At 40.0% G+C, this 139,364-nt stretch overlaps 11 protein-coding genes across 15 annotated transcripts; 4 read left to right on the top strand and 7 right to left on the bottom strand.

The window, feature by feature from the left end:
* Window positions 1-10,046: 10,046 nt before the first annotated feature.
* On the top strand, window positions 10,047-13,345 carry ccdc177 (coiled-coil domain containing 177; the record flags this gene model as incomplete). The annotated part of the gene is made up of 2 exons (XM_083924500.1): window positions 10,047-10,123; window positions 10,817-13,345. Exon 2 carries the CDS (start codon window positions 10,829-10,831, stop codon window positions 13,343-13,345), a length of 2,517 nt encoding a protein of 838 aa, XP_083780626.1. The 5' UTR covers window positions 10,047-10,123; window positions 10,817-10,828.
* A 3,056-nt stretch (window positions 13,346-16,401) lies between these two features.
* plekhd1 (pleckstrin homology domain containing, family D (with coiled-coil domains) member 1) lies at window positions 16,402-28,298 on the bottom strand (the record flags this gene model as incomplete). The annotated part of the gene is made up of 13 exons (XM_083923639.1): window positions 16,402-17,382; window positions 18,456-18,599; window positions 19,432-19,576; window positions 20,736-20,868; window positions 23,587-23,798; window positions 24,270-24,363; window positions 24,458-24,552; window positions 24,889-24,941; window positions 25,016-25,107; window positions 25,350-25,426; window positions 25,788-25,877; window positions 26,015-26,108; window positions 28,144-28,298. 13 exons carry the CDS (start codon window positions 28,296-28,298, stop codon window positions 17,225-17,227), a joined length of 1,542 nt encoding a protein of 513 aa, XP_083779765.1. The 3' UTR covers window positions 16,402-17,224.
* Window positions 28,299-29,175: 877 nt separating this feature from the next.
* On the bottom strand, window positions 29,176-38,300 carry slc39a9 (solute carrier family 39 member 9). The gene is made up of 7 exons (XM_083925007.1): window positions 37,762-38,300; window positions 36,998-37,106; window positions 34,781-34,984; window positions 34,350-34,418; window positions 33,809-33,894; window positions 33,442-33,576; window positions 29,176-33,229 (listed from the first exon to the last, which is right to left on the bottom strand). Exons 1-7 carry the CDS (start codon window positions 37,855-37,857, stop codon window positions 32,996-32,998), a joined length of 933 nt encoding a protein of 310 aa, XP_083781133.1. The 5' UTR covers window positions 37,858-38,300; the 3' UTR covers window positions 29,176-32,995.
* A 1,226-nt stretch (window positions 38,301-39,526) lies between these two features.
* On the bottom strand, window positions 39,527-52,493 carry rbm25a (RNA binding motif protein 25a). 2 transcript variants are annotated; one of them, XM_083924415.1, is made up of 18 exons: window positions 52,337-52,493; window positions 51,720-51,843; window positions 51,051-51,100; window positions 50,595-50,762; window positions 49,408-49,465; window positions 49,087-49,247; window positions 48,794-48,988; window positions 48,601-48,684; window positions 44,665-44,939; window positions 43,697-43,808; window positions 43,468-43,557; window positions 43,248-43,321; window positions 43,003-43,153; window positions 42,220-42,631; window positions 41,835-42,139; window positions 41,549-41,647; window positions 41,349-41,396; window positions 39,527-39,950 (listed from the first exon to the last, which is right to left on the bottom strand). In XM_083924415.1, the coding sequence occupies exons 2-18, from the start codon at window positions 51,823-51,825 to the stop codon at window positions 39,858-39,860; spliced, it is 2,481 nt and encodes an 826-aa protein (XP_083780541.1). In that variant the 5' UTR covers window positions 51,826-51,843; window positions 52,337-52,493; the 3' UTR covers window positions 39,527-39,857. The 2 variants fall into 2 exon arrangements, with proteins under 2 accessions (XP_083780541.1, XP_083780542.1); XM_083924416.1 differs by having other exon boundaries at window positions 48,601-48,681.
* A 3,619-nt stretch (window positions 52,494-56,112) lies between these two features.
* arg2 (arginase 2) lies at window positions 56,113-63,946 on the top strand. Its single transcript, XM_083924032.1, has 8 exons — window positions 56,113-56,451; window positions 56,557-56,629; window positions 61,035-61,209; window positions 61,298-61,457; window positions 61,907-62,001; window positions 62,096-62,200; window positions 62,704-62,840; window positions 62,962-63,946. The coding sequence occupies exons 1-8, from the start codon at window positions 56,338-56,340 to the stop codon at window positions 63,150-63,152; spliced, it is 1,050 nt and encodes a 349-aa protein (XP_083780158.1). The 5' UTR covers window positions 56,113-56,337; the 3' UTR covers window positions 63,153-63,946.
* A 1,437-nt stretch (window positions 63,947-65,383) lies between these two features.
* Window positions 65,384-69,812, bottom strand: vti1b (vesicle transport through interaction with t-SNAREs 1B). Its single transcript, XM_083923839.1, has 6 exons — window positions 69,619-69,812; window positions 69,450-69,508; window positions 68,191-68,388; window positions 67,138-67,311; window positions 66,812-66,873; window positions 65,384-66,279 (listed from the first exon to the last, which is right to left on the bottom strand). The coding sequence occupies exons 1-6, from the start codon at window positions 69,713-69,715 to the stop codon at window positions 66,186-66,188; spliced, it is 684 nt and encodes a 227-aa protein (XP_083779965.1). The 5' UTR covers window positions 69,716-69,812; the 3' UTR covers window positions 65,384-66,185.
* Window positions 69,813-71,748: 1,936 nt separating this feature from the next.
* Window positions 71,749-78,882, top strand: rdh12 (retinol dehydrogenase 12). Its single transcript, XM_083924789.1, has 7 exons — window positions 71,749-71,849; window positions 72,421-72,539; window positions 74,134-74,289; window positions 74,380-74,484; window positions 75,715-75,924; window positions 76,339-76,528; window positions 77,960-78,882. Exons 1-7 carry the CDS (start codon window positions 71,773-71,775, stop codon window positions 78,060-78,062), a joined length of 960 nt encoding a protein of 319 aa, XP_083780915.1. The 5' UTR covers window positions 71,749-71,772; the 3' UTR covers window positions 78,063-78,882.
* Window positions 78,883-79,165: 283 nt separating this feature from the next.
* On the bottom strand, window positions 79,166-107,033 carry zfyve26 (zinc finger, FYVE domain containing 26). 4 transcript variants are annotated; one of them, XM_083924430.1, is made up of 43 exons: window positions 106,940-107,033; window positions 105,773-106,060; window positions 105,149-105,224; window positions 104,804-104,890; window positions 104,479-104,631; window positions 103,899-104,232; window positions 102,305-102,429; window positions 101,971-102,135; window positions 101,786-101,874; window positions 101,539-101,690; window positions 101,247-101,459; window positions 100,039-100,650; window positions 99,661-99,822; window positions 99,141-99,286; window positions 98,642-98,885; window positions 97,927-98,190; window positions 97,611-97,730; window positions 97,230-97,409; window positions 96,678-96,911; window positions 96,200-96,305; window positions 95,058-95,905; window positions 94,650-94,849; window positions 94,197-94,301; window positions 93,684-93,806; window positions 93,263-93,439; window positions 92,412-92,661; window positions 92,041-92,139; window positions 91,711-91,892; window positions 91,463-91,599; window positions 91,134-91,162; window positions 90,784-90,914; window positions 90,406-90,626; window positions 89,241-89,388; window positions 88,504-88,713; window positions 87,361-87,576; window positions 86,817-87,014; window positions 85,861-85,941; window positions 85,633-85,760; window positions 85,248-85,422; window positions 85,100-85,159; window positions 84,580-84,762; window positions 84,410-84,460; window positions 79,166-81,648 (listed from the first exon to the last, which is right to left on the bottom strand). In XM_083924430.1, exons 2-43 carry the CDS (start codon window positions 105,961-105,963, stop codon window positions 81,436-81,438), a joined length of 7,818 nt encoding a protein of 2,605 aa, XP_083780556.1. In that variant the 5' UTR covers window positions 105,964-106,060; window positions 106,940-107,033; the 3' UTR covers window positions 79,166-81,435. The 4 variants fall into 4 exon arrangements, with proteins under 4 accessions (XP_083780556.1, XP_083780558.1, XP_083780557.1 ...); XM_083924432.1 differs by having other exon boundaries at window positions 97,239-97,409; XM_083924431.1 differs by having other exon boundaries at window positions 104,479-104,628.
* Window positions 107,034-109,321: 2,288 nt separating this feature from the next.
* Window positions 109,322-113,531, top strand: LOC310955001 (galectin-related protein B). Its single transcript, XM_083924717.1, has 4 exons — window positions 109,322-109,400; window positions 109,701-109,786; window positions 112,374-112,560; window positions 113,386-113,531. The coding sequence occupies exons 1-4, from the start codon at window positions 109,374-109,376 to the stop codon at window positions 113,527-113,529; spliced, it is 444 nt and encodes a 147-aa protein (XP_083780843.1). The 5' UTR covers window positions 109,322-109,373; the 3' UTR covers window positions 113,530-113,531.
* A 1,672-nt stretch (window positions 113,532-115,203) lies between these two features.
* Window positions 115,204-120,314, bottom strand: plek2 (pleckstrin 2). Its single transcript, XM_083924870.1, has 9 exons — window positions 120,245-120,314; window positions 119,802-119,966; window positions 118,463-118,647; window positions 118,266-118,357; window positions 117,627-117,814; window positions 117,406-117,507; window positions 116,963-117,046; window positions 116,691-116,769; window positions 115,204-115,665 (listed from the first exon to the last, which is right to left on the bottom strand). Exons 1-9 carry the CDS (start codon window positions 120,296-120,298, stop codon window positions 115,538-115,540), a joined length of 1,077 nt encoding a protein of 358 aa, XP_083780996.1. The 5' UTR covers window positions 120,299-120,314; the 3' UTR covers window positions 115,204-115,537.
* Window positions 120,315-126,503: 6,189 nt separating this feature from the next.
* On the bottom strand, window positions 126,504-138,887 carry tc2n (tandem C2 domains, nuclear). Its single transcript, XM_083924881.1, has 12 exons — window positions 138,824-138,887; window positions 137,622-137,696; window positions 137,329-137,532; window positions 135,750-135,908; window positions 134,845-134,927; window positions 131,717-131,786; window positions 131,014-131,114; window positions 130,126-130,242; window positions 129,843-130,034; window positions 127,660-127,774; window positions 127,329-127,528; window positions 126,504-126,635 (listed from the first exon to the last, which is right to left on the bottom strand). Exons 2-12 carry the CDS (start codon window positions 137,686-137,688, stop codon window positions 126,525-126,527), a joined length of 1,419 nt encoding a protein of 472 aa, XP_083781007.1. The 5' UTR covers window positions 137,689-137,696; window positions 138,824-138,887; the 3' UTR covers window positions 126,504-126,524.
* Window positions 138,888-139,364: the final 477 nt, after the last annotated feature.

Raw genomic sequence — 139,364 nt, 5'->3', positions numbered from 1 at the left:
TTCACTAAAGTTAGTAAATAAAATCTCAAAACTTGCCAATCTTGTTATTTTTTCACAACTATTTTGCAGGGAATCATTGATTTAAATGACAGATTTTTTGGAAAACAATAACAAAATGTTATCAAATTGTCACAATGAAATTAATCAAAAGTCAATTTATGGTCATATTCAGTATAACTAAGCTCAATAGTATTTGAGTAAATGTACTTAGTTTCATTCTAACAAATACACAAACACATTTCTGCTTTTCTAAAGGAACTAAAGTACCATTTATTTCAATACTTTCATTTAGTTACAGTTACATTCCAAATTTAGATTTTAACATGATGATCTTATAAAAAATGCATATTTATAGATTAAATGAACCAATTCTATTTAAAATAGTAACATAGTTATCATACATTAATGCATACCTTACTTTAGTAAGGTTTTCGCCTTTTTTACTTGTAATGGAATATTTATATATTGCAGTATTGCTTCTTTTACAAAAGCAGAGAATACTTCACCACTGAACGTATGGCATTAAAAACACATTAAATGGACTCTAGCCCCACACTCTAGTCAGCCCACAGACTCTCAACTTCTGGCTCTTAGGTCCTCTTTCTCTCTGTGCGCTCTCTTTCTCCATCTTTTCACTCAGATAAATTGTGTGGCCCATTGAGAGCGAGTTAAAAAGGAGGAGGAGAGCCCGAAGTGGGTGAGCGAGGGAAGCTGAGTGTTGAGTGCAGGTGTCCAGCTTCAGTTCAGCAACCCCTCAATCCACAGAAACTGGGCTTTTAAGAGCTGAAAGGGGCCGTCCGGTCACCCTTTGCTGGAATGGGTAAGCACCCCCCCCCCCTCCCCCGCAATCCCCTTCCCTCAGTCTTTGTCCCTATAGATATTTTTTAATTGTTGGCTATGACAGTTCAGCGGCTTTTTGAGTGCCTCAGTGAAGAACCTTGTAATTAGAGCTATTGAGCTGCTGGAATTGGCACAATTAGGGTCAGCATTAATGATTTCTATGTGCACCGGGCGGTTTCAGTAAAGGGCTATTTTCTCAGCAAGGATGGAGAGAATTGTGAAGAGGGTCAGGCCAAATGCGAAAGAAGAAAAAGGGAATTGGACATAAAGAGAGAAAGATTGAGGCCTAAACGAACTGGAGACTGTGAATTATCTGGATTCTTTTTTAGCGGACCACCTTAGAGACTCAGTAAAGTGTCTGTGTAGTATCATTATCAGAGCAGTGAGAGGCTGGATGCTCCTCACTCCAGTGCTGTTTCTTCCCCCCTTTCCTCTCTGCTCTGTGCCAGCCAGTCCACTCATGTCCTGGTGTGAGTGGAGAAATGCTGTGGGAGGTGAGGATGAGGAGCAGAGAGGGGGAACAGGAGTGTCTCTTGGAATGTTAACGAGATCAGTTTATATCTGCTCGTCCCTCTCGCTTTAACCCTCCACCCCTAACAAAGAAGACAAAGTTTTGTGAGGTGTAAAGCTGTTGTAGGGAAAGCATGGCTCCACACTTTAATTCTGTTGTCATTTGGCCGAGCATGAAAGAAAACCTCTGACAACAAAACAAAAAAGGAATGAATGGGCATGCTGAAAGGAAATGTATTTCCCAATTACTGCAGCGGCCTTCCAAAGATGCCCCAGCCGCTGTCCCCCGCCGGCTTACACCAACTACATACGGCCGAAAATTAGCAGGTGTCTGTAGACACAGGAACGGACGGAGCAGGACAGGGGCCACCCAGAGATCTGACGGCCGGAGGGAGGGGATTGAGCACAGATGTTCAACCATGATGTCACATGTACCAAAAGTACAAGTTAAAACTCACACAGAGTTCAGACGTGGTACGCTGAATGTTGTGGGTAAAAGTTATAGTGGAGGTGCAAACTAGTTAGTTGTATTTTTGCAGTTATTCACAAACCACATTCTTTTAAGTTTTTCCGGTGCATGTCTCGTTTTTGGTGCATTTTAATCACTGATACCACTTCTATGAAACCTTATGATCACCTCTACTGTACTTTGCACACACTTGGAGTGCTCTACTTACAACTATGAGATATATTTCATTTTGTACAACTTTATACTTCAGCCACATATATCATAGTGAAATTGCATTTTACTCCACTACATTTCATTTACATATGTAGTTAGTATTTACTGCACTTATTGCTTTGTCATACTTAAATGGAGTAAAATAATACGTTAAAAAAATTAAATAAATACTAAGTGCGTTTACTCAAGTGCTGTGTGGAAGTAAACAAGTTACTTGTGCTTCCATTTTATGTTACTTTCTACTTCCACATTTAAGAGAGAAGTATACTACTTTTTTCCTTGAAAGCTGTAGTTTGTAGTTATATTTTGGATTAATTACTAATCATTGGACATTAAAACTAATGATTATATATTCATATATACACAGATAAGAATAGAAAGCCCTACAGTTAAATTAAAATATCAAAATGCTGCTTCATCAATAATAAATAATAATGAAATATAAATAAGTATGACGTTCTGAAACTTTGAATAGTATATTCTTTTACTTTTAATTTAAGTATATTTTGCAAATTTTTCTGTGGTTTTACTTGTAGCAGAATGTTTTTACACTGTGTTGTAAACTTCTACATGAGTGAGGACTCTGAGTACTTCTTCCACCACTGAAAGAAAGTATATCCCTAAAAGTATACATGAACGTAGTGGTAGTTTATACTGTAGCAGTATTGTCGCACCCCCACCTACAGCATTAAAATGCAGCTCATAAGTTAATGCATCAATGACTTATAACATTCTTCTGCCATAATAATAAATACTTTTACTAATTGTACTCATTACTTGTGAAAATACTCCGTTATAAGTCATGCATTTGAAGTGTTAATCGTAGTTTTCCTATGTACTACTTACGTGCTTATATAAATAGAGGAATACTTCTTCTAGAACTGGAGGTGTCAAGTATTGAGGTACTTGTGCTCCATGTTATGAGCCTTTCTACTTGTACTATATAATATTTCAGAATATTGTAGTTTTTACTCTATTTTATTTATCTGACACCTTCAGCTACTTTTTGAGTTTAAGTTTTAAAACATAAAGTATGTCTCGAGTGTAACAACATTTAAATACTGCTTACATGTTAATGCATCAGCATCAATAATCCAGTAATATAATATAAATAATAACACTCAGTACAGGTCTGAATCATTCTATTTTCACTACAGTTCCCTATTAACAGCGTTTTAGTATTGTCAAACACAACGAAACACGATTACAGCACTGAATTAAAGACAGAGGGACGGGGGCTGGGTGGTGTGCTGAACGGAAAAATCACAGGTCAGATAGAAAGCCCACTCCTTTTAAAGTGTCATCTGGATTTCATTTCATGAATTCCACATATTTTTTAACATGTACTGGCCGCAATTTTCATTAGCTCCTGAAAACGAGGAGCCGCGGATAGCCCTTGGCTGGCCGGCAGTTCTGGACAGCAGCAACCTGGCCTCTTATTACCCTCTTCAAACACACACTCACACATAAACACACACACTGAGGCCGGTGTAGGAGCACAGCAACAAATAAATAAGCCCACAAAGCCGAATTATCCGTGACATTAATCAGAGTTGTGAGGGATTTTTACATAGTGAGAGAATGAAAGAGAAACTAGCAACAGGGAGCCAAGGGTGTGAAAAGGGCTATTGAGTCTGGACTGGGGTGTCCCGCACCTGCGCTGTCTATTCACCCCACTGTTTACCCACTGTCATCCACAATTAATACCTCATGGGGACTGGGCTGCCTGCCCTCCACAGGGCCCCCAGACCCATCCAGGGCCCTTATGGATGCCTAATTGAGCATACCGCTCTCCTGATTGAATTAACAGCTCTGTCTCTGGGACCTTTTCCCCTCACACCAAGGAGGGGGACTATTCCACACCCGCATGGGACCCCTGTACCGTCCCACAGAAGACAGAGCAGAGGGAGAGGGAGGGTGGCTGAAGGAAGCAAAGGGTCAGAGGGGTTGGTTGTTGAAACTGTCCAGAAAACGTGTCCCTATCTGTTGGCAAACTGAGGCTGGAAATGTGAACTGGGGGCAACGAAAGGTCTCATTCTTCACAGGACCAGTGAGTTCCAGCAGGGCAGCGAGTGCTCAGGACACAGCGAGTGAAAAGACGAGGTTGTTGAGAACATACGCAGTAGCCAACAGTACTACAGTACTGCATTTGAGTACTCATGTGGTACCTCTGACTTTCTCACAATCACACTCTGTTTTTTTCTCTCACTTTGTCTTATTGTTGTTGTTAGTTCTATTTTGTAACACAGTTTTTAATTATTAGACGTGTGGTTTTCAAGGATAATATCTTATCTGACAGATTCATTATTTCCTTGGACGAATGATCAAATTTGGTAGAAATTAACATCAATTAATTGTTTGTGCACAGTTGGTACATGCAGGTTGTACAGTCCAACATACATTACAAAATATGTTATTATATTAGGAAATTACTAGGTAATTACAAACCTATAAAATAAAGCATCACTGATCATTTTTGTTCAAATATTTTGTTTCGATAATCTATACATTTAAACTTGACCTAAAGATGAACTTATGACTGAAAGAATTGTAATCTAGGCATGATGTAGTTAGCCGTAAACTTAAAAAGAATAGGAGAAAACATTTACATTATTATTTTACACAAATAGGTTGCTTCAAATATTTAAATGATGAAGGAAATCTGAGAAGAAAATAGAGCCTTTAAATGGAAAATTCATTTAAATAGTAGAAAATAGAAAATATGTCATTGCAATTCTAGCTGAAGTCTGCAGGAAACCTACATAGATATCCACATTTTAGAAGTGAATGACCAAAATCTTAAAGGCAAATGTCTTAACATATACATTCAAATGTATTATTCATAGTTTTCTTTCTTTGGATAGCAGAAACAGTTTGGTTTCTGCTATCCAAAGTGACATGTAGTAGTCTTACCAGGGTATATCCTCACATTCAGCTCAGTGAACAGCGTTATACTGTCTCTAGAAATGTTCTGCTCTGAGCGAACACCCCTACAGTGTCCTCTTGGCACGATCCACTATAATAGTAGTAAAATATAATAATGTGGAAAGTCAGTAGCCTCTGGGGAGGTAGAAATGCAGTGAGAAACCGACTGTATCCTCTTTATTTCCAAGTCTGTAAAAGAGTTTCTCATGTCTTTATCCACACTTGTCAAAGTTCAGCACACATGTCGAGCTGAACATCAGATCTGCCTCTTGAAGGGAAATTAAATGGGTGAATTAATCTCAGCTGAGGCTGCTGACTCATGAAGCCAAAAGTGGTTATTGTCTGAGTTCTTGTCTGACTGTAATCTCTTGGCTGGATTCATATGTTGCCTCGGTGTAAAAATAGTCTTCTTTCAGTGGAGTGAACAGCACAAAGATCCTCTCCACTGCCCCGATTCTGCCTTCACTGTGTTATTCTAATTTAAGATGAATTGGTTGCTAGATCTCCCAGTATACTCTCAGTATACTCAGTATACTCTATAAGTAGAAGAACTGATCTAGAGTGAGTTTGTGCTTGGTTTATCTATGACCAGGAGCACAGTGCTCTCCTGCATTAGCAGAGCGACTTATTTATCTAATACCTGGGGCTGGTTTCACAAAGATATTTTAGACTGCTCTCACACTAGAGACCAGTCTACAGTTTTCTTTTTTTAAGCCTAAAAAGTTAGCCACCACTTAATTATGGGCCTTACCCATGTTATTCAGATTCATTTAAATTACTATTTTAAGTCTGATTAGTGGTACAATCTAAGTCTATCTTTGTGAAACCAGCTCTTTTTTCTTTATTACACTTGTCTTTTTCACTGTTTATAGTCATCATGTGTTCTTTTAACAGTATTTAGTCAGTGGTGAAAGACATATGTAATATATTTTACCTAAGTAACAGTAGCAATACATCAATGTAGAAATACTCTGTTACAAGTGCATTGAAACTGTTACTTAAAGTACAAAAATATACTTAAAGTACCAAAAGTCAAATCAGGCAACTAGTGAATTGATAATAGTGTAGTGAAGTAGATGTATAGAGTAGCAGAACATGGAAAGTACAGTTACTTTCCACCACTGTATTTACTTACTGCTGTCATGTAGTAAATAAGCTTATACACATGTAGTTAAGCAAAACATGACAGGAACCCCGATTTAAGCAGCCAAACAAACACAAATGAAAAGTCAGAGGAAACATTGATCGACTGATTTCTTTGAATATATGAATTAATTTGCCAGTTTTCCCAAAGACACTATTAACAAAACACCAACAATACTGAAAAAAAATAAAACAGACTATAAGCACATCTCGTTAATTTACCGCTTTCTAAATGATTTACTGGTTGGTTGATTGATTGATTGATTGATTGATTGATTGATTGCAGTAATTTTCTATTTTCACAATGGGTTTATATTATAGAGAAAATGTAAATCATTTCACTCACAATATACCGTAAGTCACTTGGTTACTTCTGAGTCTAATAAAAGTTTTATCAGCAAGGTGAGTGGGATTTATGCCACATTAAAGAATTGGTAATTTAAGGTCAAATAGTTTTTAGGGTGTAAATATGCCTCTGGAATAGGTTTAAATTGTTTAAACAGTCAAATAAACTGCATATTCTACAAATCCCTTTACACACGTTATACTTTACAATGAGTCTGATTTTATTTCCTCATACTCAGAATGAAGGTTTTGGCACCTGTAGACTGGGTCCCACTACAAAACCAGTAGATGGAGGGAATGCTCCAGTCCCTCCACACCAGCAGGGCATCGCAGTGGTCTCCATGACTGCACAGAGCAGCTCACCTCTCGATGAACCCCCAGTCCGGCTTTGGTGGTGGGTAGCATGCCCTACCAAAAACAAAAACACTAAAATTCAGTCGAGCATACCCCTGCACCAGTGAACTGTGCAGTCCACACCATGCCCCGCTCCCCTTTGGCCCCCCTCCCAGACCCCATGCCCCCGGTTAACAAGCCAGCCAGCACGTTCCCTGTTGTCACTTGTTACCCGCTGTCCTCCTGATACGGCTCACGGGCGGGGCCAATTAAACTCGCACTGTTCCTCACACCGGGTCAGGAGTTTAGTGGGTCATCATCATTGGGATTTTCTCCCAGTTATCTAATCCAACTGCTCCAACTGGACCGAACCAGACTGGTCCTACTCAATAAAGTGTCTTTAACTGAGTATACTACACTACATTCATTCATGTAGTAGTGAACTACAACTATGTTTTACTTTTTAAAACACTTCTAGTACCTGCTAGAACAGTAATTGTTTAATGCCGACTCTGCTTCTAATAATAGATGAGCCAAGAGTAGTCGTAGTGTAGATGGTGGAGATGTGGTATTAGTAGTTGCCATACTTGTAGTGAGTGTTGTCCTAGTAGTTGTAGTAGTAGTGGCACTGCACAGTAGTTGTGGATGTAACAGCAGTTTTTGCAGGGCCGCCCATAAGAGGGGGAAATCTTTCTGGGGGCCCAGCCATAAGGGGCCCATGTAGGCCAGCAATACTCTTGTTCATCCTAAATATAAGCAAAAACATTTTATTTTGAACCAAAATAAATACAATCAAAACAGAAAAAATAACATTGTATTTAAGTGCTTTAGTAAAAAATGAAATGTTTCAAAATGAAATCATTTACTGAAATAACCTATTAGTTAATGTTGGAGTGAAGTTTCATGCACATAATGTAAAGACTAGTCGTTGAGGTATATCCCGAGTTATACGATCCACAATCCCATTGTTATATAAGGGCCAATAGCAAAAACCCTATTTCCTGGTGAACTGTAGCTGCCAAGATTAAATTCAAGATAAAGTAGTGGGTGCCCTTTCCACAGGTGAAGAAGTACTCAAATCTTTTATTTTATCAAAAGAAGAAACAACAGTGTAAAAAGTGTCGATGCGCTACAGCTTGGCTGCTGTTATATGATGGCCGCAGCGGCGGTGTTAGTTTACATGTGTGTTTCGTAGGACAGTAGAGCAGATTTGGGGAGGGTCCCATTCATTGAACCTTTTCATGGGCCCAGACATTTCTGTGGGGGCCCTGAGTGATTGTGATAGTAGTAGTAGTAGGACTTGTAATAGCAAAGAAGGAGCAGTTAAAAAGAGGAGGGTCTTTGAATATCGCGGTCCTATTGTGATTGTTTGTTGTTCACTGGTCAACAAGTCTGCCTGATTATATAATGTTTAAAATAAAATGGCATCAGCTCTACTCGTGAAGGTGAATTCTTAGCAGCTCTGTTGTTGCTGCCCTGTGTGTGACCCTGACCTTTCACCTCCAACAAAATCTCCTGTTAATCTCCTGCACCCGTATGTGGAGGCTGGTGTATAACCCGGAATGACTATATAGTCAATAGATATATACATATACTATATATCACAGCTGTAATAATATGAGATATGTCTCCATAAGGGAGGTTTTAATTGTTGACAAATACTGTACATTGCTGTACAACTCTTATTACAGTTCATTTATTGTTTAAATAGAGGCGCTTAAAGTTTAAAAAGTAGTCACCTAAATCAACACACTGTTTACTTCTGTCTGGGTGCCGCTGCTCTAATGTTTTTGCGTTTTCAATGTCTCCAATATAACCTTCATCATAAGAGTTAATAGGTATAAGTGTAGCTTGTCTAGACTATCATAACAAATGTTAATGTCTTAATGTTAAGGGCTATATAAAAAATACGGCTAATGGTAAACAGGCATGGAGTGACATCATTTATACCCTTCATAACGACATGCATTACATCACATTTAATAAAATCTGTTTTTCAAAGCTAACCAAGTACTCAAATACTGTGCCTCAGTTCAAAGTTAAGGTACTTGTAATTCACTTAAGTATTTCAATTTACTGCTACTGCAATTGTAGCTGTAGGTACCAGTTACTTAAGAGATTAAGATTTGTCCAAAACATGATTATGTTCATCATATCTTTTGTATGTAACAAAATATATATATATATATATATTAAAACTGTGTAAAATATTTCAAATAAACTCCACTTCTCAACCTCAAAAATGCAAATTCCATACATCGGTAATAATAACAATAATAATCCAATAATATCATAGCCTATATATATATATATTAAGCAATATGAGTACTTTTATTTTGATACTTGAGCCATATTTTGCTGATAATACTTCAATGCAGGACTGGTATTTCTACTTTTACCTCAGTAAAGTATCTGGATACTTGTCCAGCCCTGGTGAGCTGTGGAGATGCTGATTGGCTGCTGGCCCTCCTTTGTCTGCAGAGAAACTCAAAGCATGAATGTATTATATTATTATATTATAGTGTCCTCTAGTGACTGGTTGGAGTAATTACACTGCCTTTTATTTCACACATGAACAGTATGGCAGCTGGCAGTGGATGGGACTTTTGATGGACCAGCCTGCACAGACTAAACATCTATTTATAGACAGACTTTCATACAATGTATTTTACATTTTTGTTTTTACTGATTGTATTACCTAGAATACAAATCCAATGAAAAAGTGGTAAATAATTTAGCATAATTATAAAGATAGTTCCCTTGTATGTAGGGTATTCATGTGTGGGAGAAAACCAGGCCAATAGGAGGAACTTTGCTCAAGGCTAAGTCACTCAGCAGCATTAGGCCAATGCTTTGATACACGTTAAAAGCGACTCACTTGAGTGTGTGAGTGTTTGCTTGATTGCAGCGTGTAGGCCGTATTTTTAGCATATTCTCCACACGCAGGCGGAGCTAAGGAGGCTGCGATGGAGGGATGCTGCTGAACAGCAGGTGCAGACCGCTGATGTTGACGGGGTGCACTTTGCTGAGGGAGGATCAGAGAAAGCTGGATAGTAGATTTTTTTGTCGACGGGAAGAGTATATTTCACTCTGTGGCCCGTGTTGTATCCACTTTTAATCTCGGAGAGCACAGATTTCCTCCCCGCCGCTCCGCTCACCGACAGGCTGTGAAAGGCTCCGTCTGTCTGTCGTGTCGCCGGAGGTTGCGACGATGTGAAGCTCCATCGGTGGGTCGACGGCTGCAGCCTTTTCCCTCAAACCTGATATTATGCAGGAAACAAGGGGCACTGGACGGATTAAAGGGGAACAAAGCAGCGGTTTAGAAAACGTTTTACAAACTGGCAGGTCAGTGTGTTTTCGTGTTGCGCCATAAAATACAGCATATTGTCTTCCTAGCACAATAGTTAGCAGCATCTGAATATCTAATAGAACCTGACTTTGGATCTGGATCCTGAGCCATTTTAACTGTGAAAGTGCAGATATTTGTTACCTTTGTGATGCTGACATAGGAAAAGTCAAGGCCTTCACTGTTTGTAAGGTGTGAGTCCATGATGGTGAACAGAGAGCTCAGTAGATTGACTCAGTGCTTGTTTACCAGATTTATCTCATTTCAAATCAAGCTTTTACTATCAGCTGGTTACTAATATTTATGCTGCAAAGGTATTTTCAGGTTGATCGTGTGATGTAGAGTGAAAACTATTGCTATGAGTAATCAAATTCTCTCAGCCTAGTAACTGCCAAAAATAGACTCTCTATTAAAGGACTCTGGTGTTTTTCATGTGTTATGTCAGTTCCCTGAAGGGGAAATGTCTCATCTGGTGTTAAGATCAGAGCATGAATATGTGTTCATGCATGCATGCATCTCTGAATTGACATTATGACCCTCCCCCACAGCCTGCATCTCTCTTAAGCTCTCGACTGAATGCTATAATCCTCTAATTGAAACCTCATCCCACTATTTTATCCACATCTGCTCACATATCATACAACCCCCTACCTCCATCAACTCCTGCCCCCCTCCCTCTTGTCTTCCTGCAGTATTAGCCAACTATGGTCGACCCCTCGGAGGCTGAGGAGCAGAACAAGTGTAAAGGCCCAAAGCTCGACTCACCAGCTGTGGCCACTGAAGACCCTCGACTGCCAGAACTGGCTGATGGCTCGACAACAGAGGAGGAGGGGGATGCCGGTTTTGAGACGCCACCCTCTGGCAGTTCTGAGCCGAGCCCAAGCCATGTTGCATCCCTGGCAGCGCCAAACGACGCCTGTCAGGAGGCCCCACCTGAGCAACCACAGACTCAGACTGACAGTGATCCGTCACCAAAATTGCACCTGGACCTATACAACTTTGACTCACCAGCCGCAGAGGGCAGCCGCTATGTGTTAACCAGCCCTCATTCCCTCGAGGCCTGTGCTCGATGTGGGGTCAAACCTGTGGAGCTACTGTCCCGCCCACTTGCGGACTTCGCCCGGGAGGCTCCTGGCCGTTCCATGCGTGTTGCGACAGGCCTGTTTGAAGTCTACGAGAGAGACAGGCACGCCAAATTACGGCAGTGCAGGGAGGAGAGGGAGAGGATTATCAGAGAAGAAAAAAGAAGGATTCTGCAAGCGACAGTCAATACCAGCAGTATTGTGTCATCCTCCTCAGTGGAGCAGCAGCACAAAGTCTCCTCTGGCTCCACTCAGCCACCTAAATCTGGGCCAGTGACCTCCAGCTCAGCCCCTGATTTTGGAGCATCCTCTAGAGGCACAGCTTCAGGTCCGACCTCTAAAACAGGTACAGCTCTTTTATCTAAAGCTCCTACCTCCAGTACCTCCCCTAAATCCAATCAGTCCTCAAGAACTGGTTCCACAACCTCTACACCAGCCTTAAAGGTTGGTTTCCAAGGATCTGAACAAGTAAAAACTACACGGCCACTCTCTTCAGGCCCTCCACCAATAGTCAGGAAGTCCTCAGGCAGTAAATCTTCAAACACTTTCCCCAGATCGACACCAAAACCTCCCTCCTTCCCCAGAGCCAACTCTACATTAACATCATCAGTGACAAGGCAGGCAGTTCAGAGCTCTGGGAAGCCTTTGAACGGTGTAACAGGAGCGAAGTTCTCTCAGCACAATGGACATCTTGGCTTTCACTCCAAGGTACGAGGAAAAAGCCATTCACTCGAGTCCTTACAGCGGAAGAAGGATCCTGTCTGCTCCTCCACCTCCACCACCACAACTACTACTACATGCACCTCATCAGAGTCAGGTGCTTCCTCTTCTTACAGCTGGGATGGTGCACGAGAGCATTGGGCTAAAGTCTCCAGTCCTCGAGCGCGCACTATGGCCACTTTCAACTCCCTGATGGGCCGCAGCCTCAGCCTTGGCGACCTGAGCCACTCTCTTCAGACGACACAGAAGGTGGAACGCATTGTGAAGGAGGTGAGGCGCCGAGGCCTGAAGGCCGTGTCCGAGCGTGACCGCAAGATTGCAGCTTTGATGCTCGCCAGATACCAGGAGGAAGACATCATGAGTCAGACCCGCTATGTGGCTCACCTTCAGTGGGATAGTGAACGCAGAATGGATGAGCTACGGCGAGAACAGGAGGACAGAGAGAAACAGCGTGCAATGCTTCAGTGCCAGAGGGTGTGGCAGACCCAGGTGTCGATACGTCAGCGAAGACTCAGCCAGCAGGAGCAACAGTCAGCAGCTGCCAAAATGCGCCAGGCTGAAGAGAGCGAGGAGCGATGGAGGGAGCTTGCAGAGCAGCAGGAGCGCAGCCGTCTCCAGAGGTTACAGCAGGCAGCACGAGAGGAGAAGCATAAGAAAGCTCTTCAGGAACAAAACCTGAAGGCCCTGGAGGAGGAGAGGGCAGCCATGCTGGAGCAGGAGAGGCTGCTGCTGAAAGAGAAGCTCACCATGGCCGAGCTGAAGAGGCAAGAGAAGGAGCACCAGGGCAAGGAGGACAGAAGAGGTCTGAACAAAGCAGAGAAGAGACGTCACGCCGCCCTGATACAGGAGATCTCCCGCCGAGAGCAGGAGGAGAGAGAGGAGGCCAGAAGGGCAGCAGAGGAGAAGCTCAGCCGCTCCCTGGTGAATTATGAACAGATAGTTGAGCGTCGTGGACATGAGCTGAAAGAAAAGGCCAAGCGTGAGGAGAAGCAGATCCAGAAAGCACGCAAGGCAGCAGAGAAGCGTGAGAGGCAACAGCAGCAGCTTCTGGAAGCCCGTGTGAAGGAGGCAGAGAAACGAGCCCAGCAGGCAGCTTTAGTGGCCGAGGAGAGGGCCAAAGAGAAAGCTCAACGGGCCATCCAGAGTCGGCAGGAGAAGGAAAAACTCCAGAAGCTCAACAGGCAGCGAGTGGAGGAGGAGGAGAAGCAGAGGCGTCTGGAACTGCTGCAGTCCATCGAGAGGAAACTGGAGAAGAGCGAGCAGATCTTCAAGGAGAAGAGGGCAGTGTTGGAGAGCGCTCGCTCCGTGGCCCAAGCCTCTTTTCATGTACGAGACAAAGTGCGAGAGGAGACCAATGTGCGTACGTTTGATAAAATGGCCCTGGAAGCTCAGCTCAATGCCAGTCTGAATGAGAAATAAACCCATGCCTTTGTCGTGGACTCTTTCTTCTGGTCATGTGCTTGGCTCTCGCCTTCATCATGGCCCTCATCATTCAACAGCTTTAACTTCTTCCCATAAAGACCTAGTGTTATTCTTTCCTAACATATCTTCACCCATCAGTTGGTTTGACCATCAGTTTTTATTATAGATCCTTTTGAAGCAAACCAAATCATTTTGTAACATGGATGGAATGGGACTACACACTTTATCAGCTCTTATAAATGAACAGTAAAGCCTGTATGGGATGTACAGTGGACTTCATATTAAATGAGAGTTTGGAGAGAGCTGCCTTGTGCAGCAACACAACCCCTCCTCTTTCTTTTTGCTCTGTCTGTCTCAGCTACTGGACTGAAAGCTCTGTAGGAATGAATAGAGGCATTGTTTACCAGGAAGCACAACTCTATGACAACTGCGGAGGCTTTTAAGGGGGCACTCCTATGAGGGGAAAACTCAGAGCAAATGGTTCTAGACCCCCAAAGCAAATGACAGATCCTTTTGTACAGGCACTGTGAAACAGCCAGATATAGCATGGAAATGAAGCCCCGGGCTGGACACTTGTCTGCACCTAACCGCTGACAATGCAGCACAGGCGGGCCATGTGCACAAGCCCCGTGCTGATGAAGCATCAGAGGACGCAGATTCCTGCAGCAGGAATGTTCTTTCTTCCCTCCCTTCAAGGACTCCGCTGTCTCTCCTCCTCATGTCAGATCACAGTTAACGGTGAAGCACTCCAAGAGACAGCCACCTTTCCCAACACAGACACCTGGTGACCCACTCAAGGTCAACAGGTACATTTTCTTTTATTGTGTTTCTACAGTAGGTTATGCAATGCCTTCTGTTTTGCTACGTGCTTTTGAATTTCATCGCTTGCAATTTAAAAAAAAAAAAAACACAACAACCCTGGATCACAGTGACCCCGATTTTGACAGAGAAAAAGCAGAACTCATGAGCTCACATGCAAGCCATCAACAGGCTTTAAAGGCCTCTGGCTGTGCTAATCCTACAATCTCTCAGATTAAAAGAAAAGGGAGATACACAGGGGGGTTTGCCCTCATATGAAGGCGTTGCCATAGCAATAGAAATCAGGATGGGGCAGCGAAAGATGTACGAGTGAACAGCAGAGTGCGTGGGAATATAAGGGGGCTGCCTGTGGAGAGCTGGCTCTCTGGCGGCTCATTCTGGTTGTTTCTTTGGAAAACACAGCAGCACGTTGTTATAATGACATCTTGTTGGACAGGGAAATGACTGCAGCACTCCTCCTCACTCATTCAGGTAGAAACCCTTTAAAACCTTCACCTACACAGTCAGGCACTGTTCCTGCTGCACATCTGTGGCCAGGAAGTAAACTATTTCATTTCAGACAGTCTGATACCTGCTAACGTCACTAACTACTGAGATAAAAGCCTGACTGAATTTTAAATGCAGCATTAGACCAGCAGAAAACTGACAGGCTTAAGGCCCTGACTGAGCCCCGCTGTTCCCACCAGATAATCATGGGATGGTGATGTAAGGTTAGAGGGATGAGACGGCAGATTTGTAGGTGCTTATGATGGGGACTGAAAAGATGAGGTCGCCAATCTAGAGAGGTTATATTAAAATGCCGTAACATAGTAAAAGCTGCAGTAGATACCTCTTAGTAAACCACACATTAACAGTGCAGTGAAATTCAAAATAAGAAAGCACACATTAGCGGATCAGCAAGGTAAGAGGAAGAGATAACCTGTTAAGTTTGATTTAAAAATTATTTTTTTAAGCTTTTTTCGACATTATACTATGACTTTTTCACGTTATTACAACATGCTATACTGTGACTTTTTTCAACAATCTAAGACCTTTTCCCTTTTTTCCACATACTATGCTTTGGGGATCTACTACACTATGACTTTTTTTTCAACTTTTCTGACCTGCTATACTACAGGGTGCCTCCACATTATGGAAAAGTAGGGATTTTAATTGGAGTAATTTCCAGGACTGGATAAGTTTGGAAAAAGGGAAAAAGAGTCTGGAAAAATGTTTGTTGTTCACAGACTTTTACCTCACTTTCTAAAAGTAAATGTATTAATATTTACAAATCATAACAAGTTTACTAACACACAGCCGATGATATGAAACTAATCAAGCTGGCTGTAGAATGGTGTTGGGTTACCATGGTTACCGTTCCACTGTGATTGTCATTTATTTAATTTTTTTCCATACGTGTCGTCTACATTTTATTTATGATTTTTTATTTATCTTTGTTTTATTTATTTACAGTATGTTTACTCCATCTAAAGCCAGTGAAGCACAGACTCATGTTTTCTTTTGTAGTTCCTGGTTAATTGTTCATCTCTACTGCTCCTGTCCGCAGGTTCAGTTATTATTGCACTATTTAAGCCTTTAGCTTGAACATGTCTCCGTTTGGAGTTCATTCACCTATATGAACTACAATACGTAGGCTAAAATGTCCTAATTACTTGGCAACCTAATGGCATACATAGTATAGTATGTTGAAAAAGTTAAATATTCTATGACTTCTTTTTGGCTTATTTTTGGACACTTTTCTATGACTTTTCCTAAGTTCTTTACAAGAAATTATGCCCTGAATTTTTTTCCACATACTATATTTTCACATTTTTAATCATGCTTTCATACACAAATGGCCGGTTATAGATGTCAGTAGATGATTGTATCAAAGTAAATGGACTCCAACTGCAGTGTTTACACTCACATTCATTTTTCTATTTCCTGCAGGTCCTTGTGATGAACAAAAGCTGGTGACATTACCTACAATCAAACCTTTCTTGCCCCACTGAACTTTATCCAAGAGCCAATACAAGTCTCTCCTTATCAAGAGTTTTTCATTTTGACCTAATAACAGTGCCATCTACGTTCAGCTGAGAACAGGAGCCCAGATATGAATCTACAGGCTTTTACCTGGAGAAATGAAATGACATGTACAAGGTTCAAACACAGCTTTATTAGCATCAAGGCATGTTGTGCAGTCCATAATATGTTCCCTCTTACATTACCCCGACACATGTTCTTCTTTTCTCTATCATTTCTGGTGTTAAGTTATAATTTGTTCATTGTCATAAAAGTGCTTTTGCGTCAATAAATTACATTGAGTTGCTTCATCAGAGTCCGATTTTTCAGATGTAGCAATAATGAAATGGTCAAGGTCAATAATTCCATATCTGTGAGTTCATTGTCGTTCATAAAACCCCTGTTAAAGTAAAGGACACAATCTGTGCATACAACCGAACCCAGAATAATAAAAAGAAGCATTTTACAAGATGGACTTGCATTGTCTGTGCTTTCTGTTTGTGTATACTGTAAAGTTATTTTAGAGAATGATGCAAACATACAGTGTACACAGGTACAAGGCCACAGTCGCACACTGCAGACTGACTGTTCTTAAAACATTGTGATCTACGAATTTTTACTGTAATACAAAGGTATACCTTACTGAGAAAACAGCTATTCTTAATATACATGTAGTTTTCACTTATAATTATTCTAATATACCCAAACCAATCTGGCATTTCCACTAAACTTTACCTGCATTTCATTTTCTTTTTTAAGATTGAGATAAAGATTGCCAACCATATTTGTTTTAATCGTTATTATCCCATTTTTCAAATGCATTAGAAACACAATGGTTACTGAGAATCAATGTGGGGGCTGAGGACCAGTGCTGTTACATATAAGAGGTTTAGTCCTTTTAAACCTTAAGACTGCAGCCAGAGACACCATCAAACAGATTTCTGTGTATAATCATCTACAATATCTTAATGATGATTTGGGATCAGGATCTCTACGTCACTCACTCTGTGGACGGAGGTAAGGCTAAGGACCTCTTTTACAACGCACGCTCTTGTCTCAGCCCTCAGTTTTGTTCGTGGCATCCTTGCGAGCAATGATCTTGTACACGCTCTCTCTGAAGCTGCTGTCAGAGGTCAAGCGGCGGGCCGTCTCCCGTAACTCCTCCATGCTGCCACCATCAGCGTTCGCTACGGCAAAAGACTTGGAATGTTTTACTGCAACAAAGCAGAAAAAGGTAAGTACATTTTGTTCTCATGATAAGTTGATTAATAAAGGTAGAAAATCAGTATTATGTCTAAAGAAAAGTATTACGTGAAAAACATGTCAAAATAAAGTATGTCCAAAGTGCTAATAGCCTGTATAAAGCAGTCATGGCATCATTTCTCGAAAAGTGTGTCTGAAAAATAAGCCAAAAAAAAAAAGTAATAGATAGTATGTCGAAAAAGTTCAAATATAATCTGTCAAAAAAATGCTTAAATCAGTCATAGGATAGCCCGTCTGAGGCAGTCATGGCATCATTTCTTGGGGGGGAAAAGGCGAAGGAGAAAAGTGTCCAAAAATCCAAAAACAATTCAAATTTCCAGACTTTTCTGGGGATTAAACATCTGAATACTAATTGCTAGATGTAAATAAATGGTTTTAACACATGATAAATTATGACTATGTATGCCATTAGGTTGCCAAGTCATTACAAGACATTTTTACCTACGTATTGTAGCTCGTATAAGTGAATGAACTCCAAACAGAAACTTGTTCAACGCAAAACATTTGATTAAAGCTAAATGCTTAGAGAGTGCAATAATAACTGTGAACCTGCAGACAGGAACAGTAGGGATGTACAATTCACCAGGAAATAATGATAATAAATAAAATTATGAATAAAATGTAGACGACACGTACGGAAAAAATTCATTTAAAATAAAATTCAGCTTGATTAGTTTCATATCATCTACAGGTCGGCTGTGTTGCGTTAGTAAACTTGTTTTGATTTGTAAATATTAATACATTTTTTTTTAGAAAGTGAGATAACAGTCTGGAAAACTGCTGCTGTTGTTTCCAGACTCTTTTCCCTTTTTCCATACTAATCTAGACCTGGAAATGACTCAGATTAAATTCCATACTGCGTAGGAACCCTGTAGTATAGCACGTTGAAAAAAGTCACAGTATAGTATATCTAAAAAAAATAAACAAGGTTTCTCGCCTAATGTTTCATGTCCATTGTGAATGCAGATGAGTCAGAAGATACATGTGTCCGTGGAGTTTATTACTGTGTGGTGCGCAGACTTACACCAGTGGCGTCTGGAGGCCCTCCTCTGGATCCGGCAGCTCTTAATTCTGCGTGCGGCAGCTTTGTGCAGATACACAGCGTTCTTCATTATTGCTGGAAGCTTCGCCTCGATCTCCGCTGCACAGATACAGTCCTCAAAGAATCCTGGTTAAACACACACATCAGAAACACATTGTGTGTATATACTGTATATATATACACATATGTGACCTATATATAGGAACAGCTAAGTAAGTGGACCTTGTGTTTTGAGTATTTGTCTACAAGGTCAAGAATGAATCTCCATGCTCTAAAATTCAAGTACAGCATTATATTGATATAAACATGTTACTAAAGTATTCAAAATAACAGGAAAACTGTTGTGGTATGTGTGTTCGTACCATTGATTGTAATTGTTTGTAGTTTTTATTTGAGCAAAAATTCTATATTTGTGAACATAAGAATAATATTAGATTTAATCGTACAATTACATGGAGTCATGTAAATGAGAATATTGAATTATTACACAGCCCTCCTTTATCGCTGCCATTTTTATCATTTAAGAGCGATACGTTTAGTAATAGATTTGTCAAAGGAAAATTAAACAGTAACTATTTTGATAATCAATAGTCTCAAATAAACTATATGAATAAATCATCTTGAGAAATTGTAACAGGCATTTTGGGACATTTTGTAAATCAAACAATGAATCGAGAAAATAACCGTTATATTCAAAGATAATGAAAATAGTTATTAGTTCTAGTGGATAAATGACATAAAATAAAACACAAGAACTGTAATATTTCACCGGGATTATGTGAGTAAATCTCCTCAGATGCATATTTATTTGTGTATTTCACTGGGAGATAGCGATGCTATTATTGGTATCATGTGTAGGAACGATCACACCAAACTCCTTTCACCTTCTTTGACTTCTACAGCTCCCACTGAACTAAATGTTATGTTTGACACCACATATGAAGTTGAATGCACTCACTCTTCAGCTGAGTCACGTCCCCCTTCATCTTCTCGTCCGTCTCTTTGGTCCGTTCCAGTGAGTTCAGGCCTTTCTCCAGGTCCTGCAGAGCCTCTTCAGCCTGCTTCAGTCTGTTCTCCAGCTCCACGCGGGACTCTATCTCCGCCTGAGACGCAAGAAAACACACAGGAGGTTGGTGAAAACTTACCAAAGCAGCAACTGAGCGAGCTAAATCGATATGCCGCATCTTCATGTGGATATTAAAGGGAGAGATTGGACTTTTACTGATGAACTGAGCTGATGTGATGGAGGAAAGATTTCACTCAGCTTGTTTGAAGGAGACAACACATCATGAAGAATGTCGTTCTTCATGATCTTAACAGACTTTAGGTGTTACAGGATGAACTGGGGGCTTTTCTGCCACGTGTGCCCATGTTTTAGTGTTATTGTTTATTTTGTTTTTGTTATTTATGCCTCAGTTTGTGCCAGGGAAACAAAAACATCTTAATTATAAAAGAAAAAACCTAAATGTGTTAAAGTCATTCAGCCCTTCATTACACTATTGTAGCACAAATTCACTCATACAAACAACCTTTAAAGTAATCTGCTTTCACAGACACTGACACCTTTGTGTTTGTAAACACAATTCACAGAATATATAATTGACCATAAAACTGAATAAATACAATATTAAAATAGTTTAAAACATTTAACTAGAACCCATCTTGTGATGGCGTCACACTCCTTACTCCCTACTTCTGAACTGTTCGTCTGCTAAAAACCTTCTGTCTAGTGTCAGGTCCAATGTTTTCAGGGTTGTGTGAGCTTAAATTGATCAAATAAGTATTTATTTTAAAAATCAAGGCTACAGCCCCGAATACAAGGGCCACTTACACAATCAGTGGGAGACTAACCATCGTTACTGTTATTAAGTCCACCTGTGTTTTTGATTTCTGTGACAATCTTAAAACAGATGTTTCTTGGAAATGAATTCACCTCATGTAGAGCTACATTTTTAAAACTCACTCATATTTGAAGCTTCAATAACGATAAATGTTTTTAAGTTAATAATATTAATAATTGCCCAGGTTAGGCAGAGCCGTGCTGGGGATTGCTAATCCTAATAAATATAATAAAAGGTGTAATTTCCTCCATCAGGTGCATCAAAGCTAACGGGCGAGTCTGGGAGATGTGAAGTCCACACAGAGCTGTCAGGAGGTCAAATCAAAACTAAATGACAGAAATCATCTGTCTGAAACTCTATTTGAAAACAGAAACCTGAAACCCTTGAGCAGTGTGCTGTTGAGCTGAGTCTATCGGGTTACCTTGAGCTCTGCCTCCGTCTGCAGCTTGTCCACAGTGAGCTGAGAGAGCGACTGCTGCAGCGTCCGAGCCTGAGACGAGTAGTACTCCCTCTCCTGCTGCAGGATTTGAGCCCGCTGCTCGTTCTCCCTGAGCCTGAAGGGCAGAAACAGTCAAACAGGGAAGAGACTTAACACACAAAATCAGTGTCTCAGAAAAATATAATCTGTTCTGTCAAGAAACAGTGAGAAGATTGTGTGTCACAATAATGTACACCACACAGTTCTTATTTCCTTATTGAAGATAATGATTGACACGTTGTTGTTGCTGATTATGACTAAACATACCTTTTCTTTTAAATGTTTCCATATTTCATTTTGCAAATCATTTTACTGAATTTAAAGTGAGAGATCTCCCTTTTCCATATACATACGTATACAATATATTTAGAAAGCTGCTTTAGGTGTTTTGCTCGATCTGTTTTTTAGGTTTGGGAAAGGAGGAAAGTAAAGCAGGGGAGTTCTGGTCACAACAGACAGTTAGCTGTGAAGTTTTTATAAACCTCTGGTTAAACTGTCAATCGTATTCTTTTCCTCTCTTACTGGATGTCATGACAACTGTGACATCACGCTGATGTGGTCCAAGTCCAAGTTTGCCTGTTAGTGATCTTTTCTCAAACAGATTTAGTTTGAGAGATTTAACAGTTCAGAACACCGCTCGGCTCCATGTTGGGCTCCCTCCCACTACAACTATCTATCGTTTCAGTTTCCGGTCACATGAAGGCTTTCAGTCACCATCAGAAACACAACGGGTGAGACTTGGGGAGAGATTAGGGGAGCGATAGAAATATCATGTATTCATCCATAGAACACAGCAAGCTCGTGCACAACCTCCAATGAGTGTGTGTGTGTGGAAGCAAGGGGCGCTCTGAAAAACCAGCCTCAATCTCGTCTGAGATCTGTACATTCGCGAGACCAGCTTTCCTTTCCTTCCCTTGGCTCAGCTCGGACAGAGATGAGAGATAAGATAAATATTTCAATGGCTGTTTTAATCATTTTGGCCGTTTTTCATCTCCAAGACTAATCTGAAAAAACTCTCATTCAAGTTAAAAAAAAAAGACAAAAATATGATTAAAGAGCATAAAATATTTTAAAAATGAAAATTCATAAGAGATTAAGATCTTAAACATGATCACATCATGGTGTTGATTATATTGTTATAACCCAATAAAACAGTCCTGCAATAAATTCTACAAACAAAGATTGTGTCAAAGTGGTGTTGTTGTAATTCTCATTTGAGTATCGGCTTTCTATCTTCGCTCCTAAATAATATGTCAATGAGGTGGTAAAATATTTGAAATACCTTTAAGGGAGGAAAATTAAGGAGAACATGTTTTATTTTAAATATATTGTTGCTGGGGCAGCCGGTGGCACAATGGTTAGAGCAGTCACCCCATTCAAAGAGGCTGAAGGTCCTTGAGGCATCTCTCACACACACACACACACACACACACACACACACACACACACACACACACACACACACACACACACACACACACACACACACACACACACACACACACACACACACACACACACACACACACACACACACACACACACACACACACACACACACACACACACACACACACACACACACACACACACACACACACACACACACACACACACACACACACACACACACACACACACACACACACACACACACACAATTTCCTGCTATAATAATAATAAAAGGCTTGAAACCTGAAATGTATATAATGTTGCTGCATCATTGGGTATAAGTGTTTCTAATAAAAATACTTTTTAAATTTTTTTTTTAACTGCCTCAAAAACATGGCGTAGATTTGAGTGAAACAACCAATCCACAGTAATTCATATTTGTTGCAGAAATGTTGTTTTGCAGTGCAGGTGAGGATCAATTCTTGTTGCATTTAGCTGCAGCTGTTACGTGTCGACGAGGATGACCGAGAAGAGGAGGAGAGTGAAGAGGAGGAGAGTGAAGGCCGAGCTCATGGAAACATAAAGTTATAGCTCGTATATTTCAGCGTTCGTAACAGAACATTAGAACATTAGTGCTACACAGTCAATAGCAGCTGCCTGTAATATCCCACTTACTGTGCTGATCAATGTGCTGGTTGTTTACGGATCAATACACATTTCCACTAGTAGTTATATCCCTGTGCCATTAGTATAGAGGTTCCCTGCAGAGGCCGGATGCCAAAACGTTATTGCAGGTTAAAAGCTCTCGTGTCAACCGACATGACCTTGGATTCTCTTCAGTACTGATACAGTGATCAGTGTTTCTAACAAAGCAAACAGCTCAAAGAATTTAAAGTATAATTCCTGCGCAAAATCATCCCAGGGTCTTTTTTTGGCACTTACATACATCAAATAAGCCATCGAGACATTTTTTTCGTGTAACCACTACTAACGGAAAAATCGGGGAGAGTCGCTAACAGTCGGATGTGGCTCACACGTCTGATTAGCTCGGGGCTGCACGGTGAAGGCATTCAAACAGCTTTTTAACCACTAATACTGCTGAAAATTTCACCAAACCTCTGCAGCAGCATGAGAAGACTTCCTACACAGAAAACAAAGCACCAATTGGCTCCTTCCTTTTGGTTTGCATTTAATACACGAAAAAAAACTGTCTCGATGGCTTATTTGATGTAAGTGCCGAAAAAGATCATGGGTTGATTTTGCGCCGGAATTACACTTTATTGCTTTTAACAGAAGGACGGAAGGTAAAAGTTTTGTGAAAATGAAAAATGTATGTGAGTACATACGTAACTGGTCCATAACCAGTGATCCCAGTCTGATGCTGGACTCTGGTGTCACTCACTTGTCGTCGGCCTGATCCTTCTCCTTCAGCAGGATCTTCATTTGCTCCTCGATGTGTCTCAGATCCTGCAGCAGGTCCATGTCTCCAGGATCCTCCTCACCATCCTCCTCTCTCTTCTCGCAGTTCTCCTCCTCTGTCGCCTCGGCCTCCTTCTCCTCCTGCTCCTTCACTCCCAGCAGCTCCAGTGTTCTCTGTTTCTCCTGAGAGAGCTCCTGAAGGACAAAACCACAGATTCAGATCCCACCGAGTCGGATCAGTCCAGAAGAATTTAACCTGCACAAGTGTGATGCACTAACATCTCTTTTTCAGTTAAATGAAATTCTTCACATCACATGGCATCTGATCTGTGCATAAACCTGAGTACTCACAGGTACTGATACCAGCATCTGAGGCAGTACTGGAGGCATTTCATCATCAGCACATTTTTATCTATAAAGTCAGAGTCACGTTTTCCAAGTGGCTCTAAACCCCCTCCACAGAAACATGCATCAATATCCTGATGTATCACGTTAGCAGGATAATTGGACGACCTGCGTCTGTTACGCAACTTATTACATGAGCAGTTGTAACATTACATGATCTAAATGGAGCACCAGAGTCCTCTGCAGCTCATCAATAAGTTCTCATTACACTCCCAGTAATGTAGCAGAGTATCTGCGGGTGAGAGACTTTTTTTTTCATACCTCAATGGATTTCTGCAGCATGACGGTTAAACTGCTCAGCTCTTCTTTTTCACTCTCGACGCCTTTCAAGGACTGAGCGGTGCCGTCCAGGTCTCTGCCGGCAGCACACAACACAAAACAAATCACACTCTTTTACAGGCTCCTGCAGAAGAATTAGAATGAGTTAATAAACAGAAAACATGTTTTACAGTTTGATATGCTCCTGCTCTGCCTTCAGCTCCACCACCACCTCCTCAAACTTCATCTTCTCCTCCTCCAGAACCTGGTTCAGTCGCTCCAGCTCCTGCACACACACAGTTTTAGAGCATGTTTGTAGGAAAATGTTACTGATTATTAAAATGAAGGATCACACTTGGTGCTGTAGCAATATAATTATAATATTCAACTATTTTACTTTTTTGCTAAATTGGCAAAAAAAAATGCTGCTTTTGTCTGTTGTATATCACATAAAGCTGAATATCTTTGGGTTTGGGAATGAAAAAATGAAATGAAAAGACATCACCTGGGATTTGCACTGTTTTCTGACATTTTAGATTTCAATAAAATAATCAGCAGATGAATCAATAATGAAAAGAATCAGTACTTGCAGCCCTGGATGGCTGGAACCAAAAAGGCTCACCTCTCTCTGAGCTCTTTGATGACTGAGCTCCTCAGTCTCTTCCATCAGTTTATCTGCAGAAAGACATTTCACATGAACTTCTTCCTCTTGTTAAACTTGTAAATAACTCATCCATTCAGGTGTTTACCCAGATACTCTTGCTTCTCTTTGGCCAGCTGCAGCCCCTGAGCCTCCAGACTCTCGATCATGGCCTCCCCCAGCTGGGCGTTTTTCCATGTGCTGTTGGAAAAACGCAGAGATTTCTAACACTCGAACTCAAAGTCTTGTGTGTATGAACGGAAAGATTTCTGACACCAGCACCTCTGTGATTGTCTAATTTTTTCACAAACAGAACTCATCAAAATGATTCTATAATCCTGTGGAAATTCAAACAAACAGCCTTTAAGAGCTGTGTCTTGTGTGTGTAACTCCTTCAGAGGACACACATTTAGAAGGAGAAGTTGTGTCAGTTGAATACTCACACTTTCCCCGACTCCTGCAGCATCTCCATCCACTGGACCTGCTCCTCCCCGGACTCAGCAGCCAGGACTATGGTGCCCTGGGGGACGGACGCAAGATATTATACACCAGCATCTTGTCAATAATGGGCTGATGCTGTAAAATAGACGGTGGATTTCGATCTTCGGGCTGCTGAGCTAGTGAAAACTCTGTAACACTGTTGGGTTCCAGTGTGCAGTTAAATCCAGTCCATTATGCGTCCCATTTGTTGCAGGTTAAGGCTGATTTAAGCTTTAACAGTACAATATATAAAACTTCTCTGTTGCACAGACAATTGTGAATTTGTTTGCATGTTGTTTGTCTGACACTTAATGTCCGCATCTATCTTAAAAATATCACTTAAAAGCTGATATATGACACTGTAATGGAGGAATGCGTGTGTGACGGGATCAGGGTCTTACAGTGAAGTCTTCCAGGTTGACCACGATGGCAAAGGGCATTCCCATGTTTTCATTTGCTGACACCACACATCCTTCCAAAGGAATGACTCCCTGAGACAGAAACACATCCCACTGCTGTTTATAATGTTTCTGGATAATAAAAATATGCAAAAACGTCATCCAACAAACACAACAAACATACATGATCCACCATCTCACAGGGGCTCAGAGAAGATGCAGCGGCTCACCTTGGGGTGGATGTTGAAGAACCTGTTGCTCTCAAAGTTTCTCTTCTCGCTCTCTGCGTAGTAGAGCAAGAAGCTGTCTTTGATGATGAAGAATCTTTGTACCGAGGGAGACAATGAAAGCAGCAGTGAGTCAATCCTGTGGGGCTGAAAGGAACCAACGTCTGCAACCTCCATTGCTGCACGTCTATATCCCCTTTTACACATGCACAATTTACCCTTTCAGCGGCAGAGTACAAGGACCGTTTAATCTCTGAGTGAGCCCGTGTGTGAATAGAGCTGCTCATTCTGTGGTGTATCACTGCACAGGTGTGTTCAGAGAGATTCACTGAGATTGTGGTGGTGAAGAAGGTGATTCAGGAACTGCTGTCAGTAAGGACTGACACAGAAACCATCAGACAAATTCAAAGAACGGCGAGTCACTCTGTTTGTTGACTCTCTCTGCTGCACGCTCTGCCTCGCCACCAAGTAAAGGAACTAATTATTCTGTGCTATACATAAATGTATAACATTTATTGAACATGTTTACTTGTTACTTTCATGTCCTTTATTGTGCATTAACAATTAACGGATAAAAAAAGACACAATCAGATATAACTAGATAATCCAGAGATTTCATATTGCACTCCTATAAAGTTTGGGGACTTGCCAGAGACCAATAAATAATAGTCACATATCCTGCCTTTCCGTTCCATCTCAAAAAACTCTTATTTCCCATAATGCAACTCAAGAGCATCTTTTATTCGACCCTCTTGTCTCCCTTCTTTTTCAAACTCTGTGCCTTTCAGTTTATAACTCGACATTGTGCTGCTATTTTCACAGGCTCAGTGTATTGCTTTGAGTCGATATGCTCAGAGCCGCTGGGACAGTCTACCTGACGACCTGGGAGGAGCTGGACGCATTGACATTTTTAACATATACCTTAGCCAGGTATTTGATTCAACTGTTTATAGAAATTATTCAGATCATTTAATTCAATTATTTTTTTGTTTTAAGTGTATTTATAGTGTATTTTACTATTTTTTTTTTTATTTGTTTTTGTGTTTTTTTATCTAATTCTTTGAACTTGTTTTATTTCACTGTATTTTACTTTTATTATAGCTTTCAAATCTTTTATTTCATTTTTAATGTTTTTTATGGTCCACACCTCTACTGTAATATTATTTCTTGTCAGAAGCACTTTGAACTGCACTAACCTGCATAAAAGGTGCTTTAAAAAATAAAGATGGGTTGAGTGAGTTTTACTCTTCCTTTGTCCCTTTAATTTCCCCCCACGGTTAAAATTTCAGCCACAGTATGACAACACAGCACACTTTAAAAAGCTGGCAAAAAAAACAAATACCACAAAATCTCCTCGCTCAAACGCCAAACAAGCATTTACCGAACACGAGCAAATTCTTTTGACCTTTACGACACAAGCAAAAAGTGCGCTGCAAATGGACTCTCTGGATCCACCGGGTATTGTCGTTTTAACTGTTATGTAAACTAAGAGCATTATCATGACATGAGGTACCAATCCAGGCATTTTGTCATCCAAATACACACTTGTATCAGGATACACTGACACTGCGATGTGGTAAGTATTTCCTGTTGTTATATAAAACAATCCTCTGATACACAACATGCCAACACTTCTTAAATGTTCATTGTGGAAGAAAAGATCATGAAAACACTATCATTTTCTGTCATTTGTTATTTTTCAATGAGGAAAAGTCACAACAGAGGTGTTGCACTGCAGTTGTAAAGCAAAGTAAAAAAATGTTGCTCTCAGAACAGCATTTTATGCCTGTGGTGTCAAAAACATAGTGACTTTAACATTAACATTTTTCAGCTGTCTTACAGTTTTCAGTGCTCACTGACACATTTGGAAGGAAAATCAGACCGTTCTCTGAGAATAATCAGCATTTTAATAGAGAATAGAGGAAAACCTTTTCCCCCGAAATTAAAAAAATATGAAAAAGTAGTTTCCCTGCAGGCTTCAGCTCTAGTTTTTAAGTTTATCCAGGCTTTGACAAGTTTTTATGAGCAGCAGAGTCAGCTTTACCCTCCAGACAGAAGGACCTGCAGTATAAAGTGCTCTATCGGAGGTTAAAAGATAAAAACCACCAGGTGAATCACACCTCACCGCTCACCTGCGAGACCATTTGGCCGACGGCCGTCCGAACGGCCTCTTCCACAGCACACCGTGCAGCTGCACCTTGGTGCTGATGTCCAGCGCTTCAGAGTCTGACTGCTCCATGGACGACCAGGGCGAGAACAGAGAGTTTCTGGACGCAGACGAGAACATCCTCTTTGGCTTCCCACGCCCTGGGAGGTGGAGCAACAACAAAAAAACTAGAATAGACTTTTAAAATCAATAACAATTAACCCAATAACACCCAATACACACACACAGAGACGTGCATGAACAGCTGCAGGGACAGCCTCAATACACAGCTGGAAAAGTAGCAAACAATTCCCGATAACTCAGCAGGGTGGAATGATGCTGCTGCCAATACGCTCATCAGCTGGAGGCAGACTGACTGCACAGCACAGCGGAGATGAAAACAGCTATGACGGAGGGAGGGAGGGAGGAAGAGGAGGGATACTGGGAGGCAATGTAGGGGGGAGCTTTAGGAATGAGTTGCTAAATCTGAAGCCGGTCAATACATTTCCAGCCAGTAAAAGCTGTTATTCAGATTACTGTACTCGCCGCAGTCTCCAGCTCTTGGCAGGTATATGAACTCTCTGGTCTCTCCATCTATCATCCATCGCCGCAGCAGTGATTTAGGGGAACATCTGGGGCAGAGGCGTGGCTGCACGACTTCTGGGAAAGTGGTTGGAGAGTCAGAGCGGTTAACACGCAGCTCAGCGTCGTTGAGTATCAGATTAATTTACACAACATGTGTCAGAGTGGATGGACAGCAGATTATAAAGATATTGACAGCTCAGCTTCGACAGAGACGTGCATGAGCCCGGAGGCTTTTTTTTTTCATCCTATCAGGGCAGAAACAATCATTTTTAACTTTTCATTTAAGAGAAAAGTCCCTCAATTTGTTAATTATGTGACCAAAATCCATAAAGTCTTACCTTGATGAATACAAGATGTACTCTTCATTCATAGAAACAACAGAGCATTTTCACCAGTTAAAAAACTTTAATTTAGTCGTCATAAAACATTGCTTTACAACTGATGTTCACAATCAAAAGTATGGAAATAAGGCAGATGCATCCTGGAATGACGGAACAAAAAGACACACCTACCCCCCACTGACACTTTTACAAATATTAACTTGATCCCGACTGAAACCTCCACTCAGCCCACAAATATGCCATCATCTTTCTGACGCATTAAACTCCTGCAGTTTTAAAGGTTTCTATACTTGAATTTGCTCAGTTTATGTTCATGTTTGATCAAAGATGTTAAGTGCAGACAAATCAAAGTTTGATTAAATGTAAAATAAGATGATCCGACTAACACCACTGACATGACTATGGTCAAACGCCTCCAGTATTTTGACAGTTCATGAAGCTTCATATTCATTCTTTAAAAACAGCTTTAACTTACTTTAGTAAAGCAGAGAGACAAGCTCAAGAACTAGACTTAACTTTATGGTGTGTAAAGTAAAAGGTATAACCCTGTCACTATCCTGTTAAAACATCCAAAAGAGCAACTTTGAGTCCAGCTGGTTGAATTATCTTAAAGGATACGTGTTTTGGGTTTCACATATGTGCATTGCAGAAGTTCTTGCTCGCTGTAATATTTCCTCCTGCCCATGAACAGAACTCTTCCAAGTGGGATTCCTCCCTATTTGAGGCTTTAGCAGTCGGAGTTAGACAAACCAAGTGGCTTTCTTCCAGAGTTTGAATCTTCTGAAGCCAAAATAGTAACACAAGAGTATTTTGTACTAAATAGACGAACTTTGGAAGACTGCACTTGATTTGTGCACATGAATGTGGAGTTTGTTCTGTTACAATGGAATCACATTATAAAGGGACTTTTTTTCAGCATGAAAAGGAACAACTACAGTAACCAACTAGACTCGGAGAGCGTAGGGCTCCGTCAAGGCCATGCTCCATCTCACAATGTTGCCAAAGTGAGAAAGTTATCTGTGACCCCCCCCCCCCCCCCCCCCCCGTGAATCAAAACCTCAAGTAGTTTTTCTGTATTCTTGCAGACAGAAAAAACCGAAAACATAGCAGATGTAATAAATCCTTCACTGTATATATGGGAAGATGAGTGGTGTTGGTTCTTTTTCAAATGTTGGTATCCACTGGTGAACTAACTACATTTGGATTTCTACTCATATTATGCAAAAGAAGCAATGTTGCAAAGATGAATGAAGTTTAAAGGGCTTGAAAATGTATTTTATCAACCAGCTTTTGACTATAAATGATGGCGTCACATCACACTACAAGAACAGTTTTTTGCCAGAGTAACGCCACGAGAGATTAGAAGTTTCTCACTGGTTTGAAGTGGGCGGGGCTCAGAAGGGAAAAGGTGATGTCACATATTTCCATTCATTTTGAGTGTTAAGGGATGTTTTTTTCTTTTCCAAACTTATTTAGAATCTGAATATTTAATCTCGTTAGGGAATACTTTAGATTGTAATCTATGTTTTCAGGGACTTTAAAGGCTGACATATTGCAGAATAAATGTTTGATAAATCATAAATGCAACATTATAGAGCTGCAACGATTAACCAAACAATTCATCTGCAAGAATTCTGATTATCGATCAATCCTTTAAGCTATTCTTCCAGAGAATAAGGCAAAGATCTGTGTGTGTATAAATATTTCCTGGATTTCTTCATCTTCTGATAGTTAACTGAATATATATTAAATTTTTGGACCATTGATTAAAGGAAAAGAGCAGTTGGCTGCGTCACTAAACAGATGTGAAACATGTAAATGCTTAATCTCTGCAGGGATTTTGTTAAACATTGTTTAGAACGATGATGGCACATACTGGGGCTGTGTCCTCCCTTCTTTTTTTACATACACTGAAGATTAAAATTAGAGAACAAATTATTAATACCTGATTTGTTCTGAAATATTATTTTTCATTGTTCAGAATTTGATAGAATATCCATTCTTCTTCAGTCTCTTCCACAGTTTGGCAACTGTAGTGGGTTTCTTAGCCATTACTTTGTTGAAAAGGATTTTCCAGATATTCTGAACAATAAAAATTACAATATTTCAGTATAAATCAAGTATTAATACTTTGATCTCTAATTTTGCTCTCCGGTGTACAGCATCCCATAAAATATAAAGCAGTCATGCAGCTGCTTGTCTGCATGTGGCCCACCCTTTCTCTAAAACATCACAGCAAGTTTCTCCTCCTAATGAAACTTGGAATTAATTGCAAAAAAACTTTTAACTTGTGCATAAAACAGAGACTCCTCAGACAGTCTGTAAACTCCTGAGTCAAAACAGCCCATCCATGTCCATTAACAAATTCAAATTGAAGACTAAAAATATGTATTTGTGAGTAAGCACTTCCATCTCACACCCGAGATCATGATGATAGTGGAAGAAGGAAGTTACTCTGTACAGTACACACACATATACATGAGCTCTGCTGTGAGCAGGCACAGTGATACAGAAACACTCACAACATCCACCTGTCCTGATAGAAGAGCGAGCAGCCTACTTACATTTTAATGCATCAACCGGTTACTGTTTTGCAGAGATGGGCGGGATGTCACAAAAGCTTTGAAGATGAAGGCAAAACCCCTGGAGTCATTCCAGACTGAGAAAGAAGTGACTTTGCCCCAATAATCATGTGTATAATTATTGCTCAGGTATGACTAAATCAGTGAAAATTCTCATCACAGGATCCGTAATATGTCTGTTCTCCTGAGCCGATGGTCCCTAAATGTTTTTCATCCATTTAATGCCTTTGCTCCGTAAGGCAAACCATTCGTTCAGAGCTGTTGAAATATCCCTCCACCTCTAAATAAACTTAATTGCACTCTATACAATCACTTAAGACGATTCTATACAGTTTTTTTCCCCTCAAACCTCTATTTATAATAATTACTCTCCAAGTAAAACAGAAATAAACATGTCCAGAAATGAAACAGATAAGATAAAAGTGTCAGTTCATGTTGTGGTACATCAAGGCTGGTTGCGTCTCCTCCTTACGCAGGACTCAAGTTTGAGAAGACTAGTCTGGGGGAGAGACACGCGGTCAGAATCCATCAGACAGACTTCCCATCAGGCCAAGAAACTGCTTGTCACAACCGTTTTTTTTCTCGCATGACAAACTCATGAGCCGAAGCAAAAAAATGTTGAACGAGCATGTGGCTGGTTATTCGGGCTGATCTTTCATCCTGCTTCATAGTTGACTGCCGAAAAAAAAAAGACTGTTGGTAAGAAAATAAGTCAGGAATGTTTACTACAAACTGGATTCTCCTTTTGGCGCCGTCTCTTCGGGTATCGGTTTGCTAATATGGCACTTTCACTTTACATCAGCTTGAATCAATCTGGATTGCTGCGAAGAGATTTACACACTGTACAATAATGAAAAAAGTTTGCCTTGTTGATATCACAGGCATAATCAAATCTCACGGAGCAACTGCCATCTAGTAACACATCATTCTGATGAAATCTGGCTCTTTGACTTTGGACAAGCACGATGATGCCACACTGAAAACTCCACAGTGATGGAAACCAACAGAGCTGAAGGGTCTACCTGTGGTCTCTCTTTAAAAAAAGACTTCTGGTGGAATACATGGACACATACAGGAGCGGTTTTGTTGTCAAAAAAACATTGTTGTGTTCCTTCGGTTGTCACTGCAGCAACTCTGCTTTCCTTAACATCATCAATTGCCTGTTTCAAGCAAGTTTCGAGCCATAAGATGTCCCCGCAACAAGCGGCAGTCTGGTCTACGAGGTCCATCAGCGGAACACAAGCAACAAGACATTTAGATCCACAACGTTTGAAGTCTCTGTCTCCGCATTTCCCCCCCTGTACACCCGTCTTAAATCTGTTCTGGAGCTCTAATGGTGGTGACCGACAGACAGCACCAGAGGAATGAGGCAGCCCAGCACCAGAGCTCCCACCTCCACCTTGCTTAGTCCTTTCCCTCCGTTCCCTGCTGTGGGAGTGTGGCTGTGGCCGCCGCCCCCAACCTCAGGGAGGACGTGGACGGTGGCCACGTAGAGGAAGGTGCCGGCAGAGAAGAGCATGGCGACACCGGTGGCATTGAAGTCTGACAGGGCCTCCTTGCTGCTCTGAGAGGGGAACAAACACAAACACTGTGAAGCAAAATGTCTATTTGTTCCGTCAAGAAAAAACGCCCTGTCTGATTGTTTGACTGTTAAGGAATCGCTACAGCATGTCATTTAGATTTGGCTAATGAAACATCCATTTTACCTAAAACAAACAAAATAAAAAATGTATTTCTCCTTTAAGAAGCTCCAAAAACCCAGATTTTAATATTTACCTGACTGAGGCCTAAGAAGGTGAGCATGGCAAGGACAGGTGCTGCCAGGGCAAAGACCAGGAGATGTTTGCGGATGCGGTTTCTCTCGAGACCAGCATGCATCAGGAACGACACCAGGCCGAAGGCTGCCGGGGCCTGCAGACGACAGAGCAGCAGAGTTCACACAGGTTCACATGTGCAGCGTACTGCTTTTGCAACCAACGATTACTGATTAATGTGGAGAACACATTATCGATTAATCATCTGGTCCGAGACCCCAAATAATTCAGATCACTCGATTGTGTAAAAAGTTGCCAATTGATTTTCAATCGATCAACTAACCACTAAACGGCTGATTTACTGTCCAAGACACATGAGGCATCATTACCTTATGCAGCATGATGGCTACAAAGACGATGAGCTGGACGCTGGTCTGAGAGGTGGAGGCAGCAGCTCCTAGTGCAACTCCATCAGCTGGAGACAAAAGACACAGAAGCTCAGATACCATTCATATTCAACTGTTGCTCCTAAAACGCTCCAAAGGATCACCTCTGTGTTTTAATTTTTCATATAACTGTGGTGCTCAGGTTTAAATAGGATTCACTTATCAATCAACAATAAAGCGTAGGTGCAGCAGAGAGAACAGCATTAATAATTAATAGTAAAGTAGTTCAAGTATCTTTATTGCCATTGTATAAAACAACAACAATGAAGCATCCCTGAGACACGTAGCGCAAAATATAATAAGATATAATAGATTGAAAATAGTTGCTAAGAAAAATAAATATTAAAATCATCCATTTTGCAGAAGTAACTTGTGTGGAAGGAAGACCATTCTCCAGCACCAATTTGTGATTTAGACTAATAAGGATGATTTTGACATAAAGGTTATCTAGTGCCATCATTACAAGAGAATAAAACAGATCTACCTGCAGCGTGGACCACAAGACCCAGGGTGGTGGTGATTTTAGAGGAGGCGCCCCTGCCCGACTCTGGATCTAAGCCAGACAAAAACAACAAGTCAGAGAGATTGTAAACATATGTTTAGGAAATATTAAAGTAGAACCATGTGAGGATGACAGAACAACACCTCCACACTGAGCAAGAGCTGTGTTGCGTCACATGTTGGCAGAGAATTAATAAAAGGCTTTGAAATAGTGGAAAGCGAGAGTTCATGTGGGGGAGAACTGAATTTGCAGTTGAGCCATATGGAGGTGTTTTGGGTCCAATTCAACAAAATTATTTTCCTCAGGATTGGATTAGTACTTGATGAGGCTAATGACAAAGCTGCTGTCACCAAGCAATCTAATTCTACACACATACAAGTGCTTTGGGTGCTTAAATGTTTGCGCTGGTTTACCTTCAGTGCTGTGCACATGAGAACTGCCTATCTGGTCCACCAGCAGCATAAAGACAAAGCCCAGGACCAGAGACACTCCGATGCAGGCGTGAAGCTGCTCGTGACTGTGCTCGTGTTTTCCGCTGGCGCTCAGGGCCACGTCTGCTTCACCCTTTGGCTCAGACACTTCCACGACTCCAACCTGGCCGTGGCTTTGGTGAGTACCTGCAGAAACACAGATTCAAACTGTACTGTTAAAAAACACCTGTTGTGGGAAAACAAGTCAATAAGGTCAATCAAGAAAGATGAAGAAACAATAAGATCGGCTTCTCCGTGTATTTATTTCCAAATAATTTCCTTGCAAGGAAGCTGTCTTCCAGATGCCTGAACAAATGGCTCCCGTCTTCAAGAGTGCCCCCAAGGTCAGGCTCTGTAGACTTTTAAACACAGATAGTGCAAACAGCCCAGCTGGCATGACGTTTACAGAGCACAAGGGCGACTTGTCCTTTGCTTTGAGTTCCACAGAGTTATAAATGTAATTATAAATTTCATAGAGTCATAATTATTAATTTCAGACCCACTTGTATCATAGGATAAAGGGAAGTATGTTTACAAAATATACAGGGCTGTACATTGCATGCAAAGATAAAGAAAACTTCTGCATCATGAGGAGATAAAGAATGTGTTTTAAACCCAAAACATGTTAACTGTAATTCCTGTCACACTCTTTAACACATCTGATTAGTGACTGCTCGGCACAGAGAGCATCACAAACCAATGTAGGATCCTACTGAGACACAGAGGAATGTGTCAATGCAGACGATCACAAAACAAATATCTGTTTTTGACAGTTGGTTACGCAAGAGAAATAGACTCTAGTACTGGTACCGGTTGTACTTTACAGCTCACTGAACTTTGTTCTGTTTGAAAAGGATTCAAACCTATTACAGATGTGATCTATGCGTAGTTTCCGTCTGTTTGTCTTTGTGTCCTGAGGCACCCCTGGATAGACAAGCTCAACTATAAGGTCTTTAACCCCAGGGCCACCAGGACAACCGGCCTCAAATCTTTGAAGTACAGGTTTAAAAGACAGGAACCACAAACTGATGTTGAAACTTTATGGAATAACTGAGCTGTATTCAAGAGTAGCCTGACCCAGTAACCAACCCAGCTGGTCTACAAGGGAACAAACTAAACTCAAGATCTGCAAAGGTCTTGAGAGAAGGTTACGGTTAGGTGTTGACACTAAATGATTAAAGTTAGGACAGTACGTCGGGGAATGAGTTATGCAAGAAAAGCAGTACTGATGCTAAGTGAAATATCCTGGTGGAATAAAGATAATTGAAATTGAATTGACAGCTGAAATTATTTGTATTGTTCAACTGAGAAAATGGTTCATCAAGAAAGCCAAAAGTTATGGTTTCTACAATGTGAGGATTTGCTGCTTTCCCCTTTGAGGCCTCACTATACTTTTTATTTTGGTCAAAACAAGCATTTTGAGGGCATTCCCTTGAACTTTGTGAAATTGTTGCAGAAATTATTTACTGTGTCTGACATATTACAGACTAAAGCCCTATTCAGAAAGAATAAGTTTAATGTGGGGACGTTGGGTAGGGTCCTTTTTATCAGAGGTTTTAGTCATGTCCGAATGCTCCATGTCAGTAATTATTCTGGAGAATGTCAGTAAAAAATTACGTGGTAATTCACCTTCTGTAAAACAGTCCGTAAAAAATACCTCAGGTAAAACTAGTCCTGGCTGAATACGGCCCCCTGTAAAAGATATGTTGATATTCCATCATATCCTGTTAATACGTAGTTTCTACATGTTTTTGAGCATGGAGACACTCGAAGAAGCACTCTTTTCATCACATCATTTATTTTAGATGATCAATTATTTCCCATAGTTTCGTGTTTACTTGATTTTGTGATATCAGGAAGCTACGTAGCACGCACATGGAGATAGGGAGGTGACGCAGTGCGTAAATCCAGTAACCCCTCCCACCACTGGGGGAATACAGGGATTTCTTATCCCCGTGGCTATTTATATTACAGACATCCTTAGGTAAGACAATTTTACCCCACATCCCAACATTTAAACTAATCTTGTCCAAACAAGGTTTAAAACATTAATTACATTTAATCACATAATGTAATGTGAAGATGCCTTCATCCAAGGGAGTTGGGGATACAATTTCTAGGTAATCCTTAAGGAAATACGACTGTTTTTATGAACGCTACCTTCAAGGATTTCTTCATAAAGTGCGTGGACCCCCTCAGGAATGATGACAGCCAGTGCAGTCCCACACAGCAGCCCTGCTCCCAGCACAGTGATCAGCTTCAGCCTTTCCTGAAAACACAATCACAGACAAATCAGCACAAAGTCTGTCCCACTGTTCTTCCACTTCTGTATACACCAGATAATCTGATAACACAGACAAGACATTACAGGACAGATGGCTGTTCAACGTTCGTGCCTGTTAAAAGGAAGGTTTTCGTTGCCACTGTGTGCACAAGATCGCTGGATAAATACTGTATTAAGATGTAATAAAAAATACAATTGTTATAGATATTGAAACTTGCTGCTGCTTATTGAGGGACTGTTGGATCTCTGAAAAATATATAAAAAACAGAGTGAGATTCAGAACTACTCTGTATTTAAAGTGTCTTCAGATAACTTGTGATTAGGCACTGTAAACAAAACCGAATTGAATTAACACTACATAGTTAACTATACGTTCTTCTGATTGAAGGCACTGACAGAGATCAACTTTTACATTTAATTGGTAAATGTTGTCAAAGTTGAACAAACAAAATCACAGACAAATCAGCAAAAGGTGTGTCTCATTGTTTTTGACCACTGTATACACCAGATGATCTGATAACACTACAGGTAACGATGGGTGCTTCTGCAGATTCACTTTTACCTCTGTTAAACTGAAAATGTGGACAAAGCTCAACAAACTAGGACGCACTTTTTCTAAAGCCTTTCATGCCAGACTTACCTCTGAAAAGTTGACAGCTAAAGGTATCGTCCCGGCCACGTAACATCCCACCAACATCGCAAGAGACAGCAGGCTGATGGAGCTAAAATCGTCCATGACTGCACTTTTATCTTCGGCTAATCTTCTGCTAAACCATCAAAACACAACCTCCAACCGTTTACTTTTTAACCCTTTAATCAGTGCTCGTCGATTTAAATCACATGCCACGACCTGCAGCTGTTGGTTAACACTAGTTACTAGTTTAATACACGTCTCTGACTGTTTAGTTTGCTGCACAAACATCCACGTTAGCTTTAACTAAACACTGACGTCGCAGCTCCCGGCCTCGGTAACGGTAGCTAATGCTAAGCTAACTAGCTTCGGTAACGGCCCCAGCTCTTAAAATTTACAAATAACATTTCCTGACACGTTAACGTTCACTTGTAAACACCCGTTAACCCGCATAGTTTCCTCTAGATTCACCTGTCAATACAAATAGTGCAACCTCCCGACGCTGTTAGCAGCTAACAGCGAACACACAGGCTAACCGAACATCCTCTTGTTTGTGCTGCGACAAAGTGTTTCCGGGTCACAACAACCTGTCGACGCAAACCTGCCACGTATCTGCGAGACAACAGGGAGTTTGTTTTATTGATTTCATATAAACATTACTTCTCTTACCTGTTCCAGAGTTATACGCAATAGCGACCATGTATTTCCAAATGTAAACAATAATAACATTTATTTAAAATGTACAAATACAGTAAAACAAAACATAAATAATCCGTTTTTTTATTGAAAATGAATTAATACGCAAAATTTGAGGTAACACTGGGTCACTAATTGATAATTATAAATGATCATTTTGGGGGTGAAGTATTCCTTAAATGCATCAATAATTATAATCCAGTTATATAATTTATATATATGATTCTGAAATGGCCCCCTGTGCATGAGTACTTTTACTATTGGTACAACTTCCGATCATTTGGAAGAGTCCTCATAATATGTAACATTTTGTTAATTGGTCGTTTTTCAATTTGGTTAATTCATTCAACTGCTCTACTTTATTTTATGTGATTTCTTTTAACAGCCATAAGTCCATAAGTGTATCTTCATGGTCTAAACCAGGGATTTCTACAAGTATTTTCGACTTCCCAGGGGGAAAAACTACGGTGGGAATATTTGCTCAATTTCAGCTTTTATTCATTTATGCATTTTTAATTTTTAAAACTTTGAAATTAAAAAAATAAAAATAGTGGTATCAGCTATGTTATGCCAAACTGGAGGTAAGTAAAGTTATTGAACTGAAAACATAGAATATAAACATCGTTTGAGGAAATATTAAACAGAAAACATACTGTTTTAGTACATTTATGAGGTCATAATATAATTAAACTCTTAATATTTAACTCTTTAATATTTATTAACTCCTTTTAAATACAGGAAACAAATGCTTTTGTTCTGGAAATTATCATTTATGAATCTGATATCCGGCAAAAATCTATAATCCAAAATGAGGCGGTCTCAGTTTAGAAGTGGCTAATAAAATACTATTTTTCAACTTCTATTTTGGTAGTGTCCTAGTTTCTATGGAAGTTTGATAATTTGAGAGGGAGTTTTGTGATATTGTATTTACACTATTGTAAAAACTAGGACCATCTATTTTGGAGACTACAAAAATAGAAATATGAGGAGAAAAAAAAACAACTTTATAGTTAAAAGTCAAATTTAAAATCTGCCAAACAAAGAGAAATAAAAGTTAGAAAACACATTATTTTATTTTAAAAAAACATATTTATTAGTTCACACAATGGAGCAGTGCCTCAACATGACAACAGTAAATCAAAGCAGAATCCAACAGACGGGTGAATTGCAACTGTCTTTTTGCCAAAGGAAAAAAGTACAACCAAAGTTTTATCATGCAGTATGTTTGTGCAAACCCTTTTCTGTTCACAGCTCACACTTTCCCTTCCAAACACACACACATACAAGGCAGCCGCTCCTTGCTGATGGAATGGAGGGTGTAAGGGCACGTTTACAGTCTGCTGGACCTGAAAACGGTCGGCAGCAGAACTGTGAGGATCTAAGGACGTCAAGACAGAGACGTAGGTTCTTTATTTCGCCAGTCCGATCTTCTTTGCTTCTGTTTCATATATCAACAGCCTCCACATTTTTACTATGAAGACTTCTGCTTCTTCATCAAGAACCTAAACAAAAACAGGTTGGTTAAACAAAATTTACATCAAGCAGCTCAATAAATATATGCAACGAATCGGACTTGAACATGAACGTTGCATGAATAACTGAGGACCAACTGTTTAACTATGACACAAACCTAAGCTGCTTCACCTTAATCAATCCAAATGTCCACCCTCCAGATTTCAGTCATTAGTTATTATTAGGACACGTTCACTGTCATCATGTCAAGTTTGTGAGGACAGAAGCATGCAAAGCCTCTGATAGATGGGCCTCAACTCTTTTTCATGCATTGCTGTAGAAAAGTTTGAGTGACGACTACATTCATGCACAGGGATCACTGCAGAACTCACCTGTTGTTTTTCAGCACTGCACAGCTTTTATAGGTCAGGCTGCAATAACTAACATCTGTTCGGATGATCTCTAGAGTCTATTCTTCTACATATTTCTATACCATGGTGTGGCTGAATATTATTTTTCACCTACATGATTGAATTAAGTAATTTTTTTACACAATCATAGTAAGTTTGTTTTGTTTTTTTAATTGGCAATTCGAAAAACTATAACATGTCTGTATTGCGGTGAATTGTGGGTAGTTAAATCTGGCGTAAACTGCATCCCGAGGGGTCGCTCTGGAAGTCTGCAGAACTGTGCACATGCAGTGATGTCATGAAGACATTTGGATTCAGCTCCATGCTGCTGTGAGACTACTTTAGAGACAGTGGTACTTTGAGCTAAATGCTACCATCAACATGCTAACATACTCAAAATAATAACACTTACTGATGTAAAGCAGGTATAACTTTAACCATGTTCACCATCTCAGTTTTAGCCTGTTAGCATGCTAACACCTGTTAATTACCCCGAAACCCAAAGTACAGCTGAGGCTTGATGGGAATGTCATTAGTTTTGAAGGTATTTGGTCTTTAAACAAAAGTATTCTACAAAATCAAAGTGTGCACTTAATTATGGTGCTAGAGGGTGAATTCATCACCAGAGTGATCACAATTTGTCCTGAGGGGGACATGAAGGACTGAACCAAATTTCATAAATGCATCCAATAGCTGTTGAGATATTTAAGTCTGGATTACAGTGGTGAATGACCGACTGCCAGACACACCAACATTACATCCCTGGAGGTATGCTGCTGCTAGTTCTGCTAAAAACAGTCAGGAGAACTACTGCAAACATACTGTGAGTAAAAAACCTATATTCTTAAAAGAAAAATGGCATCAAGTCACATTTGAATCACAGTAAGCATTACTCCAAACTGAGCAGTCAACCATGACATTTTTGCTACGGTCATGGTCCTTGACGTCCCCCTAAAGGCAGCTTGAGCCAAAACAAGTGATCACATGGGGTTCAAATCACCAGTAATTCCAATAAAAGATCAATTCAAACACACTTACCATAGCAACATCATCAAGAATACCCTGTGGGGTGCTGTGTGCCATCACCTGGGGATAAAAGGAAAATACTCATGTTTAAATGAGCAGCAGTGCAACACAACTAATATCCACACATATGCGTGGGCGCACACACACAATAATACATATATTAAAGTCAATGAGTATTACTGATGAATATGTTTAATCAAATAATCACGAACCTTTGAACAGACAAAATCAACCAGCGTGGGTTCCTCCTCGCCGATGTACTCAATAATCTTCTTATTGATCCATGGTCTAATGCGGCGATCCATCAGCATCTACAGAAAGAACATCAGAACGACACATGAGCTCATTTTATATTAGTGACATAATATTAGCCACTGTACTATCAAATCAAATAATGTAGCGCAGGAACTCAACCCTACAGCAACAGGACAGAACATTCAATTAGTAATTAGTACACTTTGACCTTTTGAATATTTTAAAATGCCAGAGGCTCTTTACCGAGTCAACCATCGTCCAGTCCAGAGGGTAGGAGAAAAGCTCAGGCCTGGCTGTGGGAATCTTCTCAATAAGGCTCTTTATGTGCTTGCGTTTCTCCTCTGTGTTGACGCTTCCTTTGGCCCCTGAAATGTCTGCTCCATCCAGCTCCAGACTCTTGTCGTCATCGCCGTAGTCCAGCGGGACCAGTTTCCTTTTGCGAGGCTGCTCATCTGCTTCCTCCTCGTCAAACTTGTTGAAGACACTCTCCACAGTTGCCAGCTTCTTTCGCTTGCCAACGTTGGGCTGGCTGGGACTGTTGGTGGCACCTGGAGAAGAGAAGCACCAGTTATTTCGGCACAGAGCAGATAAAGAAACAGATTCCTCTGTGTCCTCAGCTTTCACTCACCCAGTTTGAGACTGAGACCGATCTTGGGCCGGTGTTCCTCCGGTGGTTGAACCTCAGGGGTGTTTTCTCCTGGAATGATGATGCCACAGGGAGATTCGTTGCCGGGTGTGTTTGGAGTTGCGTTCCCACTGGCAGAGGACACTGAGGGAGCAGTGGTGATTGGTCGCATGATAGGTTTGATTAGCGGCTTGGCCTCCTGCGAGTTCTCACAATCATGATAGTCGTCCTCCCCCACTTCGTCTTCGTCATCATCTGAATGCTGCTGGGGGGGTAGAGGCATCGGCTCTGCAGCTGGCCTTGCTGACCCTCTCTTCTCCCGATCCCGATCCTTGTGAGCCCTCTCCTGGTTCACGTCCTCCTCGGGTTCAAGTTTCAGAGGAGGCTGACGTCTGCGCTCTGCCTCCTCCTCCATCTACACAAATATACATACATACAATTTAGTGACTGGTGGCATTTTAATAAGAGATGCACGAACATCACTACAGACTGGACACAAAAAGGGAGACAGAAAACAGGGATACTCTTTTAGTGACTGAGGACGCTGATCTGTAACCTTGTTTTGGAGGGTGTCAGAGCAGTGAGAGGACAGAGTGGATGTTCAGCTGTGGAAACTGAACATTTGACATTATTTAGACTTGTTTTATTATTATGTAGTTACAATTCTTTTGCTTCATTAATGCCGACATGCCATCTCAAATCTGGTTCAGTGTAAAAAAGAAAAGCCGCCGTAATTGCGGATGCAGTATTACAGGATCTTTGTGTAAAAAGAGGCTGTAGACTCACTCTCTGCATCTCAGCATCAGGGTCAGGGTGACCTTCAGCCAGAAGCCTCTGCCTGATCTCCTCCAGCTCCTCCTTCTCCCTCTTCCGGTCTCGCTCGTCCAATTCTGTCTCCTTTTCTCGGTCACGAAGTCGCTTCTGCAGAGCGCTGCCCCTGAGGATGAGAAGGAGAAGTCAGGTGATGACAAGTTTAAAACACAAACAAAAGTGTGTACCTCACTCATCTAAATGCGCATTTAGATAATCACCTGTAGTATTTTGGGTCGTCTCTGTCGTCGTCATAATCTTCAAGGAATTCTTTCAGCCTTTTGGCTTCTTTCATCTGAATTTAAACACAGTAACAATTAAGTGTATCTGCATGAATCCAGCAACTCATCCTCACATATCTGACATAACAAATGTCTAAAACCAATGTACAATTATTATTGTCTAGCTATTTGTTAAGGTGTGGTATGCACTCATGTTTACCATTTCACGACGCCTCTCATCCTCCCTCTCCGTGTCTTTGCTGTAGTCACGAGCCTTCTTCCTCTCCCGGATCTCCCAGTTTTTCAGGCGCTTTAAAAAAAAAAAAATAAAATTCAACCATCACTGACTGAGTCAATCAAAAGTCAATCATTAAATTCATTTTCATTCATTGTGCAATTATTTAAACTTATGTTGAATCGGTGAAAATGACAGAAGAGGATATACGTACTTCTTGATAAGCTGCTTCCTTGTCTCTAAGCCTCCTCTCGAGTCTCCTCCGTTCGTACACGTCCTCCTCATCTTCTTCACGGTCTCGTTTTTTTTCTTCTCTGGTCCTCTCTCTGCAGACGACAATTAAATAAGTTAAATAATAACTCACCAGTAACCAAATATCTTAAAGGGGAAATAAGAAGATGCAAAGAATGCAAGAAAAAAAAGTCAAGCACTTATTTTACTTGTAGACAGCCTTTTCGATTCAGCTTTAGCCGGCATCAACTGTCAAATCAGAGCTGTATTTTACTACAGTGGTTTCATTATTTCATATTTGCATGAGCCAGCGCACTTGTTTTCCTATACACTGAATAACATGTATTTGATAACCCATTTAGAAGCTGCTCTAAAGAATTAAATTCTATCAGAAAAAGGTGATTGAAAGCTCCAGAACATATGCTAAATAGACCTTGAGGGGAGATTGTTTTGTCAACAATCATTGTGATTATCAACACATTTTGCTAAGAATGTCAGGGGAAAGTAAATGGAAGTCTATGGTCATTTTTGAGACTGTACAGATCTGTTGATTTGCATGACATTATGTTTTGTCCACTGCTCATTTATGTCAATGGGGTTGCTTCTCAGTCTCACAAAAGGTAGGATTTATTTTCAGTGCAGCTGTACTGGATGTAGTTGGATACACAGTAGCTACAAGCACCTAAAAAACTGATTTATTAGCCTTGCTCCAGACTTATCGATGTCTGCATCAGCGGTTCAAATAGATGAAAAAAATGGATTGATAATGAAACAATTAACATATTTTCAACATTTTAGTATCAAAACTGTGCAAAATATGCAGGCTCCCCTTGGACCGTTACTTAGAAACATACTTCATAATATTATTCAATTATACCAGTGTTTTTTTACCTGTAATTATAGCCCCACTTTTGACTTGCATTATAAAGACAACTCAGGCCTCCCACTCACCTTGATCTGCTTCGATCTTCACTGACGTCTCGACTCCTTTCCCTCTCCCGCTCCCTCTCTCGCTCTTTCGTCCTCTCCCGCTCACGATCTCTCTCCCGTTCACGGTCGCGATCTCTGTCTCTCTCCCGCTCCTTGTCCCTCTCTCTCTCCCTCTCCTTCTCTTTCTCGCGATCGCGACGCTCCCTCTCACGCTCCCGCTCTTTGTCCCTCTCCCTCCTTTCCCTCTCGATCTCCAGTCGCTCCTTTTCCTTCTTTCCTTTTTCCTCCTCAAGTTTCTGCAGGAGCCCAACAGGAAGAGAGGGGGAAAAATGTGTTACTAGATTCTCAGTACTGAAAATACTAAAATACATGAATACACATTTTATCAGCACAATACTGAAAATGATTTTGACTCCCATGGTCCGACATGCTCACATACTGCTGCAAAGTCCTCTTAGCCCTGGTGTTTCATCCAGGAGGAGCGGTCCGCTGTTTGAGCAGGTTTAATGCAGATACTGCCCAGTTCAGGACAAACTTACTTAAAGTCATACATTATAGGTCAATCAAACATAAAGTAATCTGTGCTTAAATGAGGAGTTACAGCAGGTGAGGAAGTTAAACTCTAGCTGGTGTTTTATCAACACTTTTTTAACATTTATATAATTGTATTTCTGTTACATCAAAGTGTTGATAGATAACTTCCTGTCCTGGCTCCTGTATCCATCCAGCCCTCCCCTCATCACATACACTAATATGGTGTGATTTTTTTTTCTTCACATATGTAACAGGTCAACTCGACCTCTGCAGTTACTACGTGCTCTATGGTGATCTGAGATTATACTCTTATGTAATAAGAGGCCATTCCAATAAAAACTGTGGGCGACTACTGGTGAAATGGATATCCGGCCATTTTCCGAATCAATGTGCATTCAGGCAAATGCTGACAAGAAATAGATTTGACCTAATGCAAAAGATACGGTGGGTTAAAATGCATAATGTTTGACATGAATAAGTTTGATTATATCGCAGCTTCAGCATGGAAATATGCTGTTACACATTAACGCAATGCTTTATGCACTCAGCTTTACACGATTCCTTGGGTTTAATTGGAAGTGGGGCTACTCATGCTACACATTAAGGCCAAGTCAGCTTTGAACCATTAGGTCAACAAGTTCTAACTATACACTTAAGATCACCACCGTATAACGCCCTGGTTTGGTCTTACCTATGGGTGCCAAGTGGATTAAAACAAGCCAACGCTTAACATGGCAAATGGCCCAACTTAAGTGAATTACATAATAAGCTCCCATGTGTTTTCCACATGGTCATCTGAGATGAGAGGGCACAGTGTCAGACTGCAATGCAAAGTGCTCCCCTGCAGCAGTGTGGGAGACCCGGGGACTGAGAGTATATTGTAATGCAGAAGGTTGTTTTATGCTTGCATTGTAATCTTCTGAGGTAAATATTAAATACAACTGTAATACAAGTGAAGATAGATTTTTAACATTTACAGCATAAAATACTTGAAAGTCATGGGGGAACGAGAGTACTACTGTTGCTGATATAATTTTCTTATTTGCTGAGCTGAAAGAGAAACGTACCAGATACTTTTTGAAAAATCAACTCCCTCTGGGCAAACACTGCACCTTTGTGGTTTGAACATCCCCAATAGTAATTATTAAATTTTTATGTAAGCTTATCTAGTATGTTTGTACTCTAAGTATTGACCTTTTTTCTGCTTCCTAACTAGTTGACATAAAAATCATGGCATTTTCTACAGACCGTTTTGGAGCTACTGGTGTGCAACTCACAGGTGATGAACTACGGTTTCAGCGCGTCTCTGCCCCTACACATCCTACAGGCTACGTGTGGGAGGAAAAGCAGGGTCATGTGTAAAGTCAAAATAATCAGGTCACACGTCCAAACGATACCTGTGAAACGGTTTATCTAATTACAGTTCATCCACATAAAACAACATCAAGAACAACCTCAATTAATGTCTGAAACAAGTCAGATACTGTATTCTATTTTGCCACAAGGAAATTAGTGAAACAGTCTTACCTGTAGGTTGTCTTCAGGGGTCTCTTTGGACTCTCCAACCCAAAAAAATAACGTGAAAAACCTCAACCTAACTGTTCTAATAAATGTCTAACAGGAGTTACGTGCTGTTGGAAATGTGGGTCTGACAGCTGTTCAGTGTTACACAAACATAAAAATGAGGAAAGGATGGGAGAGGTCTGAACTGCCTGTTCTATATGCGCTATATGCTCTATATTATGAATTAGATAGACTTGATTCAAATTCAGAGGGGCTTTGACTCATCTGGGCAATTCACAATCTATTCCAAGATGTCAGTAAACTGCCTGGCTCTCACTGTCTTGTCCTGTTTTCTATCTTATTTCCATCCTACAACTTACCTCGTTCTAAAATTCCATATGGAAACACATACTGCTTGAGAACAACTTAATCAGCATTTCAAACACTGTGACTGAGGTGGGCTATGATAAAATGCATTCAAACTTACAGAAGCTGTCAACCTATTACCTCAGGTGTCTGACACTTCTCTGTTGTTAGGTTTGAAGCTCCAAGTTTCTCTCTGTTGATGGCAGCATGTTTGGCATGAATCAATCATCTATTCTTAAGGCTGGTCATCTTGACATACTAAACAATTAACTTATGGTACCTGCAGTCTTTAGAGCTGTTAGTTATCTGTTACTTCTTTCAAACGTCACGTCAAAGTGCTGATAAAAGAGCCTTATTTTATTCAGTAGCTGACAATACTGCTAACTGGTGTTCATTCAAATATGGCTCACCTCTGTAGCAGTATTAGAAATTAGATTTAAGTACAGTTCCACAAGGTTTTTCGTCCCTCCCTGCAGCTGTGTCCTTTCGCAAATACCCTCATATATTTAATGTATTTTCTTTTTCTAACTAAAAGGATGGGGACGGAGTCACTAAGACACAGAAGAGAAGAAAACAAAAAGAGAGAAAAAACCCAAATACGAGCACTTACCTTGTATGTCTTCAGACCACAAGAGTGCTGTGGAGGGGCGCTCCCTGCTTTAGTAATACTACAGGCTGCAGTTCAAACTACTGCAGTGGTTAGGCTCATTCAGTCTATGTGTGTGTGTTCTTCAAACACATCATTTATCATCTGAGGACCTGCAGAGGTTCACTGAGCTTCCCCGTCTTCTAAAACCTGACTGTGCAAGTGCAACGTGCTACATTTTGGACTTCTCTAGCAATCCGTACATTCCAGTTCCAGCACCAGTGACAGTTTTTTCCCTGAGGCCACACGTAAATAGAAAAAGAAGTGAAACCGAGAGCCAGTTGCCCCTCTGCAAACCCTAACAGAAGGGAGCGCCCAACATGAGTAAAGAAGAAATAAAAGATCATACTTACATCCTATCCTCGCAACTTTTTCCAAAGCTGAGATTCTGAGATTCATCTTGCTCTAGTCACCAAATGAACTCTACCACATTGGTGGGGTTTAATCAATAGATTAGCTTTAGATGGAATTTAACATTGTGTCCATGCACTCTGTCTGATGACTTTAGCTTGTGCAGAGCTAAAATCTTTAGTCTCAAATCAGCATTATGAATAATAATAATAACTCTTGTCCAATTTGGAAACACTAACAGATACTATAAAGCCATCTATGAGTGGTGGTTGTAGTATTTGAGCACTTTAAGCCTCTATAGATACAATAAAATATTGGAATCAACATCTGCTACTTTATATTCCTTTAATGTTTGAATTTCACTACCTAATCTATGTGTTAACACTACCTCCTTACTATAGCTGACAGTAACAGAACTGTCTTAGGGAGGAATAGCCTCCATAAATTACATAAATTGCAGCTCCATTTGCTGTTGAGGAATTTCTAATTACAAAAGTGGAGGATTTCTTCTCCAAAACCTAAAATTACAGAGTAATAACAGCAGTTTGATACATTACCTTGTGTGTGTCCCGGAATTTACTGATCTCTCTGGAAATCAAGTCTCTCTTGTCATCCTCCATCTCCATGGCATTGATATCCTCCTTACACAAAGGAGAGAAAGACAAGAAGAAAACAAACACACTAAGTACTCAACAGCTAATATTAAAAACACCCCAAATCACAAAACATCTACATTATGCAAAGCAATACCTCCTCTTTCTTCTCTTTCCGCTTCTTGTTGCGGGGTTGACTGTCGGGGTCCTGCGAGGGAGCATTTAGCTCACTTGCATACTCTCGGATGAGGACGTCTATTGCACCCTTCACAACCTGGTCCCGACGCAGGGTTTCTTCATCGAGGACCTCCTCCTCCTCATCATCCCCGTTCTTTGACCCACCACTGGCTCCCTATACGTTTGAGCCAGAAATATGGGAGATACAACCTTATAAACCCAAAAAATATCAACAGACAAGTTAATCTTTTATGCAGCAGGTGAAGAGCATACCCCATTGGCACTCCTTTTCTTGGCCTTCCACTCATCTAGCTGGGCCTTGGTCTTGGCATCTACCTTCACCAACAGCTTCTTATCACCTAAAAGCAACTCGTGCAGAAGTCTGAGGGCTCGCAGTGTTGATTCAGGCTCCTTATACTCACAGAACCCAAAAGCTTCCAGAAGAGACAGCAGGAGGAAAGTTAGTTCCACAGATGATAAAAAAATTTAAACTTGAAAAAATGTATATGGAGCGGGGTGAATATTTCTTAATGGATTTACAGAGACTCTCATGCATTCACATTAAGAGAAAAGATCTGTTGTGCCCTTTTTTACCTTGAAGTTTCCCAGAGGCTCCTTGGACCCTTTTCCAGCTTAGAACAATACCACATTTCTATATTCAAAGAGAACAAAAAAAAGGAATTCTTCATTTTCCAATTACAAATGTTAATATTTAATCAATGAACAATGAATCCCTGATAAGAAAGTTTGCGCAAAAGCATTTGAGTATCCCGGAGACATTGTTTTGTCAGTGGATATGTGCAATGAGTCATGAGCATTGTGCAAGTTGGTTTGCTATGATACAAGGTGATGCATACCTGTATAACGTGTTATAGGTGTCTGTCACTCAGAGGTTGCATTAACAAAATATTTTCCCTCATCGACTAAACTTTTTTAACAATGACTGTAAAATCTGAAGGCTGTGAGTCATTTTGACAGATTAGAGCACTGAGGGTTATCAACAGTCACTTTGACTGCTTGTCTCTTACTTTATTAGTGTCTTGTCTTTGATCTCATGTGCATGACCTCATCGTCTAGCGCGCTTTAGCCATCACATTGGTCGGCTATATCACTACACACTACTGCAATATATCACAGCAGCTGAGTGTCTGAAGTTTTTTTAAAGTGAAACTTGGCCCATTTTCAAACAGCACTGTGTCACTGGCAGTACATGAAGGTGAACAGTAACCGCCTCCCTCCATGCCGCCAGCACCTGCAGGTTCTCGATCACCCACTGGCAAAAAATAAGCCGGATGACACAAAACCATGTGCAGAGCCGGGTGAAAACAGCCAAAGCTTCACTTCAAAAAGTACATTAATTGTTATGGCACAATGGTCGCAGTGTTTTTAGTTGCCTCCGCTGTGACTGTGGAAAAAAATTTAATTAATCTGCTTTGTATTGCAAGAAAAGTAAGCGCATCGTCTGTGTTCATCTTTTCTCTCCATGCCCTTATAAGTGCATAATCGATATGCTTGCTTTGCATGTTTATTATTACAAAATCAAATCAAAGAATGCAAATGAAATGCTTCTGAAGGTCTGTAATTTAATTAAAACGACGGGTAATAATAAATCATGATGGCATTTTTACAACCCTGCGATTTAGTTTAATGCAACTCTTAACCTAAGCAGTTCACTGCTGCTGCATATTATTTTACCATACCTTACAATATATAAAGCTTGACTTTCATCTGAGAATTGTCTGAAAAAGAACAGGAGGAGTCGGTACACTCAGTCAACTCACCGCGAGAAGCTGTCTGACCAACATGTCAGATGCCTTTTCAGAGATGTTCCCTACAAACACAGTGGTGGTCGGGCCACCGCTGTCGTCTGGGTCCTTGAGTCTGATGGTAGGCTCCTTCTTTGGAAGCATCGGCTTATGTGCTACGGCAACTGTGGTCGGGACAAGAACCTGCAACATCAAATAACATTTTAGGTATTTAGTGTTTTTAATTTTGCACATATCTGGGTAAGAATAACAATAAGAGCAGCAATGGAAAATATGCAAATATTACAAGAACCTCATAATAAGTGCAAAGGTCGATTAAACTGCCTCGGATGAGCAGCAGACTTGTCAAAAATAATCTGTATTAACCGAGCTAAACTGATAATGTGTGAGGATTATGTATTTAATAGCAGATCATAGAGAACAGCTGATGCTTCAATTGCCATGCAGTAAGTACTCCTGTGTCTAACTCACTGTGGGCGTGGGGGTCACGACACCCATATGAACCGGGATCATGGGAGTACCTGAAAATAGAAACAAAATACAATAATCAAACCATTTAATGATTGAGGAATACAACCATACACACCCACATAAATGTATATATTGTTTTTTGTGTGATTACCCAAGGTAACAACCAACTAGGTTTACAAATTCTGGTAACTGTCTTACTATGTGATTATGTGATAAGTATAATTTGGGACATTGCTGTTTATAGTTATATTTCTAGGTATATCTTTATAATATTCCTTTACCCTTTCCAGGTCGAGATTACTAACCTTTATGGGTTTATTTGCCAATTTTGTTTCTCATTTTAAATGCAGTATCCTGAATAATTTTCAGAAGCATTCTATTATTAACTGGTGTTGCTGCATTTGTTACAGAATCTGTCAAATTGCTTCTGCTTTTTAACTCTCACAGGGCTGAGCTGAATGGTTGAAATGCAAGAGAACAGACAGGAACTCCTGGTACCTTAAAAATGTAATTGTGCCCTTGGGTCCTAAGAGTGTTTAAACGTTCAAACTAAAACCATCATCCGTAACAACTGTGTTTGTTTATTAATCAGGATCCTTCTTGTGATTATGAGCCTGGTTTACAAACACACAGCTGTTACTGCTGATGGGAGGTTTTCTATAACGTTACCTGGCGGGACAGTCGGTGCAAACCCTGCATACTGAGGAGGTGGGATCCTGGGAGGTAACTGCGGGATGCCAATCTGCTGGCGGTTGAGCGGAGGAGGGTATGACATCCTGAAATATACAGGAACCTATAAAGAGAGGAGAGGATGTTCCACTGGAGATCAAGGAAACACTGTTGACATTCTTCAATGTACTAAAAATGACTTAAATCCAATAAATAAATAAATGCATAAATTATTGCATTATTTCTACACTTTTGTTCACCTACATTTATTTCTGTATGTCTGTGTCTATATGGTATTGGGGCAGGAGGTCCTACTGATGCATTTATTATTTATTTAAACATTTATTTATCGAGACTTAGGTCATGTTAAGTCCTCCGTGTTCTTCAGGGTTACTCTGGGTAATGTCAAGTTCATCACAGTATCAAATCATCACCATGCTAGAACAACTGACCGGCTAACGTTAAACACTAACCAGATGTGACACCTGCTTAGATGAAAAGTGGCGCTACCGTCTCGTTTAACGTCAATTAGCTAAATTAGCTCGAGCTAGCTAGCACATACTGTGTGGCCTTGCTAGTTCACGTTAGCTGTAGCGGTCATGTGCGAACTTACTCACCTGTAATCAAGTGTACAATAAAAACCAGTGTCTAATACTGCTTTGTGTTATCCGAATAAAATCCCATTAAATACGTTTTAAGAGAACAACGTAACGCTTAATATATAGTTGTATTTGCAACCGGCGCGCAGGAAGAACCAGAACCACTATGGATACAAATAACTGGGACCTTTTCTTGTCGAACTGCATCCTGGGATAGCACGGCACGGGGGAGGTATTGCTTCCCCGTATTCAGTCTCTCAGGCAAAGAGTCTAAAAAAAGAATATGTTGGAAATAACGTGGCAAATGATATGTTTGAGGACTGTTAACGGTGACTGGTGGAATGGGAAAATTCCTTGCCTTAATATATTTATTTTCTATCATGTGCATGCACTATTATTGTATTTGTATTGATTTATTTATGTATTTAATGTAGCCTTGCTGTTTTTAAACGATTCAAATTGTTTATGAGGAATACAAACTATATATTCCTGAGAAATTGTAGTGTAGGCCCAATGAACTGTTCCAAATAAATAAATATTTTGTGACCAATTAAAAATACCTTTGTAGTACCTGAGGTGGACAAGAAGGGTCTTCTAAAGTCCGAGTGAGATATAATATTAGAAAATACTTGCAATGAAGTGTTAGGATTCACTAGGTAAAAACAAATGGTCTCATTATGTAAAAATGGCTGATTATGTATATTCAAATAATTTCCCTTAAAGAAATCTTGCCACTAAACTAAAAAAAAGGTACAAGGGTTCATTTTGGCAGATGCTTTTTTTTAAAGTGGCATACTGTATAGTTTGTCTTTGCATGTTTTAGCCCATTACTATCCACTTAAGATTACTGCTGACCATATTCCAAATCAAGTCACTTTATTTTAGCATTGTACCAAACAGAAAATCACATATTTTTAAAACCTGGATCGACTCAAAGTTTAACACATTTTAAAAGGTCTCTTACAGTGCAATATTACAGATAAGCAAATACCATGGAAATGGGCATCAGTTCTAGAAAGGGATCTTTGTGATAAATTAACTAAAAATGGAAAAACGCTTCAATGTTCCTTTCGATAACCTACGTATTTAGCAGATTTTGTTGCAGGTTAATGCACAATCTGTGAGGCTTAATTCAGGGTAAAAAAAAAAGAGGTCCATAGCCTTCACCCCTTAATCCCAGACTACAGCCTGGATATACTTTGTAAATCAAAAGAAATCAAAGAAATATGTAGGACCTTAGTTGGACTAAATAGGAGTAAAAGAGTGAGATTTGTATACATCCAGGGGGAAAGTTTTGCCTGCCACGCTTCACTCAGGGTGAATAAATCCTTTTACGCATTAAATGATCTGTATTCTCCAATTTACAACGCTTGGTGGCGCCAAATGTCTTTCTTTATATTTCTTTGTAAGGTGTAGCTATCATAGATAATAGTTTAAACAGGAAATACAACTTGTACATCCTGTAGTCCTAAATACAAGTAAACAGGCTGGTTACAGCAAGAGAGAAACTCGTTGGTGTGTGGTGTTCGGCGTCTCTCAGTAACCACCGTCAGCTTACGTTCTAGAACTATACTGATAAGTGATCACTATGACAACAGAAAATCTACTTTAGAGTATGGTACTTTACTCTTTGCATACATGAACAACGTTTACTCTTTTATTATTATTATAATTATCTGTGTTGTATTGAGTAGAAGAAGAAGAAGAAGAAGAAGAAGAAGAAGAAGAAGAAGAAGGAGAAGGAGAAGAAGAAGAAGAAGAAGAAGAAGAAGGAGAAGAAGAAGAAGAAGGAGAAGGAGAAGGAGAAGAAGAAGAAGAAGAAGAAGAAGAAGGAGAAGAAGAAGAAGGAGAAGAAGGAGAAGAAGAAGGAGAAGAAGAAGAAGGAGAAGAAGAAGGAGAAGGAGAAGAAGAAGAAGGAGAAGAAGAAGGAGAAGGAGGAGAAGAAGAAGAAGGAGAAGAAGAAGAAGGAGGAGAAGAAGAAGAAGAAGAAGAAGAAGGAGAAGAAGAAGAAGAAGAATTTTTTATTTGTCCCCTAATGGGGAACTTCAATTTTTCACTCTATTATTATTTTTCATTGTACACACACACAGGAGTAGCATTTTGCATTAACGCTATCCAGGCTGTATATCTAACAGGCTACTTGTACTTTATTTGAGTAATTGCATTTAAATGTAGGCCTACTTTATACTTCTACTCAACTACATTTATTTGGTATATTGTTCATCTACAGATTCAGATTATTAATACAAAATATTATCAACATATGAAATAACATATATCCGTATAGATTAAGCTACACAGCAGGATATGAAGCCCATGATATGATACAAAAGCCCCACTTTTATCAGCTACAACATTCAAGTGATATTAACATTAACCAATCAATAATTATAATATAATGTTCTGAAATGGGCTATTCTGCACAATGAGTACTTTTACTTGTTGTACTTTAAGTACATTTTGATGCTGATACTTTTTAGTTTTACTTCAGTAACATTTTGAATGCAGGGTTTTTACTTGTAGCAGAGTATTTCTACAGTGAGGTATTAGTTCTTTTACTTCAGTAGAAGCTCTGAGTACTTCTTCCCCCACTGTTGGTTTTTACTTTTTACTTTTAGTTGAGCCTGCGAATGTTCTCATTTGTCCAGGTCATCGTTATCCCCAAAGCAATTTCAGTCAAAAGCAACTGGACTTGGTTATTTGTCTTTAGTTGAGTGTTAATTTACTCCACTACATTTATCTATTGCAAAGTTAGTTAAAAAGAGCTCTACCTCCACCAGATAAACATTAACATTCTAGCCTACTTACACATTAATGCATCAGTAATAATAACATAATAATTCATCAGTAATTATTTTTTTAAGATTATTTTTTGGCAGTTTTCAAGCCCTTATTATATAGGAAAGACAGGAAATGGGGTGAGAGAGAGGGGGAGACCGGCCGCTGACTTGAGGACCTTCAGCCTCTTTGGGCGACTGCTCTAACCACCAGCTGCCCCCATTCTGTATACATTTATCCTAATTTTTCTATTTTACTATTTTATATTCTGCTATTTATAATGTCAATAGGCTACTTGTAAGCTGCTAAACTGTGGCTTGTTGTCCTTTAAAAAACAGCACTAAAGATCTATCTATCTATTGTTTACTTTACATTTAGCTGAAAATACTTTTGATTAAGATTTTAATTTTAAAAGTTCCATTTTGGAGTATTTTTTTAACAGTATGCTTACCATAGTATTAAAAAAATACTCCAGTGGGTTATTAAACCATTTAAGGCTTTAAATATATACCATAATATGGTAGGCAAAATGTCTAACCAAGCTACTTCTTGCACAACTGCAGCAGCACCTGTAGACACCTGCTGTGGTGTCCAACATAAAGATGTATGCTCATGTGTTTTCATCTTGACCCGGTCTCATATAGCTTCTGTGCTGGCTGGGACACATGTTGACGAGGCCAACTGAAGGCCAAATGCTATCATGTAAACAAGTTCCGCTTTGGCTGCGCCTCTGGAAATTTCCACCAAGATGAGACTGCAGTATGCGCTTCACAACAAACCTTTCCCAAAGCACCTGACACCCACACCGGGTCACCGGGCCCCGCCCACAGAGCGAACCCACTTATTTCGCCGTTTCCTATTGGCTACTCCGAAGGTGTGTCACTCAACCTGACGTCAGAGGCTGTGTGAAACAAGACGCGCTGGGGAAAATAAAAGTTTACAGCACGTTATAAACGCTTAACACCACTGATTATTAGGAGATACTCTAAAAAGGTTAGTTATTATAAGAAAAAAAAGAGCTGGACGGTGATCTCCGCTGCCCCCCTCGGTCCTCCTATTCACCAGCTCATGAATATTAAGTAGATTAGGCTGCAATAAGACGCGTCTCTTGCATCAACGCGGCCACATTCAGCATCCACCAGCAGCGCAGCACCTCACAGCGCTTTCATCAGACTTTTTGGGGGTCGGCGGGGATCGGACTGGTTTTGAACGGGACTGATTCTGATTTTTGAAGAGTAAAAATGGCTTTGAGAGGACCTCTACTGCGTCTCATCAGACCTCAACTCGGCCAAACGTGCCAACAAAGCAGAGCCCAATCCGTGGCTGTACTGGGAGCTCCGTTTTCAAGAGGACAGGTAAGAACATCTTTTTTGTGTGTGTCAACGTGACTCTCTTTTTTAAAATAAATTCAAATAACAGCGCGGGTTTATAACTCCTTTCTGTTTGTTTTTTCACAACAGAAAAGAAGAGGCGTGGAGCACGGCCCTAAAGCCATCAGAGATGCGGGACTCATCGACAGGCTCTCCGGTTTAGGTAGGTGAGGGGAGTGTGGGGGAATAATGGAACACCCGATGCAGCTGCGTTATGTAACAGTGGATGGGTGTAACCTGCAGGGCAGCATTGAGACAGATTTAATGTCTAGCTCCGGTTTTCAGCCAGCCTGTTACATCATACAGGCTGTAAGTGTAAACACCCGACATGTCGCCATGGGGAGAGGTTATTCATGCGCACATGCTTTAGAGAACAAAGTGATCTCTGCTTCAGTCCTGTTTAAATAATCAGAATAAGAAGTACTTTAATAAGCCCCAAAATCTAAATCTGTCTTTTCAAGATCCTTCCGCCTTCTCTTTATATAGGAATATTAACATGATACAATAGAATATAACATGTATTTAAATAGGATCAAATGCCATAACGTGCATCACATATGTGCCATTTTTGTTTTGTTTTGTATAGGCTATATTTTTGCAAGTAGTGATGCACAATAAAAGAATAGCCTCGCTTAAAGGATCATTTTGTAAAGAAATCCCTGTCGGATTACTGTAAACGATGGAATAAGTCTAATGGCGACTCCATTCATTCCACGCGGGAACATCTATTATAAAGCGATGCCATACCAGGGCAAGAATAGCCGACCATTAAAGCACCTCAGGGTCTTTCTGTGCGAGACAACACACGTTAGAGGACACTGGAAACTCTGCACCGCGCAAAACGGATTTTTTTCGGGTGAGCCACATGTCTGTGTGTGTGTGTTAGTCATCTTGTCCCCTGGGCAGGCACATGCTCGGAAGGGCACAGGAAGAGGATAGGCTGATGTATTTCCACTCTGTCGCCACCGCAGACAGACTCTCCCCCACTGTAACAACTCTTTTTTTTAAATACACATTTCCTTTCAAACGAGACGCCGAAAGTTCCCTGTGGTGGGAGAGGAGGGGTGCTTTATGTGAAGATGAGAAAGGACTCCTCGGGCGGAGAGAATGTGCTCTTTATTTTAGCTCAGACCGATGAGCTCGGTGCATTGTGCTGGAAATCTCACGCGTACACAACAAAGGGGACTTGCGACGAGACAGAGGAGTGACTTCCAGTTACAGTCACGACAGGGAGACTGAGAAGTCTATGATAAGGCCACCATAAAGGATATCCCGTATCCTATATAGATACAGGACACTGGAAGATAAGTCTGCTAGAATACCAAGGACACACTGAAGATTAATATGGTATAAAATAGGCCAGCTATTTGGTAAGTCAGGAGATGGTAATGGACTTGGACTTGAGATAGGTTAGGATTCGTGGTAATTATTAATAATTCATCTCTTTTATGTTTGATTAAAGATCCCAGTCCAGACATGAATAGGGCTGTAAATCAGTTCAAATAGTAAATCATGATTGTCCATAATTAACTATGTTATCTGTTCTAAATGCACCATAAGGGGATGTTGTTTTGGAATTGTTAATACTCTTATCAACATGTAGTCTTATGCAACTGTATGTTTATTATTATTATTATTATTATTATTATTATTGCAACAATCCAAAACTATGACAAATACTGTCCAGAATATTCTCCAGAATACTCTTTAAAAGGTATAGTGTCAGTTTAAATATGCTTAAATGGCATATTGCCCTGAATGTAACATTACTTGACAATACTACCACAATGCTGTGCAAACTATCCAGCGTGGTCTGCCTTAGGCAAGGGGGGAGGAGGGCTCTCTGCATCAGCTGCATGCTTGGCTAACAAGTGTATCTCGAGGTATCTCCAGTGGGGACTGAATTCACATCAATAGTAAATGCAGATAACTTTGGTCTTGTTGAGAGAACCGTCTGCCTTTGAAGCTGAACTTCAAAATTCAAAAGAGCCTCTATTCATTTCTGCTCAAGGAGGTTTGTTTCTGCTTCCCTCCACAACCTAACTGCTGCGTGAGTTTGTGTTAATGTGTAATTATCGCAATAACTTCGACAGCCCTAGTATTGAGACATATAGCCTACAAACAGTCTGCTTGAAACAACAATGTGTGTCTGATATGTTATTTCTTTCCAAAAATAAAGTATCATTTTCAAATTAAAATGCTTCTAAAGGCAGCTACTCCTTTCACCTCATTTAAAATGCCAGATTTTATGAATATGCACATTTCTAAAGTTTTCTTGCTGAGCACAAGATGTCTCTACTTCACTGTGATGCCCATTCTCAGTGTGTTTCTACAAGTTTCCAAGTTTCTACATCACACTTGTACAAGTTAAATATTTGACCAAGATTGACTTGCAAACTGGTTGTGATGTCACATATCCTGCTCCTGGTTCTGTCTCTTTTTACAACAGATATTTTAGGAGCTCTGAGAAACTTTCCATTTTAAGCAGATACATTTGAAAACATGCTTCTCGTGACAAACTGCACAATCATCAACCTGCACAGTGACTCCAACTGCATAAACAAGAAGAAAAACATATTTCTGAATGAGAGGGGGGGGGGGGGGGGGGGGAGGCTTTAAGATCACGACCAATGCAAGTTAACCAAAAAGGAGTGACTTTAAATATCACTTTTTTAAAATAATAATAATAATAAATAAATAAAAAACAATAAACACTGTCATCATACACCAAGTGTAGGCAGGAATATCTTGCAAAAGTAGGCTATACTAATACCATAAGAAAACCTATGAGATGGTCAGTATAATGGGAGGAGCTAAAGCCTGTTGACTAAGGTTACTATAAATAGTAAACCACAGTCTAAGTATAACAAAATTACACAACAGTTGACAGGAACACAAGAACCTGCTGCTGAGTTCAACAGGCTGTTGTATAAATATAAAAGAAAATGACAGCAATGGTCGGTGATAGTGACGGCTTTACACAAACTGTTCACGCAATGGATAATCTGGGAGATAATCTGGAACGGTTAAGGACAGCCGTACCTGTTCCTGTTGCTGTTCCTGTGTTGCAGCCAAATTAAGAAGCCTAGAGCGTTTCAGCATTTGCCAGGGAATTCTCGCGTGTCTGATCCCGGACATCTGCTCATCAGCTGTAAACATCAGATGTTGCGCAACAGGTGCCGCCCTCCCCATCCTCACACAGAATATTCCTACACATGGGACATCATTTTACTTTATGCAACTCACTTTTATTCTTTTATTGTTCTGACAGATGCCACATGGTAATTAATGCATGCAGTTAAGTTAAATGTATACATTTACTTTACTGCAGTATATGGCAGTCAAGTGGAATACATATTATACATAGAGATAATGACAGATAATATTTTTTCAGTTATGTATCATGTATTTAAACTAGCTCCAGAATAGTAAACAGAAAATGTAATTCCAGTGTTCAGAATCCAATTGGTCCTTTTTGATTTCTGGTGTATTTTGAAAGTAATGACACTAACATGGATGCAAAGTACATTGTCATGTTTAAATATCAAAGGTTTGAGAAATGGTCTGCTGAAGTTGAAAGTAATGAGTTCAAGAGGAGTTATTTTCCTGGTAGTCTGATCTTCGGTTTGGCAGCAGCGAAAAAAGATAGAGCTTCTGTGTCAAAGCTGAGCCCAACATAGGAAACCAAACCCTTAACTGAACTTAATACCATGTCATCTTGCAATCTTAACACTCTCAGGGTTAGTGTCAGTGTGTCCAAACTGGGGGGGGGGGGGGGGGGGGAATCACATATACAGGATTTCTTTTAGCAACCTAACTAGTTATTATAGGGATTTAACAATGGCACAAGCAGAAGAAGGAGCTAATCTCATATTTCACAGTAGACAGAAGCAGAACTTGCAGCTTGTCGCCACCATAACAGACTTTTTGAATTGTCCTGCTGCTGCAATAGATGCTCACCGTTGCACCATGACAGTGGCTATTCCTGTCCTGTCTACGAATGGTAATGAACCACATTGGTTCCCCCTTAGATCAGCAGAGTAATTCTACACTTTCATAAAGGATCACATTGCCAGATGAACCCCCCAATATGGCAAATCACATCACTTGTTTATTTCCCTGTCGTGTCCTACACTAAGTGGAAATTTTTCAGTCTTCACTGCTGTGGCTAGCTAGGTCAGCGCGACCTGCAGTGAGAGAAACCTGAGCTGACATGGGAAACGGGACAAGTGGAAAGTGCCTCGTCACAAATGTTCCACTGGCCCTGAATCAATCAGCCTCCTCAGACTGCAAGGTAGACAGATATGTGTTGAGTCACGCTATTAGGCTGCAGACTATGTTGGCTTTTTAACGGAAACTGGCTCGTGCAGTCTTCAGAGCACAAATATTTATTCAATTAGGACAGCAGGTCAGTGTCTCAACAATTCAACAGATTGTCCAAAACCAACAGATTGCAGGTTCCTTCCATGAAACAGCCAGTGTGTCCATCAAAGGAGGTGTAAAACTGTGAACCGATTTACAATCTGTGACTGTGACTCAGCTAAACAGCCTCTTGTTGTGTTCCTCAGACTATGCTGTCCACGACTTTGGCGACCTCCACTTCCACCACCTTGAGAAGGACGAACCCTACATGGATGTCAAGTTCCCTCGCTCGGTGGGTGCAGCTAATAAGATGCTGTCTGGCACAGTGAGCAGAGCTGTCGGTGCCGGGCACACTCTTGTCATGCTAGGAGGTGATCACAGGTAATGACCTAATTATACAGAATATATTGCTTTGGACGGATATAAAAAACAAACAGACATTTATTAGACTGTCCTTCTCATTTCGTAGCCTGGCTATTGGATCAGTGACGGGGCACGCCCAACAGTGTCCTGACCTGTGTCTCATCTGGGTTGATGCTCATGCAGATATAAACACGCCCATGACTTCTCCATCCGGAAACCTCCACGGCCAGCCTGTGGCATTCATGCTCAAAGAGCTGCAAGACAAGGTGAAGAGAAACATTAGGGTTCACTAAAACTAAATGCGGATCACTTTGCAGCAGGAGAATTTGGGATTATTTTATCAAAGGGAATCACTTTCGCTGTGTTAGAACAGTAGTTAATACAATCAACTAACATTTTTACGTCAGAATCATTTGATTTGTTTTCAGTTTCAATGTAAAAATAATAAATAAGTAAAGTGGCTCGGTATTCTAATTTTACGGAAAGGAGCATGAAGTAAGGGAACCCCTCGTCAATTTCTAACACCAAGTAGAAACACTGACAGAAGTTCCTCTTGTGAAAACATGGGCAGATTATGAAATAATGGTAAAGATAATGGATTACTGTTGCTAACAATGCCCCTTTGTATGAATTGTCTGCTATCAATGGTGGATATTTTTCTGTCCCTACATACATATACAGTATTTCTGACATTATCTCCATCCATCCACCACAGATGCCAGATATCCCAGGTTTTTCCTGGACGAAGCCGTTCCTCTCCTCAAGGGACCTGGTGTACATCGGACTGCGGGATGTTGACCCCGGAGAGTAGTAAGTACATACTATCAAATGCTGATATGACCATAATTCTCCATGTAAGCACTGTGAAGATAGTTCTTGATGTTTTTTAATTTTGCTTATCAAGCCACATCCTGAAGAACCTGGGTATCCAGTACTTCACCATGAGGGATATCGACAGACTAGGCATCCAAAGGGTCATGGAAGTCACTCTTGACCATCTTCTGTCAAGGTATCGTGATCGTATGATTATTTTTATAATATACTGTAGCAGTTTGGGTCACACTGGTACTGGGTTTTCTACAATGCTCTTTATTTCATTACTACTGTATTGTTGTACAGCTGCTATTTTATCATACATGAAGAAAAACGGGCCACACAAACCTAACCATCACACCTGAGTTAAGATGTTGTGATGCAACATGCATCCAACATGTCTTAAAGGCAGAAGGTATCAGCACTTGGCTTTATTTGGTTAAACCAAACGATTGCTCATGTCTGAGTTGAACCTTAAATTCACACCTTTTCTGGGGCGCCCCATATACAGAGGCTAAAAGATCTCACCGCTGCAGCATCATATACGACTCTACCCTGCGGCCCTTTGCTGCATGTCATTCCCCCTCTCTCTCTCCCCATTTCCTGTCAAGCTTCAGCTGTACTGAAACATAAAAGGAATAAAAGGCCAAAAAAAAAATCTTAAAAAACCCAAATTTACTTTCTCACCTTCTTGAACAGAAAACAGCGCCCGATCCACTTGAGCTTTGACATCGATGCATTCGACCCGTCTCTGGCTCCAGCCACAGGGACACCGGTGAACGGAGGTTTGACCTACAGGGAGGGAATCTACATCACAGAGGAAATCCACAACACAGGTACAGATGACTACAAACATGCTAGAAACATCCTAGACAGACAGCTTCTGATTTTCTGTCCTTAAAGAGTTTTTACTTTTAAGTTTTTGTATCTAACTTGTGGATACTTGTCGATGTGCAGGTCTGTTGTCAGCCATGGACCTGGTAGAAGTTAACCCAGTGTTGGGAGCCAACCGTGAAGCTGTGGAGGCCACCGCCTCTCTAGCGGTCGATGTCATCGCGTCGTCTCTGGGACAGACGAGAGAAGGCGCTCCCGCATCCATCGATGAGATTCCCTCTGTGAAGGAGGACACAGAGCAGCTTCGCCTCTGAGAGGACGAAGAGAAGCTATGAACTTTTACCAACATCATCCCTGAGCATTCCGCAATACTGAATACAAAACTGTAAAGACTGAATCAGACGGCTAAAGTTCTGTTCTCATCTCTTTACAATTACGTGTTATGAAAAAAAAAAACTAAATTATGCCTCAGTTCATAAAACTATAAGAGGGCTTTACAGATTTGAGGAGAAAAGCTTTCATTAATAATGCTGAAACAAAAGCCTAATTCTGTTAACTATTATTGATGTAACTGTTCATTTAAACAGCAGAACTAACTTATTTTTGCTCCTGCATGTAATAAGTCGGGTGTTAAAAGACACAATTGCCACTTATTTATAATGCATTTGGTTTACAAGGGAATGAACCTGCCTTAGAGGTATGATAAACCAAGTTTGACTTAGTGTGAAGTCCTCCTGGACTCTCACAACTGTTTTTTTTGTGGCTGTGCCAGTTACCTAAAACTAGTAATGATGTGTTTGCACTTTTGGACCAGCTGTGGTTACTGTATTTTCTTTAGAGTTTACTTTTGTATTTTCACAATGAAACTTCCAGTTCATGTACTAGAATTACTGTGTGTATAAATATTTACCAGCTACGTCTGTATTAATTGGCTCGAAAACTGTTAATATCCAGGTTTGATTCAATAGCTGGCAAAAAAGAAAACAACATTTGCAGAATTAAGCTTGAACTGATCTCATGCTTGACTTGACGTGGCCACTAAACGACTATGGCGTCCTTGTAACAAAGAGTTTATATTTTGGTCTTCCATAAATGTGATTACATTTTTTGTTCATGTGTACAGGTGTCTTCTTTGCTCCATAATTTAATTTCATTCAAGCGTACAAGTTAACACCTAGTGAACTGATTAAGGAACCAAAGGAGTTGGACAAATGGCTTTTAGACCTGAGGAAAAATCTGACACATATCCCCTAATTCATCACAATTCATGCCAAAGAACACATGAAGGAACCACACTTCATGATAAAACAATTTGCAGGTTCATAAAAGAAATAATAGCTAATGGACTAATATAAAATCTTATCAGTATTGCTTTCATCAGTCGCATTAATGATTGGTTGCAATTATATTACATAAAATTCTGCATTCAGTTATACAACCAAAGTATTTACCATTCCTACTTAGTAATGGAAAAATACAAGCTTTTTTTAGGGCTCTCACACCTTCTTAAACATAAAATTCAAGGACATTTCAAGGATTTTCAAGAACCAATCCCCTCGATCCAGTTTAGTGATTTATTACTGGTTACATCAGTGCATCCTGTATGAAAAGGTCGGATGGGCATCTCCGTCAGTAAGATTTGTCAGGCATTGGTTTTTATTTATTTATAAAGCCCAATTAAAATAAAAGCAATTTGCCATCCCATATTACCTCTTTATTAAATCGGTCCTGTAGTCATTATATGACTTGTTCCAGTGATTGAATAATGATAGTCCCACATGTCAACACTAAATTTGGGAAAACTGCTTTTAGTTTTTGTGCTGCACACTCTTTGAACATCAAAACACAACTGTACCAATAGCTCAATTTAAAACCACGATTACAAACTCCTCTACTCTTGGATGTAATCGTTTCTAGCCATGTTTTGTTCTTATCTGAATAAATGAATAAATAAATCACTGAAAAAGAGGGCATGCCATCACTGATTCCTCAATATTAAATAAAGGTTGAATGCATGAATAAAAAGGACGCAGTAAAAAACATCAAAAGAAATTAAATTTAGAAAAGAATAGAACAAACTTTATTTATTACGGGCCGATGGTCCAGTTTTTCTATTCTCGCAAAAAAAAAAAAAGAAACTTTCAGTGCCTTGATATCCCCCTTGACATTCACAAACTTTCAATGATTTCAATGACCCGTGGGAACCATGTTTTCTGTTTTGTAAAAGGAGCGTAAAGGCAATATTTCAGATAAGAGCAGCAACTCTCCACCTGATCCACACAAACAGGTCACCAAACATGTTTTTCTATTTGGCGTCACACCAGGAATGCATATCTATGCGGAAGAAAAACATTGTGGCATATGCACCACAGCACTAAAAATACCCTTATCGCCTATTATTTGAGAGTCACTTCCACAGTAACAGATGCTGTTTACCTAGCACTAACCTGCCTGTGACGTCAGCTCCACAGCGGATGTTTTTCTAACTCTGGCCTGTTTGGCTGTCGTCCCTGGAAATATCAGATACAATGCAAACGGAGGTTAAAGATTAGCTTTAATAATGAGGAATACTGAAGCCTAACAGTGATTTGTATGATACAGTGATTAGACAACACTATTAACTGTTAAATACATTGCATGTATTAAGAGTTTGCAGTCATTTTTTTCCTTCACATCTCTGAATAAATTGGCCTCAAGTCTCGGGACTTGATTTGGAAACATGACTTCAATACAACCATTTGGATACGGGCATGAGGACACATCAAAAAATAGGTTCAATTAGTGCCATTTCATCAAATACTGTGGTTCAGTATCAGAACGATAATGGCACAATACAATTGTTATTGTAACTAGTAATATAATAATGTATTTAATCTCCCAGAACTGCTGCGCCAATATTTATCAGTAACGTTTCACAGGTACCAAACCGGAGAATCTACACATGTGGGAGTGAGTCGATCATACTCAGGCTTGAATAAATCTTTACAGAGAATCCTCTCTGGGGTTTGCAGCAGCCAGCACACAAGTCCAGAAAAGCATCCTGCAGGGCATCAATGGTATCAAGAGTCCATAAAACAGTGCAAATCTCAGGTCACAGCTTGAGCTTGGCGTGTCTGCAGGTTTGGTCCATTAACAGGTTCAACAATTCTAGACAGATGAACTTCACCCCCTTACAGTAAAGGTGAATCATCACATCATTGTCCTTATTTGCACTCATAGAAACAGCTGGCTGAATACAACAGAGGAGCATTATTGCTAATGGATAATAAGCACTGGAGACAGATGAAGAAAGTCTGGGTTTGCCCTGGATCCTGAGCTTTAGACTGTTTTCAGATGGCATAGTTTGTTCAATGTCGGAAGAACTTCAGATAAATCACAGCACCTAGAATGGCCAGCTCCATTAAAATGATGACTCCTAACAGCAGCTTGTTCGTCACCAGCCTACAAGACAATACACAAGAAACAATAAACAGAGGCTAAAACGTATTTCATGACATTTCGACTTTATGATTAAAAGATTAGTTGATCGAGAGAAAATTAACCAGCAACTGTTTAGATACTCCACTAATGATTTTAATCGAAAATTACCAAACATTTGCTGGTTCCAGACTCTCAGATGCAAGGATTTGATACTTTTCTTTGTCATTCATGATCGTAAATTGAATATCTTTAGGTTTTTGTCTTGCTGATTAAATAAAACAAGACACTTGAGGACAAAATACTAGGCATATATGACTTGATTCAGACATTTTATAGATTCAACAGGTAATTGGTTAAGAAGCTAAGTTAGAAAACAATCGCCATTTTTCAATTTTTTACTAAATCCATGTTGTAGTATAATCAATGTGCATCATTTTGCCTTGTTAATGAACACAGGAACACAAAACATTATACTATCATACAAGCTATAGGGACAACAGGACCTCACATTCAGTGAAAGTCATTGATAAAAATACTTCTTCAGGGCACTTACCGCCGTGACATGGCCCGAAGAACCTTTCTACTTCGACTGAGGTTCTCTCCAGTATCCACCAACTACAGAGTAAACAAAAAACATTAAATCATGGTCTGACAACAACAAATAGCTTTTTTACTTCTTCCAATATTTATTTAATTAAAAAAATCTACTAAATCGTATTGACCCAAACCTGAGCTGTACCACCTGTGTCTGCTCTTTAAATGTAAAGTATGTGCTGACTAAAATATCATAACATACGATATCTACCTCCAGCCAATTAAAACTAATGCAACATCACAGTCTTATCCGGTACAATAACATTATAACAATTCACAGCTCACTCTGTTTCTGGTGCGGTCCAGCTGTTCCCTCTGCTCTCCCAGCTCCTCGATGATATCTGTGCCGATCTGATCCGTCTCCGCGGCGATGCGTTGACTTCGTTCAATACTCTGTGTGGCGTTGTTCAGAGAGTCTGTGCCCTGGAGTAGCAAAGCTCTCTGGGACTGCAGGTGTGTCTGCACAGGTGGGCAACAATGACAAATGAGTCAGACTTAAGAGTGTGTGACTTAAGAGCAAAAAAAACCCTCCATTCTCACTGATACCCTTACTCCCATATGTTTAATAAATTCCTTTTTTTTTTAAAAACCCAAAACAAAGCCTACAATTAAACTAAAAGATACATGATGCAGCACCGTGTTTGCATTTCAGCTCAGTGGGAAAGTCTTTACTGGGTTGTCCTGTCCGCTTTCCTCTCCTCACCCTTGGTGGGGCTGGGTACACAGCAGGGAGCTGGGACTAAGAAGTCTGCAAACTTGTAGCTCTGCTACCAAAATTATCTGCATGCAGGCTGAAATTCCCTGCTGATTTATTAATCCCACTGAAACACTGCAGCGCTGTGCCGTCCATCTCAGCCGGGAACAGAGAAATGTCTGACTAAGCCACATTATAACTGAACAGTCTGAAGTGTGTAGAGGTCTGTGTTGTCGTGTTGTAGCAGCCTAATTTTGCATATTGCGATTAAATGTAGATAAACACAGTTTGGCAAAGCACAACTAATATCTGAGTATTCACTGTAGATTAGAACTGAAGATAAGGACAGCCCTAGTTATTCTGTAGTAAAGTAAGAACATTAACTTTTCCTCAAACGTGTATATATACTTCTACATAATCACTTTGATTTCCTGCATTTCCCCAGAATTATTTGTTTTAAAGCAGAAAAGAGATGTAAGCTTCTTGCTTTCCATCTGTCTGGCAAGTCTTCCCTCTGATATTTTAGAGAGCTGAACATTTCCTGCTTTTTAGTTTCCTTGTAACTGTTGACAACTCCCATGATGAAATGACACCGGGCTCAAAGAATAGTAAGAACATATCAAAGTCAACAGCCAAACACTCACACTTTGCTGGTTTTGTGATGAATAAATGCCGTGATGACTTCCCTCCACTGTCTGGAAAGAAGAACCAAAGCTAGGAGCAGAGTTTTTCATGTCCCTCTGCAGCTTGCCCAGATCCCGCTGGTACATGCGCAGCTTTGTGCTCATTGCATTTCGGTAGGAGGAAGGGGCCGCACGCAGCTCTTCTTCCATTCCTTGTAACTGGAGAGGGATAAGAAACTGATGTAATTCCAAGGAAAGAATTTCTTGTGAACACATTAACGGTGACATGAGTACATTGCCAAAACAACTACTGGATTAGGTTGGGAACCCGTGTCTCGATATTAAACGATATAAAAATGTACATTATATACATTTCTCATTATCATTTCTATTGTGATGTCAGAAAACCAGTGGTCTAAATGAATTACGCCAATATTAACATCATGTGGATGCTTCCTTGTCGTGTGCAAACAAGATAATAGCTTGTGCACACAAAATAACTTCTGCCCACAAGATTAAATAAACTATTATCTTTTGGGACTTGAGGGGCTCCGTACAAGTGAGTAAAAGCAGGACAATTTTTTTTTTTTTTACCAAGGGCTGTTAAATTCAATAAAGGTAAAAACTACAAATACCTTTTGTTGAAGTGTGTAGCTACAGGGTTCTTACACCTTTTCCAAAGCCAAGTTCAAGCACTTTCATTTCTTTATGTTAAACTTTAATCTTCATTTGGTTTAAGTGCATATGACCAAACATGTTGTTCTATCCAGATTCTTACATTATAGGATATAAAAGGAAATGAATACTAAAGAAAACAATAACAAACAGTCATAGCTACAGGTTTCCATCATCATACATTTCTTCCATTAATGAATGAAAACATTTCCTCTCACTCTTAGCTGGTGAGACATTTCTTTCATAGTGTAAATCTCTTCCAATTTTCAAACCATTGTTTTATAGAAGGGTGTTAAGTTTGTGGCAGTTTTTTGTAATCACTTTTTATTGTTTTTTACTTGTGATCAATAATATCTTGACTAAACATCCATCATTACAAGTTCAAGCACTTTTCATGCGTTTGAAAGTGCATTTTCACTATTATTTAACTTCTTCATCACATGAATCCATGTTATCGTGCTACAAACAACCACAATGATATTCCATGACCTGTTTGTAAGGATATACTTGCCATCATATATAACCTACACGTCAAGCCTTGAAAACACCGCATTAAAAGTGTTTCACCACGAAGCTTCAAACACAACAACAGGAGAGCAGCTCACCACTTCCTCGGCCTCCCCCTGCCTCTCGTCAAAGGTCCTCACCAACCTCTTCCTCTCCTCTGTTGACACAACACCACTTACAGTTTACAAACACAGAAAACACCTTCTTGTTGCACAGGTAGCTAATGCTAACATTAGCCGCTAAGACAACAACAGCAGCTGGGCTTACCTCCGTGACAGTCCACAGCTCTCCCTGGCATCAGCTTCAGCTCTTCGTACAGAGAGCTGAAGATTTCGTGCAACTTCTCAAATTCCTCCGACGACATTTTTGCATTAACTGTAACTCAGCTGCCCCCCTTTCTGAGAAACAAAACAACAAAATACGACACTAATCTCAACTGTAAATTAATCATCTAGTTTTGGTTTTGCTGTAATCGTTTCCGCATGATGGTCCTCGTGATCCAGGGCCTGAAACTCCGAACTAAAAGTCAAACAACCATGTTTTCATGTTTTCTTTTAAACCAAAAAATAAAAAATACGAACTGTTACATTCAGAATAGGAATACAACTTGCTTAAATTATGACAAATCTCGGTGAAATCGATTAAATAAGCAACCCGATAACAATTGCATTCAGGCGCTGTACGGACCGCTGTTACAAAGTCCTCTGGGAAATTGACTTAAAAAAAAATCTGCTTCTCATTAAAAAAAAATTTAAAATTCATTTTCATTTTTATCCCCTAAAATGTAAAGTAATTTAATCACATTTTACCATTTATTATGTAATTACTTATACGTCATAGCCTTGCTTTTATTTTTCTATTTGATGATAGTAATGAGTAGTTATTGTTCCTAAAACACTTAAAATATGTATCATAAATCCAAATAGGATTCCTGGAGAAAAAAACCCAGGTAGTTATTAGAAACATGGAGTCTTACTTGTATTAATCAATATGATAAGGTCGTGGTTCTCAAACATTTTTCAATAGTGTACCCCCTTTTAAAAGTGTTTATCCCTTAACCTTTGGTAGGAAACTACAAAGAGGTATACAGCGCTGATTCAGTGTCTGATTTAGGCAATAGGTTAAACAACAACAGTGTCAATAGAGCTGGGATCATTAATCGATTAAATCCTCAACTATTAAATTAAATCCTCAACTATTTTGAGTCATTTTTTAAAGAAAATTCTGAATCCAGCTTCCTAAATGTGTATATTTTCTGGTTTATTTCCTCCTCCGTGACACTAAATTGAGATGATATTTTATAGACCAAACAAAAGCGATTTGTTGAAGCTGTAATTACAAATGTAATGCAATTTATTTATTTTAACCAATGTATTTTAGGTTGCCTGTTCACTGGCAGGGGACTACAACTGGAAATTAGCTGTAAAGGCTAAAGCTGCTCCTTTAACTTTACATTTAATTAAAGGGGACTGTCCATGAAACTATAAACTCTAACTAACTAATGGATTAGTCGAGAAAATGATTGACAGATGAATCAATAATAAATAACACTTAGTTGCAGCCCTAATTGTCACAAAAAATGTTTTAAATCCATCACTATATTCATTCATTATTATAATAAAATTATTTTAGTAATTGTGCATAGCTGATATTTAAAAAAAAATCTCATACTATCTTATTTTACTTAAAAAAATAACATTAATGCTTATTAGTGCTTATCTGTAAAAGGTGTAAAACTGTGGAATTGGATGAATTAAAAAGTTGACTGAATATTTTCAAATTTGAAAGATAGTATTTAACTAAACATATTGAATTATATAAACTTAGGAGGACTAGCCTTATGCACGTATTGTATAAACTCTTCTATAGGTTTAGTATTTAATTTGGTGATAACTGTGCGAGGGTCGGGGAAATCAGGGGAGGGCATCACATGTTTGTGTCCTGTTGAAAAGGGGCAGACAAATATAAGAACTGTATTCTTTTTATCTGCTCCTTTCCATTCATGTAAAGGTTTAAATGTATGTAAATGTCATTGTGAATTGAATGTATCATTGTGTGAACAATGTATTGAACAGGCATTTTCATGAAAGGAACAAATAAATACAAAACAAATAATCTCAAGTGCCCCCTATGTTACTCCACATGTAATCCAACTGTAATTAAGTCGTTTGATTCCCTAAAATGATTTAGATTGTATAAATAAACACATTGAATAATAACGAAAACAAATCCATAATATAAAGACGTCAGGTGCCTTCAGTTCTTCTTACAGGCTGCTCAAAAACCACAACTCCCATGATTCCGTGCGCGGTGCACCTTTCACCCCTGTTCCGCTTTGCGCTCCTTTACGCTTTGACATCAGCTGTTCTTCCTCCAGAGCGGCGGCGTCCTGCTGGAGACAGAGACGCGCACATCCGTGCTATGATGTTGCTTTTATTAATTGTCGCGGGCCTCGGAGTGGTGACGTTACTGGTGATTTTATTTGCACCACACATAAGGTAAGCCGCGACCAAATGCACTCATCCATTCTCATGTAAACCCAAACACACCACGGGCAGGCTGTTAGGTGCTTGACAGGGCATTACACTGCACTGATGTAATTATTACGATGAGGTCCATTTGCATTATATATGGGATACTGCCCGCCCACTGATTGTCTTTTTTAAGGCTTTTTTCTTCACATCACATGTTATTTCACGCGACGCTGGCTGATATTTTAAGCAGAAAAATCAATATAACACAATGATGAAAATGTGGGAGTTTTTTCTTTTTTTTCTGTGCACATTCTTCATCTGAGCTGCTCGGGCCTATCAGCAGGCTGAGCGTAGGAGGAGTTATATTTGTATGCATTTACTCCAACAGAGCTATTGGTTATGGGGCGGCCCTGCACAGTGGCGTGGGTCGTACGAGTTGACGCTCAAGTACTGGTCCAAGTTTTTCTATGAATTATTAATCCAGGCTCTGTCCATATGTCCAATCCTAATGAGGGCATGACTTATAGTGACTGCAGAAAGGGGGCTACTACTCATGAGTCACCTGTATGAATCAGTGGTTTCTGTGCATTTCCAGAAAATATGCAGCAGGAGGAGTGTGCAGGTCAACAGTTAGTCTGGAGGGGAAGACGGTCCTCATCACTGGGGCCAACACAGGCATCGGGAAGGAGACTGCCCTCGATCTGGCAGTGAGAGGTGACTTTTTAGTTTCACATTCAAACACAGCACTTTACACCCATACTCTAACCTTGACAACTAGGCAAAACAGCCACACAATAAGATTTAAATCAGTCGGTTTTAGGAGTATTTGATATCCTCCATCATAATAAATCAATATATATTATATATGGGGAATGCACACAAAATGACAAACAGATTTGTTCCACTGTTAATGCATCACATCTAACAAAAACCTTAAGATGTTGAAAAGAAATCTTATCCAATCAATCCAATACCATTTTATCCTTCCCAATAATGATTCCAGTGGTTGAATATCGGACGATACCGAGTACCAATCCAATACCAGTGCACTGTGAAAAAAAAATAATAACAGCTGTATACAACTAACCATGCCTGGCTCAGGTTATACATACAGAGATTGAATGGTTGTCTGGTTTGACAGTCAGACATATCTGAAAAAGAACACAGATAAACACATTTAAAAAGGAGCTCTACTGGAAATATTGAAAAAAACCAAGGTGGTATGGAACTGCACACCCACAAATCTTCACAGTATCATAAATGACCGTTGCCTCTTTTCTGTGGGCCTTTTGACATGTTACAGTAGGAAAAGCAGAGGTGTAAATAATAAAAAATGATGGCTGAATCCCATTTAGCTGCTTCAGTTTCTCGGCCCTGGTGTTTTGCACGCTGGCTCACCGTCGCGACCGTAGAAATAGAATCAAAACCCTACAACGGCCACAGCTCTCTGCAGTGGCAACAGTACACATGAAAATGGCCACCGCGCTGACCATCCTGCTGGGTTGACTTGAATGTCCTTTCTGCTCTCACTCTACTTCTATGGTCACGACTTTACTAGGTCACTTGACTAGAACAGAGACATCTTTAGTGTCACCCATGGTCAAAATGTCTGCTGTGAAAAAGGCCCACTGTATCTGAGTAAAGATAGTTAGGTAGTAAAGGAGTTATGAAGCAAGACTTACCGTCCAAGAGGTCATTGATCTGGTCTTCTGGTCCAATGAGCAAGCAGCGAGGACAGTGCTCGGTGGTTGTAGTGACTATACATGGTTATATAATAAACCCCACTGATCCATTTTCAGTTTCAATAAATTATATTGAAATCATTACGGATGTTAGGTTTTCATGTCTTAGGTAAAATGATATTGCATGATATATGTTTTTTTCTCCATTAACAAGTAGTGTAAAACCTAAAACAATACACGTTCCCTGCTCTCTGAAACATTAATTAAGGATTAATCACCATTTTATTAATGTATGATAGGCCATTTATACTTCCTAAATAGACATGTGGTCCAACATTTGGTATAAACACTAAAGTACTGGATCATTACCGTGAAAGAATAGAATATGAACAGTATGTAAGGGTTAACGCTATTATTACATAACCTCAATACAAATATTAAAGTCCTACCTTGCCATGTTATGACAGATATTACCCTACAGCACTGAGCAACAAGCCTAAACCAGAGACCTCTTTCAACAAATCTCTTCACGCACCAGAAGCCAAGAGAAGCACCCTCTATCCTCCCTTCTATGTTGCTTCTGTTCTGCTCATAGTTTAGCTGCTGCTTATTTTTTCATACAACAGGGGCTCGGGTGATCATGGCGTGCCGGGATGTAGACAAAGGGGAGGAGGCTGCGGCCAGTATACGAGCTGCGTATCCCGAAGCACAAGTGGAAGTACGAGAGCTCGACTTGGGGGACACCTGCTCTATACGAGCCTTCGCCCAGAAATTCTTGAGAGGTAAGCACGTAAGTCACATCTACCCCACAGAGCTCTGTTTTGGTGTTATTTAACACTTTTCCTTTTTTTGTGTGACATCCTCGTTTTTAGATGTCAACCATCTTCATATCCTTATCAACAACGCCGGGGTGATGATGTGCCCCTACACGAAAACAATCGACGGCTTTGAGATGCATATTGGAGTCAACCACTTGGGTGAGACTGAAATTTCACAAATAGAACTTTAAACATGACTGGTTCATCTGTTGTACCAGAATATTTTGTGCATCATTAACCAGCCAAATCAAGCAGAATGTAAATGCTCCGGACATTTATTTACTCACGGACAGAGAGTACATGAGTTGGGAAAATGATAGTTATTCACCTGTAGTTTCATAAACATCATTTAGTTTCATTTTTTACTTAATCTGTTTTTGGATCCTGACAGTCTTTTTAGTGGTCAGTAAAAGCTGCTTAGTTATAACATTGTCTGATAACTTTAAAGGGATGGTTCTGTTTTTTTTTAGTCAGTGTGTTACCTACAGTCTAAACATCCCCAGTTTGGAGAAGCAGACAGGACAGGCATGGAAGTTAAGAAATTTACTGCTGTGTACAGGGGCACCTAAAAAAAGAAAATCCATATCAGTTTAAGTGTACGTTATATTTAGAATATTTTAACGACTCTACCTTAACATCAGACAGACCTGTTAAAATGTACGCAGGGGGATTGGTGCCAATCCACTGAAGCTCTTTTCAAAGCCACCGACTCTGTTGACAAAAACAGTCATTTAACTTTGCATAACACAGGAGTTGCTTTTCTACCGCTGCCTCCATCGGTTAGTTCGTTTGTTAGTTTTGTTAGTTCCTTACCCTTTAAAACACCAAAGTCACGCAATAACACAAACCAACTAACAGATCGAGGTAGTACTAGACCAGCAGCTCCCGTGTTCTGCAAAGTAAACATAGTGTTTTTGTCAGTGTTTGGAGTCTGGTGGCTTTGATGAGAGCATAGAATAGCTTCAGTTTCCCCCGTGTTACCTTAAACATGACTGTCTGATGGCAAGTCAAAGTGGTGAAAATATTCTAAATATAGTGTAAACTTGAACAGGTATTGATTTGTTTTAAGTTTAGCTGCTGCTATGGATAACTACCTCATACAAGCCCAATTTAAAAAAAAAAAAAAACCTATCCCTTTAAGACAAGAATCCATCAGTACTAACAAATCCCTAATATTTCTCTCATAGTTTATCCTGTTGTCATTACTCACATCTGTCTAAAGTTTATTGTACCCAATTATCACTTTATATGGGAAAATGTGAAATACAATTAAATCTATAAAATTCAAAATAAAATCAGTTGGAGTAGGTTTAAACGGGATCTGACTTTTTGAGTTTTCACAGTCAGGTTGATAAAAGTAAAGACTGTGTGTGTTCTTACTTCTGGCAGGTCACTTCCTGTTGACGTCCCTCCTGATCGGGCTGCTGAAGCGCAGTGCGCCGGCCCGGATCATCGTAGTCTCGTCTCTGGCTCACAACTTCGGCTGGATCCGTTTCCATGACCTTCACAGCCAGGGGAGCTACAACAGTGGATTAGCATACTGCCAGAGCAAACTGGCAAATGTGCTTTTTGCCAGAGAGTTGGCGCGTAGACTCAAAGGTACACAAACAAACATGGGAGAATGGACGGATGACTGCTCCTTTCTGGCAAACAGAGTAGTAAGACATAGAGGATTAGTGATGAGAAGAGACAAAAAACTTTGGTTTTCTTTTGTAATTTTGGTGTTTCAAGACGATGCAGGGCACAAATTTCAAATCTTATATTGTAAAAGTAAATCAAAGGCTCTCCTTTTAAAGGTGACACCCTTTACATTTGCTCAGTAATAAAATAACATATGATGCGTCCTCTACTTTCTGCTTAGTAAAAGTCTAGATACAGAAGATAGTAAACATTTAAATTCTACAGAAGAATGAATCTTTTTGCATGAAGTGCAAACACTTACCTTGAGCTCAATTTCATGTAATGTATAATAACAATCAGCCTGATAGTGATGTGAGTCTGTTGTCCTCACAGGTACAGATGTGACAGTGAACTCAGTCCACCCAGGGACAGTAAACTCTGACCTGACCAGACACTCAACTCTCATGACGATATTTTTCACCGTCTTCTCCACGTTCCTAAAAACCCCACGGGAAGGAGCTCAGACCAGCATCTACTGTGCTGTGGCCGATGAACTGCACTCAATCTCTGGGAAACACTTCAGGTGGGTGACACCAAGCAAGAAATGTGCTGAAATGAAATTTGGCTCTGGATGCATATTTGAACATTTGTTATTCTCAAAGGGAATTATTAACTGTTACATTTTAAGAGCTGAAGAGAAACGAGGTATCACAGTCTCTTTCATACATAGTTCCCTACTAAACTCTCAAAGCTGGTTACTACAGTTCAAAAGTCTAAACCTTACATTTGAGGGTTTCTGAAACTATTTGGGAAACCAGAGTGCTGCAGGAATCCTAAAACCCGGAAAATAAGTCCCTAAGAGGCCTGAAGTAGGGTCTGTGGTTAATACAATCCTAAGAGATTTTAAAATTTTGTTCTACGATATAAAATACGTAAGTAAATGCCCCACTCGTGAATGTTGAAGCTTTTACGTGTCTTAAAAGAGGTGGCTGCTAACAAGTGGCTCAAAGTCATCATGTCAGTTTGAAGTTAGTGGTAGTAACACTTTAGCCATGCCACTGTGGTGTGGTCCGTTTATAGCCTAAGATTAGGTTTTTACTTCTGGCGATTACATTAACGCCTCAAAATCATGTAAGTGGTGTTTATTTGCAAAGATCATCTTGCTGAACAAAACGTTTAAGCATCATAAACTTTTGTCCGCCACAGAGCTTATTTTCTGCAATAATCCAAAATCCAACAGAACTAGAGACCATCCTGCAATGGGATCAGCTGTAGCGCCAAAGTGGTCAGAAAATGGCCCCTTCCCTACTTTCTACCCCCCTAATTCCGGCACCCATGGTTGGACCACACCCATCTTTAAACTCCATCTTTATTTTGATCTCAACTACACATTTGTACATTTTTGTGACTGTATCTTCAACGGTTGCGACGCAACTGCGGTGACGAAATCTGGCTGCACAAAGACATATAAACACATGGCAAAATACTCAAAACCGCCTCTGTGTTTGTTCCCGTACAGTAGTTGTCTCTCACACTTTGCCATTCCGACACAAACGCACTCACAGGTAAAAAAAACAACACCATCACGACTGGTGAAAATGGTCTTTTTGTCAAGGGAACCAGGCGTTGCTAACGTCCGTGTTGGCCTAAAAATACATCATCCTGCAGCACCTTGTAGGGCATGCACTAGTTTCTGCTCTTGTCAGGACAGCTATGCTTCTACTTATATATCCTTAACCATTATTCTCTTGTAATTTTGTCAATCTAGTTCGAGAAGTCACACAACAGATTAACGTGAATATTCAGAATGTTTAACTGGACATTTGAATAAAGTGTAGAAAAAAAGTTCCTTGCAACTTCCCTTCGCAAAGTGTTGACGGATGAAATAGTTTGATACTTGAAAATCATCATCACGCTCAAGGTCAAAGAGAGATGAATTCACTGCACCCAGAGTGATGATTCACAGCATAATTATCCCTTATGTAACAATCATTCCCCACTCCTTTCGTTTCAGTGACTGCGCCCCTGCCTTTGTAGCCCCACAGGGAAGAAGTGAGGAGACAGCGAGGAGACTGTGGGACATCAGCTGTGAGCTTCTGGGTATAGAGTGGGACTGATTCAACTTTTAACCACCATCTATCTCAAAGGAGTCCTTATTCTTTCTTTGATCATTCATTTCATTATGGTTTTGATGTTCTGTACTTTGAGCGTTTCTTACCTTAATAAGCAGTCAGGTAATACTGTAAGAGGTTCCATAATGTGAAGTTGCTTTTTTTGTGTAATAAGGCAGTAATGACATTATATTAACTTGAGTATTTTGGTGCTCTGCGACAGCTCCTCAAAACCAAAACCACTCAACTGTATTATCATGTAACCACAAAATAACTTTTTGACTCTATATATTTTTGTGACACAATGTGAATACAGTGTAGGCAAAAAAGCAACTTGATGTATTGTAATGCTGTAGGATACTGTGAAGGGTCAAGTCAGGGTAAATGACCAGCATCTTTATCTAATATTGCGTTTTGATTTCTCCAGAATCCGCAGCTAAATTGCTTGACTTTTGTGCCAGCATTTCTAAACAATTGCAGGGGTTCTTACGGTGTTTCCAGAAAAAAATCTAAAACTATTGAAGATCAGCGTCAGTCTGAGCCACAATTACAGCTTGAATTGCATAAATGTATTTTGTGATAATGTAGTCAATGTAGGTTATAAGAAGGTTTTTCTATTTTAACCAAATCCGACTTTAGAATCATGTGGTTGCGATATCTGCAGAGATTTTTTCCCATTTGCATTGCCAAAAAAACTGCACATTCCTGGAGGAACTACAGTTTTACATTTATAAGGATCTCCCCTAGTCATGTTTCCTTCTCAGCATTAACATGCAAGGTTGCCAAGAGTTTACATTCTGTGTTTTATACGAGTGAAACATGCCTTTTACTACACTTACATTCATGTTCAGAGTTGAATGTTTACATTTGATGTAAATAAACGGAGATATTACTATAAAGGGGCTCGTGTCCTCGTCCTTTGGAACAACATGTCATCAGCTAAGTAAGAACTGGATTAGTACACAAAAATAGAGAAATGGTTTATCTTAAGCAATGAAATGTTGGATGAAGTTGAGTCCTTGCACAGAACAAATGAGTCAGATTTCATCACAGTGTTACTTTGGAAGGAAAATTTCAACATAACTTATTTATTTTCTTGCTGAGTGTTAGAATATTGAAACCGCTTTTATGTCTGTATGCTAAATACAAAGCAGACTGTTAGCCTTAGCTATTTAGCCTACAAACATACATTACAAGTACATGGAGGAACAACAGTGGCATCAATGAACAAACAAATGGAAAGAAAGTGAATAAGTTTATTTCCCAAAATGTCAAACTTTGAATTAAACTTCAAGAAACTTGAGCTCAATATTCCATATTTTTGTACATTACATCATTTTATTTATTTAAGTGGATGGAGAATCAATTACATTTCAAATTCACTAGTCCCTGCGTCATCAAAGCAGTTACTGTATGACATATTTTACAATTGTTACCAAACGTTTATTTTTCTTAAACTCATGAAAGTATAAAGTGCGGCAGTGTTGAGACAACAGTCAAAGTTAAGGAGGACTAAGAGTGCAAGAACATCTACACTGGCTTCTTTTTTATCTCTTGCCGATCAACACTTTGCTATCACAGGAAGATCCGTCAGCCTCAGTCCTCAGACTAGTGCAGCAGAGGGAAGCAAGACAAAAGGGACAACACAGTGTCTCCTCTGAACATGTAATCAGAGTTACTGATTTCTGAAGTACACACTCTAGTATCCTGGGAAAAGGCAGCTTTAGCAACATAGGTGATTGTGAAATAAATGAACTAAAAACATGTTTGTGGTGACATTACCTAGTCTCATTATCTAGTTTCGGCCAGGGTGTAACTTTGTGAAAAAAATAGCCAAAAACAAAATTAAACATAAAAAAAATGCATGGCAAAAGTTCAATCCCTTTTTTTTAAAAACATTATTTGACTGATTATCTGTGTACGTTAATCACTTTGTATAGTTTAGACAGATATGAGTCAAGTCTCCCATGAGAACAAAGTGAAAAGCATGATTTTAAAAATTAGCGCCACACAGGAGACGTAAGATGAGACATAAAAACGAGCCATCCAGACACAAGAGTTGATACTCCAACTTGATCTATAAGATGATAAATGAGCGGGTTCCTTTCTGCATCCAAAACCTAAAATTTTTCTTTTAAATGTCTCTTAAGAACATCTTAAATGCCCGGAAATGTGTTTAATTATTAATTTCCCTGTACCAAAAGGGAATATACTCTGAAAGCTGGCCGTAAAATGTGCCGTACAATATACAGGTAAAACAAATAACTTCATCTGGGTTACAAAAACATTCAACATTTTTCAGTTTTTCAAGGATTGGACACGTACGGTTGTTGGCGTAGGACAGGCCATTGCATTTAAGGATGAGAAACAATAAGGACATTTATAAAAAAAAAAAGACAAGCAACACATTTGTCACAGGCCTTTCAGTCAGTTAAAGATATTTTCCCTTTTGGCTGAGGTAGGAGATCAATCTTAGTCAAATACTAAAGTTTCTATTAGTTGTAACATATTCCCTCTCATATAGTATATATACAGATGAGACAACAGCAAAATATTTCCAAAATGGAAATAAAGCACAGTGGTGATCTGTCAGTTTTACAGACAGGAAGGCTGCGCACGTAAAGAGAAAGTGATCATCTGGGTTTCTAAAGGTTTCCACTGAAATAGAAACTTAACACCAGGCTGAAAAAACAGTGTTTACGGTGCATACAGTGTGCAGTCAAGGGTTGGGCCGATGGATGACAGTCATGACCCCAACAACGTGATTTAAAAGAGAGAGGCGGACTGTTGCATGCAGAGTTTCTTTAAGTTATTAATAACTTAAGCTACTCTGACAACTGCTTTGTCACTTTTTGACCTGCCTGTGGGTTGACTCACATATCACTGTATAGTATAGTAAAGTAAAGTATAGTCCTGCCCTGCCGGCCGGCCTTTACACACAGTGAGAGCGATAGTCTGAAATGAATGTCACCACTGATAAGATGACTGACTTTTTTTGACAGATTTTATCTGTGAAAGTGCATCTAGCTCCTGCAAGGTTTTGACGCAGAGAGGAGACACAGATGACCACAGAGGAAGCAAGATGCGAGCCTGAATATAAATTAATATCAAATTTGGAATTCAAACACATCATTCACAGTGGTACCTTTTTAAGAGTAGCTCATAATCCCTTTCTCTCCTTCTACAATGTCATCGTTCATCGTGATGTTTCACTGAGGTAGACATCGCTCAACCCCAAGACAGTTCAGTCATATCCACCTGAAAGCTTACTAATCTTATCTGGAACTGTGTGGCGTTAGAAACCCTGGATCTTCTCCTTTGAGCTTCATCTGTTTTTCACGTGCTGTATGTTTAATCCCTTGTTATGCGGACTGCGCCTTTACCTTGCATTGGGTCGGCCCTGGCGCTGCTGAGATGACTTGTTGTGGTGTTCAGACAGCCACTGGCTACAGATATTCTGCATCACTGAGTCTTGTGTTCCCTCTGCGGCCTGAAGGACGTCCTGGACCAACGGGCCGGCGCGGTGCGGCTTCAGCTTCACCGCCAGCAGGTATGCTGGTCGCAGCTTACTGCACAGCAGGTAGGCTTTGATCTGCGGACAGAGGGACAATGTAATGAGTCAACACATGTTTTTTTTTCTTTTAAACAACTTTATGAATGTCTATGAACACTGATTGCAGAAGGGTTGACGTCCCTGGGCTGGTAATTCTAGTCCAGGGGTGCTGAGCGTCATCTCAGTGGCAACTCCTTCTCACCCCCCCCCCCCCCCCCCCTCCAAGAAGGCGTGCTTCACAAACCCTTAGCCCTACTTCGCCCCTCTCACGTCAACCCCCTCTACGCCCTCAACGTCCACCTTTAGTAGTTTGTTCCAGCTCTGACGCTGCTCACTCCTCCTCCCCCTCATGGCCACCCCCGCCCCTGCCTGACAGCAGTCCTGAATATTACTGATACAGAAAAGGGTTCAGCAGTAGACCACATTATCAGCTGGGCCCAAGGCTGCCTACGTCAAAGCTTGGCACCTTCTACATTCCTGTTGTGACTACCAAGAGAGTGAACAACGTAGACACCCTGCTAACCTAAACAATCTCATTCCCATTCTCTCCAAATCAAAGTCAACATCGAAGCCTGTCAATAACACCATCAGGATGGGCCTGCTCAATGTTAGGTCTCTGAATAACAAATCATTTATAGTTAATGATTTTATTACCACTTCCAAACTTGATTTTATGTTTTTAACTGAAACATGGCTGGAGCAAAATAACAGTGCAAGCATTCTGATCGAGACAGCACCCCCCCAACTATAACTTTATTGATGTATGCAGATCTGGGAAAAGGGGGGGAGGGGTTGGTGCCATATTTAAAAACATATTTCAGGGGAAACAGACGTCCCTTGGTGATTTTACATCATTCGAATACCTGTGTGCTGTGTTGAAATGCTCTCCCAAAATTCTCCTGTTAAACATTTTTCGATGATTTTACCGAATTATTGTCTAGCATCTCAACTGACTTTGACTGCCTAGTTATAACTGGTGACTTTAATTTTCATATTGACGATTTGAATGACAAGGGTGCAAAGGAACTTTTTACTATTTTTGATAAATTTGAAATGTCTCAACATGTGAAAGAGGCTACTCGTAAAGGACACACCCTGGACCTGATTATCACAAAAGGTCTCAATGTTTCTGATGTTCTTGTGTCTGATCTTTCATTGTCTGATCACTTCTGTGTTTTCTTTTATATTTATTTAATTTCGGAAACACAAACAGAATCAAAGAATGTCAAAAAGCGCTACATCAATGAACATGCTAATGTACTCTTTAAAAATGCCATCTCCTCGCTACCACCTCTAAACCCATGCCATGCTGATGATCTTGTAAACAACTTTAATTCCAAAATTGTGACTATCATAGATGTCACTGCACCTGTTACAGCTAAAACGATTTCTGGTAAGCAAAAGGCACCCTGGAGAAAAGCTGCTGTTGTAACAGCCCAGAGAAGAGAGTGCAGGAAGGCTGAACGAATCTGGCGAAATACAAAACTTCATATTCACCATGACATCAATAAAGAGAGGCTCCAGGCCAACAATGTAGTCTTAAAAAGTGCGAGAGAAACATTTTTCTCCAATATCATAAACAGCAACACTAATAAGGCCAAAACCCTATTTGCAACTGTCGACAGACTGACCAACCCCCCAACACAAATACCAGCCGAACCTCATTCCACACAGAAATGCAATGAGTTTGCATTCATAAGTAAAATAATTGAGAAAGTTGTACTTCAACAAATAAATCACTTCTTGGCTTCTACTGGCTGCCACAACAACCTCCAGTCAGGATTTAGACCTTTTCATAGCACAGAGACGGCCCTTATTAAAGTTATAAATGACATCTGTCTTAACACAGACTCACAGCAAAACTTCAGTATTAATGCTATTGGACCTCAGTGCTGCATTTGACACTGTCGACCACTCAATACTTTTGGACAGGTTGGAAAACTGGGTGGGGCTCTCAGGCACAGTGTTAAACTGGTTCAAATCATATCTACAAGGTAGGAACTATTTTGTTTCCATTGGCGACTTTGTATCAGAACAAACCAACGTAACGTGCAGAGTCCCCCAAGGTTCAATCTTGGGGCCGACTTTATTTAACATCTATATGCTCCCACTAGGACAAATCATGCAAAATAATAACATTGACCACCATTGCTATACTGATGACACCTAAATCTATGTAGCCCTATCACCAAATGACTATCGCCCCATAGATCGTCTTGTGGTTCGCAGAGTAAACTCAAATCAAGGGAAAGCATCTTTCAGTCATTATGCAACAAACAGCTGGAATAAACTTCCTGAAGATGTAAGACTTTCACCCACTCTGACCACTTTTAAAACTAGACTGAAAACTAGACTTTTATGTTCACCTTAGCTTTCTGCTAAATCTTTGCACTTTTAACGTCCGCACTGTTTTTATTATTGTCTATTTTTTTATTCTCTCCGTCTTTCTGTAATGCATTTTATTTCATGACATGTTGTGCTGTAAAGCACTTTGAGTCTGCCTTGTGTATGAAAAGTGCTATACAAATAAAGTTGCCTTGCCTTGCCTTGCCTAATAATGAGATGAAACCGTAACCAGATAAGAAAAACAGGAAAACACAGTGATATCATTGGGAGGGAGGATAACTTTCTCAACAAAAGTGATTGTGGTAATGATTTCGATATTTTTATATATATACACAAATATATATATATATATATATATACATATACATATATATATATATATATATATATATATTTTAAACAGCCTCTGGCAAGAAAAACAATGATAGTGAAGAAGAAAACGCTATATAATCACCTTGCTTTCTGTGCTCTTGGCCTCCAAAATGAGACTTTCCAGCTCCTTGGCCTAAATAAGATAAAGAACAGCACAAGTCTTCATGACCAAACAGGCAACACGGCGCCAAGTCACGGTCATGATATATTATCACAGTGTTTAACTATCTTCAAAAGGTTTCTGTCACTTACATCAGCCGGTCCCTTATCTGCAATGGAGATGCAGCTGAGGATGAGGGCGTCACAGTCATTTTTGGTGGCGGTGCCTGATTCACTGACACATTTGAGCAGCAGCCGTACGGCCCCATAATGCCTCTGTCGCACAAGCCTTTGGCTGGCACGCTCGTAGACTTCCCGGGCCTCCAGCTGGAAGTCCTGAGGCAGGAGGAGAGGGAGAAACCAGAGAAAACCACTGAACAATGAACATACATTTAGGTTTACTTCAGTGTCTCCATGTGTCCGATTTTATTTGTTGCTGTATTTTTTATCAAACCAACATTATAAAATTACAGAGGGATATGTCTTGGATCTTTATTCGTCTGTTGTTTTGATTGGATTTACACAATCATTTGTGGGAAAATGTGTCACAAGAGAAAGAAGATAGATGTGTAAATGACATATGAGACAAATGGAATGAGTTGGCAGAGGTATGCACTCTTAAATTTGAAAGAAGAAGAAATATTTGGCATCAATCACCTCATACACAGCATACCTGTATGACTCTATATGCAATGCCAAAACCCTCTTCTATGTTTTTTCCTCCAAGCATCACCTGCAATATTGCAAATTAAAGACGTATTACTGCTAAATAGTTAAGTACAGGGAGTTAAGTACTGGGATAATCACAACAGGAAGCTTACCTTGCAGGCAACCTCAACTTTCATGGGGCTTCCACCAAACAGTGTTGGCGGTGAGCTGGATCCAGGGGACTTGGGGGAAGGTGAACTGGCCTGTGGTGCCTTGGAGGAGGCGGTGGTCTCACAGCGGTGGAGAAAACGTGTAACCTCAAGCTGAAGCTCAATTGTGTTCATATGCCTAATGATAAAAAGGGCAGGAGAGGTCAAGAATTTAAAAAATGAGACCAAAATGTATATTTGGCAGGTAGCAAACCAGAACAAGTGTTGTTATAACAATAATATGATATAATATAATGTGAAAATAAAGGCCCTAAGATTAAATTATTCTAAAAGTGTGTTTTTATTTCCATCATGCTAATTGAAATAAAGATACGGTATATTGAATAACCTGGACACGTCACTGGATGACATCATTTTTCTGAATGAGTTGACCTGGGACTTTCTCCTCCCAACTCCCCGACCTTGCTGCTCCTGCAGGTATGTCCTCAGGTGCTCTTTGGCTCTGACCAACCAGCGCTGTACAAGGTCAAGGTCAAGGGTCAACTTTCTCACATGAACAGGGACATTTTTTTAAAATAACACTACTGTGGACAAATACTGTAGACAAGACATATACCTGCTGTTCTCCCAGCTGCAGGTATGAACTGGCTCCATGAGTGAAGAATCGGATGCAGGTCATGGCAGCACGCACATGATCCTGTCCAGGTAAACAGCATTTTACAGATTACAAAAAGGTTTTATTATTATTATTATTATTATTATTATACAACCACATCACTCTCTATTGCAAAATTATGACCTTAAAACAAATGCAAATCATTTGCATCTTGTTCTTTTTTGGACTTATTGGATTGACTATCCGGCTGTTTGACGGAACACCCTTTCAAAACAGGATTTCCGGGTCTAAACACTCCGTTGGAGCAAACAGACAACGACGGCCGAACTTGTGAACATTTACGATCACCTCTTTCATCAGTTCGACACCTTTTCCGACCACAAGAAAGAGGTAAAATCACGATTACGTATTTAAAAAAAAAATTCAGATCTGTTCAAACAACAGGGAACAAGGCACTGCAGCGTTGTAGAAATACGAGGCTCCGAAGAGCTTGGACCCGGAAATCATATTTTGAAAGGGTCATGACACCTGAAAGGGTCACAAGATGAATCTAATGGTTTGCAACATGATTATTATGATAGAAAATTGTTTATCAAACCTCAAGAGTTTTGCTTCTTTAGGCCTTAAAAATTGTTTTGTATGAAGGATTTGTTAGAGAAAAAAACACTGGTTTAAACTGTAAACAGTAATTGTATAGTACTCGACTTAACACACGAGGCCAACAGCCACTTTTAGGACACTCATATTATAATACAAAGGCCAGTCTGTAGTCAGTCTTTTTTTAGGGGTTCCAATCAATTGGCTAGGGCACAAACCATGTACCTATACATTTGGGGTTTTCAATCAAACCAGGAAACTCACCACTCTCTTTTCAAATTAAAATGATAATCAAAATGTAAAAGGATTTTATCAACTCAAGAGACAGATAAAAAAAAAAAAGCATTAAAGACTCCAACCATCATGAACTGCTGGAGCTGGTAGAGAGTGTTGTAGTATCCCCGCCGCTGCAGGAACTGGCAGGAGGCAAGGAGGTAGCGGCTGCAGGTTTCCAGGCCGGGGTCAGATTTTTCCATGATGCCCTGCAGCATGCCAAGACGCCCCCTTTCCAGACTGGGCTGCAACACACCCTCTAGAAAAACCTCATCGGGGCACTCCTGAGCCACGATAAAGGAGAAAAACGTGTCAAAAATATGTCAAATTTTCATCTCGAAGAAGAAGGTGCGGCCAGTTAAAGGTCTGATGAACCTACAGCTTGTTTATTTGGTACAAACGGGGTACTAAAGTGCATTTTTATTTCATTTTTTTCCAATCAGGGTGACGGGACAACATGTACACTGGACAGAGTTTACGTTACCTGGCAAGGGGGCGTCAAATCATATCTGAAGTTAGGTCATACAACTAACTACACCACAAGACGATTGAGATTTCTACTTTCAGACAAACCTGGTGGCATTAAACACATTGTATGTTTCATTGTACATTGAGAAAACTTTGCCTCACCTTGTTGAGCAGGTATGTCAGAGCCTCCGTCATGCAGTCATGACGCATGTAGAAGCTGATCAGTGCCAGGTGAGTGCCATATGTGCTTAAGTAGTAAAGACACTCTTGGTGCAGGTTGCTGCTCTGTGTCTGACTTTCTGGTCGATCCACAGGACCTGCCTCGCCCAGGGCCTCCTCCAGCTCCCGCAGGGACGCCAGGATGTCCTCACCAAGAGACTGACACAGACAGGAACACAAAAGGTCAAGAATTTGTAAGTACACATAAGCAAGTAACACGTTGTGCACATGTGATTCATTATATAACATAATAGAGCTTATTATAGTTGTACTTTGTTATGGAACAGGTGTCACTGAAACACTGCCAGTAGTTCCTGAAGAACGCAGAAGTACATATAATGTACTTAACAAGGCTCTCTAATTTATAACTGCTATGTAATCCTGGCCAATAGAAGCCAAGCGTGCCAGAACCTCCTGACGTCCTCTCAGTGTGAAGGAGCCAACACCCCCTGTCAACAAGCAATACGTGAGAGAGTGTTGAGGTGTCATGTATCACAGCTGGAGGTCGAAGAGGTCGTGGACATTCTGTATGAATACAGTGTGCACGGCAGAGTGACCGCTAATGTTTTATTACAAATGTCAATGTCAATGTTATATAAAGGACTATGAATTAATGTGTTGTTGAAAAGTGCTATATAAATAAACTTGGCTTGCCTTACAAAATATACTGCAGAAAAAAGAAAAATGAAAAAAAAAAATATATATATTTATATATATATATTTACACATCAAAACTGTTGTGAAAGTACTGGAGTCATTGTTAAAATCCCCAACTAACACTCCACTCTTGCACCACTCATACAGCACACTCAGTAAGTCATGTTGAAGAGGGAAGTATTTGGCAAGTTTTCCATGGAAAATGTAACTTTACTCATAAAAGTATGTTAGTATTTCAGAATTATGGTGTGGGTGGGTGATGCCAAATAGATGCAAGAAATGTCTAACTCAGGCATGATAAAGCCAAGAACATATTTTCTGCTTCTGCGTGGGCTATAACGGTGGCTTTAGACAGTAACATGCCGACCACTGCAGCAGAGATGCTGGTTGGATAAAATATGAGAGTGCCACCATGATGTGTCTTCCTACCGTGGCCAGAGTGGGTTGCACAGTGGTCTCCAGATGTTGGACAACCTCCTGGAGCAGTAAGGAACCCAGGCTGAGCTGGTTGCGATCCACTGGAGCCTTCAGGAAGCGGGAAAACTTCTCCCTCGCACCAAAAATGTTACCTGCCTTGAGCGATGCCATCCCCCATGCCTGCCACACAGCGCCAGGGTCCAAGCCACTCTTGGTAGACACCTAGCATAGCAACCAAACAACCAGTGACAATAGGAAGAGCCATGGAATATAATTTTCTGGGAGTCTTCATTTATCTAGTTTAATCATCACATATTTTGGATGAGTTAATAAGCCGCTAACCACTTGAATGTTATAGGTAAGGGTCTCAGACAATGAGGTTTTCCACATCAAATGGCAGCACAAAAACTCCTAAAGCACCATTTATGTTGAAACTTCTGATGAACCCCTGCTTTTAAATTTTTTTCTCTTTGAACAGCCTCGAGGAGACATCAAATACCACTGAAACAGCAACATAAGGTGTACAAAACAGAGGCGTGGTGCACAAAATGTACAAACCACAGTGTTATTTTCACACGCTAATCAAAGTTCTTGGCAAGGTACTGTATTACAGATGAAGTTAGTAACAGGGTGGGATGGGTGTACCTGTCAAAAGCAAAATCTGGCACAATGCATCACTTATCTATGTTTGAGATTATTTATCTTCGCACACCCTGAAATAAATGCAAAAGGAAAAACCACAAACAAACCTCCACTGCAAGCTGGTAGTGCTCTGCTTCCAACAGCTGGTTACGGAGACGTGTGACAGCAGACGTATCCAGGATGTCATCCAGAGAAGGAATATATTTGTAATTGGCCATCACGAGGATTTTAAGCACGTCTACTTTGCTGATGTAACTATGGAAACAAGAGAATACTAAGCAAAACTATTTAAACATCAAAATATGTGTATTTATGTAAGACAAGGACAGTCAGAGACACACAGTGCTTAAGGTTACAATGCAAGTAGTGACTTGTAGGCACATGCAATGAGTGAGTTGGAGGTCACTTCAGCAAACCTTTACTGTGGTTGACTACTCATCAGTTATGAGCTCAACCCGACTCATCTGGTGAGTTAAGAGCAACCAACCCAATTGCAATATTGGGCTATATAAATAAAACTGACTTGAATAATTTGTGAAGTAGTTGAACATCTAGAACCTAAAGAGTTAGTGAGTATATCCAGATTTATACTCATCACATGACCAAAAAACTACTCATAAGTGATTATTATGCTGCTCCATGTCTGCTGGATATGCAAGGACACAGTTAACTTTGTAAGATGATAAAATGTCAGCGGGGTGTGCCTGTTACATATAATAATAATAATAATAATAATAATAATAATAATAATAATAATAATAATAATAATAATAATAATAATAACAGGCCTTTCTTTTACAGCAGACACATTGATTTGTGATAGCAGAAGAAGAAAAAGCATAGCTGTAATACTAACAACAAAGAAGCAGTTCTATTCAAGTGTTGAGTGAAGTAAAACTGAAGCAGTGACTTTGATTTCAGTCATCATTCATGTCAAAATTTCTTCTATGGAAAAAGGCCTGTAGGCTCATACAGATTTAAAACCTTCAATTATGTTGTCACAGTCTGAGAATGTCAGGGCGTTTACAGAGTGCACTTGATTGACAGCCGATTCTGATTTCAAACTGACTTAAGGTCTAACTTGAGGAAAACAGAGTCACTGAAAACAAGGCAGGGCCTTTAAGTATGCCAAGAAATAGTCAAGCAATTAACTCCAAGGCTACAGATCACTTTGTACTCATATCTATCTTAAGATAATCTCCTTTATTCTTTCTGACGCTCACCTTCCCATCATCTACACTTGCATAACAATGACCTAGGGTTACATCTTACCTGTCACATAATGCGAGATCCTGGCTGCGGCCAACCTTAACAAACATCAGCTTTGCGCTGAAGAGCAGCTGCCGCATGATGTCAGTGAGGAGGCAGGCGTCCACCTCTCGATTGTTCAGCTTGCGAGACAGTGAGTGGCAGTGGCTGATGAGCTGATGACCACAGGATGTCTGGTCACGGTGCAGAGACAAGATCGCCACGCAGAGGTAAGCACTGGGAGCCTGGGAAGGAAAAGACCATAATTAGTTTTACTTAATCCACTTGGTTATGTCTACCATAAAACAACTGAATTACATTATAGTGGACTTTCAACTTTCTAAAATGCCAGAAACTTTAGGCTTGCTATCTTGCAGTCAATCATACATTTTATTTACAAACCTGTTCATAGTAGAACTCGCTTCGCACCACCTGGTTCTCTGCAGGCTTTGTGCTGAGTTGGATCTTTCGTTGGACCACTTCAGGCAGATGCAGCATCCCAGTTTCCTCTCTGACCACAGGGCTTCCAGCCACTGCACAAAGACAGAGAAGCACAGAGAGAGAGACTGGGTGAAAGCTCATAGTTATAGCTTCTGTACATTACTAATTTGAGAATGGCTGCATTTTGGATATTGATATACATGTATCAGCATTTTAATACACGGTCAAATCTACATCCTGCTATTACTTATAAATAAAAATGTTATTTATATATAACATTTTATATATATAAAATATCTGGTGTTATTTACCTTCAGCTGGTTCCAGCTCATCGTCAGAACTGAACATGGAAAAAAGAAAAAACAAACAAATACATTTCAAAACAGAGTAACACGTCTGATTTTATATGAATCCACATACTTTCCTACAGGTTCTTTTCTATTGTTTTTCAGATTAGACAGTTAGAACTGAACTCTAAGCATCCTTTAATAGTAACTCAAAACTCCCTCTCAGATGCTCTGAAGGATCAACAACTTGTAAAATGTGTCCTTTCTAGATGATGCCACAATATTCAAGACTTTCCCTGACTACAGGAAACCCCATGGTCTGTGAAGAATAAATGAATTCTACAGGGTCTTACTCTGGGTGAAAGTAGGCGTAACACTGGTCACAGACTCTGACTTCTTCTCCTGGGCAGCCCTCAACAGGCATCTTATGCTCTGAACATGCGTGACAAACCAGACGGCCACATCTCCGACAATGATGTCGTCTGTTGAACTGAAAAATAACAAAGAGACAAATAACTATTATTTTCTGTCGTAAAGGTAAGGTAAGATATCATTTCTCTTAATTTGGGAAATATATTTAGCATGTTTTTTTCCCACTCACCATAGTGAACCTCTCACGCTGGCAGACCATGCACATGTGCTGCTTGGTGTCAGGGACCCAGTCTTTGCGGGCTGGAGGTTGGTCTGGTGGCTGGAAGTTGACAGGCGAGCGGCGCTTTCTCCCTGCGGAGCTTCGATCCCTCTCCCTCTCGTTTGAGGAGGTACTGTGTGTTGGAGTGCTGTCTGTAATTAAACACATGAATGGAAGCAATCAGAAAACTCAGCAGCAATCTCGCAACTCCAGCAGTGCTGTTGTGTGGCTGACTATGTGCAGGGAGGATGAATATGTGTTTCATAATATTCCTGTTTTACAAGTGCAAATGTCTCTCACTTGTAGAAGGTGTTGGAGATTCAATTCGACTGGAAGATACGGAGCTGGTGTCTTGAGCAGGGCACTGCATCAGTGCATCCTGGAGGCTGATCACAGAGTCTGAAAACAAGCAGTCAGATACTTAGGCACATGTTTCTATGGTAATACACAAGCTTGAACATTTTACAACACAACAATATTATGTGTTTTAAGCCCCTATTAATTCTTAGCCAAAAACAATTTATTTAAAAAAATAATTCCAGAAGCTCTCCACTCTCCATTCACATTTGGTACCTTTGGTACAATTGGTTTTTTAAAACTTCTCACTGTTTGCAAAAGCTTCTCTGCATGTGTCTGTGATTGCCACCATTTAATGTGCACTCAGCACTGACCAGATCGAGACATCTCTCTGGGGGCGCAGGGGAAGTCGAGGGCCTTGCAGGCGTAGTCTGCCAGAAGCTTATCGATGTCCTCTGCACCGAAGCCGGCCTCCTGACCGACCAGAAGGCTCCACAGGGTTCGCACCGCCACATCTGCCCAGTCCACCTTTAAGTTCATCAACAGCTGCTCGAGCATCAGCAGGGGCTCCGACAGCAGAGTGAAATACCCCTGCCTGGCTGCTGGGGGCAGAGTCAGCAACATCTGAAGAATAAAACAAAACCAGTGACATTAACACAAGCAGCTGTTGGAAAACAGTGCTTTGATGGTATAAAAAAACATGTTTGATCAGATCCATTCATAGCAAAGTTACCTAAATCACTACCTAAAAAAGTATATTAGTACATGACTCATCTTACGCTACAGGACTTTTAAATTGGCCATATCATGTTACTCTGTAACAGAAGAGAATACTCCCACAAATTTCCCAGAAGGCGAATGACTAAATCGTCCTTTCTTGTGAATCATTTTTAGAATTGAAAAGATGCAAAAAAGTTTCTGAATGCATGCAAGATTGGTCATGAGTTCCAAGAAATTATCAGAACTTTTAGCCGTTAAGGGAAATGACTGTTTGTGTTTCAATATCAGTATGAATCAAATATCTTGACCTTTGAGTGAACTTCTGCAAAAATGTACCAATGAATGTAAATCAGTTAAAATTAGGTTTAAATTGTTTAATGGTAATCATTTGAGAAACATTATCCATCTATAGTTTACCATTTGATATAGATGTATTTCTACATGTAAGCTAAAGCACATAGAGAGTGCTTCTGCTTAATAAGTTTAAAAATGAGACATTCACAACCTTGGAGCCCAGATGGAGGGCGTGGATGTGACGTCGGCGCGCTGGGGACACCTGCCTATGGAAATGCAGAGTGAGGTAGTCAGCCAGGAAGTGACAGGCAGCCAATCCAGGGCAGCGGTCCAGAGCGCGCTCACAAACGTCAAGGCCGACCACAGTGTCTGAGAGACCCTCCAGTAACTAAAATAAAAAAAGGAAACGATGAAGGGATAAAGGAAATGAACAAAAAGAGACATAAACTTTCACAGCAATGATTCAGTTGAAGAGGGTAAACATGTTCTTAAAGCTTAAAAAGCTTACAAATAAGCATAAGTGCACGAAGTACTACAAATTTACAAGGCACGTCATCTGCCAGTTCAGTAAAGTTTTAGCAGCCTACAGTGGATTTCAATCTAACGTTAACCAGATGTTAAGTGGTCTTGACCTGGAAAGCCTCATCTTTCAGCTCCTTCTCCAGTAGATGAAGCAAATGTTCAGTCTGCAGCTGCAATCTGAGCTGGTCAGATACAGGATAGAGCTCAACCCACTGTGCACAAAGAGCAAACTCCTGCAAAAAAAACACGAGTCATATTATATGTATAAATTAAAATTAACACCTTGTGGTTGCATGCCTCGGCCAACCAGTTAAGTTGTTAAATTTGTACATAAAATGTCATGTCATCACTTCATCATTTTAGACATTTGTGTGAGATGTTGTCATAATTAACGTAGGAATTCTTGAGTTATGGACAAAACAGTTTGTGTGTGTGTGTGTGTGTGTGTGTGTGTGTGTGTGTGTGTGTGTGTGTGTGTGTGTCTGTGTATGTGTGTGTGTGTGTGTGTGTGTGTGTGTGTGTGTGTGTGTGTGTGTGTGTGTGTGTGTGTTTAGTTGAAAATCTGACACCCTATATACAACGTGTGACTGTTTAACAAACAGCAGCAGGTATGTTTCACCTACTTTTGCCTCCACCATCTTAGATAACATGGACTCAGAGTTTGTCTTAGACACCGTCCTCAGCTCCTGCCAGGTAGCCCACGGCAACGGATGCTGTAAATTCAACATCTGTGACAAGAGAGAAAAAAACTTGTCAAAGTCAAGTTATGTCACTGAAGAATGCAGTATAGTTGAGACATGAAATGTACAGATGTGAAAAAGTTCAGCCAGGTGCAAAACAAGAACTGAAGTCAACACTTAAGCAGCCAAATGTCAGGTGCTGACAGTCAACACAGGCTCACTGTAAGTCTGATTACAATGACAGGTGTAGGTTTCTCAGTTACTCCTGAACAGCTCCATCTACAAGGTTTGAAGGCTTGCACAACCAATTTATCATGGCTATAGTATGATATATATATATATTTCTCTGGAGATTAAAGATCAGTAACTTGGTCTCAATTCCGTTTGATAAATTACCCAGTCATAGATATCCAATTCTTTCTTCTTGAGCTCCAAGTCTGTTTTCAGGGAGGTCTCTGTGCTCGGGTCATTGAGGCAGAACTCAAGCAGCTCCAGGCAGGCGGACAGGGGCCAGCGCTCCAGAGCCTGGAGGGCAACCCGTGCTCGCAGGTTAGCATCCTGCACGCGGAACAGTTGACCTATACCATCAACTCCATCTGAACATTAAAAAGAAAAAAACATTTTAGTTATATTTACAACAACTGTAGAGTGACTGCAGCTTCCTACATATGGTGTATTCAGGAACCCATTAAAAAACAATAAAATAATGTCATCTCAGTATTTATTAGGCTGGGTCTCATACTAAAAGGCCCACCAAAATTCACCAATTCCATGTGCTACGTTTTGTTTAAAATAATTTCTCACCTTCTAAGGCAAAACAGGCAAGCAAGCGGTCTCTCAGCGCCCCCTCCTGGCTGCAGCCTTGCCCATACAGCTCCAGCAGACTGAGGGCTCGGCCCACGTCTCTGGAGGAAAGAGCCTTCTGGAAGGCCTCGGCAGCCACAGTCTGGGCAACTTCGTCTTGAGGCCCAGACAGCAGCAGACTGACAAGGGGTTTCCCACACACAACCGCCCCTAGTCCGGCAGAGCCTTCCTCGCCCTCACATGACAGGGTGCCCAGCAACGGTTCAGCCATAGTGTGAAGGTAAGCCCGGAGAATCGGGAACTCCTTCAGGAGGTTATCTGCTTCACGAGAAATCTGCTCTCCATCTAGAACAACCTCTTTACGGCTGCTACGGAAATAACCAGACCATCCCGAGGATTGTGTCCGAGCAGTTTCTCCTTTACAGGCACTCAGACACGCCAGTGTGGCCAGTAAAGGGGAGCGAGACTTTAGGAAAGACAGGGTTGATGGTGTCAGGAGAAAAGAGCTTGAGGAAGAGGGAGAGGAAGAGGAGGATGAATGAGATGGTGGTGAGCTGGAGAGGTTGGTGGGTGTAGGTGTGTGGTCGTCCACTGAGGCTTCAGAATCAGAGCTTGCATCCAACTGGGACTCTGTTATCCCTAGAGTTGGCATGTGCTCCTGAGCGTGCTGTTGGAGCAGGACGGACAAATTGGCCACACCGAACACGGCGTCATCTTTCTTGACCTGACTGGAGTCTGTGTCAGCACCTTGACAGGAGATCCACACAGGCAGATTCTCACAGCATCGTTGGACAATCACCTGCTGGACGCTCAGTCGCAGGCCTTCCTGCTGCAGCAACGACAGCACTCTGGGGAGAAAACAGGACATAGTTAAGGAAGCTGTTGCCTTCGCACCTTTGAGTTTTATCTTCTCATTTCCTCTTTGTTATACCTCTTTCACACTATGATTAATTGATAGTTTATCGTTGATCCAAGGGTGATATTAAAGCTGAAAACTGAAACTTCCCCATTTTACTGCCCTCAAACATAACGCAGTTTAGCTGCAGTTTACCTTGTGTAACAACCTGAAGACTAACATAGCATGCAAACTACAGGCTTATGCATATTTTTTCACACTGATGGGGCTTAACCACTGTGCGCACCTCTCAGGAGACACCTGTTTGTCAAACAGCAGGTGGGACAGAAGTTGAAATGGGGCTTGAAGCAAAACCAGAAGTGGGTTCCCAAGCTTCACTTCACTGCTCTGATCTAAGAGAAACAACGAGAGGCAAATCAGAACAAAACAAAACAGATATAACAAAAAGAGTCACTGATTGCCGCTGGTATAGTCACTATATAGGTAGAATGGCTTTAGTTTGGACAGTGAACGTATTACCAAGTGCCTGCTGATAATGTAGTAAAGTGAGTTTTATGACTGAGATGTTGAGGTCTGAAAGCAGCCACATGTTTTAATAAAACAGCACTTAAACTCCTTTAACTTTTAAAGAGCTTTTGCTGGAAGTTTCCGTTGCCAAATGCATGAGGCAGAATTATCTAAAAGCTTCTGTTTTTAGATCAGAAAGCCTTTCCCAAAGGGACATGGAAAGCATGTTATCTCTCCCTAATGACAAGTCATTTTACCCTCTGAACCAAGGCTGCGCACTAACACAGATGCTAGTGTGTTGATGTAGTCGAGGAAACTGCGAACATAATCTGGTCTGGCAAGATCTCCGTCTGGCTCGAAGGGGCAAAGCTGATCCAGAGAACGAAGCAGCTGCTTCATGTTGGAACGCACAGGATGAGCGTCCAGCTCCGACTGCTTCAGACGGGCCTGTTCAACCAATTGTGCCAGAAGAGCGCTGCCCACACTGCCCTCTGTTGAAACGAGAGGTACAATCAAACATCCAAAAGATTCAGACATTTTTTATAGAACGCTAAAAAAACTATCAGTGGAACAGCTCTTCAATCCCACAAAAAAGTCTATTCTAGTATTTGGAAGTTATAAAGAGTGTATCACACATTACACAAGACATGCCAAACAATCCTCCCAAATTCCTGCATGCTAAAAACATGCAACAGAGTTCCAATGCAAGTGAAAATACTTGAAAGGATTATATTCACATTATTGTTCAACGTGTGACTACAGAAACAAGTGAAATGTTAACTTTATTGCATCTCAAAATTCACGGTTACCCTGCCGACCTTTTCCATCTGTAGCAGTGCTCAAGATGTGCAGAGTGCCCTCCAAACGTTGAGCTAGACTGAGCCGAGTAGTGATGCACTCTTCACTTAGTGCTGGGTAGCAACCCAGGAGCACTTCCTGGATGCAGCAGCCAAACGGGCTGGCGAACACTTGGTCTTCCCCAACAGCTTCTGTGAGCAAGAGTGGATCCGTCACAAAGAAACGCTCACTTGTCATATTAAATCTCTGTTCAGGAACTTTAATTTGTCTGCAGGTCATTGAGTGATTGGCTAATTCCATTTTTTGGAGCAGCCAAATGGCATGTTAATATCAATGTATTCCATGCATTTTCTTATTCCCCTTATGAAACAGATTTCTTAATTTTAACTCACCTGTTTTCACACAGCTCTTATAAGTGGCAGAATGATTCAGGATCTTGTTGATCTGCTGTAATACCATAGGAAATCCACAGATCCCCTCAGGATGGGGAACCTTGGAGTCAACTCTTACTCCTGGGGAGACGGAATGAGGATGAAGAACAAAATTAATGCTTGTGCAAAGTTGCTAATAAACACATGCAATTGTAGATGATCTCATTTCAATCTTCATGTTAGAATAAATATGTTTAGTAACCTGCACCATCTACAACACATCATCAACACTGCTAAACTTTCTTCCAAGAAAAGCTCAAAAATTCAGGCTGCATACCTTGAGCCTCCAGGCTGTTGTTGAATCTGCGCTCTGCGGTGTCCAGCAGCTGTCGGGACGTCTTCCAGAGCTGACATTGGCAGCAGGCCAGGTCAAAGGCAGCCATGGCTGCTGGGCTCAGCTCTTCCAGCAGTATGTAAAGGAGGCCAGAGGGGTCTGAAGTGCAGCTACTCAGCCAGTAGCCGTCCTCCAGTGAAGGCATCGGGTGAGCAGGGGTGCTAAGGAGACGGTCTGCTATGTCTGAGATGGAGTAGAAAGCCACACCTGCAGGGAAACAGACAACTCAGATCTGCTGTACATGTATGTATGTATGTATGTATGTATGTATGTATGTATGTATATATATATATATATATATATATATATATAAAAAGAATTGGAAGCAAACTCTCTCTCCTGATCCATGTATATGAAATAACCTGTGATTGACCAAAATCTCCCATCACGGGCTAAACCCTGAAAACAGAGCCAAGAGGAGGTGCAGAAGTCCATTTTTTATCTCAGAACGTTTGAATTACAATATGATGAAACATTATTTTGGATTTTTACCGGCAAAATTCCAAAGAAGAAGACCTTATTAAACTAGACCTCTAAGCAAGTATATCAGGGTTGAAATCTGTGTGCAACAAGGAGGCCAAGGCTATCTTTGAAAATGGCTCAAATAGACGGTTTAATATGGATTTTTTTTATGGATTAACTGGACAAGATGCCACACCTGCAGCTGCTGCACTTCCGATGGCCTGCAGGGTTGATCGCCCACTGCTGCCCAGCCGACTCCTCCCTGCGGCTGACACAGCAGCTGTCCCCAAACCCTCTGAGGAGGAGGAGGATGAAGACATAGATTGGCTCTCCATCTTCTGCTCCACCCGTCCCAACTCCACCAGGACTTCTTTGTAGTGCTCCATGAACACCAGCTCACCAGAACAGGCAGACGTCTGCAGGTCAAACACCAGAGACACCTGCAGGGGAGCCAAGGAATACAGAATTCTAAATAAAAGTTTATCATAATCATAATTAGAAGCAGTTGTAGTATTAATTATACAAGTAGTAGGTTTAAGATTAGTGTTATTAGTGGTAGTAATATTATATTAGTAGAAGCTACAGTAGTAGTTGTACTATATTAAAACAAGGAACATTAATTGTTAAGATGGTAAAAACAAATAGGTTTTGCAAAAACAGAAAAGAGTTTTTTATGTCCAGCTTCCCACACAGACCTGATGTGCCTCCATGAAGTTCCCTTGGCGGATGCAGGACATGAGCAGAGACTCTGGAGGGGATAACATGGCGGGGACCAGCCAGCTGTGTGGTCCTCCGCATGGACAATTCTCCAGTTCCACACAACCTGTCCCTCCTCCACCATCTGACAATGGACAAATAAACCGTCATACCTCCACAAAAATAATATAAGTCTTCAAAAAAAAAAAAATAAATACTTTGACTTCCTGAAAAACATGAAGGACAAAAGTCATTCGGGGCAAGTTCCGACCTAAATTAATTAATTTTTAAGGAAGATGAAAACAAACACAAACGTACAGAAACACATTCCTCATAGTCTGTTACAAATGCAATTTTCACTTTATAATAAAATGATTTATGATCTCTGGTTTATTCTGCAAGACAAAATTTCACTTGTGGAAATTTAAAAGAAAAAGTGATTTAATGTTATTTGAACAGACCCACTCGAAATAGAATAGTATAGAATAGAATAGAAAAGACAGGCTGTTGTTGGTGTACCTGATGTGCTCGTGCTAACTTCTCCGTTGTGTTTCTCCACTGAGGTTTGTCTCTCTGCAGCATGTCTCCCTGGTCTCTTCCTTCTCCTCAGGCTCGAGCTCTTGCTGCGCCCCAGAGAAGTGACAGGACTGATGGCTGACATCTGGAGAGGACTTTTTGAACCTGCATGTGAATTTACCATCAAGACATAATGACACAATTATATCTGAACTCAATGCACCCCTAATGTTAACACAAACACAAACACACAGGCACATGTACAGCGGCAGGATATAAAGACGTAGTTAGATGTAGCTGATTTTACTTTGTTATGTCTTGAATACAGAAAGTTGCATAAAAAAAAAACTAAAAGCTAAAGAAATATCTTGTCCATCTCACCACTTCCACTGCCCTGATTGCTGGTGATGATCTGCAGCCTCCACTGAGCCTCTGCAGTGCGTTTGGACAACCTCTGCAGGCGAGGCCCGAATGTCTCCGCCGTCACTGAGCAGCCAAGGTTCTCGGCCAACTCGGCCTCTTGAGGCAGCGCTCGTCCCGCCTCCTGTCCTTCCTGCTGGCCCACCACACACATACCCTGCAACTCTTCTTTCAGCAGCTTCAGAAAACCTGCCATCGCCATCACGTCAGCCAGAAACCCCCTGCAGCCCTGGATGAAGTGTCCCAGCTCCCGGTGACTTTGGTGGGCTGCTGTTGGTGAACTTGAACGCACCTTCTGGTTCTCTTTCTTGCTGTTCTCGTTCTCATTGGCCTTTGCTTTGGTTCCCAATTCTAAATTTGTGTTTCTTGTGTCTGATAAACATTGTGATTGAGTGGCATTAACTGTGTTCTGGTTTGAGTTTGAGTCTTTTTGGATCGGCTGGGCAAAGTCCGCAGTGGACAAGAAGAGAAGGGAGAAGATATTCTCCAGGAGCTCCAGACGGAACATGGCGGGCACCGCCTCCAGATAGAGCTGACACTCTGACAGGTAGTGCTGGAACCGAAAATGGCATCCTGGAAAACACAAGACGAACAAGGCCACAATCAAGGCGTGATGTAAAAGTTGAAAAGTGATTATTAGTCTTTTAAGGAAAGATCTATTTGGAATTGTGTGTTGGTGCTGCCATGAATTTAGATTTTTTTCTCTTGACATGTAACAATTAAGTGTGACCTGTTGAAAATAAAGAATGAAAAAAAGGTCTCTACAGTAGCATATTAGGGCCAATGTAGGTTAAAGGTGGGGGGGAATAATATTCCAAGTAAAAACGCACATATTCTCTGAGATTTGAGTCACAAAATTACAAAAATAAAACTCAGGAAACACTTTGCTTCACTGTGTAATGATATGTTTTTTAAAGATACAATTGATATTTCCTTCATACCCAGACGAGCAATTATCTAAAATATTTTTCAACATATTCTGCTTCTTCAAGGAATGTAGTATCATTTAAACACTACCAAAACTAAATACAAATACTGTATGATTAAACATGTGTCTATTTTTTTGCAATAGAGATAATGATCAGCTAAAAAGAGCAGACAGAAAACATTTTTTATCATCTGTCATCAAACTTAAACTTCAAAGCAGAAAAGAAAGACAGCGTTCCTACCTTCTGAGGAGGTTGAAGTTTGGTTTTGGTCCATTTCGGCTTCAGACAGCTGGTGCTGCTGGTGCTGCATGGACTCACACTCGGTGCAATTTGAATATTTATGTGCGTTGACACAGAGAGCATAGATAGCATACTTCATGGCACAGAATCCCTGGAACAAAAATATGTTCCTCTGCACACCAAATCTCAGATTACAGACGGCCACTGTGTCTTCTGCAGGGAAAGAAAAAATACTTTATTCTTTTCAGACTCTAATACACAAACAACAAGAGAGGAAGATGAAGATGCTGACCTGTTCCTGGTGAATTTGGCAGTTGCTGCAGCAGATCCAGTATCGTGTGTTCCTCAAACTGAGCCAGAGGAGTCAGGGAGTGCAGAATATAGAGTGCAGAGTGATTGTCCAGAGTGTGAAGCTGTGCCAGCAGTTCCTCCATTGAAATCCCTCTGAAGAAACATAATATAAAATGAATAAATAAATAATGATTAAGACGGAGTTAAATGTCAATCTATCTTCAAAAAACAAAAAGGCAAATACTTACGGGTTTTGGTTTTTACACCATTCAAGTATTCCCAGCTGAGAGGACAAAAGGTTGGAAAACTCCTGCAGAACAGAGTCATTGGCTGGAGCCTAAACAGAAAGTAAAGATTGTATCAGCAAATGACCCCTAAAGTGAAATCGCTGTAGAGGTGGAGGGATATATAGATGTCTGGTTTAAGCTCTGACCTGCTCTTTGTGAAGAACGCTGAGCAGCGTCTGAGCCGAGCTCAGACTGCGAAACTGAGTCCATCCCAGCAGCAGCAGCAGACGAGACAAAGGCTGGAACTCCAACTTCAGCAAGTCTCTCAGCTGAGAAAACTCCTCGTGCTTAATCAGGTCAAGTGATGTCACCTACAGGAAGGAACCAAACTTATTACATTATTGAATTTCATCACATGTGGATGCTAAGCACGTACAATTATGAATTATGACAATTATGAAAAAATACAGTCGTTATTATACTGAAAAGAAGACGGTGTACACAGAAATAGTATCACCATTTTTCCAATGGTTTACTTACCAAGACCTGCTCTAGGAAGTGCTTTCCACTACTAAGGCACTCAAAATAAATGGTCTTCCAAATGGACGGACGATCCTTGTGGCAACATAAACTGAGGGTCAGCTTCTCTGCTTCAGGAAGGTCCACTAAGAGAGGGACACAATCGATAAGTTTGCTATTTTGGCTCCACTATAGTGGAACAAATTCCCCATTGACATCAGGAGAGCAGAAACCTTACACATGTTCCATCGCAAACTAAAAACTTATCTGTTCAAATCGCACTTTGGCACTTAAAATCAAATTAAAAAAGAAAATCTCCATCCCTTACTGTTCCTAAGTGTAGCACTTGAGGATGTCCAGCATATTTGATGAAGTTGAGGACTTGAATGGTTCTTGCAAGTTTCAGTGAAAAACGCATAAGCTGAATAAATGTAATGTAACAACTATCAGAAAAAGGCCTAGACTGTCATGTTAAAAAACAATGTTAGTATTGCAATGAATAACAAACTAGGTAACGGTGAAATGGTTACCAGTTTAACAATAAATTGACCAATAAATAAAATTAAAAATTTTAATTATCATTAAAACCGTTTTTTTTTTTTCATTTCCACACTTAACTGTGAAGACTCTCCAGTATCAACTACACAGCAACATCGGTTGGTTCAACTAAAACATGGAGGAAGGAAGTGACAGCGCTCCAAAAAGTTTTTTCTTCTAAAAGAGTGTAAAACGTGTTTGTTTTTCATGTTTCTTGAAGTAGGCACAGCGAGGATGGGACATTTTTGCAAACAAAGAGCAGCTAATGTAATTTGTGGTTTCAGAAGAAAACATTAGTGTTTCAGCACTTTTTAACAATCCCAAAATAATACTGATAACCATGATAATTTTGGTCACTATAATGGTGAAATAAAATGTTCAGATCATTTCATCTGAAACTGTGAATGAATTCATAAAATATTGCAAAAGTATTTCAGTAAAAAAGAAGCTAATAATTATTAATAATTATTATTTTGATGTTGTTCATTAATATAGGTTCGGTTTGTGTCAGTAAAATACAGAGTTGGAATAAGAATAATATGAATATAGGCTAAACCATAAACTGCCCATCAGTCACTACTATTGGTATTATGCTACATTATTAGCTAACAGATATTTAGTGAAATTACAGAACTGCAGAAGAGCAAGAAAATGCAGTCATATGTAAAGTTTCTGTGACACTTAATCAAATCTGCTGAGCGTTTGCAGCCACAGAAGCAGAAGTGACATTGAAAGAGGAAAAGGGATAATACCAATGTTTGCTGTTTAAAGCTGAAAGCACAGAAGGCCAAGCCTCAGGTTATATAAATATAATGGTATCACTACAAAAACAACAAAGAAAGACAACCTGACCGATAAAACAGCTCAGAGGAGGAACTGGTTTATAGGAACTCACAGCTGTTCTACAGTCCAGTCAAACTAATTAACATGAATTAGTAACATCAAGTTATGCTAAAATTTTACTGATGAATCCGAGAGTCAAAGGAGATAGAGGTTTAAGTGGCAGCCTTACCAGTTTATCCGTAAGCAAACTTTCTAAAATGGGCTTGTCATGATCAGAGTTAAACACTCAGACTACCTTGTGTATCAGGCGCGCTCCTCAGCAGACGATCCCTCTGAAGTCTCAAAGCGGTGGAAGAGTAAACAGAGACGAGAGCGTCGCACTGAGGGCGGAGCAACGAGCTCAGGATCCTCTCCTCTCTCAGGGGCCCGTCTCTGGCGGCCCACAGCGCCTCACACAGCGCCTCGAGCTGCCCGCCGCTTCTACGAGAGCTCCACGGCATCACAGACAACACAGCGTATATCTCCTCTACCCACTCCTCCGCCTTCTCTGGCCTTCTCTTTGCTCTCCCGAGTTCCTTCATCAGATGTTGGATGAACGCATGCTGCAGAGTTTGGTCCTCTGTGCAGGACTGGAGAAAGAAATGGAGCATGCTGGGTTTTTAAAATGACAAAAATCTATTCATGCACTCGTATGTTTGATTTGAACTATTGAACCATGAAAGTAATGAGATTTGTAGCCATCAGTTTTATAAACTTATGTGCACGTACATGTACATAAACAAATCTACATTTCTTTTTTTACATTTTTGTATCATACTTTATATCGTCTTTGATCATTTTGTGTTGCTTTATAGTAATAACATGTTGGACTCCACCTGTAAGAAGTGTGCTAAAGACTGGGCGAGTCTGGGCTTCTTTTTCTCCAATAAGGTTCGCAGGCAAGACTCAACAGCAGCATCTGTTGTCCTTGAACCCTCCGGAGGCTTTTGCTCAGACTGTGTGTCCAAGAAGGCCTGGTGCAACTCCTGCTAAAAGATTATTTATCTCAGTCTAATGTCACAACATGTAAAACAGAAGCAATTGAGTTAATCTTTGTACACTCAGCCAGTGTGAACATCAACTTGTGTCTCAAAACACACTTTCTTAACTAGCTTTTACGACTTCACAATCAACCGTAGACGGTTGTAAAATGATAATAACCTTGAGCACAGTCTGTGGTAAGCCCTCTGAGCCCAACTCTTCCAGGAGCAGAAGGAACTCCAGCTCTCTTCTGATGTTGGGAGAAACCTGAAGTGGACGGTAAACAAGAGTAGAGTCATCATGTCCCACTGCTGATTGTGTCTCAGATGCCTCTTCACAACACAATATTGTCCACTTTGCATGCATGTTTTTAGATTGTCCAAAACATATTTTATAAATAAACACAAACAGAGATGGACTCAAATACCAACATACATCTCAAGGATGACGTGACTAGGCGTGTTGTTTCAGAGTAAGCTACACAGTACACCAGAGAGAGCAAAGCTTCATTATTCACTGTGTTACCTGCTCTTCTGTCCATTTCTCCAAAACCTGAAGCCAAAACCAAGCCAGTTTGTGTGGACTGCCCACAGACTCCCATCTGCAAAATGAATCCACAGCACACAGATATAAGGGTTTCTGTTTTAGGATGAGAATGCTTGCAGAACTGAAAACAACACTCAGTTCATACAAATTTAAGCACTTTCAGGGTACCTAAACCAAAAAATGTCCAGACCTTCTGAGCCTTTATCATCAGATCTAAATGCTATTATAAATGAAATTGTGAGAAATAAAGTTTACAGGATTCCTTAATACCCACAGCATCCTCGTATATCTTCATTTTATTTGTTTTACCAGCATTTAATATTATCTTTTTATATCTTGATCATACTTATAGAATATTTGGTTAGAGTAAGCCTGGGGTGAGACGCCAGGAGATGACAAACAAATATGATGACGGGATTGTTTCATTTCAAATACCAAAGTATTTGACACCAGATTATGTTTCAAGGAGTATATTCAAATTCAGGCATATTCCTGACGTTGAAAAAATATAACTGTTAAAATCAATTGATTTATATAATAGTTCCCATTTTTACACACAATTTAAACCCTGATATGTTGTGAACATGCAGCTGTGTGACTCACTTTAAATTGTATGGGTGGCAGACAATAGCTTTGATTATGTCTCGTAGGTTTTCTGACAGTGTTCCCGTCGAGTTAACCAGCTGTGGCACACAGGCGTTGGCCAGCTCCCACTCTCCATGCTGCATGCACCTCTTGAAGTACTCAAACAGGTCCTGAAGGGAGGTCTCTGCCTCACAGCCGAAGGGATGCATGGCCACGTTCACCGTGACACTCCTCTGCTCAGCTGTCACAACTGGACAAGCCCCTTTACTTCCATACAGCCAGGGAGGACGCTTGAGCTTCCTTCAGCTGAAACAGAGAGAAAAAGCTGTCTGAGTTTATAGTCGGACAAAATAAAGAAATGCATGTATGATGTGATTGTGGAGTCAATTTTGTTTACAATTCGTATATCTCTTTATTGAAGTGTAAAAATGGTATTTGTTTTAAATGTATTCCGTAGTATACGTAATCAATAAAGAGTGTATAATGAATGTTATTTTAGATTTTATTTTATTTGTTTTAATTGACACAATTTATATGGTTTAATAATACATTTTATTTGTTGGTTCCTTTCAGGACACCTTACAAAACATTAATAAAAACATAAATAAAAGCAACAAAACAAATGTATCAATAGTAAAAAATAAAGCAGTAAGTAAAATCAAGGTGTTCAACTAGTTAAAAAACATTTACGTCAGCATCATTTATAAAGTCACACCGTTATTTGAAATCCGACACTTTCCTTTCCATCTTATCTTATCATAAGTTAGCTATGTTTCTTACATGAGTAGACACAAATAATGAGTTTAACTTGCTTGTTAATCCATGTATATTGTTCTTCAATCACTCAGAGGCAACATCTGCACTGTAGATGTTAGGTGTCCCATATTTATTTATTTATTTTAAATATTAGTGCAAACACACCATACAAGTTGAGAAAGAAATCAAATCGTCAATGAGCTGCTGTGTTCAGTCTGCGGGATTAAGCACGCCGTTTACATGAGCTGTTCAAATGTCAGTGTTTCAGATGTGACAGCTAACGTTACCAAACATCACTACTTAGCGTTAGCTCCCGTTCTTGCTGACTGTCTGCAGCTGAAACATTAAGTTAGCTAACTTCCGTTACAGCTAACAGACACACACATAAATAATTTTCAAGTTAGCGAATGATTAATTAAACTTACTTACTCATTTCTTTGTGCTGTTTCCCCCTCAAACTGGGGTCTATTTCCACTCTAAGCTACTGCTTTCTCCTGACCTGTTGTGCTAACAGGCTAGCTGCATGTTAACGAGGGTCATGTGACGACATCAGCTGATTCTCCGCCGCTGGTTGGTCAAAGGTTGGCACGAGGTGGGCGTTCCCGCCGCCTTCAGGTGCTGTCGGAAACACGGCCATTAACAACCCATAACTACTGTGAAACATCTGAGTTTTAATCAACTTGATCCATAACTGTAGGCAGGAGTATTTATATAATTATTTAGTTATTTATATATTCATTCAGTTGTTTAATTATTCAATATATATTTTATTAACCTGAACCTAGTTCTGTCAAGTGATCTTCTAGTTTGTGGTTGTTGACCTTTTGATTTTTACGTTTATTTTTATGAACTGAATTATGTGCTATATTTTTGTATTTATTGTGCAATATTTTATTGTACTATGTACCTTCCATTGTGTCCTGAATACAAGTAATTATTAATTGTATTATTAGTAGTATTTTTGTTGTTATTATTATTATTGTTATTATTATTATTATTATTATAGTTGTTGTTTTCAGATCTTGAGATCTCAGACTACAGTCAGGTTTCTGTGCAATCAAAGTGCAAATGTATGGTGGGAGTTTACCCAGAATGGCTTTATGGATAAGTAGGGCTACCGATCCCTGAGCCTATGAAGGTCTGAGATGGCCCCTTATGCACTGTGAAATGCAGTATTTAATTGTGCAAACAATATGTATATGCATTCATGTGCAACAGATCCCTGAAGTCAAGAGTCTGGTAAAAACACAGCAGCTTTTAAGAAGAAGATAATCAACCTGAGGTAAACAGTAAGACCGTCATTAAGCCAAAAACAGGAGAAAACTAACTACTTTCCCTGAGCACCAGGCTAATGAAGCGTTCAGGCTTCTTCCCAGCGCCTGAGAACTGCATTTCCTTAGGATAAAGAAAATAGACCGGCTGTAGAAGTTGACAGTTAATTTGTGAACATAGAAAGAATTGTAACCGTCTTGTTCTTGAGCTTCCATCTGTGTCGCAGTCGTCAATGGCAGATTGAGTTTGCTCAGACGCCATGAAGCTGTACATGTTCAAACTTTGCATAGAAGTTAACACGGATGAGGGCTCCTGTGGCTCGGTTGCCATGGCAATTTAGCAACCTCAATCTGCTGATGAGAATCATATGAAGCAGTTGAAAACCTTCCGTGAAGATTGATTTGAAAGGGCTGAGATTTTTGGCCAGGAAAATATGGACGGAATAAAGTGTCTCTTGTGCTATAAACCATAGGGGATTAATGATGCAGGAGCCCAGTCCACAATACAAAACCCTCCTTCAGCAACAGGTGTCGAAATAACCCTGAAATAGACACCGACTGGACGAAGCCGGAGAAAATGCTCCTGGGCTCACTCTCAATCTCAATTTTTGTTTTTTTTGGTGATTTGGTTAATTTTAAATGTGTTTAGTAATATGCATACAATAAACTGAAATAAACTCACACACACAATCAAACACACACACACGCACACACAGACACACACACACACACACACATACATACACACACACACACACACATACATACACATACACACACAGAGACAGCAGGCTGAACAAAGACAAACATTTCTCTACTATGTACTGCTATATAAAAAATGTATAATGCAATTTTCACATTATGGCATTTATTTAGTGCATATTCTTAAATGAATTCTCCTTTTATCAAATTACAACAAAACCGACTATTACTTTTAACCAAGTCCTGTTGCTGGAGAAGACCAAATTTCTTCTTCCTTCTACAAATGAGGCTATTATTATTATTATTATTATTATTATTATTATTATTATTATTATTATTATTATTATTATTACTACTACTACTACTATTATTATTATTAAAGATGATCTTAAATGCACAATAAAGACTAGATGGAAAATGGGCAGCGAATATTGAGGTCCCAGTTGAACGAGCAGAACCGTGACCCGTGAAGGCATCATCAGGCTGAAGCTATTTCACCGTAGAAACGTGCAGCAGACTCGCTGCACACTGGAGCCAGCGACAGAGAAACGTTGACTGTGAATGCATGCAACAAAGGATGCACCCACATGTCCACATCAGCCCCTGAACACAACCTTGGTCTTTAATGAACTTTTTCATCCACATCATTAGGGTTGAAATAACTGTGTCTACTCGGCTTGTAATAACCCCCCCCCCCCCCCCCCCCACACACACACACACACACACACACACACACTTTCTCTCCCTCCATCATCACTGCCAAATTGGGAGCCTGTCTCTATGACAACGTCGTGCAGGCGGGGTTTCCCAGCTGGAGGCAGAGTCGGTCAGTCCTCTGTGGCATCGCCGCTTCAAACCTCCACACGTCCACGCATCACGCCCTGAGTGGAATGGAAGAAAAGGACAAGAACGAGAATGTATGTATTTGTTCTTCGTTGGCTCTGTGTCATGAATGGCAGCGTTTCTGCAAGAATTAAGATTTCCTTTAGAAAACTGACTCACTGAAGGAAATACATCGCGTCAGTTTCTGCAGCTGAGTCACTGATTGTTTAGGATGTGGATCAGTAAAGCTATTGTTCCCATCGGTGCCATCACCTCACCGCAGATTAAAAGCACGAGCAGTCTGCACCATGAAGGACCAGCTGTGGTGTTTTTTTTCTTCTGTGTGCTTCGGGCCTCATCATCCTGTCTAACCGGCCATCTCTATTGTTTCACAGGGGGAGTACACCGGGGAGATAAAGGGTGGGCTGCGGCCTTCAATGAAACTGGTTGTAATGGGAATTATTAACAAAAAACCCAAGAGGTAAGCGCGCACACCTGTTTTAATTTTTTATTATGCACCAAAGATGCAGCCTGCTGTTGCACACACCATGACGCGGCAGCCAGTTAAACTTAGTGATACAGATGATCTGGCTTGTTATAGCAGGAGCATTTTTAAAGCACATAGATAGCTGTTTGTCTGTGTTTGAGTGAGTCTGCCAACCACCCAGCTGCTCCCTGTTTTGGGGAAGAAGAAAAAAATCTATGTGATGCCAGTGCATTTCCTAATTATAGGTTAGTATGTGAATGCGCCTGGGAGAGCTTCAAATCCCATGAAAGCATGAGTCTCACTGGAATGTCTCTGGTTGATAAGATCAGTTATTTACTCATTCAGCCATCAATTAAGTTCCAGTTAAAGATGAGGATTAGACTTGAAATAAAACAAATACTGTGAGAAAATATGTGGCAGAACTTTTTTTTAATCTCAAGAAACTTATTTTTAGCTCAGAAACATCAGGAGAAATGTTCTCTAAGGACGCTTTTCCTAAATACTGCACTTTTTCATTTAATCTCTCTTGCTTATTAATGATCGTGTAGACCAGCTTCAGCTGTAACAATAAGACCCATGTTAACTGTTAATCAAATCCAAGCGCTCAGATCAGACTCCAATAAAATGTGTATGACAAAAAAACGGACCCCAAAATGAAATATGTTACATGTTTATAATGTTTTTAGTTAGCATGTAATCAGGGCTGTGTACATGATCACTGACAAAATGAATATTTACTTAAGAAAAAGTACAAAAGTAATGGCAACTAATATACTTAAGGTATCAGAAGTAAAAGTACTTATTATGCAGGATGGCCCCTGTCAGTGTCGTACTGATGCGTTCACATGCAGCAGTAACTTGGTAGAGTAGCTGGTCGAGGTCCAGCTGTTCGAACGTTAATCTGAACAGTTTAATGTATCGCAACATCATCTAAACTGATCATTTATGTAAAGTGCCTCTGAAATGTAGTGCAGTAGATGCATAAAGGGACACAAATGGAAATGCTCAAGTTCAAATACCTCAACGTTGTACTTAAAGGTTGAATCTTGAGAATGAGCAGAACAGCGCCATCTAGTGTCTCAAGATCGTAGTCGCAACAGCAAAAAATAATTCCAGCAGTCAGGTTGCCAGGTTTGTTGCTGCCCCATGTCAAGTGATGAATCACAAAGGGTAACGACTAATGTGGACTAATCAGTTCATTTGACAACAGTATTTAACGTTAGCCAGTCTACAACTGGAAGTCTTTCTGTGAGTGGTGTGTAATCGATGAGCTAGTTAGCTCTAACTCAAATGATTCTTGTTTCTGTAGCAGCGACAGACAACCCTGGCAACCAGCAGCGCCCAACGCTATTGGCTGCTACAATGGAAACAGAACGTGACAGAAAGTCGTTGTCAACCCGTCAACTTTAAAAAAATACATTAATTCACTACTTAATATATATATTTTTTTTAACGAAAAGCAATAATTTCATTCTGTACCCCTCAAAACACCCCGTGGGTGTATTATTATTATTTTTAAATATAGCTTTTAATTAAGATTCTACATTTAAACATTTTTGTACAGTATTTGAGTAAATGTATGTTCCATCTCTGAAAATTGGGTAAAAATGGTAAAAGACAACATATCATCTATGCAATCTTTTTTTTATAAAGCAGTGTGCTTAAAGTCACTATTGACCATCAGTTAGGTATTCAGTCTTCTTCGTTAAATGCCTCATCGCTTCATTACAGTTGTGATAAAGACCAGAAGATGTCCCTGTTCTCCAAAGAACGGATTTACAATCCAGTTGATTCCATCAGAAGAAAAGAAAGAACTCAAACAATCAAAAAAACTGCATTTCAACAGTGGTGGGGGAAATACACAGATCATTTACTTTATAGTGCAAGTATTAAAAGAATTGGAAGTATTAAATAAGTAAAAGAGTTAAAAGATGATCAGGAAAATATACATAAAGTATTATTTTCTACTAAATATATACTAAATGCAGACTGTGACTGTTATATTATTTTATATTAGATTATTATTCCTCATCCATCAATGGAAAATCAGGATCTTACTGTTGGCTGAGGTGGAGCTCATACAAACTAATAATTATTGTCATTATGGATTCATCTGCTGAATATTTTCTCCATTAATCAAATGACTGATTGTTTGGTTTGTAAAAATCCAGTGAGAAATGCCGTCACAGGTACATAGAGCCCAAAGTGACTCCACAATGTTTTTTTATCCAAACTTCAACAACATTATAAAATAAAATGAGCAAATCTTTACATTTGAGAAGCTGGAATCATGAAACATTTTTGTATCAAAAATGACAAAATGATTATCGAAATAGTGGCCAATTGATTTTCTCTAATCAACTTATTGTTTCAGCTCTTTTTGTCTTGGGTTCTTGTGCAAAAATTTTAATTTGTGACGTTAGTTAAGCTGTGGGATAACATTAGTGAAGTAAAAAGGTGGATATTAAACCCTGAAATGTAGAGGAGTAGAAGTCTAACGTGGCATGAGAAGAAAGTACAGTTCTCGAGTCTTTCCTTTAAGTTTTCTATACATTTTAGACTCGTGTGTGTGTTTGAACAGCATCGAGGTGATTCTGTCCAATAAGCCGCAGGAGGAGGAGGAGGACAAAGAGGGCGATGTGGGGCTCCAGTTAAAGGTGAGCTTCATGGATAAAGCCGTCCAACGTAACGCCCGTCTGGCAGGAAAGTGGGGACGACCTGAAACTACCCTCTCCTACTTTCCTTTTGCTCCTGGAGAATCCTTCAAGGTACGTTTATCATCATTTATACTTTTCTTTCTGATGTTTGTGTGTTTTGTCTTTGTTTTTTTTTTCAGCTCGAGGACTTTATAATGAATAAACATGTACTAAGAAGCTTTTATCAGGCTTTTTCATTAACGTCACATTTTCATGACCAAATAAGTTAAAGTCAAAGTCAAAGTCAAAACTATATTTTCATGTCGAACCACTTCTATCACAGAAACAAGATTGAGAAAATGTGTGTTCAAGGCCTTTAAGTTAAGACCCACTCTTTGTTCATATTTATTTCCAGTGTCAGCATATAACTACATTTATGGTACTTAACACTTCTTATGAACTACATTTTGGATGCAAATATTGTATTTTTTAATGCACTAAACTTCTTTTCAATCAACTTTTGAATTATGACGTTTTATTAAACGTTAAACCACCCAGCAGAGAATAAAATGGTTAAAACGAGCTTCTCCTTTATCAGCTGCAACATTAAAGTGATGCACACATTAATGCATCAATAATTATAACCCAGTAATATGATGTAAATTATTCTGCATGTTTTTGATTGATTAATTGAAATGTATTTAAAAAAAATATGTAAATAAAATACAATAAAATAAAATTAGATTAAAAAATAAATAAACATAAAAAAAATAATTTAAGCAAAAACCTCATCCAGTTTACATATTCTACATAATGAATACAATTTAATTATTCATAATATGTATAATAATTATCATTTATAATATATTAATCACCACCTATCTTTAATTATACTTTCGGTACTTTAAGTATATTTTAATGCCAATGTTTTTTCCCCTCTCCTCCTTTGACCGTTAGATGGAGATCGTTTGTGAGCACCAGCAGTTTCGTATCTTGGTGGACGGACAGCCTCTGTGTGGATTCACCCACCGGTTCTCCCCGCTCGCCTCCCTCACTGCCTTACGAGTGTTTGGAGACCTACAGCTCACCAAGGTGGCCTAGCACCGGCGTCTCACCCACAGATGGACAACCTGAGGGTGTTTTAGGGGGGCCTCGTACAATACATAGGATTAGAATAGAGCTACTCTGATGGGGATGTGGGGGAAACAATGTGACACCTGCCTCGTAATCACATGTTAAGACAAAGTGCCTTCACTAGATTACCTGTTTGGGGACTTGAAGATAATGACTGGACGTTACAGTCGCCAAGGTCTTAAATCAATTGAGGAATGTGAATTTGAAATGAAAGCAAATGCGGCCTATAATATTTTTCCCTTCCTGATGTTGCACAGACGCGATGTGTCACTGCTATAAAAAAAAAAAGGAGTGCTGCATCCGTCTTTGTGGCGTTCAAATCTCAGACGTTTGTCTTTGATTTCTCTGGAGTTAACCTTTGAAAGCACTTATACGTTTACGAGCGCCTGCATGAAGATGAATGTTTCTAAAATCAGATGATTGTCATTCTGTGCCCGACTAAGTACTGTAACAGGTGTAACAAACGACTCACGTAGCCAACATTAGTGCATGCCAGTAATACACACACTACGTTTCATTCTTCACTTTGCCTCCAGATTAAAATCTTCTGTTATTATATCATCATCGACTTTGAAAAGCCACTAACGCCCACTGGTTTGTGTACTTTTCTTTTGACCCCGAGCACTTTTTTATTATGTGAATGTTTCATATTGACTTTAGTCCACTGGAATAAATCACTTTTGTTGTTATTTTTTGTTGTTTTCCACTTTGTGGTTGCAGTAGCTACATGGATTTACCCACTGATGCATTGTGTGACTTATGATCTCACTGGAACAACCCTGTGAACCAACACCAGCTCAGCCTGAGTCACTCAGATAAAGACTCGACTCAGCGTGCAGAGTGGGAGTGCCTGTCTGTGCCTCAGCTCTACTCTGATCAACACCTCCTGAGGCTTTTTCTTGTCTCTACTCGCACTTCCTCCTGCTGTCAGATCCTTTACACAAGCGTATATGTAATGCTAAAGAATATTCCACTCAGGGTTGCTGCAGCTTTCACCAAGATAGATCTAAGACTTTTTAAGACCGTGTAATACATTTAATACATACCTGTTTCACATCCGTACTGACCCAAAACTATGTCGGGAAACATAGTTAGAATTAGTTACAGCAACATGCAGGTAAAAAAAGGGAGAATCTGAGACATAAGATGGCGCAGAAATTGAAAAATAGGGATAAAATGTAACACATTTGTACTGATTGACCATCCAGTTTGAAACCAAGATGACTTTTACGATTACTGGCTGATATTTGCATCAAATTTGCGTTGGCTAAATGTTGTTGTGTTCAAAAGTATTTTGAAGGACTTTTTCTTTTTTTTTACAAAAATATAGATTTTTAAAAAATCTATATTTTTGTATGTAAAATAAGTTTATATTAAAGGTTGTTGGCCTTAATGTACATTTTATTTGATGATTATGTTTATGTTGACAGTATCCCATTGTTTCTGTAGTTTCTGGTTTTATTTTGTTTTTCTGGAAAGCACTTTGATAAGTCAAGTGCTATAGAAATAAATAATCTATTATCGTAAAAGTAGAGTAAAAGTATAAAGCAGCAGCACATAAAAACACTCAAGTAAAATAAAAGTACCTCAGAACTGCACTTCAGTACAGTACTTTAGTAAATGTACTTTTGACCACTGGTGCCTGAAGTTATGTAGAAAATCAATGTGGAGAATAAAGTCAATATTATTTATGGTTTCATGATGAAAAAATATTTTAAAACACATGAAAAACTGAATGATTACAAGAGAAAGTGCTACAACTGCCGGGCTTTTAAAAGCCTTAAATCCTTTAAATATTCAAATGATCATAATCATCATTTTAGAGACAAATGAACAGAAATACAACGTAACTATCAACACTTCCACTTAAATTGCATGTTCCCAGTTTGCTGCTGCAGTTTACATTCATGGAATGTGTAAATCTTTGTTCTTCATGGCTGGAGAAACGAACTCTAGCTGATGTGTTTGAACTGCTCTATGTCTGCTCTCTGATCGCATCGATCCAGTCCATCTTCTGCTGACGGGTCGGAGCCTGGATGAAGTAATGTGTGTCCGACTGAGTGATGATTTTGAACAAGTTGCCCTGAATGTTGCCTTTCACACCTGTGTGGGACGAGAAATCAGTCAGTAAATTACTGATTTTCACTGACAGACAGAAGTTACAACTCAACGGGTACATTTTCTCAGTGAAAGAAAACAAATCTGAAAACTCGACAGGGAAGATGTGTCAAGAAATATAAAACGAATGCTAACTAATCTTAACTTTAGTGTTAAATACTTTAGAAGATGGCTCACATTTCATCAGGAGCACAAAATACAAGTACAATTCTGGCTTTATTCTGTATTTTTGTATACAGTATATTTAGCTCTTGAAAAAAACAAAACTAACACAATCATTTCTGACCTCACCCTCCTATTCCACTGGGTTAGGAATAGGATCAAAAAAACAAAACAAAACTAATAATCGGTAATAATTTATAGATAAACAGTACATTTGTTGGAGTGTCAAAATGTACAGCAGCAGGACTTTGTATGAGGAAGAACTCAAACTACACCAAAGTGCCCATGTTCATCGTAATAAATACATTTTATATTATTATTATTATTATTATTATTATTATTATGGTATTATAATTACAATAATAAAATCGATCTGCTTTGGATACACAGACAATAATTGTTAGTTAATTCGTTTTTTAAATATTATTTAATATTCTCTAATGTCTTTTGACCTTATCATCGGTTAATTGTATTTCTTATTAATTATTTGTTATTTTTTTACTGTTGGTTAAAAGTGTCCTATCATTTATCTTATATATGTATAGGTTATTGTATTTCTATGTGCTTTTGCCTTTGCTCTGTCTGTAAAAGCACTTTGTAAACTTTTGTTTTCAAAGATGCTATATGAATAAAGCTATTATTCGTATCATCATTATAGTACCAGCAATTCACTGATGAGATAATAAGAAAAGTAATGAAAAAAAAAACCTCTCTAAGAAGGATGCAAAGCTCCCCTGGACATATAACTGCAGTCAAACAGGAGAGCTCAACCATTTCTTCCCATTAATCGTCCTAATTTATTTGCTTAAATAACTTTGTTAAGTAGTGTGCGAGCTTCTGTGACTCACCTGAGGGAACTCCGTTATCGTTCAGAGAAGACACCAGACAGGCTCGCAGCGAGAAGCCGCCAACGGGGCTGATGTCATCCTGACAAGTGACACAAGACAGGAAGTGGATCAGACTGAGTCATAGCCATGAGTCATCATGTAATCTATGTGTTCATCAGTAAAAAATACAACAGATTTCCCTGAGGTTTTAACCAGGATTTTCTTGATTTAATGGTCTTAATTGTAGTGTAATGCCCTGCGGAGTCAGCCCTCCTTATGTGCTGTACACTCACCTTGGTGGGATCATAATAGTGAAGGTAAGAAGGCTCTGAACGCAGCACAAACAGTCGCACCTTCCAGTTCTTCCTTCTGTGTCCCTGTTTTCATACAAGGTTTGAAAGTTGGAGCACGAATAAGATCAATTTCTGGGTTGCCATTTTGTGAAACCCCCCTTTGGCTGGTGTTTAACTTCCTCAGTAATAATGCTTTTACAAATGCTGGTAATCCATTTACTAATGGGGGATCTCACTTTGTAATTAGCCATAAAGTCTGCAGCTAAATAATAATACATTGTTACTAAAATACTTTCATCCACATCCTCAGCCTTATTAAATGTATAAAATGAACCATTACAAAAGTCAACTTCCAAACCCTTTTAAATATTTAAAATTGCTGCTTAATATTATTCATTTATGCAGTTATTTTAGGGCTGTGGATTTATTGACAGTGTGTTTACCTGTTTCAGTAGATATCCTCTCTTTATCACTTTTCCGCTGAGCTCCACTGCAGACAGCGACGTCTCTGCCTTCACACTGCCTCTCTTCTTCAAGCTGTCAGACTGTGATCACACATAAACATGCAGTGGTTTAAGTGCTAAGCCAACCTGCTAAATAATTACATTAACACTGAAAACAAAAAGTGCTGGAGGTCAGTACACAGAGATGTCCTGGTACTCACAAAGCTGTAAAGCGCAGTGGAGTCGTCCATGAACTGCTCGCTGAGGCCGGCTGTGCGGAGAGCCTCCACACTCTTCAGGCCGACAGTCCGCAGGAAACCCTCCTCCAGCAGGGCCGAGGCCAGCGTCATGGCCTCCACGCGGCTCAGAACCAGCTGCATGAACACCAGCCAGTCCACCACCGCTGAACCTGCAGGGACATCACATTGTGTCAATCAATGTCCAGTTAATGTTTTACAGTACATAATGGTTTTCATGCCTAACCCTAACCATCACATTTAGGCTAAAACCAGTAACGTAACAGAAGTTTTGGTGCCTAAACCTAACCGACACCAAAAGCAACCTTTGCGGTCGACTTCCTGTCTGTCACCGGTCGACTTCCATCAGCCATTTCGTAAGATATCATACAAATTTTTGTGCGGAACTTTTCGTACGATATCCTACGAACCTGATATGAGGCATCTACTCTGTGAGCAACTGGGTGCCCCTAAAGTGAAAATGTTCATCATCAAATCAAATCAATGTTAGTCTAATTGGGCTTAAACTTGTTGTGTTCTGTATTATTATTATTTGAAAGTGTCTGCTTTAAAACCTGGCCCTCAGACAAATGTAGTTAGTGACCCCCTGTTGTAAAGGCTCACCAGAGAAACAGTTGCTGTACGTACTACCCTGCTCCACGTGGTTGCTCAGCTTGATGCCACTGTGGACGTCATACATGGAGTCCAACACTTTGCTTTGAAACAGACAAAGAAATACACATAAGTAAGATGTCAGCAGGCTGAGACAGTGAAAACATGTGGAGGTCTGTGTGGGTGAACTTTGGCTTTTTAAGACTTACCTCAGATTGATGTTGTGTAACTGGGATCCAGAAGGGTCTTGCTGCTCGGTCACCTTCCCACCTTCAGCCGTCTGCAGCTTGTCGACCGCAGCGGTGATGTCACCCGCCCAGTCATCTCTCTCTTCCCGGGAACAAGCCTCCAAAAAATGATCCACCCCATTCTTGGTCTGGAGCTTGAACACCAACTATAGAAACATGTTTAGAAAGGAGAGTTTGTTATAATATAATAAACAGATAATAAATTGTTCATCACAGTTGGAAGGTGATGGAGATCAGGTCCTGACAAAACAGTAACCTGAGGCATGTGAAAGTATCAGAGAGCTACAGCTGGTGAAGCCGCACCTTCAGTGTGGTTTCTACCAATAAAAACATAAACAGAGGAAAACACTGAAGAGGAAATGTAGTCCAGTCCTGTCAAAGACATCAGCTGGGACACAAAGACACAAGTACATTTACCCAAGAACTGCACAATTTAGACATACTACTTGAGTATTTTCATTTTCTGCTACTTTATACTTGTACTCCACTACATTTTAGAGGGAAATCTTTTACTTTTTACTGCGCTACATTTATTTGATAACTTATACTTACTGTTTACATAAATACATGTTTTGCTGATGATGCAGTACTCTACTATTAATGAACCCCATATGACAACCACATGAATCAACTACAATCTACGATCTGCATGAAAACACACTTACAAGTATTTGTTTGTGATAAAAGCAGAATAATATAATATTCTCTTAATAATATAAAAACAACTTTGAAAGGATCCAATTTGCATAATGTGTACTTTTACTTTTGAAAATGTCATTTTTCTGATAATCCTTTTATATTTTGAATTCTTCCTTTACTCGTAGTGGAGTATTTTCAGACCACGTTAGTTATACTTTTTACTTCTTCCACCACTGAATCAAACAATATGAATTTAAATCAGTGTATTTCTACAAATACAGTATATAATTGTTTTATGACAGAATCTAAATGATAATGGCGCATTTATTTATAAATGTATTGCCTTATATTGTTATCACTCCCCCCTTTAACATGAAGGTTTATTATACCATGTGGCCTTCTTTGGATTTAACGACTGATTTCATGAATTATAGACATAAGGCAGAAAAATAAGGAGGTTTGTAATGAAATGTTTTAAAAAATGCAACAAGTGAATTTGAATCCATATAGTTCACAAGAGGACAAATTCACGTAAACTAAGGAAACACTGAACATTTCAGTAGGTCTATAATCTGTTTTCTAGTCTTCTAAAACATTTGAGCCCTTTGAAACTTGTGTTTATGTCAAACAGTACGTGACACTGGAGTCTGGAATAACTCACCGGCCTGTTCTCATACTCCAGAAAAGGACAGGTGATCACACAGTCCTTCAGGAGGACTTTCCCTCGCTGACATGAGTCCCTTTTGCCTCCTTCAAACTTATAATATATCAGCTTGTCTGGCATCAAAACGAACCAGCGCGGCTTCCAGTTGTGTACAAGATGACCCTGTAATGACAATATCAAAAATGAGTTATCATTTCAGAAAGGCAAAATACTCTTTCAAAGGTCCTGCCTTTATATACCTCATGAAGTTGAGCCTATGGGGATTTATATACTACTTCAATTTTAGTGATAAAAGATCAATCTAAGAAAAAGTCAAAACTCCTTTCCACAAATACAAATATATCTGCTAAATCCCTCACTACATGTCACACTGATTCAGTTAAATCTATATTTAACAGTGTTTGTATTAGGATGTGTTAGGCTACACAAAAATATCTTACCCTTTTCACCAGGAATCCTTCTCTCAGAGTCACATTCTTCTTGTCTGTATCCATTGTGTTCACTGGGATCTTGGCAACTGAGCTTTGCCTGTTCCTGCCTGCTCGGGTTATTTAATGTTTTGTTTTTGCCTCAATAAAGGCGGCACCCTCTTTACATACAGTCTATGATTCACACCCACACTCACTCACACCTTGCTCAACACGAGGAGGCCAATCCAATCCTGCACTCTCTGCAGAGGATCACACGAGGGCGCACTGACTCCTTCAGAGGCTCCACAGCATGACTGGTGTTTGATAAAGACTCAAGTCCTTCCTTCCTTCCTTTCAACACTTACTCTAACAATGCTCATTTAAATATTTATAAAAAAGAAAAAACATGCAAATAAAAAAAGAGAATCTAAGGCATAAAAAGTGCAGAAGTTAAAATATAGGAATAACCTGACCGATTTATAGGCTGAACATTGGTATTGGCAAATAAGATGGCTTTTACTGATGGCAATGACCGATTTTTATTTGTTGCATCAACATGTTGTGTTAAAAGCTCGGGACCAGGTGTGGGTTGGGACGTAGATGGACTGTCTCACCACAATGGCTGCATCAGTGCTGACTTTGCTGAGCGCCTGTCCATCTTTTAACCTTACTCGAACAAGACCTGAAATAATTAAACTCCTTCACTAAGCCAGTAATTCACTCCCAATCCACTCAGCCCGACTGCTTCACGCTCGGCTGAACACTTCCCGGGTGCCCTCTGGAGGTTAGTTCTGCTGAAGCCAAGAGAACCACATCGTCTGCAAAGAGCAGAGATGCAACTCTGAGGTCCCCCAACTAGTGATTAACTACTACTTTCTTAAATTTTCATTCAAAGATAATGTACTGAAAAGCTGAATGACTTTAAAGCAGCTCAGTTATTTTTAATAATGAAGATTTCTTTCTTTTAAAAAGGGGGGATAAATAACAACAACAAATCTATCTATCTATCTATCTATCTATCTATCTATCTATCTATCTATCTATCTATCTATCTATCTATCTATCTATCTATCTATCTATCAGTATCTGCCATTTTGGTATCCCTAAAAATAAAATACATCCTTGGACACTCACTCGATCGCTCATCTTCAGCCGCTTATCCAGGGTCGTGTCGCGGGGGCAGAAGCTCCAGCAGGGGACCCCAAACTTCCCTTTCCCGGGCCACATTAACCAGCTCTAACTGGGGGATCCCGAGGCGTTCCCAGGCCAGTGTGGAGATATAATATATAATATACTGAAATGTAAAACGGATGTAATTAATGTAAATGTGTAGTGGAATAATGTGCTTGTGCTTGTGCTTGTGCTTGTGCTTGTGCTTGTGCTTGTTTTGACTCCATCAATTTCAGTATGTGAAGAATTCAAATCCAGGAGATGAAGCTGTAGGAAACATCCTTCAGATAGATGAGAGATTTTATTTTTTTAATCCCATTTTGATGAAAACCCAGCAGCTGGTGGTCGAACACAGCTCTTCTGCTGTGCAGCAGCTGTACCCCATAGAAGGGCTACAGTAAGTGCACATATCCCTGGTTAACGGGACGGGTTAATGTGGTTGGTGAGATGAGAGAGTATTGTTCCTGAAACTCCTGCTTCTGCAACCACATGTGGCCCGGCTGCACATTATACGCTGCTGCTCTCCTGAACGACTACTTTCATTGGAGAGTTGGAGAGGTTTCAAGAGAGTTTGAAACCTCTCCAGGGATCAAATCCTCTAATTCATTAGTTCAGTTTACATTGTTGGGGGCAAAAGTAATCTTGCCCTCAAGTTCAACAGAGTATTTACTGTATAATTTAAATCACCAATAGCTGATTGTTTGGCCCCTTGAGAGCAGCAGTAAACAAGCTGTGAGAACTACACTAACAAATGTGTTAGCATACAGTTTCCTAGCAACATTAGCATTCACTTAGAGCCATATTTCTTTCCATCTCTCAAATTTACTCTCACTCTCTTTTACCTCCGTTCTGGTCTCCATCAACTCCTGATGGGAAAATGTGGCTCTTTGGCTGCTAAATGCTATGTTCAACAGCTATTCGCTTACTGTGTCTGTCTGTAATAGATACTCTACTGTGGGTTTTTAGGGGGGGGGGTGGGGGGGGGGGGGGGGATCGAACAGCTAAATGATGCGCCTGAAAATGAAGCTTTGAGAGTGATTGTGTACTAAAAAAGTCAAGTTGCAAGTTAGAAAACCAGAACAATGAGAGATGTTAAAGTACTCTGCAGAGTTGAGGGCATGGATGGATTACGTGTCTGTTCCCAGGGGCCCTATTGTCGCATTATCCATCCATGGCTTGAGAGTAACTGATGATGTTTGTAAATGTGAGCGAAACCTTTCAAGCTCTAATTTGATGCAATGTTATTAGAAAAAAGAATTAGTAGGATTTTCCTTAAAAACAACATATAGACACAATCATCACTTATGATCCATCAGTTATCACGTATATTGTGTAAAGCGCGTGATCCGCAAGTTTTCAGTCATCCTATCAAACCCGTCCCATGTGAGATAAATGGTTGGCCCGGCTAGTGCCAGGTCAGCTGGAAATCTGTTTGAGCCTGAGGAGGATCAGACGCACCAGCCAGAGCAAATAAAACTTGAGCTCGCTCTCAGGCTAATCTGAATACATGAATACATACAGGACTGCCACACAATGTTGTATGTCAAAAACACCTTTTCAGCTGGAAATCCTGCGAGATTTCTTTCTAAATCCCTTAAAATCCAGCTGGAAGATGCACACCTGCAGTCCTGCAGAATCACGTTTTTTTAATAGGATTTCATAAAAGATGTGTGTTTTTTTTTTTTTTTTCTTCTGAGTTTTTCAAACAGGTTGTCAGCAAGTTTTAATTAATTTAGTTTAGTGTCGTATTTCATGTAATGTTACATAACTATTTATTTTGGATGAAAACCAGAGGAAGCGGCTTCATATGATAAGAGTGGCATGCATTTTCCAGCTCTCTTCTCTGCTGCAGGACTCTCCTACGCGTCTCCCAGGTGAAGGAACCTGCAAATACAGGCATGCGGTTATGAGACAACTGGAATGTGCAGAAGACTCAGTGTGGCCACCGGCCAAATGAGTGTCAAGAGAAGAATCTGTTCAGCACATAAAGGAACAATATCCCCAAATCCTGCTTGCGAGAATCAAGCAACTTTCTTGAGTCAAAGTCAAACATGCTCAAGTTACAGGTTAAGGTGTGTCTCTGTGTAACATTAACCATAAATCAAACATTAATTACGTCAAAATAAAGATGATGGTGTTTTGGCCGGCCAGGATATGAAGGGCTGTGACGCAGGCCAGCTCACGTGGGGAGCCCGGTTGTCCTGGTCACACACACTTGAAACACAAACACGCGCTGGACTCTGTTTTCTTGGTCCACAGACTTATTGTTCACTGGGTGTGTGTTTGCATGTCCACGTCTACAGCTGGTTACACAGAGCACACCACCGGTCAATCCCATGCTTTATGAGACTTAAATGGAGACAGGATTCCTTCCTGGGATGATAAACCAGAGGGTTTTATTCCCAAATAGTACAAATTTGCCCCTCAAAAATGTTACTTTATGTTCAGAATGATTACTTGAATAGTAAAGATTGTTACAAACCTTCACACATTCCCTGTAATAATGACTAGTAAGTGTTGCTTTTCTTTGCAGGAAATAGTTTTTTTAAGCGAAAGCACTGTCATTTTCAAAACATGGACGAATTTAGTTTAAATTAAATAACTTTTGAAATGGTTGCAGCTAAAGGGAAATTGTTCGGATTTTCCTACAAACGACAAGTATGCTTTTAGTCACTCCTCAAATGTTGAGGATGAGACTAAGATTGCCTACATACAGTAGTGACATTAAATTGCCTTTCTAATAACGGGTGAAATCGAAAAACAGGATGTTCCAGAGCACCGTGGCAGATTCTCTTGCGGTTTGCCCTGAGATTTCTCAACCTGTGGCCTCTTCAATAAAAAGTGACGCTGTGGTTTATGGTTGTTGACCTATTCTACAGGTGCTGCACTGTGTGCAACGTGCGTGATGTACATGCTGAACACTTTGGCCTGTTTGCATTTATTGTGCCTCAAATAAAAAAATCATTCACATCTCACTTAAAATCTCAGAATTATTGTACAAACTTGAAAGGAAACAGACTAATAAACATGTTATTTCTCATTAGTGCTCTCTTCACTTCTCTCTTTCAATAAACACACAAACTAACTTTCTAAATGACACCTATTTTTAATCACTAAACTTTCAACATGAATACATTAAATACATTTAAAAAAAAGTAAAGTGCTTTTGTCCAAAGCGTACAGCTAAGGTTTGATACAGTAACATGATATCCTATTAAATTAGTGAAAGGGAAGCTCACCATTAAAGGAACAAGAGGATAAGTCGAGTGATATCTATATTTCTCTTGTTGTCGACAAGCACCATGAAAAGACCAAAACCAGCAGTGAACTGATTCTACTGCTCCTGTGTGTCCAAAAGTTGTCGTTGACCTGATTTAACTTACGTCAGGTACATAACTTACCTTATCTTAACCCAAACCATGATCTTTTTAAAAACCTAACCAAGTAGTTTTGTTTGCATTCACAACATTTACTATGTGAATAAAGGGAAATTCCGGCGTAAAATCATGCCAGGGTCTTTTTTATGCAAAAACACTCATCTAATAAACCATTAAGACAATTTTCTTGTGTAATAACTATTAACGGAGAAATCCCAGAAAGTCGCTAACAGTCGCCAACAGCCAAATGTGGCTAACACTGATTAGCTCGTTGCAGCACGGTGAAGGCATTAAAACAACTTTTTTAACAACTAATACTGCTCAAAATAACACCAAACCTCTGCAGCAGCATGAGAAGAGTCCCTACACAGAAAACAAAGCACCAATGGGCTCCTTCCTTTTGGATTGCATTTAAAAAATCAACTTGAATGGACTTTACTACGAGAGGAGCTGGTACAGGGGCCATTTGGTAAGTCTTTAAAACACTCTTAATAAACTCTGGTTCACTAACTACGTTGTTGGTGTTTTGTTTTATGTGTAGGGACTCTTCTTCAGGTTTGGTGTGAGCAGTGTTAGTGGTTAAAAAGCCGTTTTAATGCCTTCACCGTACTGCCCTGAGCTAATCAGTGTTAGCCGCATTTGGCTGTTAGCTACTCTCCCGGATTTCTCCATTAATAGTTGTTACACGAAAAAATGGTCTCGATGGCTTATTTGATGAGTGTATTTGCCGAAAAAGACTCTGTGATGATTTTATACTGGAACTTCACGTTTAGTCCATGAGACTACCATGAATGTTAAAAATTAACACCGACTGTAAAAAAAAAAAAAAAAAACGACTGTAAAAACCGACTGTAGACTATCTGCTCACAGTTTGTGAATATCTGGTGAACATAGTGAAGAACTTAGCAGCTTAAGAGCCAGAGAGTTCTAGAAAAACAGACGTAAAAGAGAGTTAATATTGGCCTTATGTTTGCAACTTTTAATTATGAGTTCTACAAAGTTGATGATATGTCACAGTGTTGTGTTCACAGCTTGTTTCCACTGTCTCTAACTGGCCAGAACACATCAGTTATTGCAGACCACAGCTGTTTTAGGAAAGGACAGAGCCTTTTTAAAAAATGAAACTATGTATTCATAAATCAATTTTGATTTTGAAGATTTAGGTTTTCAGTATTAAACCAGTGGGGTTAAACTGAAAGCTAGAGACAGGGTGGGAAGCTAGGAAGCAATCCAGAACGTAGTTTTGATCTTTTTATGGATTTGTTGAGAAAATATAGAATATCATTAGCCTTATCCTGTAAGATGGTTCTTTATTACAGACTGATAACAAGAAGTTTTTACTACGATGAGTTTATGGTGACTTTCTCTGCTACTTTCTATCCAACTCAAAGAGAGTGACTAAAAAGGCATTTGAATTACAAAATACAGCAGTTTATACAGCTAAATGCTATGCAATTGACTTTGTTTTCATTAAGTCAAAAGTTTTTTTTTAAAACTTAACTTTATCTACACAAAAACCACCAAAGAGAAGGAAATGTTTCCAGCTACTACACTTTGTTCGAAACCCCTATTTACAACCGAGCGCCTGAACAGTGCAAATGTGTTCCCTCCGTACATTCAGAGCACGTTCAGAACTTTACAGTCTGGTCCATAAAGACTGTGACCGGCCAACAGGAAAAGAAAGCCCAGCCGCGCACAGCTGGACCTGCAGCACGAGAGCATCACGTCCGTTGTGCATAAAGAAGTCGTTTAGGAGAAGAGGTTTAGGTAGTGCTCAGCTTGTGCCACGCAGACACCACTTTCTCTGGTTGAGCCATCGTGTCCTTCCACTGCTCTACTGCCTCTGGGACAGGGCTGTCGAATCCCACCTGAACCTACCAGAAACATTAGGAAGGAAGTGATTCACATTTAATCTCCAATCATCTTCAAATCTCATCTCTTCATAATGTATGTGTGTGTGTGTGTGTGTGTGCGTGTGTGTGTGTGTGTGTGTGTGTGTGTGTGTGTGTGTGTGTGTGTGTGTGTGTGTGTGTGTGTGTGTGCGTGTGTGCGTGTGTGCGTGTGTGCGTGTGTGCGTGTGTGCATGTGTGCGTGTGTGTGTGTGTGTTGGGTCCATTACCAGCTCCTTATAGCAGGAAAAAACTACAAGAGTTAATTTACCAAAGAAATGTTTTTAAAGTAATAAACATCTATTTCAGATGTATAAACTGATTTTATTTCTTTAACATTTATTTTTAGACTCTTAAGCCAACGTGGACGAGAAATCCTTACAGTGCCACAGTGAAGGACATTCGAACTTCTACACTGCCATGACAACTTAGAAACTTCAGTCTTCTAATGGAGATCATGTCCAGAACAACCACTAAATTGACCTTGGGGTGAGATTGTTTTGTCAAATGTTGTGTTTGATCATTAAAAAAAACTCCATCATATCAGCAGTGATGAGGTCTACACAGGGAAGTATTACACCAATCGACAATAAATAAGAGTAATAAAAATACAAATATCTCTAGGACATAATAATTAAAGAAAAGGTTATTATAAGACCGGGTGTAAGAACAACTCACCTGTCCGAGACACTGTTTCCTCCTGACGGAGCTCCGGCTGTAGAGTTTGACTGACAGCGAGCAGGCGTGGTCTAACGCAGCCAGGAGGAAGTGAAAAGTCTCGCTCCACTTACACTGACCCCCCGAGGCCTTCAGCACGCGAGTCTTCTTCTTCATCACCATCCGCCCCAGCTGGTGCATCTCCACTTTGACAAAAAACGCTTCAGAGGTGGAAACAACAGTATGGTTACTCACATGAGCCACACAGGAATGCAATTACTCTTCTCTTTTTTTTGTTGTTGTCAATAGTTCACATTAGATTTGAGGTAATTTCCAGTGACACCCACAGTACCTTGGGTGAGTGGCGAGGAGGAAGCCGGGAGGTTTTGGGCGGCGATGACCTGGAGCTGGATGCGTCCGTTGACTGGCTGAAAGCAGGTGGAGAGATGCAGCTCAGAGTGGCACACCTGAAAGATAAATATTCAATTATAGCTTGATAATTAAGTATTTAATAGTGTTCCCAACGACTTATTTCCATGACGTTTAAAAGGACGTTTAAACTAATCGTAGTTTATAATAATAATGTATAATAGTGTAATCAATAAGCTTAAACACAAAAAGTGTTGTGCATATTATAAGAGCCATTTGAAATTGTTATTCACATCATTCAGATTGTATTTCAAATGCAGCTGAAATCCATATCTCATCATGCCTGCTTTGTTCATGGTCTCCAGAGGATGAATCCCTCTGACTTTGGTGTTCCCCTGACTATCCTCTACTGCCACATTGAGTTTGACATTTGTGCCTTTCAGTGAACTATTTCGACAAATATTGGATGGGTCGCCTTCAAATTTGGCAGAGACAATTATTCTCCCCTCAGGATGAACTGTTATAACTTTGGTGATGCCCTGTATTTTCCTCTAGTGCCATCATCAGGTGAACACCAGACAAACTAACTGCATTCCCACCAGCCTCAGCTTGACTTTGTGTTTAGAGCTAAATGCTAAACTCTAACCTGCTTAACTACAATGGTGGATATGTTAAACATACCTGCTAAACATCAGCTTGTTAGCATCGTCATAGTGAGCATGTTAGCATGCTTATGTTAGCACTTCGCTCAAAGCACTCTGAGTCTTGTTGTGTGATGCATCTTCTTTTCAAAATGCTGCTGATAATTTTCTTGTTCAAGACTTTCACGAGTCCAGCCATCTCTTAAAAGCCTCTACTGACTGACAGTGATTTGGACAATTTGTGTCTTTTGTGCTCACCAGATTGGTAAAATTACTCACTGAATCAAATCGACCCTCTGAGAACCTAATGATGGTGATTCAGGGTCTGAACCACTAAGTGCAGAAACAGTTCACAATTTGTCGTCACAGGCTAGACACGCATCCACTTATCAACAAAACCACTCTCTTCTGTTGAAATGGTTTGACCTACTTTCCACATCTTACATTTCCAGAATCCGCGCTCTGGTTTCTTTCCTCCAGTAAAAGCCTGTTTCCCAATTTCCCTTGATAATGAATTCTCTTTTTCCTGTGGTTATGCACCAACTAAGTCTTTCTCAGCTTCAACGTTACCCTGTTAGGGCAAAGAGCGCGGTACACGCCATTGAGCTACAATGCATCACAGGGACAGTTTTATGAGACGCACACAGTGCTTCGTTCTTACTGAGCACATACAAAGGGGCGATAAAAGACAACAGACAACAGAGGAAATTCACACATAAAGTTTTTCCTCTTGGACACAACGGCTGGACATCGAACGGTGCTGACTTTGGTGGTCCTCTGACTCTCCCTCACTTGCCACCATCAGGGCTGACATTTGGGGACTTAAAATATCAAAACCGCTATTGTGTGGATTTTCTTGGCATTTGTTACAGACAATCATGTTCTCATCAGGATGGATTGTAATTACTTTGTTGGTCCTCTGACTTCTCACCTTTCGCCATCATTAGGTCAAAAATTCTGTTTGTCCAATATTTTAGTTTATGACCAAAACCTGCAGAACAATGCCATTCCCATCAGCCTCGGCTGTAATTTGGGATTTGTGCTTATTAGCAAGTGTTAGCATGCCAACCACATGGTACATGGAACAACAACATGTTAGCATTCAGCTCAAATATCACAGATATCAATATAAACAATAAACATTGTACTTTTGTTCTGAATGTAAAAATAATATACGAGAACATTCTTAAAGCTATAGTTGGTACCTTTTTTGTATTTTTTTTTTTCATATTTCCTGAAACTGTCACTATACTGACAGCACATTGAGACAATAGTAGACAAAAGTAATGTTGCTTTAACTGTCTCTGTCTGCTCCTAATTTCATCTACTAGATCCACTGCACCTGACTGACAACCAGTATGAGCAGAGGAGTCTCTGACGCAGCGTCAATTCTTCTGATGAACTCCGAACTCAAACTGTCAAACTTGGCAGCACTGATCAAACAAAGACCAGACACCAGCCTTAAGACTAAAAACAGACATTACTGCCACAGGCCCTACTCCTTACATATGAAATGAACACTCACAGCAGATTTGGATGGAGGGTTGAGCTCGAGCCAGTGCTCCGTCTCCTCAGGACCGAGCTGTCGTAGGGAGAGGACGCACTCCGCCCGAGTACGTTTCTTGGGGATGTGTGTCTGCAGACGCAACACCAAAGCACTGCAACGCAACTGCTGGAGACGCAGCGCAAATACAAAGGTCTCCATGAAGGACACTTCCTGAAAGAGCAGACGGAGCACACAAAAAAATATAATTTATGTAACTGGCATTACAACACCGCAAAGAAAAGGTTAACACAGCGGTCCTCACCGGACACCACTCCTTGATCGAGCTCTTAAACTGTATTGGTTTGGGGATTGTGATGATGCCTTTAAATCCAATCTTTTGTTGTTCCACTCCATCCTGAACAGCGTTGAGGTCTGAACACTGATAACGAGAGAAGGAAAATGTAAGAGTTGAGGTCAAATCTATTTTAGTCTACAGTGCTCTTAAGCAAACAGGTTGGGGACAAACTGCTCTACTCAGCAAAAAGGACAGGAACACAAAAACAAGAGAATACAAAAAATATGATATCCTGTGTGAAAGTGTAGATTTTAAGATTTTTTAAGAGTTAGCAGGCTGGTTTAATATTTAAAGTACTCTTTAAAATATTTATTTAAGCAGGATCTGCTTCATTTATGCTCCAGAAAAGACTCGTTTTTGACATAAAGTCACAAAAAAGGGGTATTTATGTCACAGCAACTCTACGTGTTCATCCAATTGTCCCAATGAATAGTTCAAGTGCTGCAAACATGTGACCTTGGGACAAAAATTAACTCTAATCAAACCAAAACCTTAATCTTGGGTGGGAAAGAGGTGCCCCAATTTTCCTTTTGCCCTTGTTCATTAAGGAATTAGTGCACGTCTCTGCATCAAAGAAAAAAAAAGATTTAATGTACGATATACACACTGTAGGTGTTGCCTTTTGTATGAATGCACAGATACATCGATCAGTGTTTCAACATCAACAAGGACAGTTTCTTAAAAAACAACCTCTCCCTCCTGAGTGTCGGAGCCAAAGTTAATGCAGCACTGAGAGGAGCTGACAGAGACCTGTGTTCTGGACACACAGAGGGTCCATTGAGAAAAGCTACAGAAGAGCACAATGGAGCTTTTTGTGTTCTCACGCTGTCCCCTTCTCACAGCGTGTAACCTTACCTGAACAAGAGTGATCCACACCTGCTCCAGAGCCTCCTGGTAGCTCACTCGGACGCACACCTTCCCCAACTCGCGCTCATCCCCAGAAAGCGTGATGGAGTCTGTAACATCAGCAACGCAACAGGAACAAATTATAGGTTGTGATTGGACGTAATGTGACATTGTCGCTGTATTGATTTGTTACTGATGGAAATGTATGCACTTTTGCACCAAATTTAAAGGGATAATTCTGATCTTTTGTGGTTGTGCGGTTGTATGAGGAACTTAACCATAGTCAGTGTATTATCTACAGTATCAGGTGGTGGTCTGCACGCCCCCAGTTTCAATGTATGCTGTATTTAAAATATTTTCACAGCTTAAAGTAGCCATCAAACAGCTGGGGAGTCAACTTGGCAGTGCAGGACTGACATTTTGTAACATAGGCTGCAATTAAAAGAAAAACAAACAATTTCATCTTCATAGAATAGAAAAGATGTATGTCGTATTACAGCAAAGCTGCTTCACTTCCTGGAATAATACAATCTTTGTGTGGGAAGGCTTATCTCTTAAGCTTAACGTTAGACTTGAGTGAAAAAAAACTTGCAAGTGATTATCGTGTCTACCCTTTCATGATTGCACAATGCAGAGTGATCTTAATCAGACTTAATAGAAAGTTTGAATGGGAAAGTGTTTGTAGACAGAGACAAATGTGTATTTAAGTTACCCAGGCTGCTTTCAATGGAGCCAATTGTGGAGGACGTGCTGCTGAGGACGCTGGAGACAGAGTCGAAGCGCTGCAGACAGACAGTCAGGATAGCAAGAGCTTTATGACTTTTTTTTAATGGAAAGTAATACAATAGTTGTCAAGACATTTCACTCAATACTACAAGTATTAACCTCATTGTGTCACTATTGGAAAGGTCAGTGGATCACTGTAGTAATAAAGAATCATCCTCTGGGGACCATGAATGTCTGCACCAAACTTCATTGCAATCTATCCAACAGATGTTGCGTTATTTCTGTTTTTGTTATTTTTGTTTTTGTTATTTCTGTTTGTAGATATTGTCATGCCTAAAAATCCTCTCGTCACCGTCTCTCACTGATTCTTATTTCTTTATCGTCATTCTGGAAACCCGGGTTTATTTTGTTTACTGTTAGCTGCTGTGCTGTGCCTTTCATACTTTCATTATTATTTACTACTGTTTGCTCATAATGTTGCCAAGCTAAACAGTTGGCCATTTCAACTGTAACTGTACACCCACTGCATGTCCCTAGGGATAGGACATCAAGGTGAGCAGAAATATTAAAATAATATAAAATGTTTGTCGAGGTTTTGGGTGAGGCGTTAGGTTGTTTGTAACACAGCCGAGCTTTTGACAGATACACCACACCACATCCTTTATAGAACAAAGAAATACGCCCCGACTAACTCATTGTTTTCCTTATTGTATTACTGATTAAATAGCACTTCGTGCAAGACAATCAACATCTGAATCATGCGTAGCACACAGAGACACATTCAGAGCTGGAGGAATAAGTGCTGAAATTAATCTCCGGCAACTTTATCGTCACTTTCAGATCAATATCAGAATGACTCACAAGCTCAATCCTTCACTTCCTGTAATAAATAGATGATCTCCTGGGGTGCTGCATTTTTTTGGTTATTTTGAAGACTTAAAGAGGTTATATGGAGTTATATGGATAATATATAATGTTATATATAATAACAATGAGTGTACTATGACATATACGGGCATTGTATTTTACCCTAAACCTCAGATTAGTTGGTGAAAATAAAAAGTTTTTTTTTTTTTACCACTAATCAGCTGATGAACTGAATGGAAACTTATTATCTTTACAGGAATAGTAAACCTCAGCTGTCATTAAGCATAAGCAGTCACATATTAAGAACAGATCAAAACGGATTCTTAAAACGAATAAAAAAAAATAAAAATTGTGGTTGGAGCAATTGATTGTACTCATGTGCGTCTGAAGACACCATCCATGAATGATTACGCATTCATCAATCGCAAAAACTACCACTCGATAAATGTACAGGTGATTTGTGATGCCAAGCTGTCGCTTTTTAACGTAGTGGCCAGATGGCCAAGGGGACACACACACACACACACACGATTCTTTTATATTTCAAAACAGCTGGGCTCCAGCCCCCCGCGACCCCGACAGGGACAAGCGGTTGAAGATGAATTAATGAATGAATGTGTTGGCACGCGGCTGCAGGAATGCGCACTGCAGAGCCAAAGTCATCTCCTCAGTAAGTGGCTAACCTCGATAAATTGCATTAAATCAAACAAGGTATCAGATGATTAACATCTTGGTATGGTTCTTCTAGGTGACAAAGGTTATCGTCTAACGGAATACCTAATAACCCCGCTGGCAAACCCCGCTACAGAGCAGGAGCGCAGGTTCAGCAGTGCGCACACACGCACACGGGTCACAGTGGAGCGCTGCTTCGGGTTGACTGCCTCCGTTATTCTTTTCCATACAGCGTTTTTATGGGCCCCTTTTATTCCACTCTTAAGACTGACAAAAAGCACATCTTTATTTTGCGCCATCTCGGATGTCAGGATGCCGATCTGTGTGTCGGAAAAGTTTCTTTTTGTACCAGCGTTTCTCCTCTGCATGTTTGACCTCAGTGGGCGAGGCCTCCGAAACAGGAATATTTAAGGGCTTAACATGTTAATGACGATCGAATTCAGCCGCCGCATTTATCAAGGCCCGATCATTCGTACGCTGAGATTGGTCGGATACAAATGTTTCATAAATCACAAGTGGGTCCTGCCATACGACCAATTCTGCGCTTAGATCTGCGCCCGTTTTCATGCAAGATTGATAAATGAGGCCCAGCATCCCTACAGTGAAGCATGGGGGTGGCAGCATTATGTTGTGGGCTTGCAGCAGGGACTGGGCAGTTGGTCAGGATTGAAGGGAACATGGATGCTGCCAAGTTCACCCATATTCTTGAGGAAAACCTGCAGCCCTCTGTCAAACACTTGAAAATTGGCAGGTGGTTCACCTTCCAGTATGACAACGACCCAAAACACACCTCTATAAAAACAACAGTGGCTAAAGGACAGGAAGGTGATTGTCCTAGAGTGGCCCAGTCAGAGCCCTGACCTGAATCCTAAAGAACATCTGTGAAGGACTTGAAGAGAGCAGTCCATCAGAGCTCACCACAGAATCTGACTGAACTCCAACAGTTCTTCAGGAAGAACGGGGAAATATTTCCCAGTCTAGGTTCACAAAGCTGGTAGAGCCCGATCCAAACAGACTGATGCTGTAATTAAAGCAAAAGGAGCCTCCACAAAGGATTAAATCTGGGGACTCATCACTTTTCCAACACTGCTATTCTAGATTTTAATATTTTTATTATTTTTCAGAAATTGAATGTTGTAAGGCAAAATGTGTAAATCACGCTGGGAAAACATTTATTATCATTTCAGGATGTAAAAAAGAAAAAGTGACTATTTCAAAAGGGTATCATGACTTTCTATCGGCACTGTAAGTGTTATCAGTAAAGATGATAACTGATGATAACAAGTATCTTTTCAGTTTCAAAATATAGTTAATCCAACGTATTCTCGGGCCCCTTTTATATCTTACAAAATCTTAAACACAAACAATTGATTAGCTTCTTTTTCAGTTTTTTGGGATTAAAAATGACCCTGTTAACTTTGCCCCTTAAATCAAAATACCAGCGTGTGAGGCTTGTTTCTAAAGTTCGACTATGCTGCCGAGGACAGTGGAAACTATAAAACTATATTTAGTCCAGGTTGACACAGGGTGAGAAACGCTGTGTGAGCACAGATTAGATATAAAGAACAGTCTCACCTGCATGTGAAGCTGAGGGCTGCTGGACAGATCAAACATGGAGCTGCTCAATCGCTGCTCCACGGCCGGCTTCAGACTCCAACCTGGAAGCAAACGATCAGTCCGCATTAAAGTGGTTTAATGAGGTTTGTCTGCAGGTATTAGTCATTTATTAGGGATACAATTTATTTATCCCTATATTTACAACACTTCAACTGACATACGACTGTGTGCTTTGTTCATTCAATAACCTGCACATGGTGATTTTGCACATATTTATAATTCCACCACTCTGCCTCATTACTTATAAAGTATGCATAGACTGTATTACAGACATACAGTCAGACATACTTTTATACAGTCTATGATAGTATGTCATCTGGTTATTTGTTATATTTAAGTAGTGTTAGTTTAGTATATGATAGTGTATTCTAGTCATATATTGTGTATTCTATAGATATATAAAGAGTATGCAGTACTATTGGATTAAGCTATTGTTTGATTTGTTTTGTTGTGTATATTTTCTTCTGATATATATTTTTCTGTTCTTGTGTTGATAGGTGCAACACTTGGATAACCTGTAACAAAAGAATGTCCCACTTTGGGATCAATACAGTACATTAATCTAAGTAATTAATCCATATCTAAACTAGAAATAGGGACTACTAGGTGTATATGTATAAGTATATAATGATGAATATGCACATCATTTCATGTCATTGTAATTTCTTGAACATTAGAAAGTAAGCAAGTTGATGGGATAAAAATGTAAAGATGATTGGTAATGGCATTCAATCCTAAATATGTGAAATATTTGTTACATTTGTCTCTCATTATAATTTACTCAGATTACATAAGTAACTAATATACATTTCTGCACTGTTTTGTATTTTAAAATAACTTAAGAGAAGCAGTGTTTCTGCTACCTGGACTTTGGGGACTGGATTCTCTGTTCCTCCGTGTCGATCCAGGGGAGATGAACCCAGTCAGCTGACCCTGATGGAAACTGGACTCGGGGCTGTAGGAGAAGTGACTGGAGCCCAGCAGCTCTGCTTTCCTCTCTGCATACGTGCAGCGGGCTGAACCTGCACATGGACAGCAGCAGGGCTGGAGGTCAACGTTCTTCCCTTTGACCAAATGATTCTTTTCAGTCAGTAAAGTGGAAGACTGCAGGCAGCTATTCATGTAGAAACAGGATATCCTGGTACTTGTGTAATCAAAAGTCTGGTCATACCTCCTGATTTAAATCAATCTATGCACAACTGTGGAGGAGTGGGTGGAGTTAAATGTGTCAGTCCCCCTAACCTTAACCTAACCATGTACTGTAGATTACATCTGTTGTTTCATCCTGGATTAAGTGTCTTTGGGCTCCAGGCTGCAGCGTGGGGGATTCATGCTGACTGAACTATTGTGCAGTCATTTCAAGTTCTGAAAAGCCTAAATTCCTGCAGCGTGCATTGGATGGGGTTGCTGCTGCTGGGAAAATATGTCTCACAAACGTAACTGCATGATCAGACCTTTGTCTCGTCAAGATTACAGACATCTGGAGAAATTCAGGTAGAAAAATCTTCTAGAAAAAGACTAGAAATGCAGAGAACCTGTTTGCAAGAAAAAAGAATCAGAGAGACTGTTTCCTTCACTTGATTCAGCCAACCAACTGCAAATGAGCGTCTACAGTGTCAGCTTTGTTCTGGCATTGGAGGACCAGGGTTAGCTGTTACCTCAGGCATATACTTTATAACAGTCTTTCCCAATGTTAGAGTCAGGACCCAAAGTTGTTCGTGGATTTCTATTCGGCCTCCAATCCGCAGAGTAAAATGCATAATAAAGCTATGATATAGACATTCATTTTTCTCAGTAGTATAGAAGTTTCTGTGTGTGTTTTTTTTGTGTTCAGCTCAGATGCTGTGTGCCGAGCTCCCTGGCTGAGGTAGAGTGTGACTTCTTTGATTCCCTCACTCTCTTTTGTGTTAAGTCACGATGGATTTTTGAAAGTCCGGGTCCTAAATTTCTCTTTTAGGTCTTGAGTTGAAAAACCCAGCTGTATACTGTTCATATCTGCAATATCTGCTTTCAATTCTACAAAAGCCGACAGAATTGTGTCAGAAACTTCAAAAAACATTGGAATATTCTGTGATTTTTCTTCTCTACATCACTAGAGAAACAAAATTATATATATAATGATAACAGCCTATTTCAGCCATTTGATTGGCCAGATATGGGCCAAGATCTTGTCTGGTCCTCGATATGAACACTGGTGCAAAGCTGGTTTGACTGACTCCTGTTTTCGCCATAAAAATCCCACAAATCCTGCAGCCAGCCATAACGTGCTTCATGAAGCAATAAAAAAAACCAAATGTTCATCATAATTCCTGGAGAATAAAGGCATGAGTTACGATGTGTAATCACTGTGGTTACACAATGATGGCATTATTTACCAGCCCAACCTTTAAGTCAACACAAACATCTAAGGCCGGTCTCACAATATTGTTCATCAGTACGTACTCTGAGGCCCAGGTTGTAAATTGGGGAAGCGGGAGCCTCTAGGTTGGATGTAGGAGGCTTTGAAGGTCGGCAAGACAAACGGCACATCTCTTCCATCCGGGGGCAGCTTGGACAGGAGGTAGTCTCTTGTGACGCCCCTGTTCCCTTCATCCGGCTCCCTTCCGGATGCCAGCGCCTTGTTAGGAGGCATCTTCATTGCGATCACTTGAAAGACAGAGGAAATAGATCACACAGTCAGAAAAAACACTCTGGTGGAGCTGTCTGATACACAGCCATGCGTGACTTCCGTTTACCCTGGGTCTCCTGTTCCTTCCCCTTCTTCTTTATGAAGTTCTTGCAGCAGTCTTTGAGGCACTCCATGGCTGCAACTGGAAATGTTTCAGTAATGAAAGAGTAAGTGGAGGTTCGAGTTTACACAGTAAACAGTGACACCAGCAGGGTCGGAACAAACCTTTCTAGGGATCTAATCAAGTCTTGATAACACTTCAAATACCAAAATATGTTATGGTGCTCCCAAACTTTAATCTGTAAAATTCACTATTTGTTAAAATAGCAGACTTTATTATGGTGTACCTAAAATGTTTTGTGTAATCCCAAATTTTGTTAGCAACCCCCCAACATTTGGCATGTAATTTGTTGCAGTGCAGCCTATTTGTCAAATTTTGTGCTGCAAGAAATGTATTGCCATGATCCCAAAGTTTGATCTATTTCCAAACAAAGAAGTTTGCATCACACCCCCAAAAATGTTTTTTTTTGATACAACCCCCAAATTTGGTAAAAGTGTCCTTAACCTATCCCCCAGTGTGTTAACTGTTACGTAACGACCCCAATTTGCCCCAAATTTCATTATAGTGCCAAAATTTGCTGTGTAGCCCCAACAATGTGCTGATAACCTCCCTAAATGTGTTCTCCTTAACTGAAATTTGAGAGCGCCTTCAAAATGTGATAAAATCCCCTAAAATTTGATATTGAGCCAAAGTGTATTATATTGCAGAATTTGTTGTAGAGACCCAACACTGAGAACATTTGGTTCTGAACACCAAGGACATATTGTTATACTCTGTTATAAACTTTTGGGTTTATGATTTACAGTCCTGCCTCCAAATCCTCCAAATCTATTGATAACTCAACATTTGTTAATTATAATGTCCCTTAAAGTTTATCATTAGCTGTGACAACCAAATGTGTCATATAGTGCTCTCAAATACCTCATTTATGTCATGGCTGAGAGGATATTTTAGGGGTTGAGAGCTCAATACACACTTTGATAAAACTGTCTTTAAAAGGCTAAATTATGACCAAAAACAGGAGGATTTTCTTTTTGTTTGATGACCACTTGGAAGATGCAAACAAAAAGGGAATGTAGTTTAAATTACTTTATAGTCAACAAAAACTACTCTGTGTATGAAGCAATATGCTGTGACTTTGCTACACAACGTAGCAATTAATCAATGATCACTGCAAATTACAGAACCAGTAAAAAATGGAAACTTACCAATGAGATGTTGTCACCGAATGAGGAAAGAGTTTTTTCATGCGGCGGTGCAGTTTCACTCTCACGGTCCGACAGAGAAATGCCAGCGAGCTCAGGTTTATGGTGCACTTCAGTTACAGGTTTCTCTCTCTCTCTCTCTCTCTTTCTCCTCCCTCCCTCTTTCTCTCCCTGGCTCTCTAATTCCCGGACTGTTATGCACTGTGTGTTTGCACTTCCTTCCCCGAACAGCCACGAGAGCAGAATGCCACTTTCTGTTTTGATTTTTGTTTTGTTTACCTCACTTAATCATCACTGTGTGCTCACTGTCACTTTATTTTCCTCCTCCTCCTCAGTCAGTATCTCAACAGTCTTTATTTACTGACCAGACTCACTTACTGTTATTGTTGTTGTTGTTGTTGTTGTGCGCCCAGATCCCACAAATGTGTTTTGTTAATTGATCAAATCCCAAATGTTGCTGCCCCATGGCCAAAAATTAGTTATTAATCCCCAGATTTCTCAAACTTAAGTTTGGGACAATGCCCCCAAATCATCAATATTGTAC

This window comes from Echiichthys vipera, assembly GCF_963691815.1.
Source record: "Echiichthys vipera genome assembly, chromosome: 12".
NCBI lineage: Eukaryota > Metazoa > Chordata > Actinopteri > Perciformes > Trachinidae > Echiichthys > Echiichthys vipera.
This window is presented reverse-complemented; position numbering and strand designations above follow the sequence as displayed.

What these genes read in the sequence shown, in the direction of transcription:
- slc39a9 (XM_083925007.1), bottom strand. Translation starts at nt 37,857, where the DNA reads ATGGACGATTTTAGCTCCATCAGCCTGCTGTCTCTTGCGATGTTGGTG. An exon ending in TCTTGTGGTCCACGCTGCAG is followed by an intron (nt 33,895 to 34,349) that starts GTAGATCTGTTT and finishes TTTTGTCTCCAG; the next exon opens with CTGATGGAGTTGCACTAGGA. An exon ending in CCTTCTTAGGCCTCAGTCAG is followed by an intron (nt 33,230 to 33,441) that starts GTAAATATTAAA and finishes TTCCCCTCTCAG; the next exon opens with AGCAGCAAGGAGGCCCTGTC.
- rbm25a (XM_083924415.1), bottom strand. Translation starts at nt 51,825, where the DNA reads ATGTCATACCCTCCTCCGCTCAACCGCCAGCAGATTGGCATCCCGCAG. An exon ending in TCGTGACCCCCACGCCCACA is followed by an intron (nt 50,763 to 51,050) that starts GTGAGTTAGACA and finishes TTGATGTTGCAG; the next exon opens with GTTCTTGTCCCGACCACAGT. An exon ending in GGAAAGAGAAGAAAGAGGAG is followed by an intron (nt 48,685 to 48,793) that starts GTATTGCTTTGC and finishes CCTTTGTGTAAG; the next exon opens with GAGGATATCAATGCCATGGA.
- arg2 (XM_083924032.1), top strand. Translation starts at nt 56,338, where the DNA reads ATGGCTTTGAGAGGACCTCTACTGCGTCTCATCAGACCTCAACTCGGC. An exon ending in CGACAGGCTCTCCGGTTTAG is followed by an intron (nt 56,630 to 61,034) that starts GTAGGTGAGGGG and finishes TGTGTTCCTCAG; the next exon opens with ACTATGCTGTCCACGACTTT. An exon ending in CTTGACCATCTTCTGTCAAG is followed by an intron (nt 62,201 to 62,703) that starts GTATCGTGATCG and finishes CTTCTTGAACAG; the next exon opens with AAAACAGCGCCCGATCCACT.
- vti1b (XM_083923839.1), bottom strand. Translation starts at nt 69,715, where the DNA reads ATGTCGTCGGAGGAATTTGAGAAGTTGCACGAAATCTTCAGCTCTCTG. An exon ending in AGGGGGAGGCCGAGGAAGTG is followed by an intron (nt 68,389 to 69,449) that starts GTGAGCTGCTCT and finishes ATCCCTCTCCAG; the next exon opens with TTACAAGGAATGGAAGAAGA. An exon ending in TGGACCGCACCAGAAACAGA is followed by an intron (nt 66,874 to 67,137) that starts GTGAGCTGTGAA and finishes TTTACTCTGTAG; the next exon opens with TTGGTGGATACTGGAGAGAA.
- rdh12 (XM_083924789.1), top strand. Translation starts at nt 71,773, where the DNA reads ATGATGTTGCTTTTATTAATTGTCGCGGGCCTCGGAGTGGTGACGTTA. An exon ending in TTATTTGCACCACACATAAG is followed by an intron (nt 71,850 to 72,420) that starts GTAAGCCGCGAC and finishes GTGCATTTCCAG; the next exon opens with AAAATATGCAGCAGGAGGAG. An exon ending in CCTCGATCTGGCAGTGAGAG is followed by an intron (nt 72,540 to 74,133) that starts GTGACTTTTTAG and finishes TTCATACAACAG; the next exon opens with GGGCTCGGGTGATCATGGCG.
- zfyve26 (XM_083924430.1), bottom strand. Translation starts at nt 105,963, where the DNA reads ATGCATCCCTTCGGCTGTGAGGCAGAGACCTCCCTTCAGGACCTGTTT. An exon ending in TAAGAGCTGTGTGAAAACAG is followed by an intron (nt 97,410 to 97,610) that starts GTGAGTTAAAAT and finishes TCTTGCTCACAG; the next exon opens with AAGCTGTTGGGGAAGACCAA. An exon ending in ATCTCCAACACCTTCTACAA is followed by an intron (nt 91,893 to 92,040) that starts GTGAGAGACATT and finishes GTTTAATTACAG; the next exon opens with ACAGCACTCCAACACACAGT.
- LOC310955001 (XM_083924717.1), top strand. Translation starts at nt 109,374, where the DNA reads ATGGAAGAAAAGGACAAGAACGAGAAT. An exon ending in ATTAACAAAAAACCCAAGAG is followed by an intron (nt 109,787 to 112,373) that starts GTAAGCGCGCAC and finishes GTGTTTGAACAG; the next exon opens with CATCGAGGTGATTCTGTCCA. An exon ending in CTCCTGGAGAATCCTTCAAG is followed by an intron (nt 112,561 to 113,385) that starts GTACGTTTATCA and finishes TTTGACCGTTAG; the next exon opens with ATGGAGATCGTTTGTGAGCA.
- plek2 (XM_083924870.1), bottom strand. Translation starts at nt 120,298, where the DNA reads ATGGATACAGACAAGAAGAATGTGACTCTGAGAGAAGGATTCCTGGTG. An exon ending in TGGAGTATGAGAACAGGCCG is followed by an intron (nt 118,648 to 119,801) that starts GTGAGTTATTCC and finishes ATGTTTCTATAG; the next exon opens with TTGGTGTTCAAGCTCCAGAC. An exon ending in TTACACAACATCAATCTGAG is followed by an intron (nt 118,358 to 118,462) that starts GTAAGTCTTAAA and finishes TCTGTTTCAAAG; the next exon opens with CAAAGTGTTGGACTCCATGT.
- tc2n (XM_083924881.1), bottom strand. Translation starts at nt 137,688, where the DNA reads ATGGAGTGCCTCAAAGACTGCTGCAAGAACTTCATAAAGAAGAAGGGG. An exon ending in ATCCAGTCCCCAAAGTCCAG is followed by an intron (nt 134,928 to 135,749) that starts GTAGCAGAAACA and finishes GTTTGCTTCCAG; the next exon opens with GTTGGAGTCTGAAGCCGGCC. An exon ending in CGATCAAGGAGTGGTGTCCG is followed by an intron (nt 130,035 to 130,125) that starts GTGAGGACCGCT and finishes CTGCTCTTTCAG; the next exon opens with GAAGTGTCCTTCATGGAGAC.